The 121,896-nt window shown below is 44.8% G+C and overlaps 3 protein-coding genes and 1 non-coding gene across 9 annotated transcripts; 2 read left to right on the top strand and 2 right to left on the bottom strand.

Moving 5' to 3' along the window:
* The first annotated feature begins 349 nt into the window (after positions 1 to 349).
* SLC12A3 (solute carrier family 12 member 3) lies at positions 350 to 50,731 on the top strand. 4 transcript variants are annotated; one of them, XM_061593701.1, is made up of 28 exons: positions 512 to 652; positions 1,772 to 1,776; positions 6,666 to 6,804; positions 8,715 to 8,790; positions 11,332 to 11,427; positions 13,646 to 13,785; positions 17,723 to 17,833; positions 18,618 to 18,729; positions 19,408 to 19,538; positions 20,516 to 20,600; positions 24,446 to 24,600; positions 26,648 to 26,755; positions 28,505 to 28,628; positions 28,818 to 28,919; positions 29,581 to 29,736; positions 29,949 to 30,048; positions 31,134 to 31,245; positions 33,293 to 33,433; positions 34,589 to 34,695; positions 35,273 to 35,355; positions 38,081 to 38,122; positions 39,557 to 39,565; positions 40,138 to 40,239; positions 42,608 to 42,719; positions 45,441 to 45,527; positions 47,193 to 47,328; positions 48,389 to 48,456; positions 50,475 to 50,731. In XM_061593701.1, the coding sequence occupies exons 1-28, from the start codon at positions 527 to 529 to the stop codon at positions 50,614 to 50,616; spliced, it is 2,907 nt and encodes a 968-aa protein (XP_061449685.1). In that variant the 5' UTR covers positions 512 to 526; the 3' UTR covers positions 50,617 to 50,731. The 4 variants fall into 4 exon arrangements, with proteins under 4 accessions (XP_061449682.1, XP_061449685.1, XP_061449684.1 ...); XM_061593698.1 differs by lacking the exon at positions 39,557 to 39,565 and having other exon boundaries at positions 350 to 652; positions 38,081 to 38,149; XM_061593700.1 differs by lacking the exon at positions 1,772 to 1,776 and having other exon boundaries at positions 6,658 to 6,804.
* On the bottom strand, positions 23,346 to 23,464 carry LOC133369433 (5S ribosomal RNA). Its single transcript, XR_009758887.1, has one exon. It is a non-coding gene; the product is annotated as a 5S ribosomal RNA (ribosomal RNA).
* An 8,462-nt stretch (positions 50,732 to 59,193) lies between the features above and the next one.
* Positions 59,194 to 65,137, bottom strand: LOC133369034 (serine/arginine-rich splicing factor 3-like). 2 transcript variants are annotated; one of them, XM_061593858.1, is made up of 6 exons: positions 65,015 to 65,137; positions 64,484 to 64,691; positions 62,653 to 62,787; positions 60,626 to 60,652; positions 59,694 to 59,780; positions 59,194 to 59,407 (listed from the first exon to the last, which is right to left on the bottom strand). In XM_061593858.1, the coding sequence occupies exons 2-6, from the start codon at positions 64,687 to 64,689 to the stop codon at positions 59,380 to 59,382; spliced, it is 483 nt and encodes a 160-aa protein (XP_061449842.1). In that variant the 5' UTR covers positions 64,690 to 64,691; positions 65,015 to 65,137; the 3' UTR covers positions 59,194 to 59,379. The 2 variants fall into 2 exon arrangements, with proteins under 2 accessions (XP_061449842.1, XP_061449841.1); XM_061593857.1 differs by lacking the exon at positions 65,015 to 65,137 and having other exon boundaries at positions 64,484 to 65,008.
* Positions 65,138 to 74,795: 9,658 nt separating this feature from the next.
* On the top strand, positions 74,796 to 91,571 carry HERPUD1 (homocysteine inducible ER protein with ubiquitin like domain 1). Of its 2 annotated transcripts, none has more exons than XM_061593988.1 (8): positions 74,796 to 75,059; positions 80,028 to 80,105; positions 80,215 to 80,289; positions 83,753 to 83,880; positions 84,964 to 85,083; positions 85,547 to 85,891; positions 88,409 to 88,514; positions 89,984 to 91,571. In XM_061593988.1, the coding sequence occupies exons 1-8, from the start codon at positions 74,895 to 74,897 to the stop codon at positions 90,137 to 90,139; spliced, it is 1,173 nt and encodes a 390-aa protein (XP_061449972.1). In that variant the 5' UTR covers positions 74,796 to 74,894; the 3' UTR covers positions 90,140 to 91,571. The 2 variants fall into 2 exon arrangements, with proteins under 2 accessions (XP_061449972.1, XP_061449970.1); XM_061593986.1 differs by having other exon boundaries at positions 74,798 to 75,059; positions 89,981 to 91,571.
* The last annotated feature ends 30,325 nt before the right edge of the window (positions 91,572 to 121,896 follow it).

Here is a 121,896-nt window from a genome sequence, read left to right as displayed (position 1 = left end):
GAGAAATGTCCCCAGCCCAGCCTTCCGCCAATACCATATTTTTAGCTGATCTATCCTTAGGACTTAATACAAAACCTGTTATCATATACTTGATCTAGAGCTAAAGTCGGTGAGCAAGTATTTAGGTATTTCTCCAGGCTATTCTTTTCAACAACCAGCTCAGGATGGTTTGAGCCAATTAGTTTCCTCTGTTAGGAGCTAGCTGAGCAGGAGGTCAGTCAGTTTTTTTCTGGTTTCATGGGGTATAAAGTTTCCGGGCCTCCTGCATGTTGGTCTATATGCTCAAATCTGCACCATCCCTTCCCTGCGATTGAAAGGAGAGTTGAGATAAAGAGCACAGGGCAATGAAATGGCCGAACTGCAGGTGACAGAACGAACTGTCGATCCAGCAAACTCCAATGGCAGGTTCACCATCAGCACCCTGATCAGCACCGAGGACAGCGGCAGGACTCATTATGGCCAGACCGATACCGTTGCGTATGACTCTGCCCAAGCCAGTCACCTCACCCACAACACCACTTTCTACATGCGGACCTTTGGCTACAATACCATTGATGTTGTGCCCACTTACGAAAACTACGCCAACACGAGGATCTCCGGTGAAGCCAAGAAGACCAGACCCACCTTATCGGATCTGCACTCGTTCCTCAAGGTACATTGAAGCCAAGCCATTCTCTCGTGTCTTGGCTCCCGAAATACATGGTACACACAGTTAGGAATGTAGGGAGCTGCCTTATACGGAGGCAGACCCCTGGTACATCCAGCTCAGTAGTGTCTACACTGACTGGCAGCAGCACTCCATGGTTTCAGGCAGGAGTCTCTCCCAGACCCATCTGAAAATACCTGGGACCTTCTGCATGCAAAGCAGATTCTCTACCACTGAGCTATAGGTGTTAAGAGAGACTTGGCCCTTGCCCTGCCTAATCACCATCGCCATTGTCTCTTGAGTGAGGAGACAGCACTGAATCCTGTCCTATATTCTTTCCCAACCTGAAATAAATTGGGTTTATTTATTTATTTATTTATTTGGTTGCATTTATATACCGCCCTTAGCAAATAGCTCTCAGGGCGGTAAACAGCATAGGGTAAAATACATATATGGCAATAATAAAATCACAAAAACATATATGACATAAAAACAAATACAATTAAACAGAAAATAAAAATAAAGACTTAGTATACAAGATTAAAAAGCTAAAAAGATTAGAGTGATTAAAATGCCTGGGAGCCGAAAAGATAATAGTGTAGGCGCCAGGCGTACCTCTTCGGGGAGGCTATTCCACAACTCGGGGGCCACCACAGAAAAGGCCCTAGATCTAGTAACCACCCTCCGGGCTTCACAATGAGTTGGTACCCAGAGGAGGGCCTTCGATGACGAACGAAGCAAACGGGTAGGTTCATAGTGGGAGAGGCGTTCCACCAGGTATTGCGGTCCCACGCCATGTAAGGCTTTATAGGTCATAACCAACACCTTGAATCTCGCCTGGAAGCAAATAGGTAGCCAGTGCAGGAGAGCCAGAACAGGAGTTATATGCAAAGACCGACTGGTCCTCGTCAATAATCTAGCTGCCGCATTCTGCACTAGCTGAAGCTTCCGAACTGTCTTCAAGGGCAGCCCAATGTAGAGTGCATTACAGTAATCCAAGTTACCAGAGCATGGACAACTGAGGCGAGGTTGTCGCCGTCCAGATAGGGGCGTAGTTGGGCTACCAAACGGAGGTGGTAAAACGCATTCCGTGCCACCGAGGCCACTTGAGCCTCAAGAGACAAGGAAGGGTCAAAAAGAACCCCCAGACTACGGACCTGTTCTTTCAGGGGGAGTGTAACCCCATCCAGAACAGGATGCACATCCACCATCTGAGCGGGGAAGGCGTTCACCAACAGTGTCTCAGTCTTGTCTGGATTGAGTCTCAGTTTATTAGCTCTCATCCAGTCCATTATCGCGGTCAGGCAACGGTTCAGCACATCAACAGACTCACCTGAAGAAGATGAAAAGGAGAAATAGAGTTGCCATTTGGGCTCTCTTTCTGATTAGCATTATTTGAAATTTGGGTAATGCAATATTTCTCTTCCCTGGGGGACCTTCTCTGTAGGACTTCAGCAACTTTGCTTCCTTTCTTCTGCCTGCAAGCTCTCATGAAAATGAACAATGCTTGCCAAGCACTATGAATAACTTTTAAAAAATAATCTTAGACCCAGTTTTGAAGTTCAATCAATCTTTCTTTATTATGGTCAATGACCAGCATAGAAAACACTCTAAAACCGCATAGAGCATATTATCCAAATACGTAAAATAAAATACAGTAAAATAGAATAAGATAACACAACATGGACAAATGTTGTTCTTATCACAAACACCAAAAGGGAAGAGTGTAGGATGGCTAAAGTTAATTCTTGGCAGATTTTACACTCTGCAGCACAGGATTTAGCCACACAGAGAGAAGCAGCTGCATTTTGATTGGAGAGGCGTAGGAAGATTTAAAATGCATCCTATCGTCCTGGCAGTTCAATAAGACAACTTCAATAAAATATTGTTTAAATCACGATAATAAAGACAATACATGGGCCACCAATTTGACCTCTCCAGAATCACAGGGACACTTGCATTGCCAATGAGGACTTCTTGTTATCTTCCCTCCAAGACTGATGAAGGGAGAACATTTAGGAGCGCTGAGCTGTAGTGCTCTGTCAGAGTATAGTTGGAAGTTGAGCCTAGATTGTGTTGGTGGTCCACATCTACAAAACCTTGCCTAAGAGTCCCTCTGGTTGTTACATATCCCAAAGAAATGTTTGAAGTTATATTATCTTCTTTGCATGTTAAAAGTGTATGTAGAGAAGTGGGGTGAAAATGGCCCCCAGATTTGTGCCTTTGTGACATCAACATAATTGAGTTGATGGGAGGCATGGCATGATATCCCTGCAAGTGTTGCAAGTTTTCCATCTCCTACCGTGTCTGATGATGCATTGATTTAAAATAGAGGGTGTCAGGGGACAGCTCTAACACCTGTTTTCTATACCAGACCTTATTCTTGGGGCATGAGGTGTGAAAGATGCCTCTGAGCATATGCAGAGAGCTTTCCTTCTTCAGTGTAACACCACAGTCAATCCATTCCTTCATGGCTGGTCTTTTAGAGGTGCAAGGGATGCCCCAAATAGCATAAATTTTATTTTACGTATTTGGATAATATGCTCTGTGCAGTTTTAGAGTGTTTTCTATGCTGGTCGTTGACCATAATAAAGAAAGATTGTTTGAACTTCAAAACTGGGTCTAAGATTATTTTTACAAGGTTATTCATAGTGCTTGGCAAGCATTGTTCATTTTCATGAGAGCTTGCAACATGAATCTCATTATACAAGAAGGTAATCAGTTGCCATCTTTGAAGCAAAACTCTCATTTCAGAAAACACAGTCAAAAGGCATCATTTGTGCCTGCTATAACTGGGCTGGGCACATCCAGTTTCCCCCTCCCCCTCCCTAGGAATGTATCCATTATATGTTTTTCCACTGGGAGATTGTTGGGTCCGGGGGGGGGGGCGCACCATAGAGTAACTTCCTGTTTGTTATTACATGTCTCTTGCTTTTCTGGAATTCTTCTACACTTCAAGACCTTAAAAGTAGGACATTGGGGCCAGATGCCCACAAAACAGATGTATCACATCCATTAAAAAGGAAGCATGCAGGAAGATTGCCAGAAGAAGATTGAGCCCAGATTTGCAAAAGGTTTGAAGGGAAAGCCTATGTTTAAACAATGTTGCGCACCCTTCACGACAGGGGTAGGGCTGTAGCTCAGGGGTAGAGCATCTGCTTTCCATGCAATAGGTCCCATGTTCAACCCCTGTCATCTCCAGGTAAGGCAGGGAATGTCCCCTATATGAAATCCCGGGGAATCACTGCCAGTCAGTGTAGTTGATGGACAAACGGTCTGATGCAATATAAGACAGGTTTCTATGGTCCTGTGAAGGGATACATGTATAGTTTGCACCTGAGCAAGCTGAACCCAGGCTATAAAATGCCTCATGAAAAGTAGATCATGGCCTGATCGATCTCACAGGATTATTGTAAGGACAAGCCACATAAAGGCTATAAAACAGTCTCACCCCAATTTGCTGGATATAGAACTACACGTCTCCAAGTGTGTGTAACTTGCTGGATCAGGAATTATGGTCACCGGAGAGAAAAGTGCTTGAATGCAATACTCACCCACATCTGCACAACTAGCCTTTTAGAGAGATGCCATTTCCCCATGCCACTAAAACTGAATTGAAAATAAGTTATGCTCAGAATAAGTTGTGCTAACCAATCAGAGCGACACTTGCATATTTGCTAAGTTTTAAAAACGCATTCATTTTGCTCCACCGTAAAGTGAACCAAGGAGTTTTTGGTGTGAACATGTGTGGGATGGGGGTGGGGTGGCAATGAGTACCATGGCAGCAAAGGGGAACAGCAAAATGCAGCATGGATTTAGCTGTGGAAACTCAACTGGAGCCCACAGTTGTGGGACTGATAAAACAAGCATGAGAAGCAAACTCAGCCCTGAGCAATAGGGCATTTTAGAGACTTGCCTGAATAACATATATTCTCTTCTTACCAGAATAACATATATTCTTACCAGAATAACATATATTCTCAAACCATGACTGCTAAGGCAAGGGCTGCTAAACTGTGGTTCGTGGACCACAAGTGGTCAGTGAACTTCCTACAGGTAGTCGGTAACATGTCTGGTTGAAGATGGGAGACGGAACATCCATCGCAGGAAATATTCATACTGATCTTTAATTGTGTTCTTACTGCTTCTTTTATGACTTACATTGTATTTGACTGAATTCTATGGAATTCAAATGATAATGCAATAAAATGCAATATATAAGAAAAAAGCAGTAAGGGTGGAATTAAAAATCCTACAGCATCTAGCACAGAGCGTTACAACTGCCACAACTGGCACAAAAATGGTTAAGGGGCCCTCCAAGACACTCAGCCATTTTTAACTGGTTTACGGAGGGTGGGAAAGTTTGGGAAGCCCTGTGCTAGCAAAGCAAACCTTTGAGAAGGGCCACGGCTCGGTGGAAGAACATCCGTTTTGCAAGCAAATCCCTAGGGTCTCCAGGTAGGGCTGTGAAAAGCTCCTGGCATGAATCCTTGGAGAGCCCCCACCTGTCAGTGTTTTTATTTATTTATTTATTTGTTTATTTATTGTACTTATATACCGCCCCATAGCCAAAGCTCTCTGGGCGGTTTACAGTAACTAAAAACATTAAAACAAATATACACATGTAAAAGCACATCTTTTAAAAACAATTTAAAACACAATTTAAAAATTTAAAACAATTTAAAACACATGCTAAAATGCCTGGGAGAAAAGGAAAGTCTTGAAAAGATAACAGTGTTGGCGCCAGGCGCACCTCGTCGACTAGATCATTCCATAATTTGGGGGCCACCACTGAGAAGGCCCTCTCCCTTGTTGTGTAGACAACACTGAGCTAGATAGAGCAATGGTGTGTGTGTTTTGTTTAAGGCAGCTTCTCATGTTCTGAAGCCATCGCTCAACATAGCTTCTGCGTGCATTGCATGCAGAATGTCCCAGCGTCTGCATGTAGGACTCAGAAAGGCTCCTGTCTGAAACCGCGGAGAGCTGCTTCTAATCACAGTCCTAGTTTGTGCTGTAGACAGTCCTGAGCCTGATGGGCTGGAGCTCTGACCTGGCATAATATGGATTTCTGTTTGGAGAAGTGTTGTAGCTGAGTGGCATAGCACCTGCTTGTACGCCAAAGATTCTCCAGGCTCAGTCTCGGACATCATCAGGTGGGACTGGGAAAGACTCCTGACTCAAGACCTGGAGAACCTCTGCTAGCTTCTCTAGCTAGCCCTTGGACACACCCCTCACTGGCCCTGCTGTGCACCCCAAATATTTTTGACTGGTTGGAATGCATCCTTGACCTCTGATCATTCATTTCGCTTGCCTGGGTGGAGGCTACAGTGAGGTGTGTGTCAAAATTAGCCTACAATACAAAGGTAAAATATACACATCTTGATCTGCCCACTTCTTCCTCTGGTCCTGCCCACCACGGGGATGTGGCCCCCGGAGTGTTGCCCAGAAAGGAATGTGGCCCCCAAGGCTGAAAAATGTTCCCCACCTGTAATGTGGGAGAAGACACCCAGACAGGGTCCTTTCCCCAGGTCTCCCAGAGTGGGGCTTATCCTGCACCAGCAATTCAAAGCAGCAAGTTCTGCGTCTGTGCTGGAATTGCTTTTGAAGATGTTTTGAGGATGTTTTGTTTTAATATGTTTTAAAGTATTTTGTTTTTATGATGATTGAAAGTGCTTTCAGTGTTTTTGTATGCAGCCCTGGGCTCCTTCTGGGAGGAAGGACAGGATATTAACTAACTAACTAACGAAATAAATAAATAAATAAATAAATAAATAAATAAGTTCGTGTAGCTGCCTGTTGAGCTTCAGAGGAATGTTGGCAATGGCCGGTCTGCCTATGATGCTCCTCTATAGCCACACTCCTAAGCAACCTAATTCTTATGGCCTCTGCATTGTCCTTTCTGGATGGGACCTTGGGAAGCCTTGTACCGCAGATGTTTTTGCATTCCATATCTTGTCTTGCCTTCCTGTCCGCATTTTTGCATTCTGATTGCCATGTGTTTTCTTCTCCAGCAAGAAAGTAGCCATCTTCACCCGCCAGTGTATGAACCCCATCGAAGTCATAGCTTTTCTGAAGGAGGGACAGAGGAAGAGGCCAGCGAGGGGGCTGCGAAGACTCAAGGAGAGCCTGTCCGATTTGGATGGGTTAAGGGGGTGATGGTAAGTATCCCTGATAGGCAGTGGAGGATGGTGGTTCCAGGGGCAGTGAATCCACTCCAGGTTTTAGCCCGAGCTTTCCAGGATATGTCCAAGGTGCTAAAATCTGGGAGCGGATATGCTGCCTCACTGACATCGGGGCTGCCAGCCTCCACCTCTGCTAGGCTTTGTCATGAGAAGAAAGGTTACAGGATAAACCAGATGTGTGTGTGTGTGTTCCTGTCTGTCTGTCTTCTGTGACAAAGAAACTTGGAGTCTGCAGCTTGAATGAATTATGCCAATGGATAAATACAGTGAATTTGTATCCTATGATATAAAGTTTCCCCCCAATCCATGCCCACTGTATAGTCCATGTATTCCTGTATAATAAAGGGGCCAATTGTTCTGCTATGACTCAACTCTGCCTCTGCCATTATGATTTGTCCTTTTTTATGTTATTGCAGGATGAATGCTTTTGGACAGTTATGTTTTTATGTCTTTCTGATGTGCTTTGTATTTCAATTTTTGTACTATGTATGCTTTTATTATTGTAAGTTGCTTTGAGACACTGTGTGTTGTAAGCGACAAATAAATGCATAACAACAACAACAATATTTTTAATTTAGTTCACTGAAAAGACTTTGGGTTGGCTAAACCCCTGTTAATGAGGTGGAGAGTGGAGAAGTTGTGTGTCTAAGGGACTGGCTCTAAATAAGCCCAACATGGTGAAAACTCATTTAACCTTAACCCTGAATGTTAAAAAAAAAAAAACTTGCCTGACTTGGGGGGTATATTTGGACCCCAATGGGATTTCCAGTGGAAATATGGGGTCACTTTGTACCCCAGCAACCTTTATTTTGACACCACAAGTGTGCTTCATGCTCCCATCCATCCATCCATCCATCCATCCAAAAAACACTCCTGCAGAGGAGGTAGAATTTTTCTGAGCAGCATGCATTGGCCCCTTTGCCATGCATGTTGAGTAAACTGGGGTATTGAGTAACTTGGGGTTCCCCCCCAGAAGGAAAAAGGTGAGGAGTGACTGGTTGAAATTTGGAGATGTTGTATGGGTGCCAGTTTGTGACAACAACCTAGAAGGACAACCTTGTTGGTCTACTTATGTATAGATTACACAATAAAAGGCAGAAATTTGCCCCCAGGGCTTTTTGCTGGGGTATCTTTGGACCCCAGTGGTGTTTTTGTTTCCAGAAATTTGAGGGCATTGTACAGGCTACAATTTGTGACAAAGTTCTAGAAGGACCCTCTTGTAGGTCTCCTTATGTGTCAACTGCAAAATGAAAAGTACCCCGAAGTCAGGATAAAAATTAATAATAGATTATTTTATATTACTGAGAAGATGTTAACCATTCTGTCAGTTTAAAAAAGTACCTCCAAGAAGTTTTGAGTCAAAAAAGGAAAGAACCAAGTAAAGATATCCCAGAACTTTATGAGGCCTCTCACTACGGTTCCTAGATAGTAGGTGCCAACTCTTCCCTATTTGGTTGTGCCGCTATATGCCAGCCTTGCCCAGCCCAGCTGTTTTGAACTGCAACTACCCCCAATTCCTGGCTCCCATCAGCCCCATCAATGCTGAACTAGATTGTACAATAAACACTCATCCTTAATGTAATTTCATATTTTTTAAAAAATTTAAATCAGAGGCATTGCCAAATGATCTCACACTGGTTTTAATTAAAAAATCATGACTGTATTTGTGGAAGGTTTTTTTTTGAGGCTAGTAAAATATTGTCTTGGTGGGATAAATTAATTCGCAAGCCCAAATGGTTCCTTGCTGGGGTCATTCAGTCAGTGCAGTGGGCCCTAGATTTTGCACAATTAGATCAGAGCCCGGTCACTGTCCTTGAGGTTCGGTATGCCTACATGCTTCAGTTATCCTCTCCAGTTACTGACCGCCTGCTCCCTTCGCTTTCCAGATCCGTTGCATGCTTAATATCTGGGGTGTGATTCTGTACCTGCGGCTGCCTTGGATCACTGCACAAGCAGGAATAGGTAAGTAGTACTGTTGAATACGTCTGCTACCACATGGTTGTAACAGATGTCTCTGTACATATCTGACACCTCCTTTTCCCTAGTCAGGGAATAGGCCCTTCTGGAACTTGAATGACTGGGAAAGGGATGACTCTGGTCCTGGGGAAACTTTCACCACTGGAACCCTGGCACTGTTCTGCTGGAGAGCAGGCTGCTATTGCTCTGGAAGAGCTGACTCAGAAACTAGCAATTTTTTAAAAATCAAAAGACAAAAAAGCACAACTTGAGTAAGAATGCTGTTGGGGTCTATCAACCCTGACTTTTGGCTATGCTGGCTGGAGCGGAAGGCCATTGGAGACCAACAACATCTGGGGGGTGGTCACATCTTCCCTAGTGGAAAGGCCGTAGCTCAGTGGCAGAGCATCTGCCTTGGATGCAGAAGGTCCCAGGTTCAATCCCCAGCAGCTCCAAATAGCACTGGGACAGACTCCCTGTCTGAAATTCTGAAGAGCCGCTGCCAGTCAGTGTAGACAATACTGAACTAGATGGACCCGTGTTGGGCCTCAGTATAAGGCAGCTTCCTATGTTCCTACATTCCATATTCCAGAAGGTGGAGATGCCTTCTTAGGGTACCCTGGAGGCTCAGTGCTTTCCCAGAAAAGAAAAGGAGATTCTATTGACAATGTAAAATAAAAGGGAAATTGAGAGGGAAATCAGTGAAGGCAATTAGCCATGATGGCTATCCTGTGCCTCCATATTCGGAGGTGGTACGCTTCCAAATACCAGTTGCTGGAAACCGCAGGAGGGGAGAGGGCTCTTGCGCTCAGGTCCTGCTTGCAGGCTTCTGGTGGGCATCTGGCTGACCACTGTGAGACCAGGATGCTGGACGAGATGGGCCCCTGGCCTGATCCAGCAGACAGGCTCTTCTGATGTTCTTGAGGATTGTCTCAGAAGGGAGAGAGGGAGATGAGGTGACAGTGAGACACGGAGACTGTGTTTTGATGCTTCAGCTTATGCAAGGGAAGAAGTGGAAACCGGAAAGCGAAGAGAAAGAGAGAGGGGAAGAGGAACGGAGGACAAGTAAGCTATGGAGACGGGGTGCCTTATCCGGAAACACATCAAAGGGAGGGGGAATGAGTGTCTTCTGCATCACAATTTTTTTTATTTATTTAAAGGCAGGAAGAGCAGGCATTTTCCTGCTGGGGCAAGTGCCATTTTACCTGCAAACCACGTGGGACGATGGGTTGCAGAGGAGGGCACCCAAGGCCAGGAGCTCCAAGAGTCAGTCAGGCTGCGTGTCTACCAGCAAACTGCTCTGAGTGTTATAGTGTTAGGTTATAAAAACCAAGGGTGGCAACTGAAAGGGGGATGTATAGGTGAACAAAAGAGTAGGGTTGGCTGTGCTCTTCTGAAATGAGGGGTGACAGATTCTACGCAGGTCTTGTTTGGTACTAATTGGAAGGCCACCCAAGAGCTCAGGGGTCTCCATGGTCAAGGTGCTTTCTTGAGTGCATTAAGATCCAGGGGAAATGTGCCTTTTTCATGTTCAAGAACTCCTTAGCCTCAGGCACAGAGGGCCAAGATGCTCTCTTTCAAGAGGGGATGGTGATTGTCCTGCACACGCACCCTGTCCTGGTTTGCAAGCTCTTTCCTGCTAGCTACAGACAAAATGTTGATAACGGAGCAAGGAGCAAAATGGAGGCAAGCTGATGCTCTCTTGTGATACTTATACGTCAGGACAATCAGACCAGAGGAATACAAACACCACTGTATGTGTAGGGTCCTAAGTTCAGCCCTTGACTTTTTGAGTTTAATTGCATATCTGGTTTTAACAAACTTCTCCTGGAGTTCATGGAAAGCAGTTAAATGCAATAGATAGTGGTTAGTTCGGTAGGTGCCATGTGACAGGCACACACAACAACCCTGAGCCCAGCACCTCCTAAGCGCAAGCTGCAGGTAATCCTGTTCTGCTGAGGCTCATAAGGGAAATGGAAGTAATAAACAGATTCTCTTCCAGGCAGGTCTGGTCTGGCTCAGATAACTCTAATCAGGTCAGGATGCTGGACAGCTCCCAGGGGACCCCACTGGCTGAGCTTTGGAAAAGTTGTCTTAGCAGAGAGCTGGGCCCATCTGAAGCCTTATGTAGGGTTGCAAGGCCTAGATTGCAGTTGGTTCCACCTCCTTGAGAAGCTGGCTTTACTGTCTTAAAGGGCCCTTGCCCAGTTCTGTAGGCACTGAGTTCGGTGCTGTGGAGAGGATGGGGATGTTTTTGGAGGTTTGTCCTCCAAATCCAAGGTTGGAACAACTATGCCCTCAGGCCTGGAGGGTCTAAGAGAAGGTGCTGATGTTGCCCCCCCCCCAAAAAAGTGGGGCAGTCTACATTTCCTCCTCTTCCTTGAGGTACTGCAAAAGGATAGGAATGAGGCTTGTGACACCAGTCACCTGCTTTGAAATCATATAATTGTAGAATGATGGTAGAGGCGTTCCTGGAAATTCTGCTGGAATTTAACCCTACTCTTAATGTCTAAGCAGTATAATCAAAATAACCTATTTTCTCCACAGCACTGACTTGGGTAATCATACTTCTGTCTGTGACAGTGACCACCGTCACAGGGCTGTCCATCTCAGCTATCTCCACCAATGGCAAAGTTAAATCAGGTAGTGTTTTACACATAGCCTGAAGATATTGGCAAAGATGTATGGGTTGGGTTGGTGTGTGTGAGAGAGTTATCCAATGCTACCCCTCCTCAGAGTAGGGCCATCGAAGTTAATGAGCATGGCTAGCTTAGGTTCATGAATTTCAGTGGGTCTACTCTGAGTAAGACTAGAACTGGATACAACTCTGTGTGTCTGCATCTTTGTATGGACAAGATACATTTTTTTTAAAAAAAACAAGTATTTAATTTATGTTTTAAATTTTGTATATTGTATATTATTCTTGTTGTAAGCTGCTTAGAGACTTAATCAGCCTTTCCAACCTTTGGGTCCCCAGATGCTGCTGGAAATACAATCCCCATCATTCCTGACCATTCACCATGCTGGCTAAGCTGATGGGAGTTGTAGTCCAAGAACATTTGGAGACTGAAAGGTTATGGAAGTCTGACCTAGATGATGAAAAGTGGGATATAATTTTTAAAAAAAATAAAATAAGATTAAATTAAAAGATCTTGGACTGACCCAAAATGACAGACCCAAAGTTCTCTGAGCTTTCTAGGAAGATAGAAAGGAACCAAAACCACTCCAAGGATCTTGGTTTTATGGAGAGCTAGAGGAGTACAGCAGCTAAACATTTTCTTCCATGGTGGGGGCCAAAGAATTGACCCAAGGCTGTTGCTAGTAGGTAGTTGTAAAGACAGGGCTGTGTCCTATCCTAGGAGGGGCCTTGACCAAACTCTGAGATAGGCTGCCAATGAAGGTCTGATTCTGACACAGGTAGACCAAGGTCCAAAGGGCCTGGAGAAGATTACGTGCTTGACAATGGGCTGGGAGTCAGGTTCTGGAGCAAGCAGATGACCTTCAGAGAACCAGAGGGAGAAGACATGGTGGAAAACAATGAGCCTGGGGTCAGGTTCCAGATCAAGCAAACAGGGAGGGCAGGGAGAGGGAAGGTAATCTCTGTGGCTACTCCACTGGTCAGGTGGCTCAGACTGAGAAGTCAAGACTGGAGGAACAGTTATATAGAGCCAGGCCCCCATTGCTTCTGGTCAGCTCACCTGCATGAATTTAGGAGAGCTATAGTGTCCACGCTGGCCATTATAAGGGAGGCACTGCAGCAACAGGAGAGATCAAGTTAGGAACTCCTTCAGCTTGCAAGCTGCCTTGGTGTCACAAGGAGCAAGACACCTAGGCCCTGCTCTCTTTGTCCCTAGTTCAAGTCCCCCAGTGCTTTACAACCTGAGATCTAACAAAAAGTACTCAGTGACTGATACCTTTGCTACTCTGCATCCCGTTCTCATTGCTGTAGCTTCTGTCCTTCAGAGGTTGCATTTAAAGAAGTGCCAGGCCCCATCAGCTTCCTCTACCAGGACCAGAGGAGACCTCCACAGAGGCGGCGGCTCCCACTGCTGGCCCTAGAGTGTCCAAGGCTCAAGGGGACGGGGTCTGCAACCATGGACAAGATGCCTGATCTTGCTGCCCAGGAAGATCCCCCTCTGAGGGAGCTGGCAGACTCAGGGAACCCAACCCATTCTGGCATCTCACCTGCCAGCTTCAAATCCCAGCAAACCATGCCCAGGAGCAGGGGGTGTAAGCAGAGGCCCAGACCCAAACGTTCGGTGCCCATTTTGCAGCATGATGCCTCCCTTCCCTGAGCCCTACTCAGGAGGAGGAGAACACCAAATCCAGTACATGCACAAGATCAGGGCCCTGCTGATGTTTCAGGGAGGTGTGCGGCAGCGAAGGCAGCTATACACCTCTTCCATTCATACCTAGCTGCTGCTGATGCAACACCCTCCTCTAGCTCAGCTCACCTGCTGGACAGCTCCCTTGAGGACACCTTGTGCTCCAACAGCCTCTCAGCCTTGTTGCTAAGAGGAGAATCTAAGCCACACTAAAGTGGTGGTGAAAACTGGATTGCTTTGTGCCTGTTGCGAGTTTTCTGGCCTTATCCCAGAAATACATTCAAATGGGGTTCTTGCTTTGTTGCCCTACCGTCTATGTGCCCACTGCTAGTTGCCTGGCCTTATCCCAGAGAGAGATTGGGAAAGGCCAGGAGGAACCAAGAATGTTCACACAGAGATGCAGGTCCTTCACAGAGCAACCCCTGGGCCCCAGTGCCCTGCTCCCAAGGTGCCTGCAGCATTCCTGGATACAACATTTAGTGTAGAATGGCTATATAAGCCTGTGATGTGACTATTCCTGTGTTCCAATCTCTTAGGTGGGACTTATTTCCTTATTTCAAGAAGCCTTGGACCGGAGCTGGGAGGCTCCATTGGCCTCATCTTTGCCTTTGCCAATGCTGTGGCCGTGGCCATGCACACAGTGGGCTTTGCAGAGACTGTGCGGGACCTGATGCAGGTAAACAATAGCAACAGCTACAACAGGGCCTTGGGAAGGACAGGTCCATGGTCAGCCTTCCTTGCTAGATGAAGCTGCCACAGTTCCAGGTGGGCCGTCACAGAAACGAATGGAACAGCAGCGGCTTTCTTCTTTACCAGCAGGGTCTTCTACGGCCAAGCTTAAGCCTAAGAGGCTGTGCATTTTTAGCGTCCATGAATCAGAGCTTGGAAAAGTTACTTTTTGGAACTACAACTCCCATCAGCCCAATCCAGTGGCCATGCTGGCTGGGGCTGATGGGAGTTGTAGTTTAAAAAAGGAACTTTTCCAAGCTCTGCTATGAATTTATTATTTTGAAAAAATCATAGCTTGATCTGCATTCTAGGATCCCAGGTTGCAACACATAAAAGTAATCAAGCAGTACAGCACAATGATACAGGGGTTGCCAATGTGGTGCCCAAGAAGCCTTAACCCCACACGTACACATTGCCCCTTTGGTGGAGAGGGGGGTTTACCTTTTTCACACTTGAAAAGTACGTAGAGCTGAAGAAGGAAATTGGAAAAATGACACTCTTCCCCACTTCCTCTTTCAGCTCCATGTGCTTCCCAAGGTCTAGATTAATTTTACTGGCTCTGATTTTTACCCAGATCCCTTGGAAAAGTGAAGTTTGTGTGTATGTGTTTGTGTGCATGCATGGTAGTGTGTGTGTGTGTACTTTCTCTCGTTCTGTCTCTCTTGGAGAGGTTGATTTGGGGGAGGAAGAGAGCAATGACAACAGGATGTGCCCATGAGCCAAAAAAAGGATGGCAACCCCTGCAACCAACAATCATCAAGCAGAAGGAGATATCATCATTCTAACATCAGAACAGCCTGTCTGCTGGTTCAGGCCAGGGGCCCATCTCATCCAGCATCCTGGTCTCACCATGGCCAGCCAGATGCCCACCAGAAGCCTGAAAGCAGGACCTGAGCGCAAGAGCCCTCTCCCCTCCTGCGGTTTCCAGCAACTGGTAGTTGGAAGCATGCTCTTCCGACTAGGGAGGCACAGCATAGCCATCATGGCTAGTCGCCTTCACTGATTTCCCTCTCAATTTCCCTTTTATTTTACACTGTCAATAGAATCTCCTTTTCTTTTCTGGGAAAGAGCTAGCCTCCTCTCTGTTACTCCCTCCATAGTATCCCAAGAAGGCATCTCCACCTTCCAGAATGTGGAACATAGGAACATAGGAAGCTGCCTTATACTGAGGTATGATGCCACTGGTCCATCTAGTTTAGGAACAGAGCACAAGAGCCCTCTCCCCTCCTGTGGTTTCCAGCAACTGGTAGTTGGAAGCATACCACTTCTGGCTATGGAGGCACAGCATTGTCAGTGTGCCTAGTAGCGTTATCCTCCATGAATTTGCGTAATCCTCTTTTAAAGCCCTCTAAGGTGGCCACCATCACTGCCTCCCGTGGGAGCAAATTCCATAGTTTATGCGCCATGTGAAGAAGTGATTTTTTTTTGTTTGCTTTGAATCTTCCAGCATTCAGCATCATTTGATGTCCACGAGTTCTAGTGTTACGAGAAAGGGAGAAAAACTTTCCTCTAGCCACTTTCCCCATGCCATGTATAATTTTATACACTTCTATAATGTTACCTCTTACTTGCCTTTTCTCTAAACTAAAAAGCCCCAAATGCTGCAGCCATTCCCCATAGGGGAGTTGCTCCACCCCCTTGATGATTTTGGTTGCCCTTTTCTGAAACTTTTCTAAACAATATCTTCTTTGAGGTGAGGCAACCAGAACAGTACACAGTATTCCAAATATGGTTGCACCATAGGTTTGTATAATAGCGTTATGATATTGGCAGTTTTATTTTCTATTCCTTTCCTAATGATCCTTAGCATGGAGTTTGCCTTTTTCACAGCTGCTGCACACTATGGCTGTGCTCTGTATTTGGACATATCATGACAAACAAACCAAATCAGGCACCTCTGGGACCTTTGTTTGATGTTACAAATTGGGCTCAGTCACTCATAGCCTTGTACAGAGCAGATAAAGCATTTCTAGATATCATTTTTAAAAAGCCTATTCAGATTAAAAAAAAAAAGTTGTGGTACAAATCAATGTCTCTGACTTCTTTGCTGGCTTTTGTGCTATGTTACACAGACACAAAAACACACACACACCATACTCCAGCCTTTCCCAACCAGTGTGCCTCCAGATGTTGTTGGACCACAATTCCCATCTTTCCTGACCATTGGCAATGCTGGCTGAGGCTGATGGGAGTTGTGGTCCAATAACATCTGGAGGCACACTGGTTGGGAAAGGCTGCCATACTCAGACATGGACTGCAGGAGGGGGGGGGGGAACTCAAATCAGCAGAGAAAGGCAAGGCAGGGAGAGGGCTTGCCTTCCAATCATTGTGCTCTTGGGTGGGTTCACACCATGTAAGGAAAACGCTGACTCTCTCCCTTTAATTGACAACTCTTCCTGCAAATCAGCACAGAGAAATGGTTGGGAGAGGAGGAAGGGTTCTTTGCTGTCCAATTGTTCTTTGTGTGGCTGGATGAGACTGATTCTTACTTTGTCTGCATGACTCAGTCTGCTGTTAGTTCTCCCTCCAAGCAAAACGCAATGCTTTAGCAGAGCCATTGTGCTGTAGCAATACATCTAGCCTTTTAAGCCCATCTACTTTATCTTTTTCCCTATTATAATTGTGTTAAACTGTGAATGGTGTGCATCTTTTTTAAAGGTTCCTAAGCTTGTGTTTTCTTTTCTATCCACCCCCCTTTACTGTTCTGAATCTGATTTGTTTTTTCAGCCTAATTCTTTCATGTTTTAGGAGCCAGCTACACAATACCAGTTGTGGTTGTTTGAATTGTTTCATACTTATTCATAACAACCCCAAGGTCACATTTCTGATCAGTCACCACCAGTAAGCCTCCACCCTGAGTCAGAGGGAATATTGTGAGCAGAATCACACAGTTGAGTGGAGACTAGCACATTTGGGCCCTAGTACATTTGGGAGGCATTAGCCAGGGCTGATATTTTAACCAGAAACATTCCCATTCTAAGTACACACTTTTATTCTATAGATGGGAAACTGTCATGTCACAACTCTCATTATTCCTGACCATTGCCCATACTGGCTGGGGCTGATGGGAACTGGAGTACAACAGTTTGTGTTTGGGTGAATGAAGTGGTCTTCACCTGGCACCAAAAAGACCATAAAGAAGGTGCCAGGCTAGCCTCTCTTGTGTGGGCATTCCACAACCAGAGGACCACCACTGAGAAGGCCCTATACACGATTGAGCTATGACTTCTACTCTGGCGCTGACTGTCCAGGATTTCTGGCATCACTACCAGACAGACAGACAGACAGACAGATTAGACAGACAGACAGACAGACAGACAGACAGACAGATAGATAGATAGATAGATAGATAGATAGATAGAGTTTGTTTGTTTGTTTGTTTGTTTGTTTGTTTTAAAGCATTTCTAAACCACCTAATATTTAAAAATTTCTAAGCAGTGTACAATAATGCAACATGAAAACAACAAAACAGCAGAATAAAAGCAGAGATGTAACATTAAAAAAACTAATAGAACGATAGTATAAATATGTATAAAAACATATACCACCAGGAATTGAGTAAAAACAGATCTTATGGGTCAAGGAAAGTCTAGGCAAAAATATATGTCTTTACAAAACATTTAAGCAACTGATGGATGACACTTCACTGATGGCAGAGGGAAGAGCATTCCACAGTGCGGGACATCCACACTCCTTTAACTGCCAGAGATGGAACCTGGAGCCTTCTGCACAGAAAGCATATTCCCTGCCACTGAGCTACATCCCCTTTCCAAGCCCTTGGAGTTCTCTGCATTACACCTTGAGTTGTTGGCAGGTCATTGTCCCTGGAGCACTTGTTCCAATCTGGCCTGTGAGTGCTGAAGTTTGGGTTTCTCTCCCCCAAGGAGCACAACTCTTCCATGGTCGACCCCACAAACGACATCCGCATTATTGGGGTCATCACAGTGACTGTCCTGCTTGGCATTTCTTTGGCTGGAATGGAGTGGGAAGCCAAGGTAAGAGCTTATTTATCCACGTATTTATTTTAGGAAATCGTGGAACAGGCTGGAGCAGCAGCAGGTCAGGCTAAGGGGAGACTGTCTTCTTCTGGTTATGTGAAGAACCCCAAGGGGCAAGGCAGGTCAGTGATCACAGCACCATGGAGAGCTCCAAGTGACCAACCTGCTCTGAAAAGGGATGGAAGACCTCAGGCCTTATTAGCCTCAGCCTCTGGTCCACCTCCCTTAGGCCCCTCCTCCTTTGGAGAATTAGAGCTTCTTAAAGAGCCAGCCAGCCTTCTGTACTGCATTGCTGAGAAGGGTTCAAATTCCCACTTAGCGACAAAGCTCAAGAGTGTTTGTTGTCGGTGGTAGTTTTGACTGGGTCACTACCTCCCAGAGGTACTGCAAAGACACAATGAGTTAACCCTAAAAACGTTCCCCTGAGCTCCTTGGAGGAAGGTAGGTTATTTGGTCCATCCAGTAAATTTCAAGGCTGTGCAAGGATTTCAACTCCAAGCAAGGATTGGGATCATCAGTCAGGGGCCACATACTGACTGGGCACCCCAGGAGCAGGCAGCTCCACACCTTTTCCACCTAGAAGGCTGCCAAGGGAGGGAACTAATTGCTCTTGACAGTGGTACAAAGGAATCACTTGCAAGGGGCATCAGAAACTGGGCCAAGAGCCACATAAAATGAGGCTGGGGGCCACATGTACCCCTAGGGCCATGGGATCCTCACTCCTGTTCTGTCGATTGCACCAGTCGGCTTGAGGTCACCCTGGTTTTGCTTGGCCTTGCAGGCACAGGTACTTTTCTTCCTCGTCATCATGGTCTCCTTTGTAAACTACATTGTGGGAACAATCATTCCAGCTACTGAGGAGAAGCAAGCCAAAGGATTCTTCGGCTACAGAGGTAAGCTGCTGGCATAGGTGGCCGGGGCAGGAGTTTGTGAACGGGAGGGCTCCAGAAGAGTTATGTTGCCACGTAGGAATTGTGTGGAAGGGCCATAGCTCAATGGTATGCGGAAGGTCCCAGGTTCAATCCCCAGCATCTCCAGGTAGGGCTGGGAGAAAACCTTGCCTGAGATCCAGGAGAGCCGCTGCCAGTCAGAGTAGACAATACTGAGTTAGATGGACCAATTGCATGACTCACTATCACAGAGCTTTCTATTCCGGTGATGAAGCAGCATATAAACAGCTCAAAATAAATAAATAAAAATAAGTTAAATTGATGAAGTTATGTTTGGGACTGCCAAGTCAATGAGTTAAAGTGAAATATTTCTTTTAAATAATAGCAACTGGAAAAATTCAGTTCGTTGCTCTGCTGCATCCCTGACCCAAAGGGTGTATCAAAGCCTAAAAACATATGAAGAGCCCAGCTAGGTCAGACCAAAGGTGGTGGTCATTTTAACAAAATTTTAAAATAGAGAGGCATGACACTGGAGTGGGCAGAGAGGTTTACACCTTTCCACCTAGCCCAGTGGCCTGATGGGGGTGCAAATCACCTTCTCCCACTCCTCAGATCGATCATCAGTTGTAAAGTTGACACAGGTATATGCACACTCACAGGTGACCAACTTCTTTTTTCCAGCTGATATTTTTGCACAGAACTTTGTGCCAAACTGGCGTGGTTCCGATGGCAGTTTCTTTGGCTTGTTTTCCATCTTTTTCCCATCAGCCACTGGCATCTTGGCAGGAGCCAACATTTCAGGTGATTTGAAGGTAGGCGTATTGACTGCTAGAGCCCAGGGAGACAGAAAGATGGTTGAATTCATATATAGGAGGCACACATCAGCCTCTGCTTTTGAGGCTGGGGGGGGCAGGGTTGAGGGGGAAGAATTGGTGGTCAATGCAGGGCTGGGAATGTGGTCAGAGAGTGATTATCAAGGGGCCCACGTGTGACATCGCAACAGGCTTCCTTAGGATTACTGTGAGTTCCTCCAGGTCCTTATTTGTGCTGGACGTTCTACGTGGAGTCCCAAGAGTCTTCCTCAGAAGACATCTCCCCAGGTTCTGGGCTGGACAGGATCCTGACAGTGATCTATTATGGCCTTACATTTTTGGCTATTACCTGACATGCTCTCTTCCCTAAATCCAAACCTGGAGAGGTAGCAAATTCCTATCCTATCCCAAATTCCTATCCCAAATTCCTATCCTATGAGCAGCTTCACTTGCCCTGTGCTGGAATGCTGGTCTCTCTTATGGGTTAAATTTCATGCTCAGCTTTTGAGTCTTAGGTGCAGCAATGTCCCATTTCCACAATTTTCCTGGTCATCAGTGTGCTTTGGGCCACGTATGGGCTAAATTTCAGTTCTCTGGGTTCATGGAGCAGTGTGTGGACCATTTCCCCATTTGGCAGAAAACGCGTACAGATGTCCTGTTGTCAGATTTTTTTTAAGTAATTGGGGTGTTTTGAACTATACATGTTCAAAATTTCATTAGGAGTTCATAAGGAAGTCGCCTAACAATTCTGATACCCTTAGGAATGAGCCAGTGAGCAAGACTCATTGAGCCCATCAGTTAGTGAAGCCTTTTGTAATCTATTGCATATTTTGGCCAAGGTTTTTTTTTTATATATATATATATAAGCCAGGTTTTTAGTAAAAATTTTAGATGTAATACCATACATTACTGGTTAATATAATATATTGGTGCTGGTGGAATAAATTTGTCTCAGTCTCATTTATTCCTTTGGGTAGGATCCTGCTGTAGCGATTCCTAAAGGGACCCTCATGGCTATTTTCTGGACGACCGTGTCATATCTGGTTATATCTGCAACTATTGGTAGGTAACAGTCAGACATTAATTTTAATCAGTGTGGGAAACATTGTATCACATGGTGACCTCTAGATGTCGTGGGACTCCGGCTCTCACCATGCCTGGCCAGCATGGCTAGTGGTCAGGGATGATGGGAGCTGTAGTCTAGAAATATCCTGAGGGCACCACATTTGCTGTTCCTGCACTAGAGGCCTGCTGCAAAGATTTGCCTAGCAAATTCCAGTGCACAAAATCCTCATCCCCCAGGCTACCCCCAGGCTACCCCATTAGCAAGCTATGAGAGGATCTTTCTTTTTCTCCTGTGTCACTCCCTCTGCCCCCTTGATGGATGTGGGCTTCTTCTGACATCCATAATCCTACCCCTCTCCCACCCCTGTGTCTCCTGCCACTATTGTTTATGCAACTAAAAATATGGCTCCTTTGTGACGTTTTGGTTGGCCCTGATAAAGCTATTGCCTGACTGCGTTTGGGGATTTTTCTTATGGCTTTTGACTTCCATTGCTTTTTCCTTTTTTTCTTTGTCATCTTGTGTCCTGTCTGGGGGGGGGGGGGGGATGGCAGTTCTCATCCAGACCTTAGCTACTGCAGCTATCTTTGCAAAGAAGCCATTCAGGGTTTTCCAAAGGAAGCAACTACTCTTAAGGTGCCTAATGTGGAGCAAATGACTAATCGCTTCTTTGCAAATCCTATAACAGCTGGCGACTGGGCTGACTACTGCGGGGAGGGAACTGTCATTTTTTCATTTAGGTGAGGAGCTGGACGTATGTCCATCAGGATAACATAAGAGTGCCTAAGGCCCATCTAGTCCACTGTCCATTTCTCACCATGGCCAACCAGATTCCCTTGGGAAGCCCATAAGCAGGACCTAAGTGCACCCCAGCACTAGTTTCCTGTGGCAAATCCTAATCTGGCTAGATGGGAATCCTATCCAGTAACCCATTCAATGCTTCCATGAATTGCTAAGTTCTTTCCTCTTGGAGCTCTAACCTTTATGTGTGGGCAGTGATGTTAATCTCCTGCTCCTCCTACCCCCACCTCCCTGCCCATGACCTGGTGGTGATCCATCCAGGGGGAGGGGCCTGCAATTCTAGTCTTGTGGCTCTCACATCACACATTTGCTTCAAGGAGCGTGAGCAAAGCTTGAGACAATATCCTGCTGGGTGCTCTCCATGGTGCTGAACGGTTACAGTTCAGAGAATGGGCCTGTGTACATACCACATATTTAAAGCACATGAAATGGAAATGGACTGCCTTCAAGTTGATCCCGACTTATGGTGACCCTATCAATAGGTTCACCATGGTAAGTGGTATTCAGAGGGGGTTGACCATTGCCTCCCTCTGAGGCTAGTCCTCCCCAGCGGGCTAGGGCCTTCTTAGCTTGCCACAGCTGCACAAGCCAGCCCCTTCCTTGTCTGCAACTGCCAGCTGGGGGGCAACTGGGCTCCTTGGGACTCTGCAGGTTGCCCACGGCTGCACAGGTGGCAGGGCATGTAACCCCTGAGCCACTCAATGACTTCTCCCAAATAATTCTGGGAATGGTAATCTGTTAAGGGTGCTAGGAATTAAGAACATAAGAAGAGCCTGGGGGATCAGGCCAGTGGCCCATCGAGTCCAGCATCCTGTTCTCACAGTGGCCAGCCGATGCCTGGGGGAAGCCCGCAAGCAGGACCCGAGTGCAAGAACACTCTCCCCTCCTGAGGCTTCCGGCAACTGGTTTTCAGAAGCATGCTGCCTCTGACTAGGGTGGCAGAGCACAGCCATCATGGCTAGTAGTCATTGATAACCCTGTCCTCCATGAATTTGTCTAATCTTCTTTTAAAGCCACCCAAGCTGGTGGCCATTACTGCGTCTTGTGGGAGCAAATTCCATAGTTTAACTATGCACTGAGTAAAGAAGTACTTCCTTTTGTCTGTAAGGGTAAACTATAGTTGTCTGTAAGGGTAAACTATAGTTCCCAGGATTGTTTGGGGAAAGTTATATACTCAGTCAATCAATGCCCTCTGCAGGTGAGGGCCTCCTGCACATACCATCTTATCATGAGGTCTGTTCCACACAACAAAGGAAGCAGATTTTTAGTGTTGTGGCACTGAAACTTTGGAATTCCCTCCCTTTCATTATTAGACAGGCACCATCTCTGTTATCTTTTCAGTGCCTATTGAAGACCTTCCTCTTTCAACAAGCCTTTTTAAATAGAGACCTTATCCCAGTCTGTGTTTGTGCTGGAATTGCTTTTTAAGATGGTTTTAAAGCTTTAAAAAAATATTTTTAAGATGTTTTGTTTTAATATGTTTTTTAGAGTTGTTTTGTTTTAATACATTTTAAAGTCTTTTGTTTGTAGGATGTTTTAAAGTGCTTTTAGTGTTTTTGTTTGCCACCCTAGGCTCCTTCTGGGAGGAAGGGCAGGATAGAAAATTAATAAATAAATAAACACTGTGACTTTAGCAGGAGTTAATCTCAGGCCTACCCAATAACTTAACATGCTAGAAGGCAATTAGCCATATGGCTTAGAGCAGGTAGATAGGGCAGAAGGTATATTGGGAACTACTGGTAGATCTCTAGATTATTTGCAGTAGATCAGCAAGGATTTCTTTAAAATAGCAACCAGAGAAAAGGATTCTTCCTCCTAAATTGTTGTTATATACCTTCAAGTCAATTACGACTTATGGCGACCCTATGGATCTTTTTTTGATATATTCATAGGGTTTTCATAGTAAGAGGTATTCAGAGGTGGTTTACCATTGCCTTCCTCTAAGCCTACGGCACCCAGTATTCCCAAGCGGTCTCCCATCCAAGTACTAACCAGGCCTGACCCTGCTTAGCTTCCGAGATCAGATGAGATCAGGCATGTTCAGAGTAGTATGGCTGTAGGCCCTCCTAAATTAAGCTACTCTAATGAAGAAAGCTTGGGAAAGGATGAAACCACAAGTCGATTTATGTGTGGAGTGGCTGTGAGCTCTATTCTGGCCCTGAAAACAAATTCCTAGGATGAGCAAGGAGCATCCTGTTTGATTAATTCTGAGAGTATTTCTTGAGCTGTTGGGTATACCTGCCACTGGTTGGTGGACTTTATTTGCTTATTTATATTTACTTTACAGGATTTTATATACTACTTAAGTTTCAAAACCTCTAAGTAGTTTACATAAATGATAGAATATACATCAAAATTACTGATAAAATCAGATGTTAAAAACAAGTTAGCCTAATTTTTCCAAAATAAAATCAGCAGTTTAAATATATATATATATAATTATTAAATAAAAATACATATTAAAATACACTTCAGATTTACATATCTGGGTAGGCTTGCTTAACCAATTTTTGTTTAAGGAGGCACTCAAAACAGAACAGCAAAGGCACCTGCCTATCATCAACGGGCAGGGAGTTCCAAAGTGTAAATGCTACCACTCTCAAGGATTAATTCCTTGCAAATGTGGAATGAATATTATTATTTATTTAATAGAATTTATGAATACCGCTTACCATGAAAACCCTATTCATTGGATAGCCGTAAGTCGGGATCGACTTGAAGGCAGTCCATTTCCATTTTCATATACCACTTAATTATCAAAGCCTCTAAGCAGTTTGAAGCAGAGCTTGGAAAAGTTACTTTTTTGAACTACAACTCCCATCAGCCCCAGCCAGCATGTGCTGGCTGGGGCTGATGGGAGTTGTAGTTCAAAAAAGTAACTTTTCCAAGCTCTGGTTTGAAGTACTAGTGAAAAAACAAAGTAGATCCAGGAAGCCTCATATCTGCCCACCTCTGGCTTAGAGTTGCTCAAAAGTGATTGAAACATGGAGCCCACATTGAGGGGGAAAGTGGTAAGAAATTATCCTAAAGTGTCCCTTTCTAGGTGCGTGTGTGATCCGAGATGCATCAGGAAATGTGAACGATACCATCATAACTGGTTCTGTGGGCTGTGAAGGACTTGCTTGTGGTTACGGCTGGAACTTCACTGAGTGTTCTCAGAGCCACAGCTGTCACTATGGGCTCATCAATTTTTACCAGGTATCAGCCTGATTGCTTTGGGGAACGATGAATTTTTTGTGTTTTCTGTTATCAGTTTGACGCTCTGGGCTTTGTGAGGACTTGGGGCAAAGACGTCTTTTTCCATGTAGAGTTATTCCAACCCAAGATCTGACCCTGCCAGACAGGATGAATCTCTGGTCAACCATGGATATAGTGGCTGAGTCCATGGCTACTGATGGTTTCTCTGCTACGTAGAGAATGAAGGTCTTCAGATGGGACTGGGGTGGACAAAATCAGCCACCTTAGACAAGGGGGAGGCATGATGCAGGAGGCTGATTTAGCATGTAGACCCACTGGAATCCCTGAATACTCCTGGTCTCCCACACAAAGATATCAGTCTGCCTTAAATTGGCCCCTCTATCTCAGTGCTGCCTACTCTAGCCTTTACCAATCTGGTTCAGATGATCCTTTCCCAACCTTTGGGTCCCCAGATGTTGCTGGGCTACAATTCCCATAATACCTGACTATTGGCCATGTTGGCTGGGGCTGATGGGAGTTGTAGTCCAACAACATCTGAGGACCTAAATGTTGGGAGAAGCTGGTTTAGAACTCCCATCAGCTCCAGCCAGTACTGCATTGTCTACTCCGGCCTTTGCTAATCTGATGCCCTCCAGATGTTTTGGATTACAGCTCCCATTGCAATCCAAATTATGGCTAGGGCTGATGGAAGTTGTAGTCCAAAACATCTAGAGGACACAGGGTTTGAAAAGACTGACATACTCTGGCCAGGAGCAGCTCTCCACTACTTCAGAGTTTCCACTACAGGCAGAGTTTCTTTTCTCGTATCTCCAGATTTGGGAAGAAGGTTTGCGCAAGATGCCTTCAATTGGCACCCCTCTCTCATTGTGGCCCCTTCCTTGCCAAGGTCACCACTGGCCATTCATTTCCCCTCTTCCTCTGAGCTCAGTCCACACTACTTCCCAGAAGGAGAGTTCATGGAAACCTGAGGATGCTTCCTCTCCTTGCTCTTATCAATGCTCATATGTGTGGAGTTGACAAGTGAAGAGGCAGCAACAGCAAGGAAGAGGAACAGGGACCCCTGCTTTTGCCATGTGGGCCATGACAAGTGCCTGGTGATGCACATTCCTGATGCTGGTCCTGTGTGGAACAGCCAAGATGTCCTTCCTGGCTTGGACACCAAGTGCATGGCAAACAAGACAGCTTGGTAGCTGCAGCACTAAGGACAGCTCCAAGTGAGCCACTTGCTCTGAGAGTGTGCTGGTGACTTTTGTGTTTCTGGGGCCACATCTCTCCACCCCTTCTTTGAGGATGAAAGGCCTTAAAGGGGCTGGCCTCTGAAATGGAGCCTATCACTCCTACTCCTCTCTAGCATGCCTCTGTGTGTCTCACCTGCCCAGATGTGGTTACTTGGAGATAGGGGTCCCTGACATGAAGGGGGCTGGTTCCTCGGGGGATGTAGGCTCAGAGGGTACAGACTTCACAGGTCCTGCTTTAGGAAGTCTTGGGCTCCAGAGCCCCTGAACTGGGTTTGGGCTATGCAACGGGGCTGCCAAAATCCTGGGCCCCTGGGCTACCCATTGGTGCTGCTGGACTGATAGATTTGGCTGGTCTCTTTGAGTTGGAGTTGAAGTCCAAGCTGTTTCTCTGGGCAGCTGTCCTGACACAAAGATCAAATCTGGGACCTTCATGCAATGCATGTTCTCTTCCACGGAGCAATGGTCCCATAGCCATTGGTCACTCATATTCTCATATTCATATATATGAGTGGTTTCTGTTCATTCCTGCAGGCAGTGGAGACTAGTGGCTATGATGTCAGTGGTGCAGTGAATCCACTACATGTTTTAGTCTGAACTTTCAAGGAGCTGCCCAAGGTTGGACACTGCCTGCGGGAAGTGATAAACTGTGGATGCTGTTGTGGTGGAGACAAATCCGGGCCCCTTCACCTGAAACTGGATGGTTTCCGCTCTAGTGATAAGGACACCACAAGAGAAGGTGTCCTTATTTGTCTCTGTGCACATCATGCATGCTGCGGATGTGATCTGCTGTCTATTGCTTTTCCTTGCAGAGCATGAGCATGGTGTCTGGCTTCATGCCACTAATCACTGCTGGAATCTTTGGGGCCACCCTCTCCTCTGCTTTGGCCTGTCTCGTCTCAGCACCCAAAGTCTTCCAGGTGAGAGACAGTAACAAGTGGGACTGCTCTACTGTCCATCTTCGTCAGCTGCACAGTGGTGACTGATGGGGAAGTAAAACAATTAGCCGGCAGCCAGCCAGGCAGTGGCTGGGTTGTAATCTGTCAAGGCTTGGAGATAATGAGGGAAAGGGGAGGGAGGAGCTGGGGTCTTTTTTCTGAGCAACAGTACCAGTTGGGTTTAGCCAGTGAAGTTTAGCAAAGCAGTCCAGGTCCAAAATACTCAAAAGGGTTCAGGCCACAGGCAAGGCTGGTAAGGTCTGACGCTGGTGTCTGATGTTGCTTCCAGCAGAGGAGAGCAAAAGGCCCCTCGCCGCCTTTTGCACTCCCTCGGGCAGGTGACTGCAATCAGCTTTCCAGCTCCCAGGATCTTGCAACCTTAAACAGCCAGAATGCCTGCATTGCTCTGCTACTCACTGGGGGCAGAGGGGGTCTCCTCTTCACTCCCTGAGTCCCAAGAAACAAAGGAGAGGTTCCCAATGATAACAACATAAAACAAAGCCAAACATGCCAGAACCAAGAATAAGGATGCATGTACAAGTCACACTTTATAAATGCAAAACACTCAGACGGTAATAAGCTCAAAAATGCAAAAGATAGATAATTATGAGCAAAAAATGTATAAATACAAAACAAATTGATGGAAAGTGAAACAGAACTCCAAAGAATACCAGTAACAAGCTCCCCAAGATTGCCAACTCGTCTTGCGCTTTCTCAGACAACGGAGGATGTAAGTACAAGGAATATGTAGAACGTAACTGTGGGTCCTCTTGTTTATCTTTGTAATTTTACACCACATTTAGTCCCCAGGAAGAACCACAAGATAGTATTAAATGCATTTGTGCAGAGATGGCTAACCTGTGGCCCACCAAATGTTGGTGGACTACATCTCCCATAGTCCCTGACCATTGGCCATGCTGGCAAGGGGCTGAAGGGAACTGGAATCCCAACAAAACCTCGAGGTCCAGTGTTTATCTACCCCTGCACCAGTGGTTGCCATGCTGGTTTATATTCATCATTGGAAATGTTAGGAGGCACCTTTGAAACTCGAATGGCTAGGGAAACCATGATGTGTTCTTTTCTTAGTTAAACTGATGACAGTGTGTAAATCTCCAAATGCATTTCAACATGTTAATGAAATACGGAACCTGGTGGTTGCTTTTATAAAGAACTCTTTGTCACTGGGTCAATTTGAATGGTTAATTAGAGGTTAATATTCTGCCTGTTGTAAACATATTTTATCTTATACAAAGGTGGTTTTTATGTAGGTTTTTGATACTTGTATGAGAAAAAAATATTCAAAGAGAAAAAAATAATTAGAAAAAAACAGCAGCAGGCTGCACAAAAAGGATAATAAAATTGGCAACCCAGGAGCTATTAAAACAAAACACAGAGGAGCAGATATAAAAAAAGAAGTTAAATTCCATGAAAAGTCTGGGAGAAGAGAACAAACTTTACCTGAAATCTGAAAGACAGTAATGAGGGTGCCGGGTACACATGCATAGGAATGAAATCCCATAATCCGTGTGCCACTGTTCGTCATAATCATCATTGTGATTATGATTTAATTGCTTCCCAAGAGGCAACAGTTACATTTTATGTACTGCTAAGAGTCTCTCCAGTAGAAGACCTGGAGAAGTGCCTCCAATGAACATCTTCGTTTCTGCGCAGTGTGTTCATTTTGGTTCAGGGCCTTGTAATGAGTTGCTCTTTCTCATATCTCCCCAACAGTGTCTTTGTAAGGACCAACTCTACCCTGTCATTGGCTTTTTTGGGAAGGGGTATGGAAAAAACAATGAACCTATCAGGGGTTACATGCTGACATACATTATTGCTGTTGGTTTCATACTTATTGGTAAGTATTTGAGAGCTAATAAAGCACTGGGCAGAGTCTGATTGGACTCAGGGTTGGGCAAAACATTGAATTCTGTACTGAAAGTCCTCAACTCTATGATCTTTTTAAAAAAGAATTTTTTGATTTTGTGCTTTGAATGTAACGTGAATGAACCAGCTAACTGTCCATCTCTCTTTCCAATACTTGCAGCGGAACTGAATGCCATCGCCCCCATCATCTCCAACTTCTTCCTGTGCTCCTATGCTCTCATTAACTTCAGCTGTTTTCATGCATCCATTACCAACTCCCCAGGTGAGGGCTGTCAATGTCATGATGCTTAACATCAAAGGTAGTCCACTGGGTTAGGCACAAGGCCTTCACTTAAATTTTTTTTTTAGTATTTTGTTGTTTGTGTGCTGCCTTGGGCTCCTTCTGGGAGGAAGGATGGGATATAAATTGAATAAATAAATAAATAACATGAGCACAGAGGGTCATTACTAGCAGATCTAAACAGGCATGTGGGCCATGCACCGAGGAGCCGGGGCTAAGCTTTTCATTTTATATATGGCATTATTAGATTCCCCCCCCATTAAAATTTTTATTATATGTTTAAATTAATCTGACAGAACATCCGGGTTTGTCCTAAATGGTACATATTGGACATCAAAGACCTGTGGATATTCTAGGCTCATAACAGCTATTTAGGTTTTTCATCCTATTTTACAAAATTGTACCAGTTCCCATGTTTTCCCAAATGCAATGTAAGAATCATATTGAGAGGAGGGGCAGGATATAAACAAACAAACAAACAAACATATAAATAAATAATGTGTTCAACTATGAGGATAATAATACTGACCTATCCTACAAGGTGGCTGTAAGAACTATAGGAAGTGTATGTGTGCAGAGTGCTGTGAACACTACAAAAGTGCGCAAAGTATTATGACTCTCCTTCGTTGCCACGTCCATACAGGTTGGAGGCCCTCATTTAGGTATTACAGCAAGTGGGCGGCTCTGTTTGGTGCCATAGTGTCTGTCGTCATCATGTTCCTGCTGACCTGGTGGGCTGCCCTCATCGCCATTGGAATTGTGGTTTTCTTGCTGGGATACGTTCTCTACAAGAAGCCTGGTACGTAAGTGGCATCAGCAGCTCACACTATAAGGTCTGGAGAAAGCATGGCCTGCAAAGCATGTGCTTGATCACTGAGCTATCAATATCAGCCCACCGTATTTGTCATGCACAAGATCAACTCAAATGCATGCAGTTCGTGGCCAATGCAACTCCAGCTATTGGTAAACAAAATATCTGAACCGATCCTATTTGGTGGCTTCTCTCTCTAGGGGTGAATTGGGGCTCATCTGTGCAAGCTGGTTCCTATAACATGGCCCTGAACTATTCTGTGGGACTCAACAAGGTGGATGATCACATTAAAAATTACAGGTAAGGAAATGGAAGGTGGTAGAGGCCTTAAACTAATTTGGCACTCCTACAGGTGTGTTTGCACCACACTGTCCTTGCCCCTCCACCTCCTGATAAGCCACAGCAGTGCCGGTAATGGGAGTTCAGGTGAGCGCTACTGCCCTACCTCGCCAATCATGAGTGGCACCGTCTTTTCAGCGCATGTTGAAGACCTTCGTTTTCCAACAAGCCTTTCTGGTGGAGATTTTATCCCAGTCTGTATCTGTATTGAAGTTGGAATTATTTTTATATATGTATTTATTTTTGCTGTTCTTATTGTTAAATCAAACAAATGTAATAAATTATTGGGATGTTTTATGGGAAGTGATTCATAAATGAAATGAAATTTAAAAATAATACAGTCAGGGAATGTCCGGGATAAACTAGTAGGTCTTCAGCAATCTGCAGAAGTACCCCACCACTGGTGCTTGCCTGATCTCCATGGGGAGCTGATTCTACATAGCGGAACCAGTGCTAGCAACAGACTGCAGTGGGCCCTCAAAGGTGGCGGCAAAGCAACGGTACTATTGCCGTCACCGCTGGTGGCTTGAATAAGCTCGCCTGCATCAGTGCGCTATGCACACGCATGACTGCCATCACCCAAGATGGTAGGGGGGCATGTTGCTGCCCCTGCCGCCATCTTGGGTGAAGGCAAGCATGCGCATGCAGCGAGCTGATGCAACGATGGGGGAAGTGTCGTGGCTAGCCTGTGCTAGTGATGAGGGGGGGGGGATTGTCCGGGAGGGTGATTTCCGCTCTGAAATCTGTGCCAGCATCAGGTCATGGGACACATGACTTGATGTTATCGTGGAGCAGGAGGTATACCTGCCCAGCCCCAGCTGCAGGAGCTCTCGACCAGTGCCCAACCTGGCTGCCCGCAGGCACCAGGCTTGGTGGGAGCCACTATGGAGAAGGCCTTGGTACAGTCAAGAGGCCCCATCTGCTGCAGACCATAGTGGTCCTCAGAGAAAGCAGGTGGACTTGTAGGGGATTGTTCATGATAATAAGCAGTCTTGTAGATAACCTTGTTCCAAGCTATCTGTGTCTTCTCATTATATCTTCCTCAGACCTCAGTGCCTGGTCCTGACTGGTCCTCCCAATTTCCGCCCAGCGCTGGTGGATTTTGTGGGCACTTTCACCAAAAACCTGAGCCTGATGATTTGTGGGAATGTATTGATTGTGAGTATTTATCGTCACAGAGGAATCAACTTTTGTAGGTTATGGCTATCTATCTGTCTTAAAGATGTCTACTTCTGAAGGGCACCAGGCAGAGATAGTCTCAGCTAGAAATTACTTTGCACCCAGTTGACACTTTATGGATCCATTATCTTCACTGTGGCTTCACAAGTGATCCCTGCGGTAAACCGCCATGAGACATGAAAGGCAGTGTAAAGCACCCAGGGTCTCAAACCAAGGACCCTGGTGGCAAGGTAGACAAATGTGGTGTCATCCATTTGCTGTTGGACTCTCTCATCATTCCTAATCATTGGTTGTTTGGGCTGTGGCCAACATCTGGAGGGCACCACATCAGCTATCCCTCTGCTAGACTGATTTCAGCTGTGCCACAGTGCCACCACTGCAGATGGCCTGGGCTGCATTCACACATGGAGTTTATTGCATTGGTTTTATTTATTATAATGTGCTGCTTGACCACCCCAAATTTTGTCATTACTCCCGTGAATTTCTGGGGTAATGGGGTTGCAACGGATTCTTTCTGGAAGCAATTAACAGGGAAGTGAGCACTAAACTTCCACGGTATTCTGCTAGATTTCCAGAAGTGGCTTTTACATCATGTGAAATATCAAATAAAATGTGGAAATTAACAGGTAAAGAAACAGGAAAATGGAGCAAACTGCTGTCTGAATGCAGCCCTGGAGTGATACTACAGCTTCCAGCCCAGTAGGGTTCCAGTGACCCAGAAAGCCAACTGGATCCCAGCATGACTCTATAAAGTTGCTGGCTCTGACTTCCTCAAGTTTCTCAGTTTGAGCAACTTGCTGTATGACCACTCCCCTATCTACCGGTGGGACTGGCCATTAGGACCCAATGGACCCACAAGGGGAGGCTGATAGCATGCCCCCTCCCTTCAGCCCATGTCTCCAGATGTTTAGGGGTGTCTTGAGAATCTGCCTTTTTACACTTGGTGTTTACTGCGGAAGGCAACTGTCTAACGCTAGAGTGGCCACAACTAACATGACTGCCCCAAAAAGTGTGAAAGCAGCTTTTGATTTTGAGCGCTTGTTCCCACTGGAATGAGAGTCGGCTAATTAAGCAGCACTGAGTGATGGGCTGGGAGGGTATGGAAGATAACAGCTTCCAGCTGCAGTTTAATTGCCAAGACGAAGATCAGAAGCCGCGTTTGAAAGCAGGGTACATTAATCATAGGATGACATTCTGTTCCAGATTAGATCTTTCTTTTCTTTTCTCTTTTTGATGTGCAGCAGACTGGCAACTGCAGCTACTGGAGCTGATCAATGGGAAAATGATTGGCTCCATTGTATTATTAAGCTAGCCAAGTGTTTAAATTCAAAAATAAAAAGTGTCCCCCTGGGCCAGACTTGTCTGGAAGACACATTCCTGTAGTGAGAAGGCCTTTCTTCTAATAGCTGATGTGATAAAGCTGCTTGGAGTTTTTCATTGGTATAGGAAGGACACTCTATGCATGCTCAGAGGAACCGTTCACACCTTCTGTGGTTGAGTCATGACACTGAAACAGGGTCTCAGATGTACGTCTCAGCTATGAGTCTAGCCCATGGAGTGGGATTGGATCACAGGCTGATATTTGGCTCTGTGTCAAACCAAGGCATCAGGATTTCATCCCAACGTCTGAAGAGAGAGATATGGGGGTTTGCTCCTGGACTCATTCCCAAATCACAGCTGTCAGGATGAACACATACACTGTGGAGCAAACAGTTGCTGCAAAGTGACCTGGTTAAGACAACTTAATGGGAATGAGCCACCCTCCTCTTCGCCATCTGCCTCTGATGCAACTGCATGGAGGAAATTGAAAGCATCCACTTACTGATTAAAAATAACCATGGTTTGTTGTTACATCTGAACCAAGAACTGTGGTTAGTTTCAATGGTCATTTATTGAAACAAGCCAAGATTGGAAACTATGGTTGTAGTTCAGCAACATCTGGAGGGCCAAAGTTTCCCCACACCTGTCATAACCCGACGACGTTTCCCCTATGTCTCTTCCACCGTTTCTTCCTGCTTTATCACAGGGGCCAGGCAAACAGAAAATGTCGGAGTTCCATCTTGCTTCTAGAGACCATGTCAAGTGGCTGACCAAGCGGAAAATCAAGGCTTTCTATACAGATGTCTTAGCTGAGGACTTGAGGACTGGAGTGCAGATTCTTATGCAGGTAAACATAAAATCAAATCAAAATGAGATCTCAAAATGCCAAGGGTAAGTAGGTGGCCTCAATTCTGCAATTGCTGCATTGAGGAATCCTCAGTATGATTCTTCTTGTAAATATTCAGTATTCTCCACTGGACAAAGTAAGATAGTAAGACACAACAGTTACTTTATCCAATGGAGAATACTGAACATTTTCAGCAGCAGTGCTTTAAGGCAGAATACTTCATGCTGCTGGCAGTACTGAGCTGAACCAGTTTTACAGCACATTCAGCCCAGTTGTGTCCACCTGGGTTCTTGGTTCAGCACCATGAAGACTCGAAAGGGGGGGCAGTGTCACTGTGATTTATAAAGATGCCATCTTGCTTTCCAGGCTCCCTCTCCATCTGAGTGCCCTTCTAGAGTGTTTGTACTTTGCATTGAGCCAGCATGACAGATTGGGGATTCTGTTGGGGTACCACCCATCCTGCTGCCCAACAGTCTCCCTCCCTCCCTGAACTGACAGAGATAGTCCCGGATTCAGTTCAGTTGTGTCCTCCTGGTTGTTGGTTCAGCATATTAATGTATTAAATGTGGGATTTGTAACCTTTGTCTTAACGGCTCTGGTTCTGATGCAATATATTAGTTGGCATTCAATGGGATGACTCTTTCAGGTGGTCACATGAAGCCCTTTATACACTTGATAAAGGTGGCCACCACCATTCCTCACTCAGAACTGACTTTCATTTCTAACAACTGTATTTAAGATTATGTGACTCTTCAGATATAGCCCACTTATAGCCCAGCTGAGCCTTCTTCTTCTTCTTCTTCTGACCAAAAGAGACCAGTGGGTGGGAGTTAACACAACCCACCTATTAACCTTTATCACCACTGGCTATTTCGTGGTTCTAGGAATGGAAGCAATTATAATGAAGCCAAATCAGAGTGAGAGTGATGCTTCCTACCTTTACTCTGAAGCCTTGTAGTAAAGAGAAAGGGGGGGATGCAACTAGATTCTGCCAATAAGTTCACACCATATGTCACCCCTGTTTAAAGTTTCCCCCAGTATTGGCAAAATTCTCCCCAACTTCATAGCCCACAAACAAGCTTATGGAGGCTCAGCATCAGTTATGTGTATGGAAAATATTTTGACCTAAAAAAAAGATATCTTTCTTTGATGAAGGCCTCAGGTCTTGGGAGAATGAAACCCAATGTCCTTGTGATCGGGTTCAAGAAGAACTGGCAGGCAGCCCATCCTCAGACAGTGGAGGAATACATTGGGATTCTGCAGTAAGTTGGGCAAGTGGTTGTTGTGTAGAATTTGTATAAGTGAATCCGCAGCTGCCGCTGCCTTTGGCCCCATTCTCACCAGGGATGAACTGATCTGTCTCTTTCTGGCCTGTGCCAATTTTGCATGTGTTTCTTTATAAATCCATTGGTCCTGATCTAGGCAGACATCAATGAACAGCATCAAGAGGGCCAGGAGGCTCCAGGTTTTGGAAGTAGGCCCCTTACTAGGGTGTGGGCCTTAGAGGGTGCCCAACAATGTCTGCCTCTGGCACCAGCCCTGCCACTTTTACGGCCAGCAAGCATTGCTGCCTTACAGGCTTTATGAATTTCAGTGCAACTTGCAGGATGGCTGTGCAAGTTGGATCTAAGAAAAGTTTGATCAGTTGCCTAGAGGGGGATTGGGTGGGCTTTCCCTCACCAGAGGCCTTCAAGAGAGTCAGGACAGCCATCTGTTGGGGCTGCTCTAGGTCTGGATTGCCTGCATTCAGCAGGGGGTCGGCCTACAAGGCTGCTTCCAACTCTAACGATTCTATCATATGTCTTACATTGCCTCTTGCTCTTTGACTTTGTATCCCAGTGATGCTTTTGACTTCAAGTACGGTGTGTGCATGATGCGGATGAAGGAGGGGCTCAACATCTCCAGGCTCATGCAGGCTCACAGTGAGTTCCTACGTCACGTCTTGCTGGGGCAGAGGCTTCCTGGATTTGGACTGAATTACACAAGGGGGGAATTAGGAACATTGGACATGCCCTTATACCGAGGCAGACCCCTGGTCTATTTAGCTTAGGATGCTGGTGGGGATGGAACCTGGGACCTTCTGCATGCAACGCAGGTGGTCTAGCACTGACCTCAGGTCCCCCTACTTAAAGAGGAATATAGAAAGCTGCCTTTTACTGGGTCAGACCATTGGTCCATGTAGCTCGGTACTGTCTACTCTGACTGGCAGTGGCTCTCCAGGGTTTCAAGCAGGAGACAATTCCTAGCGCTACCTGGAGATGCCAGAGATTGGATCAGGGACCTTCTGATGCTCTCACCACTGAGCTATGACCTTTCCCTTAATTCTAAATCAAGAAGAAGGGAGCCCCCTCCCCATGATATGAGTCACCCAACACATTATGTTCAGTTGTGGCTCCTCGCAAGCCATCATGCAGTGATAAGCACCCAGGCCAAGAGGCTAGCCAATATATATACACACAACCTTCTAAAAACAGTTAAAAACTCCTAAAAGCAATCACATACTCTCATACTAATAAACTAATGCCAAGAGGGCAAAATCACCGTCCCTGAGTCTCTGTTACATCCAAACCGGGAGGTGGGGAGTTGTTTTGCTCCAAAGAAGCCATGATCTATGACCAGGGTTTGTTTTTGGCTTACTGATTGTGGTTTGTTTGAGTGATACAAGACGGCAGTATCCGCAGGTTCATGGAAATCCCAAGATTTGCAAAAACCAGTATGGAATTTTGGTGGGGGTAAGGACCCCTAAAACAGCCCAATGACGGCTAAGCATTTTTAGATTGCATTTTTAGATTGTTGCAACCTACCCTGGGACCTTATGGTGAAGGGTGGGTAAGAAATCTAATAAATGAATAAACAAGCAAACTTTGCCTGGCAATGGGAGTTTTCCAAAGTCCAGCAAACTGGCTTAGAAACCCACTTCATACCGAAGTTGCGCGCACGTGCGCACCCCCCCCACAGACTCTCACCTTTAACAGTCTTGCACACCATTCCCCCACATACCTAATTACCCTTCCTTCCTCAGATGGGAGGGCACCCTCGTGCCTCTTTTTGATAGCAACCAGTTTCCCATTGCACCTCATTTATTCTACCAGCAGCTTCCTTTTGAAAGGAAATATATGCCCGGAACCTCCTCTTAACTAGGATTGTTGGGGACCCATCAGATTGGAGAGTGCTCATCTGCTCTGATCGGAGAAAAACCTGCAGAGGAGTTTGCTCATCTGACAGCTCAGGGCTCTGCAGTAGTCTACCTAACACAGAGCCTTCCAGATGTTTGGGACTACAACTCCCATCAGCCCCAGCCAGCACACTTCTGGGTGTTGTAGCCCAAAAAACCTAGAGGGCATCAGGTTGGGGACGGCTGCTCTAAATCATTGCTACAAAGCTAGAAAGAGTGAGGCCACTGAGGGCATCTGCCGTGCACAGCTTTTAGTACTGGCCTATATGCAGGAGTGCAGTCATCTGGGGTCTCGGGGTGTCTTAGACCCTTTACTTTTTTGGGAGCAGGGGCCCAGCAGGTTCCCTATATCTCCAGCCATCTACAAGCCAACCAGCATGAAAGGGGAGTGTGTTAGCTACTGAGAAGAGTCTTCTTCAGAGCTGGGAAAAGTTACTTTTTTGAACTACAGGTCCCATCAGCCCAATCCAGTGGCTACACTGGCTGGGGCTGATGGGAGTTGTAGTTCAAAAAAAGTAACTTTTCCAAGCTCTGGTCTTCTTACATGCTTCCTTGCTCTTTCCTGCTGATTGGAGCCAATCAGAATGAAAGGAGGTGAGTCAGCCACTGAGAAGAAGACTCTTCGCAGTAGCTACCACTCTCCCCTTTTATGCTGATTGGCTCCCAGGGATGCCTGTTGTTGTGGGAGAAGGTGTGCGTGGGCAGGACTGAGGAGTGCAGAGATGACAATGGAGAGCAAACAAGTGAGTAAGGGCAAGTGGTATGACTATCATGAAGGGACCCTGCACTTCTGAATTTACTACTGCCTATATGAACCATTTGCCCAGCTCCTTCTCTTATATGATTTATTTAATTTTTTACATTCTTTTAAGGCATTTATATGTCGTGTAATCATTAGCTCTTCAGTCAGAAAAGGCTCCCAGAGTGGCTTACAAATGTCAGTGATAAGACCATCTCTGCCCTCAGACACAACACAAAAGGAAAAGAGATTGGGAGGAAGGAGGAAAAAGAAAACTCAGGCACAAGTTCTTAGCTGATCATATTATAAGCATTTGCTATACTTAACATTGCAGTGTTGCTTATGACTTTGTACTGATGCAGAACTGAAAGCAAAACATGCAAGAAACAACCATAGCTGAATGAAAGAATTGTTAAGTGTTTAAATACACAGGATGTACATCTGTGTTGCACCTTTTCTGAAATTGGAGCCCTCCAGATGTTGCTGGACTACAGCTCCCAACAGCCATGCTGGCTGGGCTGGCACGAGCAGAGCTTGGAAAAGTTACTTTTTTGAACTACAACTCCCATCAGCCCCAGCCAGCATGGTCACTGGATTGGGCTGATGGGAGTTGTAGTTCAAAAAAGTAACTTTTCCAAGCTCTGGGCACGAGCTATAGTCCAAGGCATTTGGAGGGCACCACGCTGGGGAAGAAGGCCCTGTTGTGCTCATGGTGTCTTCTCCTTTTCTCCAGTTAACCCAGTGTTTGACCCAGCCGAAGACTCACAGAAGAACAGCGAGCAACCAGCTGTAATCGGCACAAGTCAGTTCCGAGCAGGTTCATCTTTTTGAATGCAAATGAGTCTTGCCTGTGTGGAGAAGCTGATAGGCGCTTGCCTTGGAGGGTGGGCTTGCTTTGAAATCAGGGCCTGCAGACTCAGAATGGCAATGTCTTCTTCTGCGGTAGAGCTGCTAGCAGCTGTCTTAGTCCCTGGCTCAGCTGTTCTCATAACCTGCTTGAGGGCTTCCCACAGAGGCATCTTGGCTGGCAACAGAATGCTGGACTGGATAGGCTTTTGGCTTGATCCAGCTGGGCTCTTGTTATGTTCTTCCTTTTTTCTTCTCTATACAAGCCTATTTGTTTCACTGTCATTGCTTCCTCCCAGAATCAAGAACAGGGGTAGCCAACATGGTGCCCTCCAGCTCTCATCATTCCTGTCATCATTGGCCATTCTGACTGGGGCTGATGGAAGTTGGAGTCCAACAACGTCTGGAGGGATACATAATTGATATTTAATTCTGTTGATGATGCTTGCCCCTAGGATTTAGTTTTTTCTCCCCAGTTGTGCAAATGGGATGTAAGTAAAAAGAATCCCAGATTCATTGTGCCTCCCACCGTGCAGCTTGGCTGTTCCCTGGATCAGGAATGTATCATTCACATGTAAAAAATGTGCCTCAAATGGCCATTGTGTTCTACTGCCTCCTACGATGCCTGTGTTACGCCATCATTGTTAATACCCATTTCAACGTATGATCACAGCTGCATCTGAGACTAAGGATGGGATTTTCTGAAAATGTCCATGTTGAGCTTATCTGCATGGCTTTTTTTTCTGATTCTCATCTTGCTCCTTCATCTCAATGAGAAGTGAGTTTTTTAATCAGTTCCACTAAAAATTCAAACAATTATCTGATATTATACACATTATTATACATATAATGTTATATGCATATTTTTATCTGTGCCGCTAAAAAGAGAAGCAATTATATTATACGTATATTATATTAAGCAGACTCTCTGGACACATTGGCACCACATGGCCTGAACCTGGAGGACAGTACCAGCATCACTTAGCTTCTGCAAAGGAAGCCCCTCTGAGGATTCCATCCTCAAAGCTCTATAACTGCCACCTTGGTAACAGCATTTGTATGTTAGCAGCTGATGAAGGTGGAAGCTGAAACGTTTTGTTAATATAATAAAAACCTCTGTTTGGTTAATCACAATTACGTTCATATATTATATTAAGCATATATATTCCAGGTTTCCTAAACTAACAAACACATAAACAGATACATACAACAATGCGTTAATGTATAAATACTTGTAAGAAAAAATATGCTGTAGAAGCATAGTACAGCATGGGGCTTAACACTTTTATAAGTATTATAAGTTGTATCTAGTGTGACTCCTACTCAGAGCAGATCCGTTGAAATGAAAGGATGACTAACTTAGGTGCATTGGGTTGTATGCAACTTAGTCCTACTCAGAGTAGACCTATTGAAATGAATGAACCTAAGTTAGCCACGCCCATTGATTTCAATAAGTCTACTCTGAGTAGGTCTAACACTGAATATCACCCATTAATTTCAATATGTCTGAATAGAGCATAGTTGGATACATCTCTATATGTATAGTATGCATGTTTTTGTATATAATTTTGCACATAATTAGATGGGCTGTTTTTTTTTTTTAAAAAACTGATAATGCATGAGCAGCTCAGACATAAAACAGATGCTCAATGAAAGGGGCGGTCTAATGGAGGCAAAGTTCAAGTGAGTTGGAGCCACCAAATTCTGTTCATAAATCTGTCATCCTTCCCTATAATCAGGCAACACAAACCAAACCTGAATCATTGCTGCCTCTGAAATTGGATCCCCATTTCATAGTGAACAGAATGGAAAGCAGAAGATCTCCACATAGCCAATACAGGCATTTCATTCCCTAAATAGGCTTGTAAAAATTCACTTGGGGCCTTGCCATTGAAATCCTGGGCACTATCTTACTCATGCTCTTCTCTTTTTTTGTCTTTCTAGTGGATCCTGACGCTCTAGTAGCAGAACAGCAAGCAAGCACCATCTTCCAGATGGCACAGGGCAAGAAAACCATTGACATCTATTGGCTCTTTGATGATGGAGGTAATTTTGACATCCTTCCCCTGTGTAGGGCTCAGGAAAGGAACACTTTGTGGTGCCAAATGGGCCCTGCACCTTCTAGTCCAGGCCACTGTTTGGACCTACAACCACCACCTTTGTTTTTGAAGCTGGCAGTTGGGACCTGTGTCTGATCCCCTGAATTTCTACAGCCTGCACAAGTGGGCAACTTTCTTGGGTGATAATAATCTCCACTGCCACTTCTTGAACCCCAGACTTACTAGGACCAGCAATGGGGTTCCCTTCCTTTGAGGAAGTCTTATCTGATTCTGATATGGAAAGCTGATGAGACATGACAAAAACCTCCGTTTCTAGTGAACACAATTAAAGACATCACCATACAATATATAAGAGCCAGCATAAAATTACTCATAAATAGCACTGCAGATTTTTTTTCTTTAAAAAGTCTTCAGAGCCCATCTAAAGATGAGAGGAGGAGAGAGGGCATGACAGAACTCTCCAGGAAGAGTGTACCACAGCTGTGGAGCCACCACTGAGAATGCCCTGCCACTGGTGTCTTTGCTAATGTTGAGTTAGAGAGCAAGGTCTCTAATGCCAACCACAGGGCTTGGGTCACTTCATGCTGGTGCAAGCGGTTCTTCAGACAGCCCAATCCTAGGCCATTTAGGCTTTTAAATGAAGTCACTTGGGAGCAGGGAGCTTTTTCCTTTCTGCCATAGACGAACAGACTCCCCTTGATGCTCACTGTGTATAGCAGCCCAGACTCCCTGAGTACAGGCAAAGAAAGCTGGAGGAAATCTCAGTCGTACCCATAAACAAGGAAGAGTCATTGGCTAGGATTCTCTGCATTTGCCTTTGCTTCTCTCTGTCTTCTTAGTGGCTAAGAAATTTTCTCTTGGAGTTGGGGAGAGGAGGAGTAGGGGAGGATCAAAGAAAATTAAAGCTGGGATGGCCAACTGTTCCATAGGTGCAGTGGCAAAGTTTGAAGTGCAGGAGCTCATCATGACAGTCCCAGACCCACATGTCCAAGGAGAGTCCAAAATGCAAGAAGGTGTGTTGATCCATTATGCTATCTACTACTTACCTACCTGTAATTTCCCTAACAACAAATACGCCCGGCAATATGTCCTACTGAACATTATCTGCAGTAATGCTGACCCCATTAACCCTCTCCTGCCCATACTCCAGACCCTTTTGCTATGATCAGATATAGAGATCTCGTCACCTTTATATATTGTTCCACATTCTCAGCAACTAGTCAAAGGGGCTGCTTTGAGGCACATGATGTAGCAAACGTTGCTACAGTTAAGTTGGTCTGGGTCTGGTTAGTGCTTGTACAGCAGGCCACCAGGGAACTGTATTTATAACCTTGAATTCCTTCTTGGAAGAACGTTGTGACATAAAACAGCTCTCCATGGCTCCAGGTTGGTGAAGGCTGATGTTTGTTATTATTATTAATTACCCACCCTTCACCCAAAGGTCCCAGTGTGGGTTACAACTATTTTAAAACACATCGTTAAAAATAACCTAAACATCATCACAGAAAATAGGGTGAGTCCTCAAAATATACATCTGAGGTGTCAAAGGCCAGGGTAAAGAGGTGCGCCTTCAGCATTTGCCAAAAGTTTTATAATGAAGTTGCCAGATGCGCCTTGTGGGGAGGGAGTTCCACAGCTTAGGAGCTGCCACAGAGAAGGCCCTCTCCCAGGCCACCACCACTGAACTTTGGAGGGTAGCGGAACTACCAAAAGGGCCTCCTCTGCTGATCTCTACACCCAAGAGGTTCTGTAGGGAAGGAGGTGGTCTTTCAGATATTTGGGACCTAATTTGTTTAGGGCTTTAAACACTAACGTGAGCACCTTGAACTGGGCCCGGAAACTAACTGGCAACCAATGCAGCTGTTTTAAAATGGGAGTTATATGAGTTCTAAAGGGAACCCCAGCCAGCAATCTGGCTGCTGCATTTTGGACCAGTTAAAGTTTCTGAGTCATCTTCAAGGGCAGCCCCACGTGGAGCTCATTGCAATAATCCAGTCTAGAAGTTACCAGAGCATGAAGCACTGTGGCCAAGTCTCTGTCCAAAAGTGGCTGGAACTGGAGAACCAGCCAGAACTGGAAAAAGGCACTCCGAGCCACTGAGCCTCCAGTGACAGTGCTGGATCCAGGAGTACTCCTAAGCTGCAGACCTGCTCCTTCAAGGAAAGAGCAATCCCATCCAGAACAGGCTGCCTTCCCACCTCCTGGATATGAGAACTCTGGGCAAATAACACCTCTGTCTTTTCAGGATTCAGCCTCAATAAAGGACTCTTTTGACAATTCCTCCTCCATTGTGGTTACTCAACTTCTTTTAGATGAAGAACCCCCTGTGTTGTTGTTTTTCTTTCACTTGGCAGGCCTGACACTCCTCATCCCATACCTCCTTGGCCGCAAAAAGAGGTGGGGCAAATGCAAGATCCGGGTCTTTGTTGGCGGGCAGATCAACAGGATGGATGAAGAACGGAAGGCGTAAGTCCAGAACGGCCAGTGATACTGCAGATAATTTGGAGTCACTTGTGTTCTCTTTCCCTATAGATGGGAAAGGGCTGAAGCCTACTTTGGAGTAGACTGGGAGTGGTGGGATTTCCCCACCGATTTCAGAGGTCTTTGGATCAGGCCAATAGACTTCCAAGTCCACATGAGCAAGAACCTATCTGGGTGACTGGTGTTTGCTTGACAGACTTCACCACGAGAGACATGAGATTCTGGGAAGCGGAGGGCAGAACGGAGGGGGGAGGGGTTGTCTGGGGTTCATTGTAGTCTAAAACAGCTGGAAGGCACCATGTTGGCAAAGCCTGATCTAAGGTATACATACATACACACATACATAAATTTTATTACAAAAAGCTTAAAAGAAAGGTAAGCTAGATGAAACCATCACCTTTACAATGAGTGGAGATAGATCTTAGGCACTTTGCTCTGATCTTCTTGGCCTTGATAGCAAACAAAGCCATTTGGTTAGTAGCATGTGGCTCATTATCAGATGGCAGAATTAATATTTTCTCAGATGATGTTCTGCTGGACATTTTTTTAACAGAGGAACAATAAATTTCTTTCTAGAAGAGGAATACAACTCGCAAACCAGCATATAATGAACAATATTTTCTCTTTGTAAGGTACCACAAATACATAAATGCTGAGTAATTGGTAATTTAGCATATCTTCCATCTAAAAACACAGAAGCCATTATCTGAAAGCGTTAAAGCAGTAAAGGCTTGCCTTAAAGGAAAGAATATCAACGTATAAAGGTAGGGGGACAAACAGCTAGTATCTTTAAGGTCGCTCTACCATCTTCTTAATCCTGATAACTAAATAGTCCTTCCATCCTGACTAGCATCCATAAAAAATAGTGAGTCCCGAAGTTTTACTTTTACTTTGAAGTCCTGCTCCTGAAATAATGAATTCACTGACAGTACTGAGCAAGTCTTCCAACCATGTCATGGGACCAACCTCCTCCATAATTTTGTTCTTGGAAACATAATTTTGCTATATGATGGTCAGGCATATCCAGCAATGTTTTAAGATATAAAAACCAGGCCTTATTTGTCCTCACCGCAATTGAGGGTAGATCCACTTCAGTGTTGAGCAGAGCAGCTAGAGTATTGCTCTAAGGGAGTGGTTCCCAACCTTTATGAGCATGGGACCCCCTTTGTAAGCTCAAAACATTTCATGACCTCCCCCACTAATTGTAATTTGAGTCTCTGTTAATTGAAAAATGGTGCGTGGCAAAATCACAACTCCAAATATCCCTTTGCATAAAAAGCTCCCTGCAAACACTGAGGTCTTGTTTTTTCTTAAATGCAAAGGTCCAATCAAATTGGTATCCCCCCAGCCCTGTCTGAAGATATACAGTCCTGTCTCCCAACACCAGTGGGTTACAGTGTTGAACTAAGATCCGGGTTCAAATCCTCACCCAGCCATGAAGCCCACTGGGTGACCTTGGGCCAGACACAGTCTCTCAGTTTGATCTATCTCACAGGGCTGGTGTAAGGATAAAATGGAAAGGGGGAGAACTGTATGCAACTTGAGCAACTTGGAGGAAAGGTGGGATATACATGCGATGATAATTAAATAAATAAATACATTTCAGCTGCAGCATGTGGACCCCAGCCTCAGCCAACCTGCTGAGTTTTTTAAAAAAAAATAATCAAGAAGCATCAGTGTGGTAATGGTGGGGATGCTGGATTGTGAAGGTGTAAGGGTTGATAGATTGAGGAGGGGGTTAGTGCTTTTAGGCCTTGGGATGATCAGTGTACACTTGGAAAACGAGAGTGGAGCAGAAGACAGATCAGCTCATGCACGCACACAAACACACCTGCCCCTCCTGCAAGCATCTGTAGGCATGATGCATTTGGGCACATGGGAGTGGGGAAGCCCTCAACTGCTGCAGCATGTTGGAGAGAGTGTTGGGGGGCAGAGTGTAGGTGGAAGAAAGGGGGGACTCTGGTACATACACTTAGCCTCAAAGGTGGGGGGCGAGCAAGTCCTGAGCTTCTTCACTGCTCCTTGGCTCCGTCTGGGCTGAAGGCGAGATCTGGGCAGCCTCGCAAATAAGAATAATTTTTAAAAGGAGGTGGCAGAAAAGCAGGAGCCAAGAAAGGCAGGCAGGCTGGCTGTCAGGAAGGGAGGGGGAAAGCAGCCTTTCCTTGCAGCCTTGCTTCATGAAAATCCCCCTCCTCTCATTCTGAGTAAGGGTGTTGTCAACAGCAGCAGTGCGAGGAAACGGCAGCCAGTGATAGTAATTCCCTCTTCTTCCTGGTAGCTCCACCCTCAGCTCCTTTGGCATCTGCCGCGTGTTTTATAGGCAGATGCCTGCCCTCTGCGCACCTAAAAGACGCTCTGGCGCTTCAGCAAAAGTCCTCCCTTCTCATTTGGAGCAAAGGGGAGGTGTCGTCTGCAGCAGCAGTAGGGAGCAGACAGTGCCCAGGGAGTGAAGACTTTTTAAAAAATTAATAAATAACTCATTTCTTTACTGTTTGTGGCCCCCTCTGCATTACTTCACGGCCCCCTGGGGGTCACTGCCCCCCGGTTGGGAATCACTGATCTAAGTACCTCATATGATGAGAGATTACTGTAGTTTAATTATCCTCAGAAAACAGAGAAGCAGCGTTTGCTTGGGGTGTGAGGAAGCACTAAAATGGCAGGGAGGATATATAATTTTTGGAAAATCTTCTCTCTGTCCTCTTTCAGGATTATCTCCTTGTTGGGCAAATTCCGGCTTGGCTTCCACGAGATCCACATCCTTCCTGACATTAACCAGAAACCCCGACCTGAACAGTAAATCATGGCTAATTAACAATAGCTTCTTGCTCACTCAATTTAATAGTCTAGAACTGGCTTATTTATTGTTGTTTTATTAAATATTTCTGGTTTTATTTATTTATTACATTTTAAGTTTTTTTCACATTAAAAATAATACAGGATGATTATGTTAAATGCATAATATAATGTTCTGGTTTTTTTCATTGATCATACATATACATTAAAGATTGTGTAATAATTTATATCTGCTCTTGGAGGTCACTGATTCATAGGGTCGCCATAAGTCGTAGTCGACTTGGGGGCACATGACAACAACAATAATTTATATCACAAGTACCTTACATTTTATATTAGAAAAAGGAGATACAAATATGAATCTAAAGCTAAGGAAAAATAGAAATGATCATGACGTATCTAAGCATATCTTACTGAATAATAAATAACTGATCTCCTATATTTATCATATATAAGTGACCAATTCTTTTCCTTGAACACATAATCAATTTTTGTCCTGTTTATTCCTATCTCTTTTTTTAACACAATGAACAACAGCATCCCATATCTTTAATACTGTTTTGTATGGCCTTTGTGTCTTCAACATGATTGCTAACTTAATAATGCTTACTTGTTCCCAATTGCCTTTTGTGCCTTGCCTTTCCATTAAAAAAAGAAAAATCTACAAGGCAACTAGCAACACTAAAGATAAATACAAAACAGGGAACAAAACCTAAATCCTAAAACAGGAGTGGAGAACTGGATCTGACCAGTGTACCAGATCCTTATTGCCTCATCCCACTGTAGGTCAAGTTTGAAAGGTGGGCAGGGCGGCCCAATCTGTCAATTAACTGACATCACAAGGTGTCAGGTGATCCATTTTTGCCCGAGTGGTTCGAAATCTAATCATGCGGGCAAAAGCACAGTGATTTGCCAACCCTGAAAACAAGGACAATTTGTCAGAAGCAGTTACGTTTTCAAGCCCATGCTAGATGGCATGCCCAGTTCACAGGCCTGCTGGAATGGCACAGTCTTCATCTAAGACACCAAGAAAGAGGCAGAACATACATCCCAAGGGAGGGAGTTCTACAAGGCTAGCATCATTGATTAGACGGTCCTACTCAGTATGTAAACCTACTTAATTTGCAGTTCCCAGACCAATATGCAAAACTGAAACGCAGCTATCCCTTCAAAATGCCCACTTCTCCAAATGTTGTGATGTAGTTTTCCAGCCAAAACATGTATACAAAAGTGTGATCGTGAGGGAAAGCATGCATTAAAAACATATGTAATAGTGAAAATAACACACAACAATGCATTATATTGGGGGAAATTGTTAGGGGGAAATGTATATTTGGCCATTTTTTTTATACAGAAATGTGTGTATCATGTGTGCATAAAAATGCTGATGAATTTTCAAGGAGTGTTTTTTACTAAAAAAAAAAATCAAAAATTGACATGGAAATGCAGCAAACTGAATTTATGATTGGGAAAATAAATCTGAAATGGACAGATTTGTCCGTCGGTTGTATTTGCAGAGCTGTGCTGGTCCCCTCAGCTAAGAAAGATCAGTAAAGGGCCAAGTGAGCTTCATAATGAATGCAGGGATGTTCTAGGGAAGAGAGAGGTACTAAGCACAAAAGATGCTGCCTGATTACCCACGGGGACTCCTGGTTTTGTTCACAGCGTGAAGAGATTTGATGACTTAATCGCTCCCTTCAGACTGAACGATGGCTTCAAAGATGAGGTGGTGGTGAATGAGATGAGACACGGATGCCCGTGGAAGATTTCTGACGAGGAGGTCACAAAAAACAAAGCTAAGGTCTGAGGCCGTGTTGCCAGGACTGGGTTCAGACGTTCAGCAGCACAGGCAGTGAAAAAGAATGGTTGTCTCCCCTCCCAAGGCCATGTGCCTTTACAGCAGGGGCAGCTAACCTCTGGCCCTATAGATGCTGCTGGAGTCCAGCTCCCATTGGTTCCCTATTGTCGCATGCCCTTCCCTCTGCCATATGAGAAGCATCATCCATCAGTTGTTTCAGCCATCTTGCCAAGATACGTCTTTTTGTCCTGGGTTTCCTTGACCCCTAAGATTGGACCACACTATTACTAAATTCCTGTTTTTACAATACAGTTGTAGGAACTGTTCTTCCGGGCCACAGGCTTCCACACCCCTGGCTTGAGGCTTCCAAAGTTCCAAGCAGAAGAGGGAAACAATCCTGGGTGAAGTTTCCCTGCTTCGATAGTCTGAAGCACCCAGTGCTTTAAATATAATGCCTTTGGCAAGCCTGCCTCAAGCCTAGCCCAAAGGATGAGATGGTGTCGCTCTCATGCACACTGCAGTACATAGAAAGGTCTCTGTGCACTGTGGGGGGTTGTGTCTCTAATCTCTAACTGAGCCTACAGAAGTGAACAATTTACAAAATACTATCCATACAATAATTAAAAGCATCTAAAAATACGTGCCTAAAACCCGAAAACATGTACAAAAAAAAGTAAAACTGCTAAAATGCCACTTGACATTTATGTCTTAAAAGCCCAGGTGAACAAATATGTCTTCAGCGATGTAATAATAGCCACTAGAGTAAGTACCTTTAGAGGGCTGAGACAAATTCATAGATTATTGTCAACAGCTACTGGTCATCAGTGCTATATGGAACCTCCAGGTTCAGAGGAAGCGTAATTTTGAGTACCTTTTGCCTGAGTGCAACAGTGGGAAAGGACCTTGTGTTCATGCCTTGCGTGTGGATCTCATGGAAACATCTAGACTGGGCATTGTGGGAAACAGGATGCTGAACTAGATGGATCTTTGGTCTGATCCAGCAGGGCTGTTATCTTAATCTCTACCACTGTGTTCACAGTCTTTTCTGCCCTCTGTCCTTCAGTCACTTCGACAAGTGAGGATGAATGAAATCTTGCTCGATTACTCACGGGATGCAGCCCTCATCTTCATGTAAGTAAGACAAGTCACCAATCAACCAGTTTACAGGAAATGCACTGACTGTAAATGAAGCAATAGGGCCCTATCTGCACTATACATTTAAAGCAAGATCACAGCACTTTAAACACTCATGACTTCCCCCAAAGCATCATGGGAACGGTAGTTTGTTAAAGGTGATGAGGGTTGTTAGGGAACCCCTATTCCCCTCATAGAGCTACAATTCCCGGTTCCCTGGGAAGATGGGTTGTTGAACCACTCTGGAAACTGTAGCTCTGAGGGAAATAGGGGTCTCCTAACAACACTCAACACCCTTAACAAACTACAGTTCCCAGGATTATTAGAGGGAGGAAGCCATGACTGTTTTAAATAGTATACTACTTTAAAAAGATTTCCATCTTACTATATGCCGATGACGCGGCCTTATGCTCTCTAACAAAAATTGGCCTTAAAAGAATGATCCTAAAATTAGAGGAATATTGCCACTCCCAGAACTTAAAGATTAACCATTCCAAGTCTAAAATTATGGTTTGTGGCAAATTCATGAAAACTAAGAACTACTGGTCACTAAATGGGGCCCCTATAGAGCAAGTTTCCACCTTTAAATATCTTGGAATTCATTTATCCAACAGACTCTCTTGGGCTCCACAGCTAAAGGTAGCGATTCTAGCTGGTTCCCAAGCTTTAGGCCTTGCCAAAAGGTTTTTTTTCACTCAAGGAGAACAACTCATCCTCCCCATGATTAAAATATTAAAAACCAAAATACTCCCAAAAATTTTATATGGAGTAGAACTGTGGGGAACAACTGCTAGAACTAAACTGGAGCCAACACAAAATATATTCATGAGACAAGTGTTAGGGCTCCCCAAGGGGACTCCTTCTGCCCACCTCAGGGCAGAGTTAGGCTTACCCTCATTAGCAGCACGTATCAATTTAGCCTATATACGCTATTGGCTTAAAATCTCTAATATGGAGGATTCAGCCTTGATCAAGCAATGCTGGCTTGAACAATTACAGGCTGGTGGTTGGGCAACAGAGTGCCAGGTAATACTTTCCAAATATGATCTCCCCCAAGCCACACTTAAGGGACTTAGCAGAGGCGCCCTCCGTAACTGGATTTTTGATAGTGATGCCAGCCAAGACAGGATGTCCATAGTAACAGCCCCTTTTTCACCTTGGTACCCTCTTTTTAAACTTAACCATGTCATATCCAACTATCTTGTCTTGCTCGATAGAGCCACAATTAGGAAAGCATTCACAGCTCTCCGTTTTGAAGCTATGCCTACTGCCTACTTAGAGGGACGATACAATGGCACTCCATTGGTCCAACGCCAATGTATTTATGGATGTAAAGCAGTAGAGGAGCTAGCTCATTATCTACTTCACTGCCCACTTTACGAAGATCCTAGACGAAAGTTTTTAAAACAATTTTTAGATTTTTTAGCGCCTTGTACTGATTGTGAGATGATTAACTTGCTCCTTTCTGACAATTTTAATCTAATGACTCTTGCAGTCGCTAATTTCGCGCTCGCCGCCCAAAAATTGAGAGCAGCTTTTGCCAAAGAATCCCTGTTCGATATAGCTAATTGATGTTTCTTATTATGTTATGAATATCTGTATTAATATAGCTAATTGTTGTTTCTTTTATACTATTTAATATGTGCGTGAGGCCTATGGCTAAAAGTCACAATAAAGATACTACCACTACTTTAAATGTATAGTGCAGATGGGATCCTGTTGCTTCATTTTCAATCAGTGCATATCCTGTAACTTGCTGAAATCCCATAATTTTTCATACCAATGTTCTGGAGTGTTGTTTTTTGTCCAGCTTTTGTTGTGTTATAGTCCCTCCAGACAGCAATAGGCAGTAGCAATTGGGAAGCGTTGGAGAAAAACTAATTCAATGGAATGATATGCAGACACTCCAGTATAAATCCACCACCGTTATAGTGCTAAGAACATATTGTATTAAGAATACACCCACATCTGGAGGGACCTAACAAATGCAAGCTGCTCTTTTTTACATTTTTCAGAACCCTGCCTATAGGCAGAAAGGGGAGATGTCCCAGTAGCCTCTATATGGCCTGGTTGGAAACCCTCTCACAGGACCTGAGACCTCCCGTTATCCTGGCCAGGGGCAATCAGGAAAACGTCTTGACCTTTTACTGCCAATGATACTTGGACATCTGGACACTGGAGCAAGATGAAGGAATTTGAGGCCAGCTTTTGCTTTTAGGACCATGCCTGCCGGATGTTCAATTTCTGCTGGTGGAAGTCCGACAATAAAAGACTTGTGATGTAAAAGGAATATTCTTGAGCTATAACAATTCCCTTCTTCAAGGGTTTCAGGTCACCCACACAAGCGACTTGAGGAATAATCTGGCCAGTGATTTGGTGGATGGATTCTGGCGTTGCTGAAGCAAGATGGTGGCCGTATGTTCTACTTTACAGAGTCCTCTATTTGAAGGCATTTTAGTTGAATGGCTGCCCAACATAGATTAAAATATACAAGAGTGGGGGGCTGGGCTTGAAGCTGTTCCTCAGCACCTGGAAAGCAGACTTAGCAGGCACAGCAGTTATTTGGTCAGTCTTCTCCACTATGGTGAAATGGACTGTATTTCTATTTATAGTAATTCTTTCAAAATTTGCATCTATACATATAAATTGGAAAATGGACTGCCTTCAAGTCAATCCCAACTTATGGCTACCCTATGAATAGGGTTTTCATGGTAAGCGGTATTCAGAGGGGGTTTACCATTGCCTCCCTCTGAGGCTAGTCCTCCCCACCTGGCTAGGGCCTGCTCAGCTTGCCACAGCTGCACAAGCCAGCCCCTTCCTTGTCTGCAACTGCCAGCTGGGGGGCAACTGGGCTCCTTGGGACTCTGCAGCTTGCCCACGGCTGCATAGGTGGCAGGGCATGTAACCCTTGAGCCACTCACTGTGGGAGGTGATCTTTAGCTGGCCCTTGACACCCAGGAGACACGAGCGGGCATTTGAACTCTCAGACTCGGAACTCCCAGTCAGGCTCTCCTCCCCACTGTGCTATACCAGCTACTATACATATAAATCACCACACTGTATAACAATGTATGTCTTTTTTGACATAAGCAGCCACCCTATGAGGGGAAGGGAGGACCCATCCCCAAACTTGTGACTTGTATTTCCCAAGGTTCAGCAGCTTTGATGTCATCAGGGAGACCAACCAGTATTGATTAGCTCCACTTGACCATCCCATTGGGTAATCCCCATGAGAGTGCCAGGGCTGTGTTCAATATGCCCTCTGATGGGGTCGCTTCTCCATCTGTGAGGCTGGGCTGGGTGAGGAAACTTTTTCAGTCCAAGAGCTGCATTCCCTTCTTGGCGACATGCTCGTCATGAACAGGGCACAGGCAAAATCGGCAGAGCAATAAATCTAAACTGTACATTTGTACAGTAGGTCAGTTTCGACACACTGACACACATACCTCATCTCCATACAGGCAAGCAAGTGGCATTATTAGAGTGCAAGGCAAAAACACTCCACCCAGGCAAGAACACCTGGAATGCAAAGCAGGGCTAGTGAGTGGGGTCGTTTGGGGAGAGTTCTGAGGGCCAGATAGAGGCCTGGAGGGCCACGTGTAGTCCTGGGGCTCAACTGGTGTTAGTGGTGGGCAGTAGCGCCAGGTGGCTGGGTTTAGCTCACACTTTTCCCACAATCCCAACAGCGTATCATTTCAAAGTATTAACGGAAAATTAAAATGCTGGCTACACCTAGGTATCCAATGCTGCAATTTATTCTGTGGCCTTACAGGACCACCACCCCTCTTTAGAAGGCAATGTATATTGTTCCACTTGCTTACGAAATGTGCTAAGTCCTACTGCATTTGGGGTCCCTTCTGTTCATTGGGGTCCTGGACTACTGCCCCAAAGTCTTGCAATTAATGGTGCCAGGTCTTGGGTTTTTTTTTCCGTCCCCAACAAGGGGGTGGGCAGAGTAGGCATCTCAAAGGCTCTGGGATGATAAGATTCTGGATAACAGTTTGGAAGACTACCAGGAAATCTCTAATGTGCACATTCAACAGGTTTCCTAGAAAGGAGAAATATTTTCCTCCAACAGCCTGCAAGACCCGTACAAACAAGACCTACTGAGGTTTCCCTGCTTTTCATCTCTGATGACAGCTTCACGAAGCTCTTGTTATGACATGGCCCCTTCCTAGCTCGGCTCCCCTTGGCCTAGAACCAAAGCCTACAATCCTGCCAGGAGATCAGTGTGAAGTCTTGGCTGTGAACTGATATACAGCCGCAGGGCAACATGTGGAGCCTGCCAGAAAAAACACAGCACCTAATGCCAGCGGGGAAAACAGTTACTGTTGTTCAAGCAAGTAAAACAACTGTTTTTTAACCACATCCTGACCTCAACCCATCCAAGCATTAGCTTTTCTCACTATTTTCAGTGACAGATCACTGGGGAAAATAAACTGGTGCCAATGTACTCTTACGTCACTCCACATTTGTTGATGGTGCCAGCTCCCTCTGCCTTATTTTCCCCACCTGTGTGCCTGTCTCATCTGTCCACTTGCAAAATCCCAACCAGTGAATCAGGAAAAAAGGCCATAACCGGACCATACACTTATCGTAGATGGCTTCCTAAAAATATCTTGGGAGCTGTAGTTTAAGGGTGCTGGGAATTGTGGCTCTGAGGGGGCAAACTACAATTCCCAGGATTCTTTGGGGGAAGCCATGTGCTTTAAGTATATGATGTGGATGGGACTTGGGATTTGCAACAAAATGTTGCAGTGTGGAACGCTCCTGTTCAGCATTCCAGCCAGCCAGCCAGCCATAGCCTCTTCTAAGCCACTCCATTCTATTATCCTATATACAGGTTACGATAAAATGAAATGTTCCTACCTGCCCTTCAGGCGTAAATATGTGCTGGCCCCCTTGCTAAAACTCGCCCCTGCCTGTATTGTGATAATGTTCAGCTTGCGCCTGAAATCCCCTTAAGCATAGTTTGCAAGGCTGGGTGGAGGAGTGACGTAATATGTAAAACAAGGTTGTCAGTGGCTGCTGCCATTCAGAGTACCTATGTATTGAGCATTTATCCTGATTTGTTTACACAAAGATTGCTGGAAGATTACATAACATTGGCAGTTTATTGAGCATTCATTCCAATTGGTTTGCAGGAGATAATACAAGCAATTGTTATCCCAATAGCATTTTCCCAACACTTTCCTTATTATTGTGCAAGAGCTCCAAATCAACTGTAACTCTTCAACAAATAATAAAAAATATAAATGCAAAATACGGGCTGTACACCTAAATGGAATTTGATCGTCGTGTAATATAAGTATTAAAAATGCAAATTATATGTGTGCACATTCTTTATTTAGGAGTTTGTCAAACACATAACACAAACAATATAATATAAGGTTATAATATATAAATTAGATGTAACTCACAATAAGCAATTATTCTTTGCACATTTTCTTTGGTTTTTGTAAGAACAATCCATGTAAATCAAAAATTTAAACCATGTATAACACAAAAATATTAATGAAGTATAAATTTAGAAAAAGCACATTCAAAACATTTTTACACAATTTAATACTTGCAAAATCATCAATTACATCATTAAACGATAAACTGCGAAGCTTGTCGCTTTCAATGCACAAAATGCTTAGAGATGAAAGTTTCTCTTGATGTTGTGCGGTATTCATTTTTTATTCTCTTTAACCTGCTGAACGATCGCTCCCCTGAACAATTTGTAATCATCAGGCTAAGGAGTAATTGAAATACAGTTTCAACGTTAGGGAAGGCAGACTCTACTTTGTCCTCGATTAATATGTTGTATATATCCTGGCAAGTAAAATTTTTTGTGGGAAATTTTTCTTTATGTAAAGACAAAAGTGCTTCCCCATAGAAGTTTTCATCCACATCTTCAAGGTAATCCATCATTAACAGTTTTACATCTTCAAGATCTTTGTCAGATTCATCAAAATTTAGAAGAAATGAGAATTTTTGTGAAATATTCTCATAAACGTCTGCTCTTCTTTGTAAATTTGTTTCCAAGGAATCCATTATAGGAAAGAAGGATTCTATCCTAAATGTATCCCTTGAGGAAAGTTCATCCATTATTTCGGTTGCATTTCCATCATTAATTTGTTTTTTTCTACTCCTCTTATTTGCGCGTTTGTAGTTCACATGTGGCAAAATTTCCTTGGCCTAGTTTTCAAAATTATCAAAGTTATTTCTTGTTGCTTGCAAAACATGAGATAATGAGTTGTACAATTTCACACATGTACTCAATGATGTTTGCATATCTTGTAATGTTTTGCTAGTTTTATGGAACTGTTCCAATACAGAATTCCATAAAACTAGCATAAATGTATATTCCGATTCCTCCATTTCGTCCTGAATTACCCCGGCTTCCCTCTTGGTGTCACCGCTTTCATATTCATCATCTTGAATTTTATTTAAAGCACTATTAATTTCATCATAAGTGTTTAAAATTGCTGCAGTGGCTTTTGCATGTGCTTCCCACCTAGTACCAGCCAGACGTTTTGGTACAGTAGACTCAGAACCCAAACATGATTTTAAAATGGCCCACCTTTTTGTCAATGCAGAAAAAAAATGTATATATTTGCTGTACAACAGCGAAAAAATTCACTGCATCTACACAGCAATCAACTGCAGCTCGGCCTGCAAGGTTTAGTGAATGTCCAGCACAGGGAAAATAAACAGCATACTTGTTTCCATTTTTTTTTCTACATTCCCTTATATTTTCCAGACATGTTGGCTGTGTTATCCTAAGACTGGCCTCTACCCTTCTTAAAATCAATTTTACATTGATTTATAAGATAATCGAGGACCGTATTAGCTGAATTTTCTCCAGAATGGTTTTCAACAGGCAGGAACGTTAAAAAACATTCCTGAGGAGATATGTATCTTACTATGATAGTCAACTCATCAACATGTGACAAATCTGGTGTGGAATCAACAGACAAACTGAAGTAACCAGCTTGCCTCAAACCATCCAAAATAGGTTTTCTGACCTTTGCCATTAGGTCAACAATACAGTCACATACTGCTTTTGACAAATATGATGCTTTTCCAGAACCAGAACTTCCATAACATTCAATATGATCAGCAAGAAACAGATCAAATTTGGCAATGAGTTCTAATAATCTGAGATAATTTCCATTTTGCAGAGAATTAAACTTCTCTTCATCTCCCCAGAAAGGTAATCCACGTTTTGCTAACATGCATATTACTCCGACACGTTGAAGCAACTGTTGCCAATAATCTTGTTCTCTTTTGATTTGGTCTTCTAACTTTGGAGCATCAAGTGTTGTGACAGTTGAAGTAGATGACGTGGATGTGTGAGGTTTCTGATGCTGATAGTCCCCCACATTAATCTCAGTATCAGGTGTCGTAACAGTTGAGGTAGATGATGTAGATGTTTGAGGTTTCTGCTGCTGATGGTCAAGTCAATTATTATTGCTCTCAGCAGATGACATTTCTTTCATCACAGTGAACTAATTGTTAACTTCAGGCAAACTGGATGTTTGAGCTGCTAGTAACTGCTTCTTCTTCCTCTTTTGGTATCCACTTTCAAACCTTCTCTTCATTTTTAACCTAAATAATATTTCTATTAAACATAAAAAACCTAATTTGGCCAGCACATAATTTTCTTATACGCAATGAAAAATAAATAAGAAACAAAACTAATGGCTGGGATACTCATGTCCTTTTATAAGTCTTTAGTTATTCACAATTTTTTTTAAATTAAAAACGAGATAAATGCAAATCCACAAGGTGGACAAATGAATACAAGATGATAAATGGATAGAACAATTATTTTAAAATATTGGTTATAACAACATAAAAGGAACAGCAGTATCTATTTAACATGCGTAAAATCGATTTCATGATAAAATTGCTTCAAAAACGGTGTAATAGGTACATGAGCATCACAGTCACTGGTTTAATTTGTATAATAAGTTTAATCTTATTTTAATGTAGACTTTGTATGTTTTTAATTATATGTATTTTTTATCTGGAAGCCGCCATGAGTTCCAGTTTTGGAAAAATGGCGGAGTATAAATAAAGATAATAAATAATAATAATAATAATAATAACAACAACAACAATAACAATAACAATAATAATAATCCTAACTACAAAAAATAAGGTAAGGAATGTACCTTTTTACTTTTATTGCAAGATGCAAAGCTCATCAATACTTCACAACAGCGGTTCACATACAAAGTAAATCATATTTGTAATTGACTCAGATTCGCGTATATACACTACACGTATCAAATCACTGACCATACGCTCCACGCTCGGCTCCACGTATGTGCATTACTTACAGGGTTAGCGCAGTCAACACTGATGCCGTTCTATAGAATTGTTTACTGTTGTCGGCAAGTGAGCCGCAATGATATTCAATACCTACCAAAAATTATCTTCATTTTGTATGTTTATGGTTTCCTGGTGGCAATGTTGTAAACATTTTTTTTTCTTGCTTGCTTTCTAATGCAAGGACTCTCGTAATGTGAGGCCCTAAGCCATAGCTTGTTTAGCTTGTATATGAATCCAGCCCTGGCTCCGTGTCATTGGTGATTCCCTTCAACCCCATCCTGCTGAAAGGTGATCACTACCAGGGGCATAGGGTCTGCATGCACGTCCCCACATGTCATCCCCCTCCATAGCTCCCAGTTTGGGTGAATAGGGAATTAGGCCCCCAACCCCCTCCCATGTAGATTGGAAGGGCCATAAATCAGTGGAAAAGCATCTACTTTGCATGCAGAAGGTCCCTAGTCCAATCCCCAGCATTACCAGGTAGAGCTGTGAATTGTCCCCTGCCTGAAAGCCTAGAGAGCCATTGCCAGTCAGTGTACACAAGAGTGAGCTAAATGGACCAAAGTGCGACTCGGTATAAGGCAGCTGCCCTCATTCCTATTTAAATTGCCCCTTTATTCAGAACCATGAAGTCAGGAGCCTTGCTTTATTTTTAGAAGGGCCATAGCTCTGGGGCAGAGGACCTCCTTTGCATGCAAAAGCTCCCAGGTTCAATCCACAGCAACTCCAGGCAGGGCTGGGAAATTCCTGCCTGACACTCTGCAGAGCTGCTGCCAGTCAGTCAATACTGAGGTAGAGGAACCAATTCCGCCTCCTATGACACAGGAGGCCAGTGACGGTTCCACCGTGGCTGTAGGGGAAGGCCCTCATGCCACCATAATCCAGCCCATCCCAGTCAGTTACTGCTGTGTTTTGTTTTTTTTGGGGGGGGGGGGGAGAGGGACAATCCCGTGTGAGAGAGAATGTGGCATAATGGTTATAGTGTTGAATTAGGATCTGGGAGATCAGGGTTCAAATCCCCACTCGGCTGTAAAGCTCAAGATGCATTCTGCATCTGAGGGCCTTCTTTGTGTGCCCGTTCAGAGGTGCAGAGGGTGGTGACATGACAACAGGCCTTGTCAGTGGTGGTCCCCACCATTTATTGAACACTCTTCCCCAGGGAGGTACACCTGGCGCCGTCTTTAGGAGCCAGGTAAAAACATGCATCTTCTCTCCCACATTCAGCTCTCAATTTTGTAGGGTTTTTGATTTTGTAGCCTTTTTTAGTGGGTGGGCTGTTCCGCTACCTTTATATTCATGCGCTGTGCTTTTATTTATTTATTTATTAAATTTACTAGTCGCCGATCTGGCTGGCTGTCCAGCCACTCTGGGCGACGTACAAAATAAAAACATACAAATACATTAAAAATCTTTATGTTTTAGTTTTTTTATATTGGCTTTAATGTTTTTATGGACTGTAAGGTGCTTTGGGATCACCTTTGTGAAGAGAAGCAACTAATACATTTTATTATTATTATAAGGTAGGTTAGGCTGAGAGACTACCTTGGACCAGTCAGTCTCTCAGTGTAACCTACCTACCTCCTCCTCGTGACCTTGGGAAAGGGAGGGAAACCATGCACGCCACCCTAAGCTCTTTGGTGAAAAGGAGGAATCTAAATAAAATAAATAAATAAGCCCAGGCTTCAGAGGAGGCCTGCGATGCCCAGAAGCCGATAACCAGCCCGCCTTCCCTGCAGGGACTTTCACGCCGCCAAGCAGCCTCCTCCCCAGGAGCAGGCAGGCTCCAGGCATGACAGGGCCCTTGGGCACCAGCGTGCCCTGGGCTCCTCCGCTCCCCTTCCGCGATGCGTGGAAACAGCCGCGGGAGGGATCGCAGGACAGGAACTTCTGAGCTGCCCTCCGTCCCGTCCCATCCCATCCCATCCCCCCCACTTCACCTATCTTTCTGCTTTTTTTGCAGCTGTGCCAGTCTTCCACTCCAACATCCAGTCACATGAGATTTGTTAGGATATGCTGCCCAATCACATAGTATAGTAGTGAAGTGTGCTTGACTGCTGCTCTCTAGAGTATACCCCAGAATTCTCTGGCAAAATGTTAAGGATTCCTTGAAGACAAGTTGATATGGAAAGGGTACCCTAAAGAATTATATTGAAATTTATTGCCTTTGAACAGTTTTCTTTACATGCCTTACTGAAGTGCACCAGATTCACTCCCTTCTATAGGCTTCTTAAATTATCCAGCTTCTTTTTATACAGCCATGAGAGGGGCTGTATACTATAGCCAGTATGGATTTTTCGCATTCCACAATGTTAAATTGAAAATACCCTTCCATACCATTCTGCTGCTTCCCATAAGCTCATTAAAAACAAGGTCTTGATACCTTCCAAAAATTACCCAAACTGCAATCACTGTTTTTGTACATCCTTTTTATTATAAATGATCAAACTCTGTGGTGGTTCATGTCCATTTTGTGCCCTTTCTGGATAAAAGACAAATGACTTGACTTGTATGTAACAAATGCAAAATAACGTGTATGATTTGAGCAAATTTCTTGTTCATGTAGACAGCTTCCTGTACATTGCTCTTCCTGAAGTTCTATTTCCTGTCATTTGACCTGGAGCGGCTAGATAGAATATACATTAAAGATTCTCAGTCAAATAATGAAAGTACTTCAACATCATTATTTAAACCTTGTCACATTTGTATCTAAATAAATTTAACCTGCATTTGAAATTTCAATTAGACCAATATGCATATGGAGTTATGAAGTTTTTAATTATTCCACTAGTGAAACTGAAATTTCTCTAGTGAATATGCTACAAAATTAAACTCTGTATTCAGTCATCCAGCAACATCTGGAGGGCCAAAGGTTCCCCACACCTGCATTGGGGTAATACAAGCGTTCTTACCTACGAGAGCTGGAAAATGAACGGGAAGGCTTATGATTTCTCTCCCTTGACAGTGATCTCTCTCGCCTTCTCTCTCTAGAAAGGGACCTGTAAGAGAATATAGTAAGTTTCAAGTGACTCTCAAATAAAAATATATTTTATTACAATATAAATGTATTTTTGAAAACAATATATTCCAACTGAATCCTTGAACAAGACAATGCTTTTCTTTGTTATTCCCATACAGTTAGCTTAAATTCCCAATACTTAAAAAAAAAAAGATTCCAGTTAATGGCTATGACATGCAAATGCATGTGCACAGATTTTACTTTTTAACCAATGATATGCAGCGTCAATGTATTAACCTGTACAATAGTTGAAATCATGCTTGAAAAGTCTTGTTTTATTAAGCACCATTTTAGATGAATTCATAATTCAACACTGATACTGAAAAATTGATTCAAAACAAAAGATATTTTCTTGTATCATAGCATTTGATGCCAGAAAAACTCCAGAAGTGTTTAAAGGTGAAGTCAGATTAGGCTGTAATATTTTAATATTAAACATATTCTGCATGTACAAACATTGTTATGTAGCATACTGATAACTGTGGTGACAAAGCACATCTTCTTGAAAAGAGTTAAAGAGATTTATGGCAATTCAATTATACAATTTAATATTTAAGCTACCCTTTGGCAATAGTTTGAGCTATAAATACTCCATCTTTGTTATTTGATTTCTACATAGAGATGTGAAAGTCCAGAAAAATTCCGGGGAAAAACATTTCCCTGAATTCTCGTTTTCCCAAGGGAAAAAGGACCCCTCCATTTTTCCAGCTTCTTCCCACACCGTCAACATCTCTATTTCTGTACACCACTCTATTTTAAAAAGGGGGGCACTTATGATATAGGCAAGCTCTAGACAATTCAAATTCAACAACATGAATAGTTTACCTGCTGCGGCTTCTCCTTCGAGGAGATCTACAATCAAAAACAGAAAAGTGAGTATTTTCATCAATCCAAAATTACTGGGGTGAGGCAATTCCCAACTTTTCATATCACTGTTGGGCCCAGTGAATGTGCCAAATACATGGCACCCATCGTCCAGCCAAATGGAAAGATTCAGGCATTAAAAAACTTAAGTGTGATCAGCACGCTTCCAAACCATGTGTTTGCTTGAACTAACGCATCGGAAGCAAACCTGTCCAATGCAGCACTTCCATCACAACTAAATTCACTGCCTAGAACACTATACTAATGTCCCACAAGTAGTCCCAAAATTGGTATAGACCAGCATTTTAGAACCCATGCAAGGTAGAGTCCTCAACAGGACGTAAGGTATCAAGTGAAAGACTAATGCACAGTGACAAGCCATTAGACACCATTAGAAATGCACATTTGTGAATGTAAAATTTTAAAATGTCATTGTGTGTTTAGTCTAAGGAACCTTAGTTTGCCCAGTTTATCCCAAAAGTAATTGTTTTAAGTTTTAAAAACTGTTAGTAAAACCATTTAAAGGTGAAAGGAAGTGGCAGATTTTGGCAAGGAAAACCTGTTAGCAATTAAGTGTAGTTTGCCATCTCACATGCAAATATAGTGCAGTTTAGTTTCTTATACTAAGTTTCCTTAACACCCTTAAAAGTTTTATTCAAGCAACATAATGTATTTACCACAAAATTACGCACAGCCAGCCTTTGATTGAGAAAAAATAATTACTTATAAGCCGCTTACTCCTTATTTTAACCAGCAGTAAACTGTATAAGCAGGAAAAACTTACTAGTTTTTGGTTTCAACAAGCTAGAAATGGTGAGGTGAGGCTGCTGGACTGACTGCCAAGAAGAATTTGCTGAAAAGGTTTTGCCAGATGTTGCGTTGTATTTAGTTGGTTGGCGAAGGGGGCGTTGTGGATTTTTCCTGCTTTTTTGTTAGCCGAAGGCTGCTGCTGTAGTTGTTGTGAAGACATTTGGTAAATAAACAGCTGAGCTGAATGGCCGGGAATGTGTGGGCGGTCGAGGTGGCTGCTGCCGATTTGGTTAAGATTGGAGAGAAGGCTGAGAGAAAACAGCATGCTCGGGAACCAAAGGGCGGTGCAACCTGACGACTGGCCATGCCTGGGTCATGTGAAATGACACCAGCCAAGCTGAATGGGGCGCGCTGGTCACATGACGCTGAAAGGGCTAGTTGACTGGCTAATGCAGACTCAGAGGGTGGTGAGAAGAGACATGATGGTGACTCTGTAATGGGTTCATTTTTATTAATAGATGGACCAAAAAAGCATTAAAAATGGAAAACAAGCCATCAGTACAACCATCTATTAGCTAACAAATACTCCTGTTGTGTTCTACAGTGAAAGTATGGACTTGTATCTTGTATGGACTTCATTCACCTGCAACAGGTTAAGATAAGCCCTTGCAGAAATAAAGATTTTAAGTATTGAAATGAATACTTAACACCCAAACAACTTGTCAGGGTCAGAGAATCCATTACCATGTAAAAATCTGCTTTATTTTGCAATTATTGCAGTTGAGTTTTGTGGTTATAATTCAATAGTTTTACTACTGTCAAATTTAGCTAAGCAACTGTTCATTGCTTCAGAGTTCTTAAAACAGTTGCCTGCCTGGCATTACTTGTGCTAAAATGGAAAAAAACTCGAGTGGAAAAAAGTCAAGATGTTGTATGGAATGTTTACCACGATGGTGTAAAGAAAAGCAAAAAACCAAGTAGGAGTACTGGGAAGAAAAAGGAAGCAAATAGGAGATGAACAGATTTCAGAAGGAAAGAATCCATGTTAGAGGGCACTATCAACTGGTATACACCTAAGGATAAAAGTCAGTGTTCAACACAATGTATCTCTCTAACACGTTTAATGCTTTATAATTTGATGAACTGGATATTGACACCAATCAATTTTTTAAAAAGTCAATTATGCCATATTGGTAATACTGCCAACATCTCTATGCAAGTTCTTTGATCTTAAATACCTGCGGCGAGGCAGAGGACTTCTCCTGCGATAGTCATCTCGGGGACGCCTACCCCATGAGGGAGGTGGACCACGGTTCCGGCTACGTTTTTCACCATTGGATAGTTCCACCCTGACACGACACCCACACAGTGTTCTGAGAGGCAAAACAAGCACTGTTAGTGCTAACAATAAAAGTACGCAAAACACTTCAACAAATTTGGAAAGAACCTCTGCACCTGTATCTTGTATTTCCCAAGATAATTAAACTTTGACAGAAAACACTACAAACCAGTCCGGTGGTTTTTGTTTTGCTGAACTGGAAATTAGACTATGTCATGCCACCTTGCCAGCCTTGCCTGGCCTGCATTTAAAATGCTTATGCAAAGCCTTGTGGGGATTTTTCCTCTGGACATCTTTTTCTGTAACCTGGTTTTGCCTCATCGCTGCGACTTGGCAATTTACAACACCAGCTGTATGAGATTACAAGCTGGCTTCACACCTTGTTATCAGTAGAAGGGGCCTGGTTCCGTCAAGGCCATAAAATTCAAGGAACTGCCTTGGGAAACCAAGTGCCTGGTGTTGTGGGAACATCGTTTTTTCATCCTTTTGATAATATCTCAATTGGTTAATTGTCTCTGGCTGGGCAGAAGATTTCTTCCATAAGAAGGAGCTCAGAACGTTTTTGTCCCACTTTGTGAGTACCACCTTGTCACATAGGTGATGCTCTGTTGTGGCTCCATTTCCATCCTGACTCGCAATTCCCTGAGGGGAGAAGGCTATTCATCTATAGATCCTATGGTCTGTAAGTATAGGTTAGGCAAGAAAGCTTTGTTATTTTTGATTTGCGCCAAAAACTATCTTACTTGTATTTCTTACCAAACTTTACCCTGTTTGGGCGTATGGTAACAGGATTCAATTTGCTGCTAAACCTTATTTTGTGCACCTCTTTTTTATCTGTAATACTTTTATGCTTTTCTTATTCTTTTTAATAAACTTTAATTACTTTAACCAACATGTGTTCACTTGAGAGGGGGGTCAGTTCCTAAATTCAGTCCTTACCATTTGACTACAAACTACCGTGTAACAAAAGAACATTTTACCTGAGGCTCTGGAAGGGGCAAGGAGTGTATCTAGGCTTTTGCTCTGAGAAGCTCTGGTGCTTAACTGGGCTCTGAGGTTCCCTTCACGGTTAACCAGCTAGAAGGGTGGTGGCAGTTACTACCTTGCAGGGTTGGTGTGAGTGTGCACAACCTTGGGAAACCAGGATTTGCTGGGATCAATTGCCCAAGGCTGGGGATTGACTCCTGGGACAGTGAGAGCAGTCAGGGGGAGGCCTCCCGCTTTCACTACAGACTAGAGACTAGTATATCATTTTTAAGAAGCAGTCAGCACTTAAAAACTGCTTTGCCAATATAGAATGCATATTTGGCTCCAATTTTAATGTTTCCTATAGACACCAAAATACAAATGTTTTTAAACCAACGTTTATACTGTCTGTAGTATGACTGGAGTGCAAAATTTTAAAAGCTCAAGAATGATATGCAACATGCTTAAATTGAAACTCTATTACGCAAACTAAGAATCCACTCATCTTTGCACAAATCTAACAGATTGTTAGTATGAATTACTCTTCCTTGAAAGAAATCAGTTCTATTTCTTATATATTCACATAACAAAGCTGGGCTATTTGTAATCAAGAAAACCAGGCACTTGAAAAAAATTTTTCAACAAGTCTATTTTCCAACATATTTTTCTGTATTGTTAATATAACTAATTAATTTGTGTATTACATTTCTAGATCTTAATACCCATATATGAAGGCCTCAACCCAAATGTATGTGAATCTTTACCTCCCATCTAGTTCTCTGACAGCATCAGCAGCATCACGTGGGTCTTCAAATTCAACGAAAGCAAAACCAGGGGGATTCCTAGCAACCCACACACTACGCAGTGGTCCATAGTATCCAAATGCTCGTTCCAATTCAGTTTTGTTGCCATCGTTCCCAAGGTTACCTACATAAACCTTGCAGTCCAGCGGACACGAATCACGATGCATCTCTGAAAGGAACGCAAGAGAAAAACTTGTCTGCCTTCTCTTTGTAATATTTACCATGCAGCGGGGGAATTTTTTGATCAGTAATTCCCAAACTTCTTCCCTCACAGTCCACAAAAATTGCTGAGGATCTTGGTGGACTGCTAAACGATTTTTCTGCCTGTTGTTGTAACAGCAATTCTATAGAATTCAAATTGTAATACAATAAAATACAGTATAAGCAATAAAGAAGCAATAAAAATAATTAAAATAACTAAGAATATTCAGAGTGATGGATAAACGAAGGGAAGCCGCCGCCGTTGGGACGGGAGGCCTCATCAATGCCCACCTCCGGGCCCTCAAGCCGTCCCACCAACCGTACTACCGCCGTCGCGCGTGCGCAGCTTGGAAAAGCCCGCGCGCTCCTCCTGCTTCCTACCGCCCTCGGCTGGAGCTTGCGATGTCCACGTGACCACACAGGGCTCGCACAAACCCTCCCGGATGCGAAGTCTCGCGATTTCCTTGGGAATCTCGCGAGACGCTGCTTGACTCAGAAGATAGACGGTACTGCGGGAGGGGGTTGGCCTCACACAATGTGCATAGGTAATCCATGAGTTTCGTTACGAGGCAGTTAAGCATTTAAAATGTTTGCTGCTCCAAAGACAAGGAATTGTGTCGAACTAAGACTTAGGTTGGGGAACCTTAGGCCTGCCAGTTTTTTTTCCGAACTACAACTCCCATCAGCCTTAGCAAGTATGGCTAATGGCCAGGAATGATGAGAGTTGTAGTTCAACAACATCTGAAGGGCCAAAGCCCACACACACAGGATACTGCCTTAGTTAAACTGTTGAATTTGCTCCCAGAAGAGGCTGTGATGGACCCCAACTTGGATGGCTTTAAAAGAGCATTAGACAAATTCATGGAGGATAAGGCTATCAATGGCTTCTAGCCATGCTGGCTATGCTCTGCCTCTGTAGGTGGAGGCTGTATAATTTCAAATACCACTTGCCGGAAACCACAGGAGGGGAGAGGGCATTCAGGTCATGCTTGCAGGCTTCCTGTGGGCATCTGGTTGGCCACTGTGAGAACAGGATGCTGGACTAGACGGGCCACTGGCCTGATCCAGCAGGTTCTTAAGTTCTTAGACCATGGAGTCTGTCTAGCTCAGTATTGTTTACACTAACTGGCAGTAGATCCCCAGGATTTCAGGTAGGGGCCATTCCCAGCCCTACTTGGAAATGTCAAGGATTAAACATGTGACCTCCTGTATGCAAAAGCACTTAGCTATAGCCCTTCCTCCTGAATAAAGGGGCAAAGTACGTACGCTATTGGGCCTGACCAGGAATGGTCCCTTGACTATATAAATTTCTCTCTCTCGCTGTTGGTTGTCTTCAACTAAGTCCTACTCAGAGTACACCCATTGACATTAATGAACCTAAGTGAGTCATGTCCATTTATTTCAATGGGTCTATTCTGAGGAGTAGCATTGGTGGTTTTATGCTTGATCACAATCATTAGTTCGTTGGACTTCTATTTTTCAGTTACCCTGCAGCCTTCTATTTTTCAATTACCCTGCAGCCTTCTATTTTTCAATTACCCTGTAGCCTGGTGCCCTCCAGAGGTTGGACTACAACTTCTGTTAGCCCTAGTCAGCATGTTGTGTTTTCACATGGGGGGGCTGCTTTGTTCCTAAAAACACACATTCACAAACAAAGGACATAACACTATACACTGCCTCCTTCATGATACAGTGTGTGTGTGTTTCATCATGTGCTATTTCTGTGCATTCCTACATGTTCGCAATGTTTCAAGATTGCATCAGCCATTTAACCTGAAAAAAAAGATCCTTTCTTGAGCAATGTGAAACAAACACCTGTTAGCTCTGTGCAGGGTTCTAAGAAACTTGCTTTGGGGATTGCTGATAACAGGCTGGAATAGAAAACTCATCTGTTAGATTTTTCCCAAGTTGCACCTGTTTAACAGGTATGGCACCTATTTGCCCAGACATCGTCTCTACAAGAGCAGTCATTGCTGGCAAGTCATTGGTTTCCAACCAAACAGTGGTTTCCAACCAAGCAATTTTCTGAGGTTTCTAGAAAGCAGTTTTGAGACCATAGGGACATAGGGAGCTCCCTTATAATGAGCCAGATGATTAGTCAATCCAGGTCTGCATTGTCTACAATGAATGGCAGCAGCCCTCCTAAGTTTCAGACAAAGGTCTCTCACAGCCCTACCTGGAGATGCAGGGGCTGAACTTGGGATTTTCTGCATGCAAAGCAGATGCTCTACCACTCTTATGGCCAGTAAGACTACTCATTACACATATTTTGCTGTCAGGACATTGGCTGTACAAGACTGTCCCGGGGACCCTTATTGAACAGTGCCTGTGTGACATCACTCCCCAGCACATAAATACAAACTATCAACAAATGCACAATATCAGTCATTTGCATTTACCATTTTGAAACAGGATATTATTCCCCTCCTCTCTGTTTTCTCCTATATGCTCATATGCTCCAACACTGTAGCTCAGGGATGCAATTCTGAGTGTGTGCCAAACTTGGTGATCAGCCTGGAAGGAAGGAGAGTTGGAGACTTCAGTGCAGTAGTGAGGGGGAGAGTGAAATCCTATTCTTGCTGACCCCTTCCCAGCACATTAGTAATCTATCAATCACTTGACAAGTTTGAGCAATCAGGAAATCCCCCTTCTCTGACCCTTTTTTCTTCCTGAAAACTATGTTCTCATATACTCCAGTAATTTAGCACAGGGTTTCTCAAACTTTTTTCTCTGTGGACCACTTGAAAATTGCTGAGGGTCTTGGCTGGCCACCTATAGATTTTTCTTGTTGTAGCAACCGTAATGCACTGTGCTAGATACTCAGGGCCGGCTCCAGGAATACGGGAGCCCTTGGGCATTAGCCTGCCCCGGGCCCCTTTGCTTCCCTTCCGCGATCCTGAGGATCGTAAGACGAGCTTCTGAACCGCCCGCCATCCCCCGCCATCAACCAAGATGGCGGCAGAGGCTTCAGTCCCTTACGGAAACCTCGGCCACCATCTTTATTGATGGCAACCCTGTACGAACAGCAGAGAAAGGTAGGTGAAGCGTGGGGGATGGAGGGCGGCTCGGAAGCTCGTCTTGCGATCTGCGGGATCGTGGAAGGGGAGCGGAGGGCCCCTCAGGGCCCCCCCAGGGGCTCCTAGAGCTGCGGGGCCCTTGGGCCAGTGCCCAACCTGGCCGCCCTTTGGAACCGGCCCTGGATACTGTTTGATTTTTAATTTGCAATTTTATTGCTTCCATACAATTTGAATTGTAATATAATAAAATATAAGAAATAAAAGAAGCAATTAAAATGCAATTAAAAATCAATATATTTAGTACAATGGATGTGTGTCATCGCTTGTCTCCAGTCCACACACATGCCGCAGACCACCTGATTGAAGCATGTAGAGCAATGGTGGCCTGCAGACCACCGTTTCGAAACCCCTGTTCTAGCACAGAGATGCAATTCTTTGCATCTATAAAACATGGTGGTGTTTGATATTAAAGGAGATAATTGGAAGGATGGAGAGAAAGAGACCTGATGAGTGGAGTATTGACAGGAGAGAGGGGGATCCTGTTCTTGATGATCTCACTCCCACTTAGTGCTTAATTAAGAAACATCAGGTTCAAGCCTGCCTGAGCATGAAGGAATCTGGCTTATACCAGGTTGGACTGTTTGCCCGTCTCTGGCCCAATATTATCTACTCAGATTGGCGGTGGCTATCCAGAGTAGCCTCAACCAGAGATCTTTCCCATTACCTCCTTACTTGGGACCCCTCCACACACACTTTTTATTTTGTATTCATAATGATTTGCGCTCATGATGGCATCAGGACAGTTATACACGATCCCACTTTCAATACTGTTTGCACCTACAAAAGTTTTGGGGTGGACATACTGCTTCAATTCCAATTGGTGCTGCCCTGTAACTTTTTATACCACAAATACTCTAGATTGGGGGGGTTTGTCCCAATTTTTTTGTGCACTATAGTGCAAGAGCGCCCTTCTAGATGGCAACAACGTTGTAACACTGGGGAAGCACTGCAGAACTAATAAGTGGAATATGTGGACACTCCAGTATAAATCCACCATTAATGCAATATTAGTCAGTGACATGTTGAGGAATGCACCCACAAAAAATATAATTACCAGTTTGGAGGGGCCCATAACTTAAGCAAAAAAAAACAGAAAACAGCAGAGAGATCCCAGGGATCAAATAATGGTCCAACACTGGCATGCAAAGAATGATCATTTGGGGGTCCCCAGGGCTGTGGGACCCTAAGGTTTCGTTCTAGCTGCACCACTGGCTTTAACTCAGTGAGGAACCACGTGTTGAAAAGGGTGTTATGCAAGCTGTTCTTCCCCTAATCCTGCTTCTGGGGTTGTACACATCTCTGTATTAGAGAGTGGGAGAAGAGGGCTGGCTTTCATTCCCTTCTCCCCTGCAAACAACTGTTCAGCATCACTGCTTGACAGGCTAATTTTTTATTTTATTTATTACATTTATATTCCACTTGTCCTCCAAAAAAAGCAGGCCAGGGCGGCTTCTTTGTGCTTGCCATGTTGCTGGGGGCACACACATTTTTTAATCAGCAGCACTGCTAACATTTTTTGGGGGGGGAATGTGCTGGGTGACAGTAAAAACAGCCAAATGCATAACGCTGCTGCCAAATAATCTTTTTTTCCTATCGAGGGCCACACTCCCTCAGGGGTAATCTCATAGGGGCCACATATTGGAGGGGGTGGATCCAACAGGGGTTTATCTCTTTTTACCACTTCCTTCTCTCCATCATTTTCTCCTTGTTACCCCCCCTTCTTTCTTAAAGGGCATGAAAGTATGCCAAGGGCCACAGATTGCCCAGTCCTGTTCTAGAATCTAAGAGCCCAGCTGCGTCAGACTAAAAGCCTCTAGAAAGAGACCTCTCCTGCTGTTGTTCCAAGGCAACTGGTATCCCAAGGTATTCAAGGTTAAGGAAGTATAATAGTGGTTAGATGGAATAGGAAAGAGGAGGCAGATAACTGTAGGAAAAAGCTGTACTTGTCCCAAGAGTATGTTTAACAATGAATAAACAGTAGGAGATAAAGTACATTCTATTACAGTTTTATTTCTTTCCAGGGCTTTTAAAAAATTATTTATTTAAAGTTAGGTTATCATACTTTGGGCACATAATGAGAAGACATGATTCGCTAGAAAAGGCAATAATGCTGGGAAAAACAGAATGGAGTAGAAAAAGAGGAAGACCAAACAAGAGATGGATTGATTCCATAAAGGAAGCCACAGACCTGAATTTACAAGATCTGAACAGGATAGTTCACGACAGATGCTTTTGGAGGTCACTGATTCATAGGGTCGCCATAAGTTGCAGTTGACTTGGAGACACATAACAACAACAAATTTCTCCAAGTATGTTTATAGTTATGTTTATAGTTTACTTCCCTAGTTCAAATATATATAATGTTTCAATTTTAATGATCACCTTAATGGATGACCTTGCTGGATGCCCAGAGGAAGACAAACAACCTCGAGGGGCTTTGGCCAATCTGCCTTGGGGGGAAATTCCTTCCCGACCCCAAATGTGGTGGTGAGTGCTACCCTGGGCCCATGGGCAAGGGACCTAAGTAAGCGAACTACCCCTGGCACCCCCTCCCCCTGCACCCCCACTTGCTTGCTGCTGCCCTGAAAGCTCAATTGGTGTCTTCCATGGGAATATATCCAGAGTAGAGGGTGCAATGTAGAAGCCGATTTCTTTTTCACTTCTGCTAAGTGCTGGTGAGCTGGTCTGAGTATTGCCTCCAGAGGACCCAGCAAACCCACACTTCACTGCCAACAATGGCAAATCAGTAAGCTGGTTCTTCTTACTCTCTCCTCATTGGTCGGCCGTGGCTGGTTCTGCTGTTTTATCCTCGTGAGCATGCACATTGCTAGCATTCCCTCATCCTGACCGTTCACTTCCTAAATCCTTGCTGCTTTGAAAGAACTGGCTTTGCAGATTCCTGTGCTGCTCCCCTCCCCAAAGACCAACCTCAAGGGCAGTCCCACATAGAGCACATTACAGTAATCCAGTCTGGAGCAGGGCCGGATTAAGCTGAGGAGGGCCCCTAGGCTGATTGGTGTTTGGGGCCCTCTTCTCCCTAAATTTCCGCTTTTTTTCACACAGGTTTGCCATCAATCAAAATGGTGGCCGAGGTTTCACTAAGGAGCTGAAGCCTCTGCTGCCATCTTGGTTGATGGCAGCAATGCAAGCACGTAGCATGCATGCATGCCATTAACCAAGATGGCGGCAGAGGCTTCAGCCCCCTAGGGAAACCTCGGCCACCATCTTGATTGATGGCAAACTGCAAAAAACAGTGGAGAAAAAGGTAAGTGAAGCGGGGGGATGGTGGGCAGTTCGGAAGCTCTTGTCCCGCAATAATTTTTTTTTAGCTTATGCAAGGGCCCCCAAGAGCTCCGGGCCCCTAGGCTTCAGCCTACTAAGCCTAATGGATAATCCGGCCCTGGAGGTTACCAGTGCGTGGACAACAGTGGTCAGGCTATCCTGGTCCAGAAACGGCTGCAGCTGTCTTACCAGCCAAAGCTGGTAAAAGGCACTCCTAGCCACAGAGGTCACCTGGGCCTCTAGCGACAAAGTTGGATCCAGGAGCACCCCCAGACTACAAAAGTTATTTCTCTTATCACTATATAACAGCCAGTCTCAAACACCTGAGATTAGAAGGAAGAGTTTAATGATGACATGTATGTTTCTCTGTTATACCAAGGATTGCTTCAGCTCATGTGGATGGGAAATCACAGCCCATGTCTGTGCACTGGCAAGGAAGATGGTGGGTCTACAGAGCGGGTCAGCAGCCTGGATTCACAGGGGCCTGGGTAGATGGACAACCAGCAATTCAGCTGTGTGAGAGATATGGAGCGATGAAGGGAAACCCTTGAGCAGAAGCCCCATTGACCCAGGGCTATCCACACCTCTGTCCCACTAGGCTCCACAAATGTCTGTTTCTGCCCACTCTTAATCCCAGCCATGCTTAGGCATCATATGGTTACAGTGTCCTTAAGCACTGCAGTGGCTTGTTGCCTTTTCCTTTAGCCAAACCAGATCTATTTGACCCACCAAGTAAGACTCAAATCTGTTAATAGGGGAAGCATTCCTCACCTTTAGACAGAAAAGATCATGTTGTTTTATTCCGCCTGAACTATTATAAGCCGCTCCTACACTGTGGGGATTGACAGGACATAAGTAAGGTTGCATACACACTTATACATTTAAAGTGCATTGAAAGCCCATTATTTTGCCCGAAGAGTCTCGGGAAATGGTAGACCTGTGAGTGGTAAACTACAGTTCCCAAGATCCTTTGCAGGACTACGACGTGGGAGACCAGGGTTCGAATTCCCACATAGCCATGAAGCTCACTGGGTGACCTTGGGCCACTCACTGCCTCTCAGCCTCAGAGGATGGCAGTGGTCAACCACCTCTGAACACTGCTTACCTTGAAAACCCTATTCATAGGGTCATCATAAGTCGGAATCAACTTGAAGGCAGTCCATTTCCTTCAGTGCAGTGATGCAGCCTATGTTATGTTGGGATATTATTTATTTATTTATACTTATTTATAATACCTTTTTTAAAAATAATTTTTTTTTAAAATTGGGAGGGCCAGCATCACACGGCGGCATCTCCGTGCAGGTGCCAAAAGCCCACCACTCTAACGTGAATGAATAAAAAATGTCAGAATGAGGGAAATTATCTCATAATGTAAACCTGTCCCACGACATGACACTAATCTCTCACTTTTGAGCTCATGTGTGTTTGTGTAAGAGAGAGAGAGAGAGAGATCTTAGTGGTAGAGCACACGCTTTGCATTGAAAAAAACTTTAAAAATCTGTCTCTGCTAGGAACCACAAGTGAAGAGAGCACTTCAGCTTCTGCTTGTGGCTGTATGATAGGCATCTGGTTGGTCACTATGAGAAGATAGTGCTGGATTAGATGGGCCCGTGGCCTGATCCATTAGGGTCCTTCTTATGTATGTTCTTATGTTCAGTCCCTGGCATGTCCAGGTAAGGCTGCAAAATACCTATGCCCAGGAGCACCGCCAGTCAGTGTGCAAAGGACGGAACTAGATAGTTCAATTGTCAGACCGCCAGAGTCAGTGTATTTTTGCTTACTTACATACTGTCTCAAAGTGGCATATATCGTTCTCCATCCCCTTCCATTTTACCCTCACAACAACCCTGTGAGGTAGGTTAGTGACTGGCCCAAAGTCACCCAGTGAGTTTCACAGCTGAGTTGAATGGGGACTTGAACCTAGAACTCCCAACACTGTAACGACTACACCACACTGGGTCCTCTGTTCCACACCTGCAATATGGGGGTAATTCCTCTGATCTTCTTTACAAAGTTGTTTTAAGGATTACTGATATAATGAGTCAGGCTGCTGTAGCCCAGGGATGACCACCTGTTGAGTCCACCTGCAGACCCACAGCTTAGTGGTAGAGCACATGCAGAAGGTCCCAACTTCAGACTGCAGCATCTGCCGGTTCAAAAGGCTCTCAGCTAGTATTGAGCATTTCACCCCTCATACTGGAGTCAGTACATAGTCACCATGTGGCTAGTAGCCATTTCCTCACCCCCTTTGTGAATCAAAGCTGCTATTGTTATATGCCTTCAAGTCGATTACGACTTATGGCTACACTATGAATCACTGACCTCCAATAGCATCTGTTATAAACCATCCTATTCAGATCTTGTAAGTTCAGGTGTGTGGCTTCGTTTATAGAATCACTCCATCTCTTGTTCGGCCTTCTGTTTTCCCCCAGCACAATTGTCTTTTCTAGTGAATCAGGTCTTCTCATGATGTGTCCAAAGTATGATAACCTCAGTTTCATCATTTTGGCTTCTACTGACAGTTCTGGTTTAATTTGTTGTAACACCCAATTATTGGTCTTTTTTGTAGTCCATGGTATGCACAAAGCTCTCCTCCAACACCACATTTCAAATGAGTTGATTTTTCTCTTATCTGCTTTTTTCACTGTCCAACTTTCACATCCGTACATAGAGATTGGAAATACCATGGTCTGAATGATGCTGACTTTAGTGTTCAGCAATACATCTTTGCATTTGGGGACCTTTTCTAGTTCTCTCATAGCTGCCCTCCCAAGTCCTAGCCTTCTTCTGATTTCTTGACTATTGTCTCAATTTTGCTTAATGACTGTGTCGAGGTATTGATAATCCTTGACAAGTTCAATGTCCTCATTGTCAACTTTAAAGTTACATAAATCTTCTGTTGTCATTACTTGAGTCTTCTTGACATTCAGCTGTAGTCCTGCTTTTGTCTCTTTTAAAACCATCCAAACTGGTGGCAGCTGGTGGCCATTACTGCCTCTTGAGTTCATCCTCAGTTTAAGTATGCTCTCCGTCTCTCCTGAATCTTCCAGCGCCGTTGGATGTCCATGAGTTCCAGTGTTATAAGAGAGGAAGAAACTCTTCTCTTCCCATGGGTTTAGTTTTCTACTTTTGGAGAACGGCCATACCGCAGATGGCAGAGCATCTGCTTTGCATGCAGAAGGTCCCAGGTTCAATCTCCAGATAGGATTGAGAATTTCCCATTTGAAGCCCTGCAGAGCTGCTGTCCAGAGCTTGGAAAAGTTACTTTTTTAAACTACAATTCCCATCAGCCCCACCCAGCATGGCCCCTGGATTGGGCTGATGGTAGTTAAAAAAAAGTAACTTTTCCAAGCTCTGCCCTCAGAGCGTACAGCAAAGATCTAGAAGATGGACCAAAGGTCCGACTCAGTATAAGGGAGTTTCCCATGAGCCCACAACTGCCTACACTTCCATTGCAACCACTCCGCACTCCTCGATGGGTAAATATTGAATCGCCAACATCAGAGCCCAGAAGGGCTTGTTTCCTTCTCCCTTTTTGGCCACGCCCCCCGCCTTCGGCCACACCCAAGCAAGGACGTCCTCCTCCTCCCTCTTTTTCTTACTTCCCCACCTCCGCCGCTCCTGATAGGCCCACGTGTGCAACCGGCGGCCAATCCGCCGAGGCCACAGCGACGCCACGAGAAAGGAGAGGGCGGGCGCTGAGGCGCGGACGAGGCTATATAAGGAGGTAGTCGCCCTGTGGTGAGGTGGTGTCGTCGTCGGTAAAAACATAAATTAGGTTCTGTGAGGAAGAAAAAGGAAGGCCAGTAGCGATGGAGGAAGCTCGAGCAGAGCCCGCGGAGGCCCGAGAGGCCGAGGTCTCCCTCGTCGTCAAGAGCCCCGCGCAGCGGCACCCGGACCTCCTTCTGACGGCCCGGCGCTCTTGGAGCGTCCGCCGTCTCAAGGATGAGCTCCGCCGACTCCACCCGGACGCGCCGGTGAGCTGGGAGACTCCTTTTCCTAATTGGCACAAGAGCTTTTCTCCTTTTAAAGGAAAAAAAATCTGGCAGTAGACTGCTCCTGAGTGTGGAGGCTCTACTTTTGAGCCTAGATGGAGTCTCCACATTCAGACGCAGCCTATCTCGGAGGAGTTGCGAGAAGGGGATGGGGCGGGCTGTTTTGGCCCTTGTCTTCTGCTGCTTCCAGCTTGGCTGGGGATCGAATTGGGAAAAGGGGGGGGCTTTTTAAAGAGGGAGTGATCTCAGTGGGGGGTGATGTTTGAGAGATTGTGACAGTGACTGATGCCAAATACCAAATTAAACCAGCCTTGCCCAAGGTGGGGAACTCGATGTTTTGCACTGCATACTCTCCATCTATGCAGCTTGGCTGGGGCTGATGGGAGTCGGAGCAACTTGGCTTGTTCCTCCTGCTTGCAGCAGCCTGTTCATCTGGAGGGCTCCATGGTGGGCGAGGTTGCATTAAGCCCACCAGGAAAGGGGCTCTTAATCTCTTCTTTTCCGTACCCCACCCTTTTTTGAAAATTTAGGGTGAGGATGAAATCAAACATAACCTTGAAGAATTGCTATGCCAGTTCAGATCAAGGATCCTTCTGGCTCAGTGATCTGCCTCCTCCAACGGCCAACCAGGTGCCTCTTGGGTGCCCACAAAGGGCATGAAGGCAATAGCTTTTTTCCCCTACTGTTGCTCTGCACTGACAAGTATTTAGTGGTAGACTGCTTCTGAACATGGATGTTGTGTAGTGCCATCAAGGCTAGCGATAAACCTGTTTGAAATCTAAGACCTGACCAGCCTAATCACGGGCTTTGCGTGTTCAGAGGCAATGTGCCACTGAATATCAGTTGCTGGAGAAACTGCGGGAGAGTGTTGTGCTGTCCTTCCTTGCTTGTGGGATTCACATAGGCATCTGGTTGGCCACTGTGGGGAAAGAATGTGCTAGATGGGCCTTTGGTCAGATCTAACAGTGCTCTTAGTGGTATGAAAAAGCATGGCCCTGCTTGCCTTGATGGCATTCAGCAAAGCTCCCATTTTTTAACAAAGGTTGTACTGTTCATAGTACCGGCCATCATTTTCACTGTTGCACCTTTCTTTCATCTTTTCTCCAGTCATGAATATATATATATATATTAGCTTGAAGGTTATTTTCTCTTTCCCACTTGCTTGTTTTATGTATTCATTATGTATCTTGGCCTTTCTCCAATGATTTGACTACATGGGAGTTATCTCTTCCTAAGGGTAGCTTTGGTTGTGAGGTGGTGACTGGCTCAAAGTACCACGGCTGAGGAGGGATTTGTCTCCTTGGTCCAGTGTTTGTTCACTGCACTGACTGTTCTTCCCTTCCCCAGTTCTGCCTCTTCCTTCTTCCTCCTTCTCTTTCTCACTTCCCACATACATTTTTCTGTTGTAAGCTGGTGTCCTGGTTCCTGCAACTTTCTTCCTGTTCAGTTTCTCCCCAGGCATCTTGGCCTGTTTCTCCCACTTAGTGCATCCTATTCTCTTTGTAAAATACCAGGCGATATCTTACATTTCAACCTGAAAGTGAAAATGCTACTTGTTTTTAGCACACTTTTGTGTATAGAATGCCTGTGTTATAACTTCAGTGCAATGCATTAATTTTGATTAAGGTCTTCATTGTTTTCATCTGGGCCTTTGTTCCCCCTTGCTTTTTCTTTGTTTAGTACTGATTTGTATTGCTTTTGCCAACTGTGATTTTTCATCACCTGTGTGTCTTGCATAAGGCACAGTGCAAAAGGCTCATTCCACCAGGGCTGTGGAGTCAGAGTCGTGGAGTTGGAGTCAGGAGCAATTTTGGGTGGAGTCGGAGTCGGTAGGAATGTTCCAATTCCGACTGACTCCGACTCCTTCATAAATGGCAAATGTGTATTAACTAGTAATAACAAATTTACTGTAGTAAAATGGTAGCACAAGGCATTTCATCACCACCACGTGAATCCAGAGCTTGGAAAAGTTACTTTTTTGAATTACAACTCCCATCACCCCCAGGGGTTGGGCTCTGGATTCACGTGATGGTGATGAAATGCCTTGTGCTACCATTTCACTACAGTAAATTTGTTATTACTAGTTAATATACATTTGCCATTTATGAAGGAGTCGGAGTCGGACAGTAGAAAAATAGGAGTCAGAGTCGAAGGTCTGGTGTACCGACTCCACAGCCCTGCGTTCCACATCAGCAAGCCATGTTATGTAACCAAACTGAATCTGGGCACCTCCTAACAGCTGGTTGTTCTGTTCTGAGAGATTAAGCTTCTTTGAGAAGGGTGTTTTCACTCTTCTACCAAACAGGAAATGGTATAATAGCATTTAGTCTTTATTCATTTGTAGCTCTTGATTTATTACAGTTGTCAGTCAAATGCTAAATACCTTACAGGCGGGCCTCGCTTATATGGCAGGTTCCATTCCGGACCCCCGCTGTAAAGCTGAAATCGTCGTAAAGCAGAACCCCATTAAATATAATGGGGTGTGTCGCACGAAAATGACACCAAAATGCCGCAAAAGGGCAAAATCGGCGTTAAAAACGGGGAATCAAAGTCGCCTCATTAGCGGAATGCTGGTAAGCGAAGCCCCGGTAAGCGGAGCCCTCCTGTACTTTGCTCAATACGTGCCCAAGGCAAACAACAGCATCATTTTGTGGTTTACAATGGTCATTCTGTCCAAAGAAGCTTAAAGCAGCAAAAATCCCATTGTAGACATCTAGGCTAAATTTTTTTGTACCATTATTCTCTTTTTCAAAAACTGGTAGACCAGTTTGCTATTTTTGTAGCTTGAAAAAACAAAAAGGTTACTGTTACTTTGACTTGTAGCAAATATTATATTGCAACAGTCATGTCCAAGCTACAGTACTTAAAATTCATAACTGCGTGTAAAGTGTTCTGAAACTAACTCTGGGGGCTTCCCTTTGGACACCATTTCACAATGTTTTGGACACCATTTCACAATGTTTTGGCTTGTTAGCAACAAAGAAAGATGGATCCTTGTCTAGTTTGTGTCTTTATTCATTTTACTAGAATGCATAACTGTTATATTTTGGCACAGCAATTACAATACTGTATGCTAAAATAATATTGAATTATAGCAGCACTAACTTCTGGATTATATACTGGGGTAGGCTAGTGTACCTTAGAATTAGATAAATTCATGGAGGTTAAGGCTGTCAGTAGTTACTAGCCATGATGGCTATGCTCTGCCTCCCTAGTTGGAGGTGGTATGCTTCCAAATACCAGTTGCTGGAAACCACAGGAAGAAGAGGGCTCTTGCGCGCAGGTCCTGCTTGTGGGTTTCCCATTGGGGCATCTGATAGGTCCCTGTGAGAACAGAATGCTGTACTAGATGGACCTTTGGCCTGATCCAGCAGGCTCTTCTTATGTTCTCAGGGCTGATGGCAGTTGGAGTCTTAACAGTTTCTGGATGGCTACAACTAAACCATTGCCAGCTTTAGCATTATGAAAACAAGCCATGTACATTCCTACTCTCAATGTAAAGAGAGGAGATTGGAAGCTTCTACTTTTGTCTTTGAATAAACCACAGTTTCTTGTAAGCAAATTATAGTTTATATCAAACCACCTACAACTTGAAACCATGGTTTTATTCTGATTTATTTGAACAAACTATAGTTGGAATACAGTGTCATGAATGTGGTTGCACTGTATGTAAAACCAACATGGAATGACAGGAGGGAGCTCATGGAAGATCAGTAAAACTGCCTCTTGTTCTTTTCTAATAATGAAAAAGAAATGATCTTCATGTACATCCCCTCCTTTAGCATGGTTTGCGGAAGTGAGTGTGTCTAAGTTTAGAATTTGTAGTCAACCCTCAGGCATGTCCATATCTCTCATAATTTTCAGCCTGGTCAGTTTGAAGTTTTCAATACGTAGAAGTCTGGTTTCACAAGTGACTGGCCATTGCTGTGATCAGAAGCACGAGTTAAAGTTCAAAGTTTTGATTATGAAATCTCCCCAACTGCCTAGTGTAGGGGTTCCCAAACTGTGTCCCACAAATTTCATTTAAGTGGCCTGTGGCATGCCTCTGAAAGAACATTTACAATTTGAATTTGGTGGAATTCAAACTGTAATGCAGTAAAATACAATATAAGAAGTAAAAGAAACAATACAATTAAATCATGCAGTGTCTAGCACAGTGCATGATAACTGTTAAAACAGGCAGTAAAATTATTCAATGGTCTGCCCAGAGCCTTAGCAATTTTCAAGTAGTCTGGGGGGGGGGGGAGAGAGTTTCGGAACCACTAGCCTACAATAACCAGAAATTGATGTCATCGTTTGGAACCAGCTCTTGGCTACAGCCCTAATAATCAAAACCATGGGGCTAAAAATGATTTAAAGGTCTGCTATCAACTTGATGGATATCCATTAACATCAGCATCTAGGCTGCTATTAGGGGCTTGTATTTGGAACCCCATAAATGGAAGTTGAGTCTTCCTTTTCAATACGGCTCAGTCACTAGGTTGATGAAACAGCTGTGAAGTCTTGGGTGTAGTAACATCTGAAACTTCATTTTCCTTTTTGGAAAATGTGTTTCCCCAAAAGGTCATCTCTGAGCCAGGTATCCAACCTGCCAGCATACATCCGGCCTTCCTCTTAACAATCCAAATAGCAAAGCCCAAGTGTAGTTTCCAAGCCTAGCCACTACTGAGGATCTTAAAAAGGCATTCCAGCCAACTTATATGCAGTACAAAGCTATTGCATGAGGAGGGTAAGCTGAAATGCAGGTAGGTTGGCTGGTGGAAGAATGTGGCACAAATGCTCCAAGACAGACAAGTAGGCTGGGTTTTTTGGGTGTTGCTTTTTTGAGTGAAGGTACTTTGATAAGATGGAAGTTCAGAAAAAATGTACATGTTATGTTTATAAGAACCTAAACATGGATCTTAATTCAACAAAATGGATCTTGACCACTGTGTTCTCTTCCTTTTAAAGCCTGAAGACGCTCAGAGATTGATTTATTCCGGGAAGTTGTTGCAAGACCATCTTTACTTGCAGGAAGTGCTTGTTAAGGTACTTAAATGCTACATGGTGACACTGCTTTTGTTAACTGTAGTGGAGCAGCAAGTAAATGTAAGCAACTGAATCCTTGCTTGAAACTTTACTTTGGTTTGTATTTCAGCAGGAGATGGTGCACGCTTTCCACCTGGTGTGCAACTCAAAGAATCCGCCAACATGGCAAGAAACTGATGTCAAGGTATTCATAACTGGATAAGTACTTTTGATTTCTACTCTATCTTTATCTAAAATATCAGCTTATGAGATATCGAGCTGGAATGTCGGAGCACAATCTAGTTATCGTTACCCTGGGAGCTATTACTACAGTCTTGCAAGAACATGGGCATTGTCTTACTATGTAGGTTCATCTAGCCCAGCACCTGTTTCTAGTAGTGTCCTGGGAAACTCACTGTTAGGCTGAGGAGCACATTGCTAAGAACATAAAAACCAACAACAAAAAAATCTATAAATACATTCAAAGCAGGAGACCATCTAGGGAGGCGATTGGACCCTTGGATGATAAGGGAGTCAAAGGTGTACTAAAGAATGATAAGGAGATTGCAGAGAAGCTAAATGAATTCTTTGCATCTGTCTTCACAGTGGAAGATATAGGGCAGATCCCTGAACCTGAACTAACATTTGCAGGAAGGGATTCTGAGGAACTGAGACAAATAGTGGTAACGAGAGAGGAAGTTCTAGGCTTAATGGACAATATAAAAACTGACAAATCACCGGGCCCGGATGGCATCCACCCGAGAGTTCCCAAAGAACTCAGATGTGTAATTGCTGATCTGCTAACTAAAATATGTAACTTGTCCCTCGGGTCCTCCTCCGTGCCTGAGGACTGGAAAGTGGCAAATGTAACGCCAATATTCAAAAAGGGATCCAGTGGGGATCCCGGAAATTCCAGGCCAGTTAGCTTAACTTCTGTCCCTGGAAAACTGGTAGAAAGTATTATTAAAGCTAGATTAACTAAGCACATAGAAGAACAAGCCTTGCTGAAGCAGAGCCAGCATGGCTTCTGCAAGGGAAAGTCCTGTCTCAGTAACCTATTAGAATTCTTTGAGAGTGTCAACAAGCATATAGATAGAGGTGATCCAGTGGACATAGTGTACTTAGACTTTCAAAAAGCTTTTGACAAGGTACCTCACCAAAGACTTCTGAGGAAGCTTAGCAGTCGTGGAATAAGAGGAGAGGTCCTCTTGTGGATAAGGAATTGGTTAAGAAGCAGAAAGCAGAGAGTAGGAATAAACAGACAGTTCTCCCAATGGAGGGCTGTAGAAAGTGGAGTCCCTCAAGGATCGGTATTGGGACCTGTACTTTTCAACTTGTTCATTAATGACCTAGAATTAGGAGTGAGCAGTGAAGTGGCCAAGTTTGCTGACGACACTAACTTGTTCAGGGTTGTTAAAACAAAAAGGGATTGCGAAGAGCTCCAAAAAGACCTCTCCAAACTGAGTGAATGGGCGGAAAAATGGCAAATGCAGTTCAATATAAACAAGTGTAAAATTATGCATATTGGAGCAAAAAATCTGAATTTCACATATACGCTTATGGGGTCTGAACTGGCGGTGACCGACCAGGAGAGAGACCTCGGGGTTGTAGTGGACAGCACGATGAAAATGTCTACCCAGTGTGCGGCAGCTGTGAAAAAGGCGAATTCCATGCTAGCGATCATTAGGAAAGGTATTGAAAATAAAACAGCCAATATCATAATGCCGTTGTATAAATCTATGGTGCGGCCGCATTTGGAATACTGTGTACAGTTCTGGTCGCCTCATCTCAAAAAGGATATTATAGAGTTGGAAAAGGTTCAGAGGAGGGCAACCAGAATGATCAAGGGGATGGAGCGACTCCCTTACGAGGAAAGGTTGCAGCATTTGGGGCTTTTTAGTTTAGAGAAAAGGCGGGTCAGAGGAGACATGATAGAAGTGTATAAAATTATGCATGGCATTGAGAAAGTGGATAGAGAAAAGTTCTTCTCCCTCTCTCATAATACTAGAACTCGTGGACATTCAAAGAAGCTGAATGTTGGAAGATTCAGGACAGACAAAAGGAAGTACTTCTTTACTCATCGCATAGTTAAACTATGGAATTTGCTCCCACAAGATGCAGTAATGGCCACCAGCTTGGACGGCTTTAAAAGAAGATTAGACAAATTCATGGAGGACCTATCATTCATGATAGGCTATCAATGGAGGCTATCAATGGCTACTAGCTGTGATGGCTGTGCTGTGCCACCCTAGTCAGAGGCAGCATGCCTCTGAAAACCAGTTGCCGGAAGCCTCAGGAGGGGAGAGTGTTCTTGCACTCGGGTCCTGCTTGCGGGCTTCCCCCAGGCACCTGGTTGGCCACTGTGAGAACAGGATGCTGGACTAGATGGGCCACTGGCCTGATCCAGCAGGCTCTTCTTATGTTCTTATGTAACCACCCCTAGAAGTATGCTGCCTTTGAATATAGCAGCTTTGTTTTTAGCTGTCATGGCTAATACACAATCCTCTAGAAATTGAACTCTTCAATTAAAAACCGTCTAAACTAGTGGCCATCAGTGAAACCTTTGAAAATCAGAAGTAGACTGTAATATTGGCTGACAGAAGTACTGCTGTTTCTGTCCTGAATCAGCTCATTTTCAACCAGAATTTAGTGTTTCAGATAATAAATTCCCTGTGTCCACTTTCCACACCACTTCTTTTTTTTTTAATCTTGTAATTATATTATCCCTGCTACTGGTCTATAGCAGCCGATACGATAAAAATGGTGTGCATGATGTTGGTAGCTGGCACTCACGTGTTAATGCATGAGAATCTCTTCAGGACTAGTTTTGTGCAATTGTGGAAAACAGCAGCTAAACATTAGCTGCGTAGATTAATAAAAAGTCCCAGCTTAACAATTTCAAGTTTTTGTTTGTGATGATGGTTATTGTTGTCAAAATATTGAAGTAATTGCTGGGGAACAGAGGGAAGCTGTGTGTATGGGGATATTGCAGCATAGGTTATGCCTTCAATTGATTCTACTTAAATAATTGTCAGATGTTACTATGCTTGCTATGTACACATGTGTCTATGCATATCTGAAAGATCGGTTGTCAGTCTAGTTCGGGTGTGGGGCACCTTGGGCTCTCCAGAAATTACTCCCATCATCCCTGTCCTTGTTTGCTTGGGCTGATGGGAATTGTAGTTCAGCAACATCTAGAGGGCCAAAGGTTCCTCACACCCAGCCTAGTAGAACTGGCCCAGACACCAACACATTTACAAAAACGCACAGGAGCACAGTGTGCGTAAACTTTAGTAATTTTGGGGGGCAGCGTACACTCATAAGGTACTTTTGGAGGGAGCAACAGAGATGAAATCAGAGCTTCCCAGAACAGGAGTTTTTATTGGAAAGCTAAAAGGAAAACTGGTGTAAATTACTGAAGTTTTCTCCCAGAAGGGAGAGGTGGAAAGAGGATGTCAAAGCAAGTCAAGGGTGGTTGCATGGTGGTGATTCAGTGTATGGGACGAAAGGGACAGGGCTGAAACAGTGGAAGCTGGTGAGAAAGAACTGTGGAGGAAGCAAGTTATACCTCTTCTTCCTTATGATCTGTCTGAAAACTGTGTTAAAGGGAGGGGAAACTCCCGTGCAGACATACTCTGAAGTCTCAGATATTGAATGTTTTGCTTTAGGTTGCTGAAGCCAAGCATCAGCCAGCAGCATTTAGCCACAAGCCACCTCTGCTTCCTTCAGCTCACGCTTGGAGTCAAAGGGAAACCCCCTGCAACCAGCCCCCTGCCACAGAGAATGATGGTGATAGGTAGGTATGATACACATGAAAATCAGCCAGTTTGTGAGTGACAGATAGCCCTTCAAATACTCCTGTGTGCATGTTCGAGGTGGCACTTCACAGGCATCCACATAACCCATTTGCCAGCAGCAGGTGCCCCTGGCCTTTCCAACAGTGCACATCCTCTCCTGTGAGGTATTGCTTGCACTTTGGTTTGGGGAAGGCAAAGAGCATCAGTGCAAATGGGAGAAATGCCTGGCTCTCTCCTTCAAGCCCTCTGCACTTTTCAGAAGGCTGGAGAGAGAGATATACAACTTGTTTCATCCCACAGTGCAAATGAAGAAATTCCTGCCATCTCCCTCAAGCCAGCTTGGCATGTGAGAGTCCTTGGGGGAGGGGAGGGAATTGGTGGTAAGCATAAGCAGTCGGGCTAGTAAGCAAAGCCAAATATTTGTGAACCCGTAGTGCAGGGGTAGCCAATGTGGCACCCTGCAGATGTTGGATAACTGCTCCCAATATCCCTGATCACTGGTTGTGCTTGCTGAGGCTGCTGGGAGTTATAGTTCAGCAACACCTTGTTGGCTTTCCCTGCCCTAGTACTTCAAGCTGTTTTTTCCCCAATAAAAATTTGACTGCAACACAGTTTAACTATTCCTTCTGGTTCTCCAGTGATTTAGTTATTTAAAAGATTTTTATTTTGCTCTTCAGCTAAAGAAGGCTTCCAGAGCAGCTTACAAATATCAGGACAGGCCCTGCCCTCAGGCTTACACTCTAAAAGATGTGGCACAAATGGATTTTTTTGGGGGGGAGGGGCGAGGACACTCAGGCCCTAGTTCCTTGTTACAAGAACTCTGCAACTTGATGGAAAGAGTTTGTGGAGAGGAGGAGACAAAAATTATCAGTCTTTCAGCAGATCTGATGGAGAGGCCCTGTTGTGTCATCTCTCTGCTTCCCTGACTTGATAAAATCATAAGTTAAATACCAATAACAAATCCCTGGTCTGCAGCATACGGCATTAAAAATCCTTGCCACATGCCTTTCATTGAGGGTGAGGGAGAAATAATAGCGGTGTACCTGTCCTGATTAAGCATCTTTTGTGTTCCTCTGAATCAGCTCTCAACCAGCACGGCGCTCCTTTCAAGACATGAACCCTGGCTATTCATCATACACAAGATATCACATGCTGCAGTTATGGTTCCAACAGCTTTATGCAAGGCAGTACTACATGCAATAGTAAGTTGCCATCTTTGTTTTGATCTTTGTTTTACAAGCAGTTGAATGCCACATATTCCTTGGCAACTGCCAGGCTTTCATCAGGTGTGATGTGGCTGAAAACCCTCCCCCGTTATATTTTTTTGAGTTTTGCAGTACAAAACAGCTAACAGTAACATTATAACAAATCTTGAGAATCAGGTAGCAAAGTATACTGGTAACATACTGGATTTTACATTTTTATCACTGTCAATTGTCTTGAAAAGACCCAGAGTTAGTCATATCACAAACAAACTCCAGTAGTGCTTGGTCATTCACTGAATCAAATGCAGTCTTGAAGATTAAACAGTGCTTCTGTTTTACAGCCAAAAAAAAGAAAAGATTGCCTTGCTATTGTGAGGCTGCAAACGTGACTTTTTCCTGCACGCCAGGTGAACTTTCACTTGCTTTCTAACTGAGCTTATTGCTTTTCTATTGCATTCAGCATGGCTGCCAGTGCTGCTTCTGGTGACGTATCCTCTGCTCGAAGTGCGCAGGAGATCCCAGTGGCCCCAGTTGCTGCTCCAGCTCCTCTTCCTGGACCATTTCCTGCTGAAAACCAGCCAGGAAATCAAGATATTCCCCCTCGGGTAAACCCAGGAGTCAATCAAAACCTTCGGATGAATGCCCAGGGAGGTCCTCTGATGGAAGAAGATGAAGAAGTCAATCGGGACTGGCTGGACTGGCTCTACTCGGCAACCCTGTTCTATGTGTTCATCAACATTGTTTATTTCTACTCCAGTATGAGCAGGCTTCTCATGGTGATGGTGGGCACCGTACTGATGTACCTGTAAGTGTGTTATGGCCTAATCTTACTACTTTCATGTCATTCCTCTAATCTAGGTTCACATCATTTGAAAATAAATATCTGTTGGGGAGACTAATGACCTGTTTGGACATTACATTAAAGGGTGATTAAAGTCTTAGGCTTAGATGCCCCTCCTTCCTTCAACACGTCTATGAGGAGAAATTCAGAAGAACACTCCCTAGGAAAGTAGGAAGCTGCCTTCTACTGTGTCACATCCTTGGTCAATCTAGCTCAATATTGTCTTCACTGACTGGAAGCAGCTCTCCAGGATTTCAGGCAGGGTTCTCTCAAAGCCATACCTGGAGTTGCTTGGGGATTAAGCCCTGCGCCCTAATTGACAAAACCAACCAGATATTGCCATTATCATCCACTGGAGGGAAACTGCTTAGATTAAACCATGGCTTATTAACATGTCAGGATCATAAAACACAAGTAAATCAGGTTTATTTCAGGTAACTGGAATCATTCCCACCTGCCTGTGAGTTTGGACACAACAGCGAACTCTCCCCAGTGTTCTGCATCCTTATAATTGCAAGGCAACATCCAGGACAGTGGAAAAGCAAAAACATCCCTTTAGGATGGAATTGATGTGTAGAATATGGGAGTGGAGATAAATTATTGAATTGAATGATCCTTTGAAACATACTAAGGGTTTTTTGTTTTTTAATTAATAGTTGGGTTTCAACATATATCAGACAAAGTTGAAAGGGGCAGAAATAGAGTTCTTGTTACTATGAAACTTTAGAGGAAAAAGGCTAAATGGAAATCTGTTACGTTTTTGAGGTTTCTTCATGCATAGGAAGCCTTTCATAAGGTACATGTAATTATGAGTGTAATGTGAATTTTTATAAATAAGTGTATTGACATAAAAATGAGAAGGAGGGGTGGAGTTTCAGATGTATTCTGCTTCAAACCTTTGACAGCTTATTTCTGTCAGGACACTGTCCCATTACTTTTTTTGCAGGACGGTGTCCTGACATGAAAACCTTACATAAGTCTGCAGTGTGTATTCCGGATTGCTTTTTTGAACAGTCTGATTTGTTCTGCTGATCTTACTTCTTGCTAGTTTTTGCATAGAAAAAGAAGCTGGGTTTAAAATAGAAAGGGACAGCTTCCTATCACCTGGCTGGTGGGGAGCATATGTGAGCAGCCCCCACCACAGCACATAAAGCTACATATCTGAACAGATTCACAAGCTGTGTGCTGGCAAACGTGATTTCTGCAACCCCCTAAAATAGCTATAAGGTTGCTAGTACTTTGCTCATTGACATCTAACAAAATACCACTTACGAAGATTACAGAAGAAGCATGCACCACAGATATAAATAGCTTGCTTTGCAGCCTGTTATCCATTTCACTGTTGCACACAGAAGCATGCAGGCTAAATATCGACATCTGAACAGGGCTTATTAAACTCTCCTTTGTATGTTTTTATCATCTGTGGAACAGTAATATAGGCAGTAGTGGAGGGGCAAATTGAGAAGTGCAGGGTCCGTTCATGAGTCATGCCATGCCCCTTCGCAGCCTCTCCCTCTCTCACACACACACACACATGCTACCTGAGCACCCTCCCTTCAGGAAGTATGCACACCTGCTAGTGATGGGATCTGCAGCCACCACGGATTAGCTGCCGATCTGTGGCCTCCATGCAGGATGATGTGGGAGAGGAGGCCCTGCAGCCAAACAGTAGAGTAATAGCCTCTGCAGGGCCAGACCACGGAGCAGGAAGAGGAACAGGAAGAGGAAGAGCCACACTGCGGGGAAAGAGACAGGCTGCAGTCTGGGGTGGGTGAATATCCACTTATTACTGACCCCCTCCCCCATGTTGGAATTAAGCAGATTTTTTGCCCACCCCAGACTGCAGCCTGACTCTTACCCAAGGTGTGGTGCCTCCTGCTCCTGTTTCTCTTCCTCCTCTGTGGTCTGGCCCTGCTGTGGAGGCTGTTGCTGAGGCCTCTGCTCTGTCGTTCACCCCAAGGGACCCTCCTCTTGCCTGCTCTGGTGGCGGAGGAGTGGTGGATCAGAGGGGGTCAGGAGGGGGCTGCCTGCAAAAAAAAAAATAACAGGACTACACAGCTGAATGTAGGCTGTTCTGTACTGTACCAAAAACAGTTTTTATGCAATAACAACAAAATAGCTATTCATCTTCTGCAGTTTGTTAGTAAACTTGGCTAGACAACCATTCAATTTATATTGGCATCCCTTAAAAGGGACACAGATCCGAGCAAAACAACTATCTTGCAGTGTGGCCTCATTTTGGCCTTAAAACATTTTCCCCCTGAAAGTCACATTATAAATGTCATGCAGTGAACAGTACTTCCACAGCCTTCTGTGAAATAACTTGAAAGGCTTGTACAGCAAATTAATGGCTCACCTCCAGTTCTGGAATATTAGACAGAGACTCTTCTCCATGCTGCCAAACGTTACCTTGACAGGATTCTTTTTTTGATCAGGCTTCCTTTGGGCATTATCTTACACCTTACTGGTTTTTCTTCTCAGGCACCAGGTTGGGTGGTTTCCTTTCAGGCGGAGGCCAGTTCAGCCTGCTGAGAACAATATTCCTCGCCACGCTGTTGTTAACCAAGACCAAAACAATAATTTACAGGTAAATTCCTGATGGGATCAAACTTCAGTCATAAGCACATTTTTGAATGTTCATTCTTGAGGCTCTTGAATTGAACCTTTCAGCCCAAACCTCAGAATTAAAGCCACTCATTCAAAGGGACTTCCTTCCTGGATAATTAAGCATGCTTAGGGCTTCAGCCCTCATCTCGATATTCTTTCTAAAACATTTCTGTATGTTTGGTCCATATAAGTGGCATTTTTGTTCTATACATTGCTCTGCGCAATAAAATAATTCAAGATTATACATAATTCAGTATATACTGTATTGACTACCGCTTGTCAGAGTAGATGTTTAAGATGTTGAATCATTTGTTAGGCAGCCTCCTGAATTGGTGGGACTGTCTCTACCACGTAATGTGCTCTCTGCACTGTATTGGAGAACCAGAGCCGGGTAGGACCACATGTTTTGATCCTTTAGGGGTTAGGCATCTCCTTTCCTAGACAGCTAAACAGTCTGCAGCTCCTGGCTCTTCCTGTTGACTGAAGGATTTGGAGATTGTGGGAAATGTCCACTGCCCAGGCCCTAGTTGTTGTTGCTGTGGTTTTTCCAACATCAGATGAGTTGCAGTCTGTCTGAAATAACGCAGCAACTGACTGTTAACTCAGGAATGGCTTATGAGGTCCAAGTGTTACTCCCAAGTTCTAATATGTGCCTGGAAAGCAGATTGCTCCCAGCTTCTGATGGAGCCCTTGCATGAAGTGCTTTCCTTTCATACAAGCCGCTGGTGGAAGAGATGAGCAGAGGAAAAAGAAAGGACACCCCTCCACTCACAGTTCTATGTGCCATCCTTTGGACCCCCTGGGAAACTTGCCAGACTAAATTTGCTGTAGCCTGAAACAGAGTGTGTGCAGTGCAGCTGAATGGGACACAACTGTAGTCAGCCTGAGGAAACTATCCACCTTAGTGCCTCCCCATAAAAACAAACCTACAGTGACACAATAGGGTGATGTCAGTAGATTCCAGGAGCCCTCTTTGTTGTGAGATCATGGGGGTGATCTGTGAATTTGTATGAGCCCTGGGTGAGAGCCAGAGTGAGTGCATGGAGTCCTGACTGAACAGAAGAGTGCCTGCGGTGTTGAATGGGAAGGTATGTCAGAAGGAGAGGGAATTGATATCAGTCTGTATTAGTAATTTGTATTGTTTTTATTGTGTATTTTTGTAACACTTGTTTTAGTTTCCTGTAGTTTTTTAGAGACATTTTTATATATTAAGTGGTATTGAAACAGTCTAATAAATGAACTAATACAGTGTGCATAACCACATGTATCAAGTTCATGTTACTTATGATATAATAAACCTACATTTGGTGATATTTTCAATTGACTAAAGTCATACAGGAAAAAAAATAACACTGCATACCTTCAACTAGGTGGAAGAAGGTCACTTATTGATACTCTTGGGGAAGCATCTTGGAATATTTAAACCTTGCTCTTTCCTTGGTTTAGCAGGAGGAAAATCTGGGGGAACAGAGTGAAATGGAGGCATCTGACACCACACCAGAGAGTCAGCCAGCAGCATCTTCATTTATGAGCACTGCCTGGCTATTCTTCAAGACTTTCTTTGCATCCCTGCTGCCAGAAGGGCCTGCAGCCGTGGCCAACTAACTGGCTGCTTAGCCACACAAATAGCCAGTCACTACAGCTGTTCGCTGACCATGGACCGGACAGTGCACCAGCTTGAATGTTGAAGTGGCCAAGTGTCATCGGACAAAAAGGAAATAATCTGCATTCAGAAAGCAAAAGACAGATGTAACAGTCACTAGACCAAAATACAGTGGTGGTCCAGAGCTCCAATGAATTGTATGGTAGACATTGAAGGAGGGCCTACAGCATTGTGTAATTCTGTACTTAATGTAAGTAAGACTGTTGGTGGGCCAAGAGTGAGAGAAGCAGATTGCTTCTGCCAGTGTAACTTGATTCCTTTTGGAATGAATCTGATGCTTTTAATTACACTGAGTGTAGTATCTTATGCAACCAGTGAATTGCTAGATATGTATTATAAGAATTTTACAGGGAAGATTTATGCCAAAAATAAAAGCCAATAATAAATGTATGGAGATGTTTGTGTAAATAGCTTCCTACAAAAGAGAAAACTGAGCCTATTATACTTAACAGTATAGCAAGACCCCCCCCCCGGGTTCATAACAAGAACCTTTATCTGGTTTCTCTAATTTGAGTAATCACATGGATCCAAGCATTCTTTCTTGGATAAATCTATTGTGACCTCTCCCAGGCTGTTTTCCATTAGGGCTTCTGATATTCATTTAGTCAAAAATTGTCAGCTACTTTTGCCATCACATTACAAACTCAAGAGATTTCCGTGAACTGGAGTTTTTTGCAAGCAAGACTTAGAAAGATGGCCTCTCTCCCTTCATGCTGGCGCTTTGGTTGAATTTCAGGCGTAAACTAATTCTCTGCATACTGGTTTTCTGTGTGTTGCATTAAAATGTTTTTTTCAAGTCTTCCAAAACAGCTCTCTAAAACATGCATTATGTTACTACCTTAATATCTAGTGGTTTATATTTGAAACTATGCATGTACCTGTGCAAGTATAAAAATGATCCGAGAAAGGGAGTGATTAGGTACTGAAAATGTCGCATTCACTTTTTAAAGCTTGTGCTTTTAAATAAAGTTGCCTAAAAACAGTACATTTAGTGCCTTTGGGCTCTGGAGACATTTTCCCTTTGCTGCTGCTTCTCTTGGAGGCATTCATCATGCTTCCATTTCTGCTGCCTCTTGGCCTGTTCCTCCTTCCAGAACTCCATGAGTTTGCAATGTGAATTTTTTCAGCTCAGGGATAACTTTTCTTAGATGGTCTACATATATGACCATTGTCCTATGTATACATTGTGATTTTCAAATGATGCTGACCTTTGTATTTTCACTATTGCAGATTGTAAGTTGCAAACCTTCATATCTACTTTATGTTACAAACTTCATCTGTACAGGACCACTTTTTCTTGTATATTATCTATTGAACAAAGTTTAACATGTGATGGCTCAGTTTTATTAAACTTAGATATTGCTGTCCCAACCATTCATTTGTTGGTCACTACATAGATAAAACATAGCATAACTGAGTGGCTGAGGGTCTGAACCTTCCTACTTCTTATCCTTTATTACTTATCATCTGGCTTGATTATCTGGCGCTCTTTTCCAACCAATTCTAAGAAGTTGAAGGGAATCATCAGTACTAGCATCCTAAAACATAAGAGCCTGCTGGATCACTTTCCCTAACAGTCTCTGGTCAATGCTACTGGCAAGGCTGTGAGAACTTATATTCCTATGATGCCAATAGCTCCCATTTATCGCTTACAGGGATGGAAAAACTCCAGCCTCTCAAACACTTGTGGAAATACAATGCATGTGGTACATCCAAACGCATTCTCAACTAGTGGTAGTAAACTACTGGAGACATTTTGTAGAGAGCAACCATGAAATTTTCCACTTGCCTTGGGGGTGCAGAAGATACAGTGGCGAAATAGCCAAGTGGCGCAATGGGCCACAGTCCCTTCCCTCCTCCACATTAAAATCAGTAAATAATAAGCGGTAGTAGGTAAACATGCAGTCGAGACCCCTTGAGGCTTTCTCTGGAGTAGTTCTGATCTGGTTGATGGAAGTCCAGAAGAGCGTCCAGAGTGCACTCTGTTCCATACGTGCAGGCTCAATTTCAGTTATTGTGGTCTGGGGATGTGGACAAGCTGTTTGGGTTGGGGTTCCTTTTGGATCGCATATAACTCCTGTTTTAAAACAGCTGCATTGGTGGCCAGTTCATTTCCGGGCCCAATCCAAGGTACACTAGTGTTTAAAGCCCTAAACTTTGGGACTCACGTCCCAAATACCTTGAAAGACTGCTTCCTTCCCTACAAATCCTCTTGGGTGTTCAGATCAGCAAAGGGGGCTCTTGGTAGTTCCACCACCCTTGGAAGCTCGTGGCAGTGGCGGCCCTGGAGACGGCATTCTCTGTGGTGGTCCCTAAGGTGTGGAACTACCTCCCCATTGAAGCGCATCTGGCAACTTCATTGTACAGATTTAGGTGAATGCTTAAGATGCAGCTCTTTATCCTGGCCTTTGACACCTGAGATGTATATTTTTAGGACCCGCCATATTTTGTGATTTTAGGTGGTTTTTAATGCTGTATTTTAACATTGTTGTAACTCACCCTGAGACCTTCGGGTGAAGGGCAGGTGATAAATTACGATGATAATCCATTTTTAACTACAGTGGCTTTGCTTCTGCAAGCGCTTCCTTGGAGCTGCTCCTGGGCTGTTCTACATTATCATATTGGGACCTCTGCCATCCAAAAGGGTGTACTCCAACATTCTGTCGCTCAAGATCACATGCAAGCAGCCTTGATGATTTTACCTCGTTTAAATCGATAGACTGCTTTTCCACCAAAAAGATGTTCAAAGGATTTTGCAACAAAGATATATAAAAGCATATACAAATAATTGCAATAGAAGAATTTCATTTCAAAACAGCAGCCTAAGACTGCAATTTAGAGCATTGAAATGAGAGCTTTCTTAAAAAACAAAAAGTGCAAATGTGTTGCCCTAAGATGGAGAAAAGCTTGAATATCTGCTGAGCTGCACTAGAAAAGTTTACTCCAAATTAAGCTCCAGTGTGTTTAATGGTAGTACAGATTTTTGTATAAAATACACATCTTGCCATTTTGCATGCTGGGAAAAGAAGTCTCATTGTAATTAGAATTGTTAACACTTTGTAGGGCTAGTGTTGGGGGCTGGCTAACCTGTGACCCTCCAGATCTTATCATAGAATCATAGAATAGTAGAATTGGAAGGGGCCTATAAGGCCATCAAGTCCACCCCCCTGCGCAATGCAGGAATCCAAATCAAAGCATTCCCGACAGATGGCTGTCCAGCTGCCTCTTGAATGCCTCCAGTGTCAGAAAGCCCACTACCTCTCTAGGTAATTGGTTCCATTGTCGTATGGCTCTAACAGTTAGGAAGTTCCAGTCAAAATCTGGCTTCCTGCAACTTGAGCCCATTATTCTGTGTCCTGCACTCTGGGACGATCGAGAAGAGATCCCGGCCCTCCTCTATGTGACAACCTTTGATGTACTTGAAGAGTGTTAGCATATCTTCCCTCAGTTTTCTCCAGGCTAAACATGCCCAGTTCTTTCAGTCTCTCCTCATAGGGCTTTGTTTCCAGTCCCCTGATCATCTTTGTTGCCCTCCTCTGAACCCGTTCCAGTTTGTCTACATCCTTCTTGAAGTGTGGAGACCAGAACTGGATGCAGTATTCTAGATGAGGCCTAACCAGTGCTGAATAGAGGGGAACTAGTACTTCACACATACTTGTCAGATTATAACTCCCATTATCCTCAGCCAGCATCATGGTCGGAGATGATGGAAGTTATTATTCAACAACATGTGCAAGGCCCAGGCTAGATACCCTATTTTCAGCTAAAGACCTTGCTTGGTTTTTTAAACATTCAGGATGAACTGATGGATGGATAGACTGCCTTCAAGTCGATCCCGACTTCTGGAGACCCTATGAATAGGGTTTTCATGGTAAGCGGTATTCAGAGGGGGTTTGCGATTGCCTTCCTCTGAGGCTGAGAGCCAGTGACTAGCCCAAGGTCACCCAGTGAGCTTCATGGCTGTGTGGGGATTGGAACCCTGGTCTCCTGGGTCATAGTCCAGCACCTTAACCACTACACCACACTGGCTCTCTCAGGATGTACTGCAAAATAAAATCATATTGTGACATGATTTAATACAGCATACTGAGTAAAATCTTCAGCCATTTAAGGGGCTGGAGGTTTGGCAGTGGCAATTGCTCTTAGAACAAGCGTGTCCAGGGCTGGTGCTATCATTAGGCCAACTAGGCAGCTGCCTAGGGCACTGACCTCAGAGGGGCGCAGTACTCACCTTTGAGGGGCACAGTTTTGTACAGATTTGTTTTTTTTAACCCTTGTAAAAATGCAACTGACAATTTATATTTTTTATTTTAAGATAAATACCACAACAGTGCTATGGAATATAATTAATTATAAAGTCTTATCAAAATTTCTATATTCTGTTTTTTATCTATCCTTTTTATACTCGAGTGAGTAACAGGGTGTTTGTGCAATTTTAGGAATACTGCCCATTTAGAAAACTATCAGACCTGGAGAGAACTTGAATTGCACTTATCTAAAGGAAAAACAATTGATATTAACCAGCAGAAAATTAGGCAAGAAGAACAATATTGGCGACAAATCTTGGAACGCTTGATTGCTTTGGTCATAGTTCTTGGCATACAAGCCTTGGCGTTCCGTGGTACAACTGAAAAGTTATACAGTGCTAGCAATGGAAATTTTTTGAACTTTGTAGAATATCTAGCCCTTTTTGATCCTATCAAGAATGAACATTTGTGCAGAGTTAAAGATCAAGAAACAATGGTTCACTACCTAGGAAAAGATATCCAAAATGAGTTTATACAGCTTCAAGCAGGTGCTATAAAGCAGAAAATTTTAGCACATGCAAACTCAGCCAAATACTCAATTATTCTGGACTGCACACCCGATGTTAGTCATATTGAACAACTGACAATGATTATATGTTATGCTGATGTAATCAAACCATCAGTTAATGAGATGTCTGAGCCTGAGGTTATCACAAGAGAACATTTCTTGGGATTTGTTCCACTAAAGGAGACTACAGGTGCCTTTATGACAGAAACTCTTCTTGGACAGCTTGAGCAAATGGGATTACCAATTGAGAATCTGCGTGGTCAAGGTTATGATAATGGGAGTAACATGAAAGGCAAAGAAAACGGCGTACAAAAGAGTCCTGGACATAAACTCACACGCCTTTTTTGTGCCCTGCAATGCACACTCTTTAAACTTGGTAATCAATGATGCCACTAAGTGTTGTCTGGAAGCAACTAGTTTCTTCAGTTTGGTTCAACAGATCTATAATTATTTCTCTGCATCGACTCAGCGTTGGCAAATTCTAACTACCCATGTATCAGACTTAGGCATAACTGTTAAGCCATCGAGCAAAACAAGATGGGAGAGTTGGATTGATGCTTTGAAACCACTGAGATATCATCTTGGTAGTATATATGATGCTTTAATAGAGATCTTGGATGACACAAGCCTAAAAGGTTTATCTGGAAATACTTCCCAAATTGAAGCTAAGGCCCTTGCTGATGCAGTTTGTAAGTTCAAGTTTGTGGTATCCCTTGTTACATGGTACAACATCCTTTTTGAAGTCAATCTTACAAGCAAGCTACTACAACATAAGGAAGCTGATTTAAATTCTGCTACAAGCCAATTGCAAGTGACCAAGAATTACCTTGTGGGCTGCAGGTGTGATGAGGGGTTTCAACAAGTTTTGATAGATGCTACAATGGAAACAAATATATTGATGCTGAATATCTGTGCTGTGAACTTATAGCAATAGCTTGAAGACTTCCAAAGTCTATGCCACCACAAGGAGTACTTCATACTACAACAAAAACTCCTGGATAATGTGCCTAATATTTCTGTTGCTCTAAGGATCCTTCTCACACTTCCAGTATCAGTGGCAAGTGGTGAACGCAGTTTCTCAAAGCTCAAACATATAAAAACTTACATACGTTCAACAATGCTGCAAAAGAGACTAGTTGGCTTGGCAGCTATATCAATTGAACATGCCCAAGCGTCAGCACTTGACCTGAAGGAATTGGTGACAAAATTTGCAAAGGAAAACGCATGCAAAGTGATATTTTGATGTGCCTGAAATTGAAACTTTTAAGAGACTTAAATTTTAACATCACAATTCGCAAGATTATTCAAAATGATTTGTGTGCTAAAACATTTTCTTTTGTATTTGAGAAAGATAATCAAAGATTGTTGTATTACTTATTATTGCAATTTAAAATAAATTTAGCAGTTTTAAGTTTTGTGCTTTTCATTTTTTCTACAAGACATCTGTTTTTGAAAATTGAAGTTAGCAATTTGTTTGGGGGGGTGCAGGTAGTTAGCCTTGCCTAGGGCGCAAAATAGCCTGGCACCGGCACTGAGTGTGTCCCTGCATTTAATGTGTGAAATGGAAGTTATGCACCTCCAGTTGATTAAACATCTTACCCTACCAGTAGGAAAGCAACTGCATCAGGCTGCTGATGTTTGGATGTCATGAAAGGGCAGCAAATGGTTTTTTTAAAGTGTATTACTGCGCTCAGGAAGAGGCAGTTGTGGGAATGTTCTGCTCAGCTATGAAATAACTTGGCAAGCCTTGGATCCTGGCAGCTTGGCAGAGCGATGCCATTTGCTTATTACACCCCAGGCAACAAAAAGTCGAGATGGCTCTGTTAAACAGCAATATGCCTGATAAAAGGGATTTGGCCAGTAGCTGCATCTGGATTAAAAGCACATACATTCCCCCATGCTTTTTAACATCTACATGAAGCCACTGGGTGCGGTCATCAGGAGTTTTGGAGTGCGTTGTCACCAGTATGCTGATGACATGCAACTCTACTTCTCTTTTTAATCTTTTTCAGGTGAGGCTGTCAATGTACTGAACCGGTGCCTGGTCGCGACAATGGACTGGATGAGAGCTAATAAACTGAAGCTCAATCCAGACAAGACTGAAATGCTGTTAGTGGGTGGTTCTTCTGACCAGATGGTGGATGTTTATCCTGTCCTGGATGGGGTTGCACTCCCCCTGAAGGAATATGCTCATAGCTTAGAGGTTCTCCTAGAACCGTCTCTGTCACTTAAGGCTCAGGTAGCCTCAGTGGCACGGAGTGCCTTCTACCAACTTCGGTTGGTGGCCCAGCTGCGCCCCTATCTGGACAGGAATAACCTGGCTTCAGTTGTCCATACTCTGGTAACCTCCAAGTTAGATTACTGTAATACACTCTACGTGGGGCTGCCTTTGAAGATGGTTCGGAAACTGCAGCTCGTGCAAAATGCAGCGGCCAGATTGTTAACAGGGACCAGGCGGTCCGAACATATAACAGCGATTCTGGCCCGCTTGCACTGGCTGCCTATATGTTTCTGGGCTCGATTCAAGGTGCTGGTTTTAACCTATAAAGCCTTACACGGCTTGGGACCACAATACCTGTTGGAACACCTCTCCCGATATGAACCTACCTGGACACTTCGTTCAACAACGAAGGCCCTCCTCCGGGTGCCTACTCAGACGGAAGCTCGGAGGATGGCAACAAGAAAAAGGGCCTTCTCAGTGGTGGACCCTGAACTGTGGAAAGATCTCCCTGTTGAGGTACACCTGGCGCCAACATTACTATCTTTTTGGCGCCAGTTTAAAGCCTTCCTCTTCTCCCAGGCATTTTAGCATTTTAACATTCTAACATTTTAACATCTATGTTTTAACTTTTTAACATTTAATTCAGCGTTTTAGTATACCACCATTTTCATAGTTTAGTATGTTTAAATAGTTTTCTTTGTGCTTATTGTATATTGAAGTTTTAATGTTGTGAACCGCCCAGAGAACTTTGGCTATGGGGTGGTATAGAAATTTAATAAATAAATAAATAAATTATTGGTTCGGAAAACTTCTCAGCCTTAAGACTGATCAGCCACGAGGTGGCAGATCTAGCAAAGGCACGAAATCAACATTGCTGAGCTTTTGATCTCTCTCTTTATGCCTCCCTTCGCCCAAGCTGCTCAGTGTGGTGATTGCAGGTTTCTCCCTCATTTTATCTTCATGTCAAAGGAAGATAATCAGGTGTCTGGATCATGCAATGAGCTGCAGGGATTGGAATCACCCTGGTCTCACCAGAAATCTAGTCGCTGTGCCATGATGGCTGCTAGGTAGCGCCCCACAAAAGCATGTTAATAGTACCCCAATTGTTTCTCACATGCTCTCTTATTCCAAAGTAAAGCCATTTTGAAAGGGGGAAATTAGACTGGAGAAATGGCATGGGGGGGAGAGGGAATACATATGCATTTGAAAAGCCAGGGTGGGTGGGAGCTGGAGCAGGGAAACAGCGGGTAGCAAATGGGTTAAGTGCCCCAATCCAGTTCGTGCTTTTTCTCCCATTAAATTTTAACAGCCCAAAGCACTTCCCCCCCTTTTAAACTAAAAGATGGTAGCAGTGCTTTGGGGGGTTTGGGGGTAAAAAAAATGAAGTGCCGGTACTCGAGATGGTGTAGAACATTCACAAAATTGGATTTGGTATTGAATCCACAAGTTCATCTCATTGTGGAATAGGCTCCCACTCTTTGTGTGTGCAGCTCTCGGGGCCACCATAATTAAAAAACAATGCAGAGAATTACGTAATTATTTACATAATTATTTTTGTAATCAGCTGCTGCTGTATACATTATATAAATTATACAACAGCATAAGGAATAATGGTAAAAATTTCCCAATGTTTCAGAAAAAATAAAGGAGGGGAATAGGGAGAACTGGGAATCATGATTACTAGCAGAATACAATTTATTGGGAATCGTAACTGGCAGCCCATTTGACGAATTGAAAAAGGAAATGTAATCAGATAGAGAAACCCCGTCCCTAGCCGGTACTGATACCTTGATAAGAGTGCTGTGAGTGCCAGCAGAAAGTGGTTTCCATGGGCATCAACAATGAGTTCTATCATGGAAAAAGCACTGGATGTTAGCTTGTAATATGTAATTAGCCCCTTGATCTTCCTGATCCCAGCATCCTCTGTGAAGGGACTGGTTTCGATGTTTGAATCGACATCCCTGTTGAGCCCTCTCCCGACAGCCTTGTTGACAAAGCTGAGTGGACACAGGAAGCTGCCTTAGACTGAGGGCTCATCCAGATGACTGCAAATTGTGTGACACGCCTGCTATGTGTGTTCATTATTTTTCAGTCGTCCAAATGACGTCTCACACTGTTACGCATTTTCGCGGGTTAAATCCGCTCCTTGCAATACCGGCAAAAATGCGATTTTGCTGTTTAAAATTGGGAATCATCCGCTGTGCCTTCAGGAGGTAGGATGCAATACCGCGGACTTTACAGCTGATGGGCGGTTCTTGGGCGTTTCCCCTTGCCCCTTCTCCTCATTCCAGCCAATCACGTATCTGCACTTTTGCGCATGTGCGAGAATAAGCCCAGGAAAATTGAACCAATCATCGCAATGGTGGGGTGTTGGGGAGGATCTGCAACTACTCCGCAGATGCATTTTATTTTTTTGCCAGCCTGCAAACTGGGCGGCTGCTCTGGGTGAGATCTGCAATGCACAGCCAGCGAGAAAGGGGCTGCTGGTCGGTTTCACTCCTGCCTCCAGAAAGCTTTGTCAATGTCATTCTACTAGCTGGAGTTTTTGTTTCAAATCATTTGGGGAGGAAAGGGAGAAGGAGGGGTGTGACATGTTTCTTGCTTTTTTGGAGAAATAAGTGCAATTGCCAGTGGTTGTGTATCTCCTTAGAGACTGGAGAACCACAGAGAATGAAATTGACAAAGCTTTCCGGAGGCAGGCGTGAAACCGACCAGCAGCCCCTTTCTTGTTTGTATTTGCGATATTATGCTTAAACGAATGTATGCTTTTCTGCCTTTATGGATATTTAAGGAGATACACACGCTGGCAATTGCACTTATTTCTCCAAAAAGCAAGAAACGTGTCATCCCCCCTCCTTCTCCCTTTCCTTCCCATGGGGAAACGATTTGAAACAAAAACCCCAGCCAGTAGAATTAAATTGACAAAACTTTCCAGAGGCAGGCTGAAACCAACCACCCCCCTCCTTCTCCCTTTCCTTCCGCAGCGAGAACTCCTTTACAGCCATATTGTGCTTCATTGCAATGGGGGAGAGGAGCATATGTCATTTTTTTGCTGACCAATTGGTTGATAGGGGGAGGTTTTAGAGGAGGAGCTTGGAAAAAGCGAAAAGAATGTTGGGGTCTTACCGCTGCGTGTGCAGGTGCAAAAAAGCGTTTTTTTTAATTGGGAAAGAGCGAACTAAAAGGCAAAGTGAGGACTATCAGACGACAAACCGAATATGGAAACCGTGGATTATCCCGCTCCGTTTGGATAAGCCCTGAGTCAGGTCATGGGGCCATTGAGCTTACTATTGTCCACACTAGGGATGTGCTAGAATTCCTCCCAGTTTGGATTTAGTACCAAATTTTCCATTAATTTGCTTATTCTCTATAGCTGTAAATTGGATTTTTATGTAGTATTTTCTGTGGTTATTTTTGAAAATTGGTTGTTAAAAAAAACAAAAATCCTTTAAAATATTGAAATTGAGAACAATAATTTTATGTATATTTCTTTTTGAAGTGCCTATATTTCCTTTTAAATATTTTAAAAATATTGATATTGATGGGGGAGAGGGGAAAAAACCTGAAATCCGTCAAAGCAGCAGCTAGCAGACAAAGCACCAACTCAAACCGAGACCAGCGTATTGCTTGGAAAGTAGCCCCAGCCAACAGATCCCTTTCCACACTGAGTGGCAGTGGCTCTCCAGGGTTTCAGGCGGGCGTCTTGCCCACCCCTACCTGGAGACCCCAGGGACCCTCTGTGCGCAAAGCAGATGCTCTGCCGCTGTGCCTCCTGCAGCCCCTTTCTTGGTGGTCTCTTCTTCCAGGCCCTCTGGCCTCCTACCCGCTGTTCAGGATGATGGAAGCAAAAGAATAGATCCCCAAGCACCTTCCGTGGGAAATGGGGACACTGTCCTTTAGATACACCACAGACAGCTGGACGGTCACTTTTTTGTTCAAGTATTTAGCTTGGTTTGCATCAATCACATGAGCAGAGAGCTGCGGGGGGAGGATTTAATATGAAGGAAATTAATAAGAAGAACATGGAGCCCTGTTTCCTGACAAGTCATGTGAAGTTGTCAATGTTATGATGAGGTCAGTGTTGCCAAAAATATTCACAATGACATTCTGAACGGGTATCTTTTTAGAGCAAAGTGGCATGCAATGTTTGTCTCTGGGAATATCAGCACAGCACAAACATATAACTGAATTTGAGCTTTGAAAAGGCAGAAATCTTCTATCTAGATTTATCACTGTAATGAGACTGAGCCAAATATTAAGCACAAAGAGTCACTTAGGAAGTATGAGTTCTCAGCTCTCCCAAGATCCCTCTGTAGTCTAAACGGAAACAAGTTCTCCAGAGTTTTGCAGCAGAGTACAGAAATAAGTGGTCTGTTAAAACTTGTCTGTTAATACAAAGAGGTAAAGTCAACATGATGAAGCAGCCATGCAGCTTCCACTCAGACAGCCATTACTAACTAACTGAGAACAATGATAGGACAAGAAGGGAGAAAGGGGAGGAGCAAAGCCTGCAAAAGCAACAAACACTTCACAGGAGGAATCATTGCCTCCTTGTCTATGGCTCCATACTGGTTCAGGTCACTTGCAGTATGTGCTGGTCCTTTACTCCTAATACTCCAGACCAGTCAGAAGTCAGCAGTGTCCTAGACCAAGGCCCCAATCCCACCACCACACACAGTTCTTTCTTTAAAAAGAAACATTTTCTGCCATTGTCTGCAGGCTTCCAAACGCCACTGAATGTTTCAGAAGATGAAGGGTCAATAGAATATTTACTTATCAGGCTTCTGTGTGGTTCTTGACTACGTAACGATGTAGAAAGAAAAAAAGAGTATGTGTGCCAAGGCTGCCTTTGCCTTTCCTTCTGAAATGAACCCAATCTCTGGGCCTCTCTGCTGCAGCAAAGGCCTAAATTGATGTAGCAGCCATTTTGTCTTCCCAGGGATCTTGGGGAATTGTGAGGGGTCCCTCTTGTCCGAGCCCACCCCCCTCCTCCAACAAGGTTCTCTTTTCTTTACCAGTTTGCAATTATGAGGGAATGACTGATAAATGTGGAGAGGCGGAATAGCTCCCTCAAACTGTATTGCAACTGAAGACTTTCTGGAATTGGTAGTGTGTGTGTGTGTGTGTGCATGCGCAAGTACATCTATTTTGGCTTTTGGAAGACTTTGATGGACAGATAAGTTTCAGCCTGTATATCCCTATAGATCTGTAATTCCAACATCATGATCATCATTTCTGGAATTGATTAATCTTTATTGTCTGTTGACGACATGGCATTCTCTGTCCAAGGGACTGGTAATTGGGGTGGGAAAATGGTGTCTTGTGTGCTATAAAACCCAAGGAAACTCTGCAATGAAACAAGAGTTTAAGACCGTTAATACGTGAAGAGCTGGACACGACTGGAGAGGGTGGTCTCCATCTTTGTCTCTTCTCCAGTCACGCCAGCCCTTGGTGGAGGCCGCCCGGCAGCTACAGACTATCCAGCTGGCCAGATGAGGTGATGTAACAATCACCGGGGCCCTAAGCATCTGGAGCTCCCTGGGCCTCCTTGCGAGGTAGAACATTTCCAGGGGAAGGGCTTATGGTTACCCCGGTAACACATGGAACCTTCAGAGGAGCCGTTTGTGCTCTTTGCCTCTCCAGTTGCCGCAGAAACCTTGAACAGCAGCGACTGGGACAGCCACAGGAGCATCAGCCACGTGGAAGGCTGGACTGCGGAGAGGATGTTTCGTATGGTGGCCCATCCAGGACCTTCTTATTCAGCCTTAACTTTAAACATCATATCAGGTATTAGGCAACCCTATTCACTTATACTCAACTGGGGGTACATTTCACCACAACCCCCCCCCGCACATTTAAGTGCCAATCATTACATCACCAGTTATTTCAGTACTATGATGCGCTCCTTTTTCCTGGGCCCAGAAGTGAAGGTCACTGGATGTGGCAGGAGGAGGAGGAGGAGCTGGCCATGAAAACATTGAGGGGACAGGAAAGGAGGCAGTTTTGGAAAACACGATACCCACCCCCATTTTAGGGAAAGGAATGGATTATTTTTTTCCTGATCGAGTGGTCTTTTGGCACTGATCCCTGAAAATATCTGTCATCATCACTATATGGATATTTAATAATTCTCTGTTTTTCCTTTTATTTCCAGGTTGCAAGTTGGGGTGCAGGAGCAAGAAAAGGCACCTGAGTCAGCATTTTCTTTCCTCTACAGCGGGACATCCTCCCTCCAGACTTGGCCAGTCTCTGCCCAGCAGTTTTAGGCTCATCTTCTCTTGCACCTTCACGTTTCCAGGACACTCCAAGCGGCCTCCTCCCTCTCCTTCTAAAAAGGTTGTGCTGAGGATGCCTTTGCAGGCCGTAAATGCTTCCCTTTTCTTTTGGGGAGAATGTTAGAATCCCTCCATGTGGGGTGTCTTAGCAATGGAAGGGGCTATACACACACACAAGAGCTGACACCCAAGACAGATACTCCAGAGACTATGCCTGTGTGGAAAGCAGGTGAGTGTCTCTGTCTCCATAGAGAAAAAAGCCTCTTGCTGGATCACAGCAAAGGCCTGTCTAGTCCAGTGGCCAGCCAAATGTCTCCAAGAAGCCCATAATCATTAGCCCACTCCTGTTGCTTGCCCTCTAGCAGGTGGAATTCAGTGGTAGGCTGCCTTTGAACCTGGAGGTTCTATAGAGATATCATTGATAACAGCCTTGGATAGACTTCTTCTCCTTGCCTCCATGAATTTGTGGAATCCCCTTTCCAACCATCCAAGCTAGTAGTCCTCATCATATCTTGTGCCTGTGAATTCCATATGTTAATTACATGGTACTTGAAGACGCCCTTTCTGTGCTCTGTGCTGAATCTTCCCCATCAATGATATTTGATGACCCAAAGTTCTGGTATTAGATGGAAGAAACTCCCCCTCTAGCCACTTTCTCTGCAAGCCCTCAGTCACCTTGGCCACCTCTTTCCTGCTGTTTTCCCAACTGTTATGATACCCTACACGTCAATGAACCACAGAGGCAATGCATGAAATTGTAGGGCCATTTGGAATTTATTGGGCCACCCTCATTTCTATTCTGGCTCTTCTGGAATGATTCCTTGTCCTCTAGACCACCGCCCCGGCAACAACATTTCTGATATTTATAGTTACAACCTTCTGCCTCACCTTCCCCCCTCTCCCCATCTGTTCCAAGTCTCCCCCTCTGAGGAAAAAAGGCAGCTGAGGCTACAGGTAATGGATGTTGTTTGGTTCTTTTATTGTTTGTTTGTTTTGTTTTCTTGATTTATTGTATTTATTGTATTTATACATTGCTTGTTTTTTATCTTTTTGTACACCGCCCAGAGAGCCTTCGGGCTTAGGGCGGTATATAAATTAAATTAAATAAATAAATAAATAATAATACAGGTGAGCAGATTCCCCATTGATGGGAGGCAGGCGGGGGAAGGAGTGGGCTAAGATGGCAGCTCAGGGCATAGGATGGGGGGCAGCTCACGTGTCCCAGAGCAGTAAGAATATCAACAGAGTCCCGAGGGCCAGACAGAGAGCCTGGAGGGCTGCATTTGGCCCCCAGGCTTGAGGCCCCCCACCCCTGTAAGAGGACTCAGAAAAGAGCAGAAGCAGGAAGGTCAGGAAGGAGAATTTTGGAATAATCAGTTCAGGCAAATACTAAGAAATGAACTAACCTGTCTCTATGTCCTTCCCTCCTCCTCCCATTGCTGCTTCTCAGCAGATCAACATTGCCCCATCGCCTGAGGTTAGTGTTTGAGAAAATACAAGAGCAGGTAGCATAACCCTAAGAACAGGAGCCCCCCCCCTTGGGAGCCAAGGGCAATGTCCTCTCGCAGTGCTTGGCCCCAGAACTCTCATTGCTTTCTGAGTTCTCCCGTCTCAGACGCAGAGAAGCCCTCCTCTTAATTCGCTGTTTCCAACTGCAGAAACTTGCCAGGGACGAGCATCTCCTCCAGGGGATCATAGAAACCTGCTGGCAGATATTCCTGGCAGGCAACGATACAGTGCCTTTTTCAAAAGACCTTGCTGCCCAGACCATTTTGGTGAGTGAGATGCAGGCCTGGGGTCTGGCTGAGGGGGGGACCCTGCAGCCATTTGGAATGGAATGGCCAGTTCCAGGTGAAACATTAGAGTGGTGGGCTTTTGGCACCTGCATGGAGATGCCGCCCAGGGGACTCACTTTCCACATGAAATCCATGGTCTGTAGCCTCAACTGGGGTCTGAGGAAGGTCTGCCTCTGAGGTGCAAGGTGCATGCCGAAACAAAGTCCTAGCAACACGGAGGGAAAACGAAGACAAGGAAATGTGGTCTGAGGAGGAGGAGGAAGAGAGGTTCAACAGCACTCACCTACCCAACCAACAAGTGACCACAGAGTCAGTGAGAGGAAGAACAGGATTACATCTCTCAGCGTCCACTGCTTTAGGTAACCACATCTTGTTGTCTCCCATTCCAACTCTTCCAGGCCCACTGGCCACCTTGAACCGTCCCCCACCAAGGGGGTCTCTTCTCTTCCTTCCAGGCCCACTGGCCACCTTGAACCGTCCCCCACCCAATGGGGGCTGCATCTCTTAATTCAAGGCCCACTGGCCTCCTTTCCCCCCCAACTAAGGGGGCGTCTTCTCTTCCTTCCAGGCCCACTGGCCTCCAGCACCCCACCAAGGGGGTTTCTTCTCTTCCTCCCAGGCCCACTGGCCTCCTGCACCTCCACCAAGGGGGCTTCATCTCTTACTTCCAGGCCAATAGCCTCCTTGAACCCCACCAAGGGGGCTTCATCTCTTACTACCAGGCTCACTGGCCTCCTTTCACCCCCACCAAGGGGGTCTCTTCTCTTCCTTCCAGGCCCACTGGCCTCCTGCACCCCCAGCAAGGGGGTTTCTTCTCTGCCTTCCAGGCCCACTGGCCTCCTGCACCCCCACCAAGGGGGCTTCATCTCTTCCTTCCAGGCCCACTGGCCTCCTGCACCCCCACCAAGGGGGCTTCATCTCTTCCTTCCAGGCCCACTGGCCTCCTGCACCCCCACCAAGAGGGCTTCATCTCTTCCTTCCAGGCCCACTGGCCTCCTGCACCCCCACCAAGGGGGTCTCTTCTCTTCCTTCCAGGCCCACTGGCCTCCTGCACCCCCACCAAGGGGGCTTCATCTCTTCCTTCCAGGCCCACTGGCCTCCTGCACCCCCACCAAGGGGGTCTCTTCTCTTCCTTCCAGGCCCACTGGCCTCCTGCACCCCCACCAAGGGGGTCTCTTCTCTTCCTTCCAGGCCCACTGGCCTCCTGCACCCCCACCAAGGGGGCTTCATCTCTTCCTTCCAGGCCCACTGGCCTCCTGCACCCCTATCAAGGGGGTTTCTTCTCCTCCTTCCAGGCCCACTGGCCTCCTGCACCCCCACCAAGGGGGCTTCATCTCTTCCTTCCAGGCCCACTGGCCTCCTGCACCCCCACCAAGGGGGTCTCTTCTCCTCCTTCCAGGCCCACTGGCCTCCTGCACCCCCACCAAGGGGGCTTCATCTCTTCCTTCCAGGCCCACTGGCCTCCTGCACCCCCACCAAAGGGGCTTCATCTCTTCCTTCCAGGCCCACTGGCCTCCTGCACCCCCACCAAGGGGGTCTCTTCTCTTCCTTCCAGGCCCACTGGCCTCCTGCACCCCCACCAAGGGGGCTTCATCTCTTCCTTCCAGGCCCACTGGCCTCCTGCACCCCCACCAAGGGGGCTTCATCTCTTCCTTCCAGGCCCACTGGCCTCCAGCACCCCTATCAAGGGGGTTTCTTCTCCTCCTTCCAGGCCCACTGGCCTCCTGCACCCCCACCAAGGGGGCTTCATCTCTTCCTTCCAGGCCCACTGGCCTCCTGCACCCCCACCAAGGGGGCCTCTTCTCTTCCTTCCAGGCCCACTGGCCTCCTGCACCCCTATCAAGGGGTTTTCTTCTCCTCCTTCCAGGCCCACTGGCCTCCTGCACCCCCACCAAGGGGGCTTCATCTCTTCCTTCCAGGCCCACTGGCCTCCTGCACCCCCACCAAGGGGGTCTCTTCTCTTCCTTCCAGGCCCACTGGCCTCCTGCATCCCCACCAAGGGGGCCTCTTCTCTTCCTTCCAGGCCCACTGGCCTCCTGCACCCCCACCAAGGGGGTCTCTTCTCTTCCTTCCAGGCCCACTGGCCTCCTGCACCCCCACCAAGGGGGCTTCATCTCTTCCTTCCAGGCCCACTGGCCTCCTGCACCCCCACCAAGGGGGCTTCATCTCTTCCTTCCAGGCCCACTGGCCTCCTGCACCCCCACCAAGGGGGCTTCATCTCTTCCTTCCAGGCCCACTGGCCTCCTGCACCCCCACCAAGGGGGTTTCTTCACTTCCTTCCAGGCCCACTGGCCTCCTGCGCCCCCACCAAGGGGGCCTCTTCTCTTCCTTCCAGGCCCACTGGCCTCCTGCACCCCCACCAAGGGGGCCTCTTCTCTTCCTTCCAGGCCCACTGGCCTCCTGCACCCCCACCAAGGGGGCCTCTTCTCTTCCTTCCAGGCCCACTGGCCTCCTGCACCCCCACCAAAGGGGTCTCTTCTCTTCCTTCCAGGCCCACTGGCCTCCTGCACCCCCACCAAGGGGGCTTCATCTCTTCCTTCCAGGCCCACTGGCCTCCTGCACCCCCACCAAGGGGGTCTCTTCTCTTCCTTCCAGGCCCACTGGCCTCCTGCACCCCCACCAAGCGGGCTTCATCTCTTCCTTCCAGGCCCACTGGCCTCCTTTCACCCCCACCAAGGGGGCTTCTTCTCTTCCTTCCAGGCCCACTGGCCTCCTGCACCCCCACCAAGGGGGCTTCATCTCTTCCTTCCAGGCCCACTGGCCTCCTGCACCCCTATCAAGGGGGTTTCTTCTCCTCCTTCCAGGCCCACTGGCCTCCTGCACCCCCACCAAGGGGGCTTCATCTCTTCCTTCCAGGCCCACTGGCCTCCTGCACCCCCACCAAGGGGGTCTCTTCTCCTCCTTCCAGGCCCACTGGCCTCCTGCACCCCCACCAAGGGGGCTTCATCTCTTCCTTCCAGGCCCACTGGCCTCCTGCACCCCCACCAAGGGGGCTTCATCTCTTCCTTCCAGGCCCACTGGCCTCCTGCACCCCCACCAAGGGGGTCTCTTCTCTTCCTTCCAGGCCCACTGGCCTCCTGCACCCCCACCAAGGGGGCTTCATCTCTTCCTTCCAGGCCCACTGGCCTCCTGCACCCCCACCAAGGGGGTCTCTTCTCCTCCTTCCAGGCCCACTGGCCTCCTGCACCCCCACCAAGGGGGCTTCATCTCTCCCTTCCAGGCCCACTGGCCTCCTTTCACCCCCACCAAGGGGGCTTCTTCTCTTCCTTCCAGGCCCACTGGCCTCCTGCACCCCCACCAAGGGGGCTTCATCTCTTCCTTCCAGGCCCACTGGCCTCCTGCACCCCTATCAAGGGGGTTTCTTCTCCTCCTTCCAGGCCCACTGGCCTCCTGCACCCCCACCAAGGGGGCTTCATCTCTTCCTTCCAGGCCCACTGGCCTCCTGCACCCCCACCAAGGGGGTCTCTTCTCCTCCTTCCAGGCCCACTGGCCTCCTGCACCCCCACCAAGGGGGCTTCATCTCTTCCTTCCAGGCCCACTGGCCTCCTGCACCCCCACCAAGGGGGCTTCATCTCTTCCTTCCAGGCCCACTGGCCTCCTGCACCCCCACCAAGGGGGCTTCATCTCTTCCTTCCAGGCCCACTGGCCTCCTGCACCCCCAGCAAGGGGGTTTCTTCTCTTCCTTCCAGGCCCACTGGCCTCCTGCAACCCCACCAAGGGGGCTTCATCTCTTCCTTCCAGGCCCACTGGCCTCCTGCACCCCCACCAAGGGGGTCTCTTCTCCTCCTTCCAGGCCCACTGGCCTCCTGCACCCCCACCAAGGGGGCTTCATCTCTTCCTTCCAGGCCCACTGGCCTCCTGCACCCCCACCAAGGGGGCTTCATCTCTTTCTTCCTTCCAGGCCCACTGGCCTCCTGCACCCCCACCAAGGGGGTTTCTTCTCCTCCTTCCAGGCCCACTGGCCTCCTGCACCCCCACCAAGGGGGTCTCTTCTCTTCCTTCCAGGCCCACTGGCCTCCTGCACCCCCACCAAGGGGGTTTCTTCTCCTCCTTCCAGGCCCACTGGCCTCCTGCACCCCCACCAAGGGGGTTTCTTCTCCTCCTTCCAGGCCCACTGGCCTCCTGCACCCCCACCAAGGGGGCTTCATCTCTTCCTTCCAGGCCCACTGGCCTCCTGCACCCCCACCAAGGGGGCTTCTTCTCTTCCTTCCAGGCCCACTGGCCTCCTGCACCCCCACCAAGGGGGCTTCATCTCTTCCTTCCAGGCCCACTGGCCTCCTGCACCCCCACCAAGGGGGTTTCTTCTCTTCCTTCCAGGCCCACTGGCCTCCTGCAACCCCACCAAGGGGGCTTCATCTCTTCCTTCCAGGCCCACTGGCCTCCTGCACCCCCACCAAGGGGGTCTCTTCTCCTCCTTCCAGGCCCACTGGCCTCCTGCACCCCCACCAAGGGGGCTTCATCTCTTCCTTCCAGGCCCACTGGCCTCCTGCACCCCCACCAAGGGGGCTTCATCTCTTCCTTCCAGGCCCACTGGCCTCCTGCACCCCCACCAAGGGGGTCTCTTCTCCTCCTTCCAGGCCCACTGGCCTCCTGCACCCCCACCAAGGGGGCTTCATCTCTTCCTTCCAGGCCCACTGGCCTCCTGCACCCCCACCAATGGGGCTTCATCTCTTCCTTCCAGGCCCACTGGCCTCCTGCACCCCCACCAAGGGGGTTTCTTCTCCTCCTTCCAGGCCCACTGGCCTCCTGCACCCCCACCAAGGGGGTCTCTTCTCTTCCTTCCAGGCCCACTGGCCTCCTGCACCCCCACCAAGGGGGTTTCTTCTCCTTCTTCCAGGCCCACTGGCCTCCTGCACCCCCACCAAGGGGGTTTCTTCTCCTCCTTCCAGGCCCACTGGCCTCCTGCACCCCCACCAAGGGGGTTTCTTCTCCTCCTTCCAGGCCCACTGGCCTCCTGCACCCCCACCAAGGGGGCTTCATCTCTTCCTTCCAGGCCCACTGGCCTCCTGCACTTCCAACTAAGGGGGTTTCTTCTCCTACTTTGAGGCCCACTGGCCACTTTCACCCCCTTCCGCTGTGTTGTTTCCTTTAGGCCCTTGCCTATGTGCCCAGGGTAGCGCTGATCGCCACTTTTGGGGTCGGGAAGGAATTTTCCTCTGGGGCAAATTGCACACAATCCCTGGAGGTTTTTTGCCTTCCTCTGGGCATCCGGCAGAGGCCACCTCTTAGGTCTGGTAGCACTAACCTTTTTAACCATAGAAATCTATGTTCATTCATACTGAGGCGTTCTTGTGGCCTTGATCCATAATTATTATCTGTAATTAACGTGGGCTTCACCAATTATTGTAGAATTAACCTCTAGGCAACTCTTTTGACTATAAGTAGGGGAAAGGCTAAAAATGGTAAGCATTAAGTGACATAGCTTCCTCCTCATGGAATCATAGAATTGGAAGGGGCCTTGTAGGCCATCGAGTCCAACCCCCTGCTCACAGCAGGAAATCCACAGCTAGAGCATCTCCCGCAGATAGCTGTCCAGCCTCTGCTTGAAGACATCCAGCGAAGGGGATCCCACCACCTCCCTAGGCAGTCGGTTCCATTGGCGAACTGCCCTTACTGTCAAGAAGTTCCTTCTAATGTCCAATCTGAATCTACGCTCCTGCAACTTAAAACCATTAGACCTAGTCCTACCCTCTGGGGCAGCAGAGAACAAATCTGTACCCTCCTCTATGTGACAGGCCTTCAGGTACTTAAAGAGTGCAATCATGTCACCCCTCAGCCTTCTCTTCACCAGACTGAACATGCCAAGTTCCTTCAACCTTTCCTCATAAGACTTGTTCTCCATACGTCCTGGGCTTCCATAGAGTCAGCCAGGATAAGGCCCTGAGGATAAAAGCATTTCAGACAGAACCTCCAAGTTTACAGCCATGGACTCTGAATTAGGTTGGAGAATAACTGCAGGCCTCGTTCTTGATTTAAATCCTCACTTCAGGCAGATATATGCTTTCCTATTATTAAGAAACCCACACTTTAGCAACTCTACATACTCCCATTGGAATGCCCCTTAAGGAGATCACAGAATTTTACATTAATTCGTACTGAGTAGCTCTCGTGCCTTTAGTCTATAATTATTATCCACAGTAACAAGTGGGAAACAGAGGGTCATGTCAGGCCAACGCCAGTTAGTAAGAGTGCATGTTTATGGCCTTTTCCCCACGTGCCCAGGGTAGCGCTGATCGCCACTTTTGGGGTCGGGAAGGAATTTTCCTCCGGGGCACATTGGCCAAAGCCCCTCGAGGTTGTTTGCCTTCCCCTGGGCATCCGGCAGAGGTCACTTGCTAGGTTAGGAGTTAAGTTTCTATAAATGTGTTCTAATCATGCTGTAATCAGCATTCAATTGGCATAAACAAGATTCAATTGGCATAAACAATTGGCATAATCAAGATTCAATTGGCATAACACTGAAATAAATACTTTTGATCTTTGAACTATACTTTTTGCCTCCTTTGTCTTTTTCATTGTGTTATGAATAAAAAGTATCAGTTTACGTTCACTTGGTATAAATGGACTGAACAGCCAGTTCTGCCTCCATAGGGAACTTTGGAAAGTGAAAATTGTTTATTGTTCATAGCCATTGGCCGCCACAATACATAAAAATAATTACCCGAAATAAACATATAGCAACAAAGAACACGATATGTATAAATAACATGAATTTTAAAACTTAAAAACAATTAATATTAATTAATCTTAAAAAAATTCAAACCTTCAGCCTAAAATCATTTACAAAATTTGCAATATCAAGATTAGGGTAATTGTTTTTGTGTTCTTGCTCTAATTTTGCCTGCTGCTAGGGCAAATTTAGCTACTTGGAGGGTTATGTATGGGTCCAACCAGCTAAAAATGTGCAAATTTGCTCCATGATAGATCTATCTGCAAGAATTGAAAGAATTGGGTGAAGAAATTTGAGCCTTGGGGCGGTATACAACGAACAGTTTAATAAATAATGGGCAATGTCCTCAGTTTCCCCTGACTTACAAATACATAATCTTTGATGAATTGGAGTGTTTACGTATCTTCTTTCCAAAAGGGCCGAGGGCACTGTTTGAAAACGGAGAGCGGTAAACGATTTTCTTAAAATTCTGGAAGTTAAATAAACAAAATAATGTTCCATGCCAAAGCCTGTTTTAAACAAAGGGTACCAAAGGGAAAAGACCGAGTTAGTGACAGCATACAGATCCCATCTTTTGGAGTAGAGATGTATTCTTTCTCTAAGAAGGGACTTCGCTCGTTGAGATGGGTTAGATGGCAACATATCTATACTTATCCCATAGAATGCGAGTATTGACTTGGTCCGTTTGAACCAAGAAGATGAGGATGGATTTTGTAATTGCTCAAGTAGACATTTCTTGGGGAGTCGCAATTCACTCATACCGGCCAACTTAAGCCAGTACAGTGCCAGAGTGGAGTGCACCGCTGATTGTAATGAGTGCAGTCCAGTTTCCATCCTCATTAGGGCTATTGGAGTGCCTCGGGGAACCGCCAAGATAGATCTTAAAAAGGAATTTTGAAGGCACTCTAAGGAGGGGGAGTATGCGTATCCCCAAATCTTGGCTCCATAGAGAAGCTGGGGGATTATTTTTCTCTTGAATACCTCAAGAGCAGGAACAACCAGGCTTCTGCCTTTGATGTTATAAAAATGAAGCAACGAGTGAGTAGAAATAGAGGCCTTCAATTTGGTTGCTGCAAAATGGGGTTTCCATGTGAGATTAGCACTAAATCTCACACCCAAATATCTGATACTGTGTTGTTCTATCGGTTTAGCATTTAAATTCCAAGTGTGAGTTTTCCTCTTCCTACCAAAGACCATCACCTTCGTTTTGTCATAATTAATCAGTAAGTGTTCCTTGGCACAGAACTTATCCAAACTTACTCATCCCAATTTGTGTGATTGAGATTAAAACTAAATCATCTGCATATAAAAGTACTGAAAGGTTGGTATCTAAAATTGTGGGAGGAAAGTAGTTTGGGCCACTCAGGTATTGAAGAATATTATTTATATAAAAGTTAAAAAGAAAAGGAGCTTGAAGACATCCCTGGCGAACCCCTCTGAGAGTAGGAATAAGTTCAGATAGTAGGCCATTTGCTCCAAGTCTGACCCTGAGCGAAGTATTAGAGTATAACATCTGAATTAAATAGAGTAATCTCCTATCAATATTAGTTACTAAAAGCTTTTGCCACAGTCGCTCATGGTCAATAGTATCAAAGGCGGAGGAGAAATCCATAAAGGTGGCAAATAGCTCTTTCCTGTTACTGAAAGCATATTTCTGAATTAAATGCAGAAGGATAAAGCATTGATCTATCATAGATTTTCCTTTGCAAAACCCCGCTTGTTCTTCAGCAAGGACCGCGCTTTCCGCAGCCCATTGTTCCAATTTACCCAGCAGATATTTAGCATATAGTTTATCAGCCACATCCATAAGACTAATAGGTCTAAAATTTTTCAGGTTTGCTTTAGATCCCTTCTTATGGATGGGCGCAACTATACTGACATCCCAACCCGATGGGATTTTTCCATGGTGGTTAATAAATGTAAAGATTTTAGCTAAAACTGGCAACCACCAATCTGGGTTGGATTTAAACAATTCTGCCGGTAACATATCTTCGCCAGGAGCCTTTTTTGTCAGAAGAGAATTAATCAATATTGCTACTTCATCCAAGGTGACAGGGTCCCACTTCTGACAGCAATTGAGAGGAGTTAATTTTAAAAGTGGGGAGGTATCTATTAAAGAGGCAGTATTAATCACTGAGAAAAGATCTGCAAAATGTGCATGCCATTGTTCTGAGGTAATTTGATTATCCAAAGGGGTATAACCTTCCCTTAACCCCCTTGCAATCAGCTCCCAGAACCTTGCCGAATTCTTTTCCAGAGAGGTAAGGCCAAGCTCTCTCCATTGATGACGAATAAAGATTTCTTTTTTTGAACGCAGAAGTTTTTTATATCCTCTACGTAAAAGAATATAAGTTTCAAAAGTTTCTGAGGAGTCAGCCTGCCTTAAATTACTTATGGCTCTTAAAAGGGCGTGTTTATAAGTGGCACATTGCTCATCAAACCAGCCATGTTTTATCTGTCTGGTTGGATAAGAGGAGGTCAGTAAGGGCCTAACTGCTGTTATTATTTTATTATAAAATTCCAATGGATCTGGAGACTTCAATAGTTGATCTCTCAGAGTTAATAAGCTCGATGAATTTAACTGTGCACTCATGGTTTCTTGAAGGTGCCCATTCCAGAGGATTCTCTTGTCACCTTGAGCGCATAATTTCTCATAATAAATAGGTGAAATAGGTGTAGGAATCTCTGGAATGGCAAAGTGAGCTTGGAGCGGCATATGATCACTCTCCGCTCTTGCCAGAACCTCAAATGAGACAAGGTAAGTGGCAAGAGGTTGGGAGAGGATCATAAAATCAATCACATTCTTACCCCTGGGTCCAATATATGTATATAAATCAGATGTTAATCCCGTAGATACACCATTACAAATAAATAATTGAAACTTAAAAAGCAAAGCAAATAAGGACAGTCCCGCAGGATTAATAACGGAGTCTCTTGAAGATCTTGTGGGGAAGGAAGATAAATCCTCAGAATCCAGCCCAAATTTTCGTCCGATTGTAAGATTGTTTGAGCCTACTCTCGCATTCATATCGCCCGCCAGAAGTATTAATGGATTTGAAGTAGACTGATACAAAGAAGAAAGAACCTGATCTAATTCGTCCCAAAAAGCAGTGTCCGGATATTTAGAGTTCAAGGGGGGACAGTAGACGTTGATCATAATTTTTTTTATCCCAGTTGACCAGGTGACTTGAGTAATCAAAATATTGCTGGAAATATCTACTTCAACTTGACTAGCTGAAGGGTTACAGTCTACCGATATCAAAGTCACAGGACCACCCCTCGGCCTTCCACCAATATCTAATTTTCTAGCCGGGATAGAAAAGGCTACACAGCCTGGGAGAGACGGAACAGATAGCATAACCATCCATGTCTCTTGTATAAAAAGTATTTGAAATTGCTTGCAAAAAACTTTAAAAGAGTCATCATCCATTTCGGCCGCCCAACCAGCTACGTTCCAAGATAAAAATTTAAGGGTAGAAGGAGCACTTAGTCAGCCAGACTGCAGAGGTCACAAAACAGGGATAGTCAACAGGTCCTCATTCGATGGTGATGTAATATGAGTCTCTTCGTGATGTATTATTACTTCACAGGTGTGCGCTGGTCTGCTAACATTTGATACAATCCCCACCCTGGGATTTAGAAACACCTTTGGCTGGCATTTCGATGGTGAGCCCTGTTCTTCTTTTTCCAAATAGCGCACATCCGTCCACGAGGGAACAGAATTGGTATTAAGATATACCCTCCGCTGTGAGTCAGGAACATTTGGGCCGGTACGATATTCAGAGACTGCTAGATAGTCTTGAATGACAGGCTTTCTTTCCACAGATGGCACATCATCCAGTGAGTAAATAGCGGGTTGAATAGGTCCAGCTGAATTTATCACTGATGCGGTTTGAGATAGCCTATCCTGCAAATGATTGTATAGTCTTTGAAGTCTCGATAGTATATCCAGCTGAGCGGTCATTGGGAGCCCTGTAAAGGCTTCCAAAAGGTTCTCCTCCTCTTCGATGCAAAAGCTGTGTGGTTCTTCGTTATCTATAACAATCAGTTCAGATGTCTGGGTTAGACCATGTGTCTTTGTGGTTATGCAAAGTTGAGGGTCATGGGCTGGCTGCGAGTTTGTAGAAGGCTGAATTAACGAATAGGGCTTTTCAATAACAGGAAACTCCACTGTTTTATTGGATATGTATCTTGTTGAGGCTTTATGGAGTGTATTTATCTTTCCCATCTCCAAGGAAGGGGGTTTTACTTGATGGGATTGAGTCACCCGAGTAAGAAGCGGGTATGGATCGGCTAGATTTTGAAAGTATCTTTGGACGATTATTCCATGGGCATATAAAGTTTGTTTACATGTCACGAGAGAATTTGCTTTATCAGCAGATCTGAATGACAGCAAAACATTTGTATTTGGAGGGTTACTATATAAGTATTGAACTGTAGAAATGTTCGACCCTTTTATCTGTTCCGGTAGAATTGAATGAAGAAATCTAATTATATGTACTTTCTGGTGGAATTGCAAAGCACAGAACTCAAAAGAAGGACAATTTAGTAAAACAATTTTATCAGGAATCAGAACTAAGTTCCAAAAAGTGTCCTTTTTTGCTATGTAATCCACTGGTAAGGCTTGTGACGTTAAATTGGACCGGTAAAAATGTGACTGTAACGGCTGGGGTCTAGATGTCCTGGAGTGTAACGTGGTGAGAGAGGCATCCAGTGGGCACTCTGTCTCCAGAATGGAGGTAGGCTGAGATAAATGGATTTTCTGAGCCTGGGGAGATTTCCCTCGTCTAGATCTTGAATTAACTGAGGCTTCCAATGTTTCCAATATTTTAAATAATTTGTTGAAGTTCATCTTTTTGTTCCGGGGAGCCTTAAAGTTCTTAATGTTTTTAGATTTTTTAACATTTGTAGACTTTTTAGCTTTAAGTCGAACAGTGATTGGCCTCTTAGTCTTTATGGATTTTCGATTTTGATTCAGACCTCGATTCCCGAGCCCAGTGGGATTGGGGGTAGGGGTATCAGATTTACACAGCATGGTCAATTTCTTAAATTCTTCCACCAGGGTTGTGAGAAGATTATTAGCCTCGGTAATGAATTGTTTAATACACAAAATCTCCCTTGATAATACAGACAGCAGTGAATCCAAGGAGGTATCATCCTCAGGTTGCTTAATGGTATAGTTGGAGTGGGTTCAGGTTTAAAAAATAGGTCTGGTTTTAACAGCCCTTTTATATTTGGTTCCTCAGGTCGATTGTCAGAAGGTAAAGTTTTTTCAAGCAATTGGCTTGAGCGTATGGATAGAATTTCCGCCGGCTCTATCTCAGACGCAAGATTTCTTTCAGAGGGGAACTGTTGGATCAATGATAAAGAGCTCTTCAAATCAAGTGACCAATCCAACATCTCCATCATTGGATTCAGGGTGATGGTTTTATAAGGGGAACCAGTTAAACAGGCATTTTCTTTAGGACTCAGACCCTGAATAAACAAAGGCTCCTGTTCTTTCTCCTTTAAATTAGGCTGAAAGAAATGTGTTATTTTCAGCTGCGTTGCCTTAGGAGATAGTAGTAATTTTTCCTCAGTTAAAGGGATTTCCAGGTCTTTATACATCCTCCTGGTAAGTACCATCTTTGCACAACCTTCAACTGTAATTGCCTCTAAGATTTATCTATTGGTTACAACGAGAAGAAAGAGGTCCTCTTTTCTTTTTTCAAACGGTCGAGTCACGCAGGGTCTCAAGGTCAGTAAATAAAAGCAAATAATGTCAATTCCTTTGATCTAAAGCATTTTCAGCTTTTCCGGGCTTAGGGCGTGAAGGCCACAGCTCGAGTGAGGGGGTGGATACGATAGCTAGCTCATAAGAGTTAGCACATTTAAAGTGCAAAGCAGTCTTATATAATACTACTATACTGTGGCAGAGTCTTACGGCTTTGAAGATCAAGATAAATCTAAGAAGAAAGGAGTAGGATAGAAGCAGCCAGCTTCTTCCCTGTCCGCCTCCACAGGGAACTTTGGAAAGTGAAGTCTTGTGAGGGGGACTGGGAATCTCTGAAAGAATTCTTGACGGCATTTTCTCCTCATCCCGTTTTGTGGGATATTCATGACAACTGACCAAAGTACTTGAATCCCTTTGAAATGCTGCACCAATGTAGCCACAATAGTTCAGAGGGGGCACAATTCCCCCCTTCTTCACCTGGGCTTTGTGGTTGTGATGTCCATAGTGATAGCGTAGCAGGGTGGAGGGGGGTCATTTTTTCAAATCTCTGCAAAACGTGAGAAAAGCAGACAGCAAATCAAGGTGGGATCTTCATTTGGAGTGCATCTTTCTACAAGTGGGCTCTCCCAAAGGGCACAGAACAGCTGTTCTCCTGTCATGCCCTGAAGCCCCCCACCTACAGCAATACTGAGTTATGGGGGGGGGAAGCACACAGTATCCTGGTGTATTTTGAAGTTCCCATTTAGGTGTGGCCGTCTCTTCCTGGGTTCTGGGGGCATGGGAGTGGAGGGGAACACTGTCTAGGTATACTATGCCCCAAACACACACTGCTTAAAGCGTCTAGTGTTGGGGTTTGTAGGGCCTTTCTGCCTCAGGCATCAAAATGGTTTGGGCACAGAAAGGGCACCTTTGCTCTTCTGCCTCGGCTAGCAACATGCCTTCAGCTGGTACTTGGAATGACAGATATGCTTCCAAACCATAAATACAATTTGACATTGGAAGAACCTCCATCAGCATCACAAAGTGGGTCATGTGGATGGCATGCTGGGCCATTGATCCCCATATGCCTTACAACTGGGCAGGAGGAGGGCACCCGCATGCCAATGAACCCTCTAACTTGCTTTTTTACACATTGTGCTGTGACTAAACCAGGGTTGCTACTGAAAGCAGATTCCATTGCAAGCCACTCATAATCCTGGCTTCCTAATAGCTATGCAATCTGACCACACTTGTTCACCCTCTACATTTTCAGATGTTTTCAGATTCAAGCAGCTTGGATAGAAACCAAAAAATGCAATGTATGAATTGGGTTCTACCTCATGGATGGGGAAACGTTTCAGTTTTGTCTATGCTGGGGTGGGGTGCCTGTAGGCCTCCAGGAGGTTTTTCCCAACCCTACCTGGAGGCACAGATTGAAGCTGGGTCTTTCTGGATGTCAGTCAGCTGCTGTATCACAGAACTTCAGCCTTTTGCCTTTATTTTTTTTACTCCCAGGAGATGCCAACATAAGTTGGCCAGCCCTGGCGGCCAGGGAAAGGGCACCCTTTGCTCTTCTACCTCAGGTAGCAAAATGTCTTGGACAGGCCTTGGAAATGATACATATGCCTCCAAACCAAAAATACAATTTGACATTGGAAGAGCCTTCGTCAGCATCACAAACTGGGTCATGTGGATGGCATGCTGGGCCACTGATCCTCATTGGCCTTACAGCTTCACAGGAGGAGGGCACCTGCACGTCAGTGAACCCTCTAATTCGCTTAGAGTTTTTACACACATTGTGCTGTGGCTAAACCAGGGTTGCTACTGAAAGCAGATTCAACAGCAAGGCACCTATAACCCTGGCTTCCTAATAGCTCTATAGCGATGCAGCTCCCATGGTTGAAAAACACATACTCAGCCACACCTGTTCACCCTCTAAGTTTTCAGATGTGCAGTTAATGCAACCTGGATAGAAACTTAAAAAGGCAAGGTATGATTTAGCCTTTAGCTCAGGGATGTGGAAACTTTTCAGTTCAAGGGCTGTTGTCGTGGGAATCCATCAGGAGACCACATGCCACTAGTGGGCAGGGCCACAGGGAAAGGTGGGCAGAGCAACTAATGTAGATTTTCCTTTTGTAGATTATTATTATTATTATTAATAATAAATTATGTTATTGTTTCCATGCCTGCCCTTCACCAATAGGTCCCAGGGCAGGTTATAAAATCTAAATTTTTATATAATATAAAATATTAAAAAGAATGGGAACATATTTCAGTCACAAGAATAGGATGAGTTCTGAAAAGATACATCTCAGTTCTGAAAAGATACATCTCAGGAGCTGAAGGCCAGGACAAAGAGGTGCGTCTTTAGCATCAGGGGTGTAGTCCACGGTCTCGGGGGGTCTTAGACCCTTTACTTTTTTAGGAGCAGGGTCCCTGTGTCTGCGGCATCCTGTGAGCCAATCAGCATGAATGGGAAGTGTCTTAGCCACTGAGAAGAATCTTCTAACATGCTTCCTTGATCTTTCCTGCTGATTGGAGTCAATCAGAGTGAAAGGAGATGAGTTAGCCACTGAGAAGAGTCTTCTAAGTAGCTAACACACTCCCCTTTCATGCTTATTGGCTCCTAGGGATGTCTATTGTGGGAGAAGGCATTAACAAGGCTGTCATTCTCAACCCCGCAGCAAAAAAAGGGGAGGTGCATGGCTATGACTAACATGCACTTCTAAATTTGCCACTATACTACTGTTTAGCATTCGCCGAAAACTGTATAGTGAAGGTACCAGATGCACCTCTGTAGGGAGCGAATTCCACAGCTTAGGAGCTGCCACAGAGAAAGCTCCCTCCCGGGCCACCATCCCCCAAACGTCTGAGGGTGGCAGAACTACCAAGAAAGTGCCTCTGCTGATCTCAGCACCCAAGAGGGGCTGTAGGGAAGGAGGCGGTATTTGGGACTCTCTGATATTTAGGACCTAAATCTGGTCGGCCGGTCGGTTTCATTATTATTGTTGAGATTTTTAATGTTTTAATGTATTTGTATGTTTTTATTTTGTATGTCGCCCAGGGCGGCTGGACAGCCAGCCAGATGGGCAACTAATAAATTTAATAAATATATAAATATATAAATAAATAAATAAACTCTAGTGTGTGAGCACCTTAAACTGGGCTGAGAAACGAACTGGCAACCAATGGAACTGTTTTAGAACCAAGGCTATACAAGTTCTAGAAGCAACCTCAGCCAGTAATCTGGCCACTGCATGTTGGACTAGTTGAAGCTTCCAGTGGTCTTCAAGGGTAGCCCCTAGTAGAGCACATTGCAATAATCCAATCTGGAAGATATTGGAGTCCTGTGGCCAAGTCATCTCTATCCAAAAGAGATGCACGCTGGCAAACCACAGAGCTACAAATAGGCACTCCTAGCCACTGAGGCCACCTGAGCTAGTTTCTACAAACACATGTGCCCCTCTCTTTCCTCCAAGTGTACCACCCTGAGCTCAGAGAGGAGGGATTAAGTATAAATATAAAGAATAGAAGCGAGGGAGAAAAATAAACAGTTGTGTGCAGAACTGAGCTTAAGTAGCCCAAGTAGTTGGAGGTAGACAATTTAAGGCGATGTCAGAGCCAAGATGTGTACCCAGAATCCTTTGCAATGGTACCCTGGATTGTGACATTTGTCAAGAATGATCTCCCAGCATCCTTTGAGACGTGGCAGGGGATCCTGGAATGCACCTTTTTGGGGGTCACTTGGGATGGCAAAATGTTTTAAAGCTGGCGCTGGTTTGTGTGTTCCCTCTTGCAAGTGGTGCAAAATATAGTAGAGCTCAATGGAACTTATTCTGCAGTTCGTGGAGAAAACTATCTCAGGAAACAGATGCTTAGTAACAATGACTTATTGGCCTAACCTCCAGTGATTTAGATGAATGAGTCCCACAGGGAATGGCTTTTATTGCCATCTGTGTACACTGAGGGAAACACATGCTTGGAGTTTGAGTGGAAAAACAAATCCAGTGACTGATAACGTGAAGTCTCAGTTAAGGTCCCACAAGGAGGTTCTCTGTGCCCCATGTCTGGTCATCCTGAGAAGGTGGGACAAGTGGTGTCCGTTTCAAAAAAACAAATGTACAATCCATCAAAAGCAGTGGTTCCCAAACTTTTCCTCCTACGGACCACTTGAAAATCACTGAAGGTCTTGGCAGACCACTTAATTATTTTTCTGCTTGTCATAGCAAT

Source organism: Rhineura floridana, chromosome 13 (assembly GCF_030035675.1).
Source record: "Rhineura floridana isolate rRhiFlo1 chromosome 13, rRhiFlo1.hap2, whole genome shotgun sequence".
Lineage (NCBI taxonomy): Eukaryota > Metazoa > Chordata > Lepidosauria > Squamata > Rhineuridae > Rhineura > Rhineura floridana.
Note: the sequence above shows the minus strand (reverse complement) of the source record. Positions and strands in the feature narration are given on the sequence as shown.

What these genes read in the sequence shown, in the direction of transcription:
- LOC133369034 (XM_061593857.1), bottom strand. Translation starts at nt 64,746, where the DNA reads ATGGTAAATATTACAAAGAGAAGGCAGACAAGTTTTTCTCTTGCGTTC. An exon ending in GTCAGAGAACTAGATGGGAG is followed by an intron (nt 62,788 to 64,483) that starts GTAAAGATTCAC and finishes TTTGCCTCTCAG; the next exon opens with AACACTGTGTGGGTGTCGTG. An exon ending in TCATTTTCCAGCTCTCGTAG is followed by an intron (nt 59,408 to 59,693) that starts GTAAGAACGCTT and finishes TATTCTATCTAG; the next exon opens with CCGCTCCAGGTCAAATGACA.
- SLC12A3 (XM_061593698.1), top strand. Translation starts at nt 350, where the DNA reads ATGGCCGAACTGCAGGTGACAGAACGAACTGTCGATCCAGCAAACTCC. An exon ending in ATCCATTACCAACTCCCCAG is followed by an intron (nt 28,920 to 29,580) that starts GTGAGGGCTGTC and finishes ACGTCCATACAG; the next exon opens with GTTGGAGGCCCTCATTTAGG. An exon ending in CGTTCTCTACAAGAAGCCTG is followed by an intron (nt 29,737 to 29,948) that starts GTACGTAAGTGG and finishes TTCTCTCTCTAG; the next exon opens with GGGTGAATTGGGGCTCATCT.
- HERPUD1 (XM_061593986.1), top strand. Translation starts at nt 74,895, where the DNA reads ATGGAGGAAGCTCGAGCAGAGCCCGCGGAGGCCCGAGAGGCCGAGGTC. An exon ending in GGCAAGAAACTGATGTCAAG is followed by an intron (nt 80,290 to 83,752) that starts GTATTCATAACT and finishes GTTTTGCTTTAG; the next exon opens with GTTGCTGAAGCCAAGCATCA. An exon ending in ACAGAGAATGATGGTGATAG is followed by an intron (nt 83,881 to 84,963) that starts GTAGGTATGATA and finishes CCTCTGAATCAG; the next exon opens with CTCTCAACCAGCACGGCGCT.